The sequence below is a fragment of the Manis pentadactyla genome, chromosome 12 (genome assembly GCF_030020395.1).
Source record: "Manis pentadactyla isolate mManPen7 chromosome 12, mManPen7.hap1, whole genome shotgun sequence".
NCBI classification, from domain to species: domain Eukaryota; kingdom Metazoa; phylum Chordata; class Mammalia; order Pholidota; family Manidae; genus Manis; species Manis pentadactyla.
In genome coordinates, this window is record NC_080030.1 from 90,825,247 (window position 1) to 90,969,425 (window position 144,179).

At 40.7% G+C, this 144,179-nt stretch overlaps 1 protein-coding gene across 1 annotated transcript; it reads left to right on the plus strand.

Annotated features, from left to right (window-relative positions):
* The first annotated feature begins 38,625 nt into the window (after nt 1-38,625).
* Nucleotides 38,626-99,121, plus strand: HTR1E (5-hydroxytryptamine receptor 1E). Its single transcript, XM_036912158.2, has 2 exons — nt 38,626-39,172; nt 97,530-99,121. Exon 2 carries the CDS (start codon nt 97,716-97,718, stop codon nt 98,811-98,813), a length of 1,098 nt encoding a protein of 365 aa, XP_036768053.1. The 5' UTR covers nt 38,626-39,172; nt 97,530-97,715; the 3' UTR covers nt 98,814-99,121.
* The last annotated feature ends 45,058 nt before the right edge of the window (nt 99,122-144,179 follow it).

The following is a 144,179-nucleotide window of genomic DNA, read 5'->3' on the forward strand; positions in this document are numbered from 1 at the left end:
AAAGCAAGACCCAACCATTTGCTGCTTACAAGAGACTCACCTCAAACCCAAAGACATGCACAGACTTAAAGTCAAGGGATGGAAAAAGATATTTCATGCAAACAACAGAGAGAAAAAAGCAGGTGTTGCAATACTAGTATCAGACAAAATAGACTTCTAAATAAAGAAAGTAACAAAAGATAAAAAAGGACATTATATAATCATAAAGCGCTCAGTCCAACAAGAGGATATAACCATTATAAATATATATGCACCCAATCCAGGAGCACAAACATATGTGAAACAAATACTAACAGAATTAAAGGAGGAAATAGAATGCAATGCATTCATTCTGGGAGATTTCAACACACCACTCACTCCAAAGGACAGATACACCAGACAGAAAATAAGTAAGGACACAGAGGCACTGAACAACACACTAGAACAGATGGACCTAATAGACATCTGCAGAACTCTACATCCAAAAGCAACAGAATACACATTCTTTTCAAGTGCACATGGAACATTCTGCAGAATAGACCACATACCAGACCACAAAAAGAGCCTCAGTAAATTCCAAAAGATTGAAATCCTACCAACCAACTTTTCAGACCACAAAGGCATAAAACTAGAAATAAACTGTACAAAGAAAGCAAAAAGGCTCGCAAACACATGGAGGCTTAACAACATGCTCCTAAATAATCAATGGATCAATGACCAAATCAAAATGGAGATCCAGCAATATATGGAAACAAACGACAACAACACAAAGTCCCAACTACTGTGGAATACAGCAAAAGCAGTCTTAAGAGGAAAGTATATAGCAATCCAGCATATATTAAAGAAGGAAGAACAATCCCAAATGAATGGTCTAATGTCACAATTATCGAAATTGGAAAAAGAAGAACAAATGAGGCCTAAGGTCAGCAGAAGGAGGGACATAATAAAAATCAGAGAAGAAATAAATAAAATTGAGAAGCATAAAACAATAGCAAAAATCAATGAAACCAAGAGTTGGTTCTTCAAGAAAATAAACAAAATAGATAAGCCTCTAGCCAGAATTATTAAGAGGAAAAGAGAGTCAACACAAATCAACAGAATCAGAAACAAGAAAGGAAAAATCACGATGGACCCCACAGAAATACAAAGAATTATTAAAGACTACTATGAAAACCTATATGCTAACAAGCTGGGAAACCTAGGAGAAATGGACAACTTCCTAGAAAAATACAACCTTCCAAGACTGACCCGGAAAGAAACAGAGAATCTAAACAGACCAATTACCAGCAACAAAATTGAAGCGGTAATCAAAAAACTACCAAAGAACAAAACCCCCAGGCCAGATGGATTTACCTCGAAATTTTATCAGACATACAGAGAAGACATAATACCCATTCTCTTTAAAGTTTTCCAAAAAATAGAAGAGGAGGGAATACTCCCAAACTCATTCTATGAAGCTAACATCACCCTAATACCAAAACCAGGCAAAGACCCCACCAAAAAAGAAAACTACAGACCAATATCCCTGATGAACATAGATGCAAAAATACTCAACAAAATATTAGCAAACCGAATTCAAAAATACATCAAAAGGATCATAAAACATGACCAAGTGGGATTCATCCCAGGGATGCAAGGATGGCACAACATTCAAGAATCCATCAACATCATCCACCACATCAACAAAAAGAAAGACAAAAACCACATGATCATCTCCATAGATGCTGAAAAGAATTCGATAAAATTCAACATTCATTCATGATAAAAACTCTCAACAAAATGGGTATAGAGGGCAAGTACCTTAACATAATAAAGGCCATCTATGATAAACCCACAGCCAACATCACACTGAACAGCGAGAGGCTGAAAGCTTTTCCTCTGAGATCAGGAACAAGACATGGATGCCCACTATCCCCACTGTTATTTAACATAGTACTGGAGGTCCTAGCCACAGCAATTAGACCAAACAAAGAAATACAAGGAATCCAGATTGGTAAAGAAGAAGGTAAATGGTCACTATTTGCAGATGACATGATATTGTACATAAAAACCCTAAAGACTCCACTCTGAAACTACTAGAGCTAATATCGGAATTCAGCAAAGTTGCAGGATACAAAATTAACACGCAGAAATCTGTGGCTTTCCTATATACTAACAATGAACTAATACAAAGAAAAATCAGGAAGACAATTCCATTCACAATAGCATCAAAAAGAATTAAATACCTAGGAATAAACCTAACCAAGGAAGTGAAAGACCTATACCCTGAAAACTATAAGACACTCTTAAGAGAAATTAAAGAGGACGCTAACAAAAGGAAACTCATTCCATGCTCTTGGCTAGGAAGAATTAATATCATCAAAATGGCCATCCTGCCCAAAGTAATATACAGATTCGATGCAATCCCTATCAAATTACCAACAGTTTTCTTCAATGAATTGGAACAAATAGTTCAAAAATTCATATGGAAACACCAAAGACCCTGAATAGCTAAAGCAATCCTGAGAAGGAAGAATAAAGTGGGGGGATCTCACTCCCCAACTTCAAGCTCTACTACAAAGCCACAGTAATCAAGACAATTTGGTACTGGCACAAGAACAGAGACACAAACCAATGGAACAGAATAGAGACTCCAAACATTAACCCAAACATATATGGTCAACTTACATTCGATAAAGGGGCCATGGACAATGGGGAAATGACAGTCTCTTCAACAGATGCTGCTGGCAAAACTGGACAGCTACATGTAAGAGAATGAAACTGGATCACTCTCTAACCCCATACACAAAAGTAAATTCGAAATGGATCAAAGACTTGAATGTAAGTCATGAAACCATAAAACTCTTAGAAAAAAACATAGGCAAAAATCTCTTAGACATAAACATGAGTGACCTCTTCTTGAACATATCTCCCCGGGCAAGGAAAACAACAGCAAAAATGAACAAATGGGACTCTATCAAGCTGAAAAGCTTCTGTACGGCAAAGGACACCATCAATAGAACAAAAAGGTGTCCTACAGTACATGCGAGAATATATTCATAAATGACAGATCCGATAAAGGGTTGACATCCAAAATATATAAAGAGCTCACACACCTCAACAAACAAAAAGCAAATAATCCAATTAAAAAATGGGCAGAGGAGCTGAATAGACAGTTCTCTAAAGAAGAAATTCAGATGGCCAACAGACACATGAAAAGATGCTCCACATCGCTTGTCATCAGAGAAATGCAAATTAAAACCACAATGAGATATCATCTCACACCAATAAGGATGGCTACCATCCAAAAGACAGACAACAACAAATGTTGGCGAGGTTGTGGAGAAAGGGGAACCCTCCTACACTGCTGGTGGGAATGTAAATTAGTTCAACCATTGTGGAAAGCAGTATGGAGATTCCTCAAAATGCTCAAAATAGACTTACCATTTGACCCAGGAATTCCACTCCTAGGAATTTACCCTAAGAATGCAGCACTCCAGTTTGAAAAAGACAGATGCACCCCTATGTTTATCACAGCACTATTTACAATAGCCAAGATATGGAAGCAACCTACATGTCCATCAGTAGATGAATGGATAAAGAAGATGTGGTGCATATGCACAATGGAATATTACTCAGCCATAAGAAAAAACAAATCCTACCATTTGCAACAACATGGATGGAGCTAGAGGGTATTATGCTCAGTGAAATAAGCCAGGCAGAGAAAGACAAGTACCAAATGATTTCACTCATATGTGGAGTATAAGAACAAAAGAAAACTGAAGGAACAAAACAGCAGCAGAAGCACAGAACCCAACAATGGACTAATAGTTACCAAAGGGAAAAGGACTGGGGAGGATGGGTGGGAAGGGAGGGATAAGGGCGGGAAGAAAAGAAAGGGAGCATTACGATTAGCATGTATAGTAGGGGGGGCACGGGGAGGGCTGTGCAACACGGAGAAGACAAGTAGTGATTTTACAGCATCTTACTATGTTGATGGACAGTGACTGTGAACGGGGATGTGGGGGGGACTTGGTGAAGGGGGGAGCCTAGTAAACACAATGTCCTTCATGTAATTGTAGATTAATGATACCAAAATAAAAAACAAACAAACAGTGACATACTGGTAGTGAAGCAGGCAGGGATTGAACAGGAGGGACTCTATTTTGGAATAAGACTCCTTCTTGGGACATGTACCTAACTTGAAAACATATTCTTACAATAGTCCCTGCTCAAACACAAGTTTTAGGTTAACCTGACCTGTGGTGATTTATTATTAACATTCTTTTTTTCCGAAAGCCTCTGTTCTAGGGCATCAAAAGAAATCTTTTGATGAATAGACCGTGAGATGAATAGACTGCAACTGATGTCTTAAACGTCACAGTAGTCCTGCGACATGTTGGCGTGAAATCATCAGGAAAGATCAATCATTGTCATATCTCCAAACCCCTGGACCTTCAAAGACTGCCTTTGTAAACCCTGCACCATCTCCTTTCCAGGGGGCCTGACCTCTCTTTCTGTCAGCTCCCTTGTATACATGCTATTGCTAATAAATTCTACCTGCTTTCTTTCTTTTGAGTTCCATGTGCATTTCTGTAACTTTGAAACTCAAGAACCTGGTCTTTGGGGATCAGGTGCTGGTAGATCTGGGACGAGGGTGCAGAACTCTTGTGTCCTGAGAGTAGTGCTCTTTCTTCTACAAGGTACTGTGATGGCCAGTTACTGAACTAATGATATTCATGACAGGTTGGAATGCCTTCATTTGCCAAGGGGAAAATTACTGAAAGAAAGAAACACTGACCCATAGCTCCCTGGATGGCATTTTAAAAGATCTGTCCTATAAAAATAACTTCTAAAAGCCTGTATTAATATTAAGGAGGTAAGAAAAATTGCTGTTAGTTAAATGCTCAGTTAATGTTTATTATACATATCATTATTAAGCTAAATTTAACACACAGTACAGTCATATGCATGTGTGTTTCTTGTACTTTATAATATATTCAAACTTCCTTGTGTCATCAAAGTTTGTGTAGTGTGGATGCCAATTTTACAGGCCTTTTAAAAGAAGTATAATCAACAGTGTCCTGACAAATTAGGAGGAAGAGATGGGATCTGCCCTTAGCTTAGACTATGGGTATCAGCTAGTCACTGACTTTTCTGCATCCTAGTTTTCTCATCATTAAGTTGAAGGGGTCTTCACTGGACTCTGAAAGTGCTCAAACTTTGTTATTCAAAGTATGATTTTGTTGTTTTGAAATCATCATAGGATACTAAATTTGAAGCTTTCTTTAGGTTATATGTAAATATTGTCAACTTGACATCACAATTTTGAAAAACTGTGTACCTTCTCATGTATTTTTAAGTTGAATCTAAATTTTTATCTCAAGTGTAAAGCTACAAAGATGCAATTTCTAGTTTATTGTATATTACACATCATATTTAAGTGCATTTTAAAACATACTTGAAGTCGCAGGTTTAGCCCATTCAATTAATGAAACATAACCATACATAAAATATCACTGGCAAAAACAGTCTTCGTGGTCAAACCAATTAGTCAAATGAGACTTTCTTTTTGCCATAAAAAAGTCCAACGTCATCTTTCCATTTAAGTATGTCAACATGTGCTCCATTGCAACCCCTTTATTTTGAGTCCTAATTCTAACATACATAGGCAGAGACACGGTGGGCAGAGAGTCCTTCCATGAGTTTGTGATCTGAATGAAATCAGGCATTGTTCTCTTCTGTTTTGTTTTGGGTTTTTTTTGGTTTGTTTATTTGTTATACCAAATCCAGGAGTCTCATTCAAGAGCTCTACATTTTCAAACATCCCTCTGTTTAGTACCTCTGTCTATTATATCCTGGAAAAATCCCTCATAAGATTCAGATTGGAAAGAGGCCCACATTTCCTTTGCAAAGTAGGAGACAGTCAACTGTGGAAAGGAAGATAAGAAAGGAAAAAACTGACACAGGACTGGTTCTCAGATCAGCTTTAGGAAGGGACACAGTGGAAGGTGAACACCTACAAAATGATTTCCTTAAAGCTGTCCGAGCGATGTACCCCTGGAAAGTCTTCAAGTGCCGTCAGGGCTATCCATACCCTGTTTAAAGATATCCATACTGGGATTCCTTATGCAGCAAGTTATGATCTCTTCATTGAAAGAAATGAGACAAGAATCAAATTCAGTTAAGAATTCACTTCTCTGGGCTCATTTATCTTCAAGTCCTCAGTGCAAATACCCACACACACAAATGGTAAACCCACAGCTTGCCATACCCACACACACAAATGGCTGAGAGGTTTCATCTTAGGAACAGTGCTCCTGGCAGTGGCTTCCTGGAGTGCTATGGTGAGGTGGTGATGCTGAGTGAGCTGCTCAGAAACAAGTGCCGTGGTCGATTAGCAATACAGCAGGATGGGGAAGTGGCAGAATAGAAGCCGTATCAGTCCCTCCACCTTAAAGACAGAAAGACCTAACCAAACTACTTAATTTTATTATTATTAGGTAACCTAATCTTTGCTTCCTGGAACTCTGGATGTAGGTACATCTCAAAGAATACTCGTTCTTAAAGGTGATAGGCACAAGATTTTTCCTTTACCATATACATGATTCCATATGTAAATATAACAAGATTTTCCCACATAAGAAGAAAATGCAGTGCATTTACCAATCAATTAAGAAAAATAGAATTAGTTCATTTCTTATTGGCTAAATGGCTTAGAAGAGGGTATGCATGCTTCATTGAAAGAACTGAATTAACTTTATTATGACTGGAAAATAAAGTGCAAAAGAGGAAGCATTAAAGTGAAGCCTGGAACGGATAAGTGGACACTGTCATGAAGGAACTTGTAATCCTTAACACTGATTCCTAAAGCAACGGAACCATCAGTTTTAATCTTAGGTGATCAGATTGACCTTGTAGAAAGTTCCCTCTGGTGGCAGTGTAGGGAACAGATAGGTCAAAGATCATGTTGAGCCAAACTAGAGTATTTGCAGTGGGAATAAAGAGAAGTGGAAAGACTCAAGATTTTAATAGTTGGAATCTCCAAGATTTGTATTCTTCTACATCTAGGCTGCTGGGAAAGATTACAAACATAGACGGATGCCACTGTACGTTCATGCCAACAACCTCAACAAGGATGCCCAGGCTGCAGAGTGAGCCCCTCTGTTTCCGGAGTCAGTTCTCCCTCATCCTTCCCATGTCTGCTTCCCACATTCCTTACTTTTCTTATATTTCCCTACATCCCCCTCTTTTTCTCCTCCCATACTCTTGGTTGATGACCTTCCCTCCTGCTGTACACAGAGAATAACGGCAGTGAGTTTACAGACTTACTGCTCCGACCTTCCCTCCACCTTCCCTGCCCCCCTCCTGGGACTTCGTTCTTCTCTCTAAGCGTCTTTCCTCCACTTTGCTCAGCAAGGCCTTCACTTCTCACTTCCCACCTCAACTCCAGCATGTCATCTCTCTCCTAAATCTTAAAAAAATTTTTGGTTTGCAGGCCTTTCCTATCATTTTGAAACTGTCCATATCTTTCGTATATTAAAAAACACAGACACCCTCCTTGAGCCCACAAGCTCCGCCCAGCGGCTACCACTCTCTTCTCCCTTCCAGATACAAATTTCTCCTCTTCCTTCATGTCGCATTTCTTCTCAACCCGCTGCACCCTCAAGTTACCAAGGCAGGAAAAACCTCTCACCGACAAATACTCTGACACCATCCAGTCCACATGCCTTTGCCCTTTCTTACTTTCCCCTTGGCAACATTTTATACCTTTGATACCCTCCTTTTAAAGTGTTTTCTTCCCAAGGGTCTGTTTGTGTTTATACAGAGGATCAAAGCCTAATTTGGCTACCCCGAAAATGAACTAAGATACAATATGAAAAAGAACTTCCAACATCAGCACTCTCGGGAAGACTCATGCCAGAAGATGATCATCAAAAAACCCCAACAAAGATCCACACACTGCTACAGCTGTAGATGCACTCATCCCACCAGCTCCTGGACTTGCCATGAGAATGAAGAAGGAGATATCTAAGCTGGCCTGTGCATACAGTAAAACAACAAATTTGACTGGATCTACACTGTTGGAACTCAACCAAGAATTAGGAGAAGTGCAAATTGTAGCGCTCCAAAATCTTACAACTACAGACTATTCACTGTTAAAAGAACATATGGGATGTAAACAGTCCCCAGGAATGGGTTGTTTTAATTTGTCTGATTTCTCTCAGACTGTTCAAGTTCAGTTGGACAATATCCACCATATCATAGATAAGTTTCCACAAATGCCTAAGGTACCTAACTGGTTTTCTTGGCTTCACTGGAGATGGCTGGTAATTACAGGTATGCTTTGGTTACGTAACTATACTCCTATTAGGTTAATGTGTGTGCGCAATTTAATTAGTAGTTTAAAACCTATACATGCTGAAGTTACTCTACAAGAAGATATGTCAAAGAAATAATCAATCTTCCCATGTTTTCTTCTGCCTGCTACTTCTATAGCTTTTCTTCTTCCTTCCTAATTACAACCCTTAAATAGAATTCATGCCTCATATCGAATTTACCAAGTATCATAATTCTTCCAAGTGGTAAAGACACCTCAAGACAAATGCTGGGCATAGCAGCCACAGGGCATAAATCTGCAAAGAAGTAAAAAGCTAACCTTTTCAAACAATAAGGCTTCTCTCTCACTTACCAACTTAACATTTCCCTGTATGGCCCCAGAAGATGACTGGTTAGCCAGAGACGGGTAAGATTCCTCAAGGGAGGAACAACCTAAGACAGGCACAGTTGCAGGGGGGCCATCAGGTGAGAAATTGGGGATCAACAGAGGTGAGGCTTAGAACCTCACCCCCCCCTGTTCTGAGAGAAATCTTCTGCATACATGGATGTTTTATTGCCCTTGTCTAGCTTGTATTAACACATAGTCTACAGGCACACACCTGATCATCTACATTTGCTCTCTTACAACACTAAACTATGTTTTCTACCTTTATCTTGTATCTACCTACCACTTCAGCATTTTATTAAAAATAATAATAATAAAGAGAGAAATGTGGTATCTACATATAAATCAAGTATAAAAATCAAATGAGTATTCATATTTGAACTGACTGTTTATAGTTCATAATGCATGAGCAAAACCGAAAGCTTCTGTGATGACTGCCCTTGTAATGTTCACCATGTAACTTATTCACTATGTAATAATTTGTTCTCCATGTAAGAACTTGTTCGTTATGCTTCAGAAGATTGGAGACTGACGAGAATTAGGCTTGGGGTGGATTAATGATTGTGCATTGAGCATTGACCCCCCCATACAGAATTTTATTGTTGTTAACAACCATTTGATCAATAAATATGAGAGATGCCCTCACACACACACAAAAATACATACATATATATATATATATATATACACACTTCCAATGTAAAATAAAAAAGTAACCGGAATGTAATGTATAGCATAAGGAATATAGTCAAAATATTATAACAACTTGGTATGGTGATAGCTGGTACCTAGAATTATCATGTATATAAATGTTGAATCACTGTGTTGTACACCTGAAACTAATGTAATACTGTGTGTCAACTACCCTTCAATAAAAAATAATTATCTAAAAAAAAAATAAAATAAAATAAAGTGTTTGCTTCCCTTGCTTCCATGACCCTGCCCTGCTTGTCTTCTGTTACTGCTCTGGCCATCTCTCTGCCTCCTGTGCAAACCCTCTTTCTGAACCGATCCTGTAATGTTGATGTTCCTTTATTAGCACCTTTCCCCCCGCACTTCACCTCTCCCCTTTCACTACACTCACTCCCACAGCTTCAACTATTATCTCTGTGCCAAAGGTCTCCGCTTTTATTTCTGGTAATCTGAAGATTTACAGAGATAAAGAGTTAAACTGAAGTCATTATGGTGGACCCTAATCTAGTATCACTGGTTTCTTCATAAAAAGGAGACATTCGCACACAAACACATGCAAAGAGGGAAGATGACATGAAGAGACACAGGGAGAAGACATTCCCCTGCAAGTCCAGGACAGAAGCCAGGAACAGACCCTTTCCTTACAACCCTGTCCACACCCTGGTCCAGGCTTCAGGTGCTGCAGCTATGAGGCGATAAATTTTTGTTGTTTAAGCCACTCAGTTTATGATACTTTGTTACAACAGCCTTAGCAAACCAATACAGGAGGAAAAGCTCTTTCCTATAAGCAAATATGAAATAACAGAATTAGAAAATTGCCATTATACAGTCATCATCATAATAATTGATTCAGGCAAGAATCACCAATAGATGTTATAATGTGTGGGGTAAAAGTGTGATTAGGACAAAATACTTACACAGTTTCAAAGGATTCTCCTCACAGATTACTTAATAGTTGCAGAAATGGTAACTTAAAAAGGAGAAACCTGGCAGACATAACCTTAACCAGTTGATGAAGTTAATGTCACCAGTAAACGGGACAAACTGACATCATGTTTAGGAAAAAACTCATATGTGTAACTTAAATTTAATCATGAAGAAGTATCAGATACCCAAATTGACATTTTACAAAACAACTGACCTGAACTCTTTAAAAATATCATTGTAATGAAGGACAGAAAGACTGTTCCAAATTAAGTGAGATAAAGGAGAAAACTAAATATCATTCAACAACTGATCCCAGATTTCTGAATCTGAATCAGAAAAATAAAGAAATTGGCTCTCAAATGGTCCAACAAAAATAAAAAACTAATTGTGATGTGTACATGTATTTGTGGAAAACATAAGGAGTTTATTATACTATTCTTATAACTCTTCTGTAATTGAATAGTTTTCAAAGTAAAATTTTAATGAAAGAAAAAATGGGTTAAAAACAGAAGGATCCTTTTAAAGTAGTTTAAATTCATACCAAAAATTAAATGTATAGGCAATAATATTTATTCTTTTTCTTTTTATCACAAAACGGTACTTAGTTTTTCACACAAAATTTTATAATTAGTTGGGTATTCTGTTTACTTGATATTTACTTTCTCCAGTACACTGAACCATGTTCCTATAGTTGTACAAATCACAGACTTGTAAAATTATAGCCCTCATAGATCTGTAAGATGATAAGGATCACTTACTTCTACTATAAAAGGATACATTAAGGGAAAAAAATGAAAAAAAAAGAATTAATAAAACCTTTGGTTTTCCAGAACAAAATTTATAATTTATAAAGCATAATTTGTTTCCTAAATTACCTCTGCAATATTAGTTCTCAGTATTTATAATTCATAGGGCCATTATGCAAACACATAGATGATGAGCAGGTATTCCAGGTTAAATTCAATCCTCCGAATTCAATCCATTTTCGTACTCAGAACTACCACTCAGATTCAAACAATAGAAGAAAATCATGTAATCCTAAAGCCAAAAGAGCCTGTCCTTACCAATCTGTACTGCTTGAGACCACTCAGTACAGCAACATTTGCTGGGACCCAATGCGGATACAATTTTTTTAATAACCATGTATTTTATATATATTTGGACATCGTTTTTCCCCTTGTGGGCAAATGTGAGCAGCAATGGTGCAGCAAGTTAAGACTGTCATCAATTATGGAATAGGATGACCTACAACTCCTTTCCAGACACTCCACCGTTACACTGATTCCAAATTTCCTTACAGTAACTCTTCTTCCTTCTGATATGTGGCTATGAGAGTTCAGCCCTTAATGTGGCACATCTAGGTCATTGCTAGTCTCTTATTTTTGGCCCATGCTCTGACAAATGGAAATCTCACCAGGCTATAAAATTACCAAAAAATAACAGACCAATATTTCTCTGACTTACTCCCCTTCCATAGAATTCAGTTAACTGAGGCCCATCAAAATCCTCTCTCCCAACTCACAGCAAGAAGCAGAACCAATGGGGGAAGTTAAGCTTTTCTTGTCCGTGTTAGATCTCAAAGCAGCACAATGTATGTCCTCTTAGTTTTAAACGGAAGACCTTATGACAAACTCTCTAACTTACTCTCCCTCTCTAGTACAGTTCCCTCTTCACACTTGTCCAAAGGCAGCTGGGCCAGAAGCCTAAGAGTATCACATCTTGGTGCAACCACATACATACCCTACCCACTCCCACTTAGGCTACAATATGTGGGGACAAAATGCCATAAAGGAAGAAACTGTACAAAAAGAAAGCTCTAGATTCACAAGGGTCACGGAGGGGTGTCTACTCAGACCTTTGACTAAATTTTCATCTATCTATGAATGCAATGACACTCTATAAGGCTGATAAACTCCAGAAAAAGAAGGTCAAACAATTCCCAGGCTCACACAAGTCTGGAAATTGTTCACATTACCACCAGCCAAAGTAAAGACATCTTCTGATCCATATATCATGGGAAGAGTCCTCAGAAGGGTATTGCCTAAAAATGTAAATTAGCCCATAAAGGCTATTGCAGACCAGCCCTAACAAATTTTGAAATCAACCCTTGGAAGAATCAGACTAATCCCAAGTAACTAAACCATAGGCCAAAACAAAGCTCAACATTCCTTAAAAGAATGCAACACAATTCAATACCTAACAAAGTAAAATCATAATGTCTGGCATCCAATCAAGAATTGCTAAACATTCAAAGTAGGAACATATAACCCATAACCAAGAAAAAAGACATCAATCAATAGAAACAGATGCATAAATGACAAAGAGACAGAATTAACAAGCAAGGACACTAAAATAGTTATTATACTCTATATATTCAAGAGGGTAGAGAACAAACATGAGCATAATGAGGAAAAAAATGAACAATGTTAAGAAAAGACACAAACAGAAGTTCTAGAGATGAAATATACAATGACTTAAATAAAAATATTCTGGCTGTGATTAACAGCATGTTAGACAATGAAAAAGAAAGTGATCTTGAGGACACTTATTTAGAAATTATCTAAAATAAACACAAAAAGAAAAGGGACTAAAAAAATCACAGCATCAGTGTCTCGTGGGATAATATCAAATGATCAAAAGTATATCTAAATGTAGTCCCAGAGATGAACAAGTAATTTTTAAAGAAGAAATGGTAAAACATTATACAAATTCAATAAAAACTATAAACCCACAGGTACAAGAATAAGGATCAGTAAACTCCAAGTAGAGTGAACATAAGAAAACCACACCAGGGCACATCATAATCCCATTGCTAAAACCCAATAGTAAAAAGAAATATTTAAATGCAGACAGACAAAAATGAAAGCATGTAGAAAGAAAGAAAAATAAGAATGATAGCAGAATTCTCATCTGCAGCTATACAGGCCAAACACAATAAAACAACATCTTTAAAGTGCAGAAAATCTTCAATAAACAATCTAAACAGAATAGTGGACAAAAATGAGAAAATAAGTAAACTGGAAAACAGAGCTAAGAAAATACCCCAAAATGTAATTGATTTATTCATTCAGTGACTATTTGATTGCTAATATATGCCACACACTGTCCTTGGCATTGCTGAGATCTCACAGAACTAAGTAGAAAAGTCCTTTTCCTGATCTTGCAGAGTTTACAATCTATAAGAGAATATATAATAATCAAATAAACAAAAATACATGAAATTGTGTCAGGTAATAATAAGTCTTTGAAGAAAGATAAAAGAGCTGGAGAATGAAAGTAGATGCTATTTTAGATAGGACTCAGAGAAATCATTTCTGAGGAGATGACTTGAGCAAATAGCTAAAGAAAGTGCTGGAAGAAGATCATTCTAGAAAGGAAACAGCAAAGACTCTGAAACAGAGACATAATTGGTATGCCAAAGATAGGCAGGGAGATGGCTCAGAGAGAGATGAAAATTATAAAATAGAGGTTAAGAAACATGGAGGATAGACAGGCGATCTTAAAGAGTAGAGTATAAGGACAAGAGAAAGTCCGCATTCAACAAAACAATGTTCTAGAAATCATGAAATATATTAATCATTAGATTGAGGAAATATTATGAATCCCAAGTAAGAGAAAAAAATCTACACCCAGACAGGTCGTAGTGAAACCCTAGGATATCAAAGACAAAAAAATTTTTTGAAAACCACTCTTCATGCAAACCACTGTTTTTTTCCTCACTCCTCATGTTCCTGGATTCTCTTTCCCAACCCTGATGCCTCATTCTTAGAGGAGGAGAAGTGACTAATCTAACTGAAGTAAAAGCAGGCATGCTTGGCTGTTGCCTCTCTCTCTGAGTACCTTCCTGCATGCCTAAAGTGTATACTCTGCCTTGTGGCAAAAAGCACCTGCATCTACAGCGGGGGTGTGACGAGGCTCCCTCTGCCAGGGGCTGTGTGACTGACAACTGCAGCATATGCAAAAGGACATCAAGCTCTGACGGCAGCTATCAGAACAACACTGAATTGTCTGCTCTTCAGTACTCAATATACGGTAGTGATATTACTAGCACACTAGTGTTCTGAAGAAAATTATGTAATTTATTAGTCAAAAGTTGACTAATGCAATCTTATGACAAGTTAAAAAACAAATGGAAATGGTTGAGCTGCTGAAAAAGCATAGCAAATTTTAAATGTCACTTAGATTTCTTCCCAAACTATGTTTCCTATGTCCTTTAACTATGGTTCCCACTTAACACTTTTGAACTGCTTAGGAAAATGACCTTTTGGGGTTTTTTTTAAGTGAAATTCACATGAAGTAAAATTAACCATTTTAACAGTTCAATGCATCTAATGCATTCACAGCATTGTGCAGCCACCACCTCTAGCTATGTAGTTCTGAAGCATTTTTATTATCCCAAAAGAAAACCCTGTGGCCATTAATCAGTTGCTTGCCCTCCTACCCCCACCCACCAGACCCTGGCAATCACCAATCTTCATTCTGTCTCTCTTGATTTACTTATTTTGGGTATTTCACATACATGGAACCATACACTATGGGACCTTTACATCTGCCTTCTTTCACTCAACCTAATGTTTTTCAAGATTCACCCACATTTTAGCATGTATCAGTACTTCTTTCCTTTTTAAAACTGAATAATATTCCATTGTATGTATATACCACAGTTAGTTTATCATTTCATCCACTCATGGATATCTGGGCTATTTCCAACCTTTTCACTATTATGAATACTGCTAGGAATGCATATACATCTATTCGTTTGATACCTGTTTTCCATTCGTTGGGGTATAAGAATGAAATGCTGGGTCATATGATAATCTATGTATAATTTTTTGAGAAGCCAACTTTTAAATTTTACCATGCTACATTATATTTTGTCATAATTCTAATTCAGCCATCAGTTGGGCCATTCAACCTTGTCTCTGTAAAATAATATTTAACATTTTTCTCACTGATTTCAAGTATATGTCATTTCTTTTCCATTTATCACCTATAAGGATAAATGATACATTAAAGAATTTCTACATGTTTAAATACTCTTAAACAATTAAGATACATTTCTTCAAATTTCAAAGATATTCGTCTTGCTATTTCAGTGGCAATTTTAACATTTTTCAATAGCTATGGGCTATCTGATATATTAAAAACTTTCCCCAAGTATAGCATAATTTAGTTCAAATTCTGAAATTAGTATTTATTAAATGTATAAGCCTATAAGTGATATTTCTGGTGGCTCTTTTTCATTGGTTGGCATAAAAAAACCTATTATTTTTTCTCTATCCAGCTTAATCAAATGCTGGTTTACTCAAACTGCCATGACCTATAATAAATTAAATATATTCCTGGCAAACTTATTCAACAAAAATATCTGTATTATTTATATCAAATGACATCTATATTATAGTGTAATTTCATAGTTAAAAGAAGCATGACTTATTCTAAATAGATTTTAATGGCCAATTTTCTTTACTACCCACATATCTTATTTCCAGCATAATATCTGAAATCATTATAACTTCAATCTTTGATCATTAGTTACCTTACAAAATTAAAAATATGACTACATTCTGGAGCTACACTGACAGCTTATTGTGATCAGGGCCTTTGTCACCCAGTAAATGCCTTTAGCTGGAATAATTCCTCTCTTATGGACATACTGTGATTTAGATGTTTCCTAATCTGGCTATATGGACATATAATATAAAGACATACATCCACCATCAAAGATGGATAAACACAAACTAAGGCATAAAGTTTTAAGAAGACAAAAAAGTCTTGATTACCTGCATTCCACTTTCCTAGGGACCACTGAAGAGCCACTACACCAGGGGAAAGCAGCACCATATGCCAGGGAAACAGAGGCTGAAAGCAAATGATCTCAGTGTAGGTTACATGGCTGCCATAGCAGGTATGTGGCAGGTATGGACTTCATAAAGCAGGAGGAAAACTGGTGAGCCTGGGTGTCTCATGCTTTCCCCGAGAACTCACCCTGGCCAGAGTTTTACAGGCTGAATAGGGAATTGGGAAACAGATGAGGGATCGTGAGACATACAGGCTCAAAGGCTGGAAGCATCGTGATGGCTTTAGGAAACCACCAGTCGCCTAGTACTTCAGCTTCAGAAAGTGTTTGAAGGACATTAACTGGAAGAAGCAAAGAGGGTGCAGACCACACATGGCCTACCAGGTCCTTAGCCTTAATGCTAAGAAGCTTTAATTTAATTTTGTAAGTAACAGAGCCTATGGAAAGGTTTTAATAAATGAGGTTGGTTTTAATAAATGAGGTTGGTCAGGAACTCTTTACTTAGAGAAACGACAGTTTGATAGAACTACATTAGCAGCAACAAAGGAAAAGATGGAATTTTCGCATACGTAGTACATAAAACAGACAGATCTTGGTATCTGGTTAGAAACTTAAGCTGAAGTGTGGTGGGGGTAAGGGAAAGAAAAGCAGAGCATGATTCTCAAGTGGAACCTGTCTTGACGTGAGCCCCATTCAGCATCTGCCATGAATCAAGACTCTCCCTGGCCACACCTCTCAAAGGGTGGGTGAGACCAGGGGCAGCCCCATCTAGGACAAGCACGCTGCAATCTGACACCTGAACCTGGCCTTTCTGAGGGCAGAGAGAATAGCTTCAGCGTGGGCAGAAGGCTGGAGGTAAAAGATCATTCACAAAAAGACCCAAGCTTGCTATTGAAGGTATTTAATGTTGAGAGACACAAATTCTCAAACATCTTTAAATTGACAATTTTAAGGCCTTATCATTCATCTATGTCATGTATAAAAGGAAACAATTATGTAAGTTCTTAAAGAAAGACATCAATTCCTATAGAACTCAGTAGCTGCTATACAGTGCCTGCTTCACTCTTAATGAAAGTCAAATGTGACTGCTTGATTATGATATTCTATAATTATGATTATGATATTCAAAACATTGTTCTCATTGCAAATGAATTTCATTTATACCAACGTCAGAAATACCATGCAGTAATCAATAGCATAAGGGCTTGCCACACAGAGTGAAACTTAATTTTTTCTCTTCCCCCGCAAGACAAACAAGCAAACAAACCCCTAGGGATTTTATAAATGTTACAGGAAATGTATAAGTTAAGTAGATTTGTTTCAAAATTAAGGATTTTCAAAATTCTTACTGATATTAACTTACTTGATAAAAATAGCAACATTCCCTTCCTTTATGTATTCTGTTTTCCTTCTCCAAAGTCAGAGTTGAAGTATATGATCCCTAAAATTATCCTATAATAAGTCTGGTTCTTCCTATATGCCCTTTTAGGTCACTGGGGTCTCAAAATCTGTGAATTTTGGACACTAGGTGTTAAGCAGGTAGTCAAAATGCCCAGGACCTCTGTGGCTGCAGCAGACAACTTGAGAATCCTACAGAGAGTGAGCCGTGGGGTGGAGAAGACCTGGGGTTCACAGTGTGAATTAATACACCTAAGCCTAAGGGCCTATGTCTAAGGTCACAAGTAAAACATTTTATTTAGTCTGCACAATGTTTTAGGAATCAGAAACTTTCTCATAAAAACCTAGATTTCTGGCTTATCTGAAAAGATCAGAAATCATGGAAACACTAAATAAAGGCAGCCCCCTTTTATTTACTGGAGTGTGTACCCTCCAGTCACCTGTCCCCATCTTTCTCTGTGTGCTCACATACAGTGTGACAGACATCCTTACCTATCTACTTCCAAATAAACCAGTTTTCCTTGAGGCAGTGATGAAACCAGCTCCCAGCAATGTACTCACCTTTTGCAGCTAGAATGGCCCTGTGACAATGTTCCGACCAATGAAACATAGGGGAAAGACATTCAGAGATTACAGGAAGACTTTTGTTTTTCCTCATGAAGTCATGCCCCCCATACCCGCTTCTTCTGGAATTGAACAAGGATGTGATGAATGGTGCTGAAACAGACATCTTGTAAAATGAGTAAAACCAGCTAATGGAATGTAGTCCTGCGGTTGGACAAGTTCAAGTGAGGCAATTATATGTCAATGCTCTGAATTTAGGCCCCCAACAATAAGGACCCAGACCCTGGAGAATCAGCGGCAGCCTGATAGTTGAACTGAGGAATGTACCCTCTGCCGATTAATGTTCTGCTTTCATACAGCGCTATCACTGCGGCTGCGTGAACACCACTCCCTGGGCATTTCAGAGATCCTGTCTTCTTTCTTGGGTAGGATAATGAGTCCTTGGAAGGAAAGAGGATTAACTCCTCGTGCCATCACATTTTAACCCTGGGAAGTTACAGATTCTTCTTCAACTGGCATCATTAAGTGCTCAAATTTTTATTCAGAATCAATTTTCATTTTTCTTAATGTATTCATGGTGTTCTCTATCCGACTAAGTGAAGCTTTTGTAGATATTATAGTCAATTTATCAGTAGAAAATGGATTTGTGCACAAGTTACCAAGATGCAAAATAATGGCATGGAAAGAAATAAATTTCTATCTTAAATGAAAGTGTGGAATTAGGAATGAAGAACTAGTGTGGGGCTATGTTCCCCAAACCACCGTGGGTCCTGCTCACCACTCTGCCATTCTCAGATGAAGTCATACTCTGTGAGATTCGAGATGACAGCCTGTCATGCTTCAGTCAGCAGGATGGAAGAAGGGGGGAAGAAGTGTGGGGTCAAGGTCACATAATAGTTGTCTTTTGAAGAAGGTTCCAGAAAGCTACCACAAGAATTTTCTGTGATTGGCCAGACCAGTCACATGGCCACACCTTGCTTCAAGGGAAGCTGGTAAATAGAGTCATTATTTTTATAGTCATAGTGACCAGCTAAATAAGTCAGTAACAATGGGAGAAGGGGGAAAAGGCTGAGTGATAGCTAGCAATAGCCGATACAGAAAGTTCCAGAAAACTGCTCATTAAATTCTTGCCTAACTACAGGGGAATTAATCTTTAGCTTTTTCAAACTACTGGTCCCTCAAATTAAGATACATTTTTCATATAGGATTGTCATTAATGTCTTTCACTGCCTATTCACTTGGACTTTCTAATGTTGCATCATGTCAAAGAATTATCTGTTAAGAATTAAAGTGAATCAAAATAGCATTTGATTGTTCTGCTTAGCAACAGCTGAGGTATTTATCAACCTTCCTGATCTTTGTCAACTTAGAAAAATATCTCAGTGTAACTTTTATTTGTTTCTATTTTAAAATTAGCCCACTAAATGTCATGTATAACTCATGTTAATCCATTTAGAGCTTGTTTTCTAAGATTCTAAAAGATAAGGCAAAGCCATAGACTTGATTTCCACTTGAACAGGAGTTCATTCACTCTGCTTAGTTAGATACCTCATAAATTTACATCCCTGTTTACTAGCATGTTGAATCTGATGTTTATTTGTATATCCTTAAAGACATTTCTTTATTTGGCATGGCTCATACAATATTAGGAAGACAGCAGTATCTAGCTTTAACAGATTTCTCTACATAGTCCTTAGCATATAAAACCAGCAAAAATGAAACTTTCTGTAATTCAGAAAGTTTTACATTCATTCAGTCTTTTCAGTTACATGCAAACATACTATTCTCTTTTAACCTAATGTAGAAGAGAGTGTATATATGTAATATAAATAGCATGGTATAGAAATATATTTAAGTATTATTACAATGATTGTGTAATTATACAAAATATCTCACTACATCAGAATATTTGGGTTAGCCTGCTTTATCATAAATTTAAATCATATATTTTAAAGAAATTTCAAATTAATTATTGAGAACCATTTGGATTAATGACAAAGACAATATTATAAATTCTTTGCTAAAAAAAGATTAAACCCAATTTCAGAAACACATTATTGACACAAATAGCTGATAATATACATTTATAAGTGCTTAAAACTGCCTTATATACTATCCTAAATAAAAGATCCACAGAATTTCGTACTCAGATTTATTAGGTATGGTATGGGAAAATCCCTTGGTATGAGTGTGTCAGAGAACTAGAAGCTGATTTCTCTCTCCCGTAGAAGTACCACAAAGCCATCCTGATTCCTTCTATCCTGCTGCTCCACCATTCCTCAGGGGATCCCTTTGCCAGCGTAATCAAAACTGGCTCATCAGCATCTTGTCTACATTCTAACTTCAAGAAGTAGTAGAAGAAAAAAGAAAAAAGAAATGGAAAGCAAGCATGAGCCAGAAGTTGCACACATCCCTGCTGCTCTCAACATTGCTCTGCAAGAGTCTGTGAAATAGAGTTGCTCTCTTTAGCTGGGCAACCATGTGCCCATCTAAAACTCAAGGGTTCTGTCATTAAAAAGAAGAAGTGGAGAACAGATACAGAGGACGCTTAGCTGTCTCTGCCTCATCTAGTGCATACATTAGAGAGATGTCAAGTTCATAAGGGTAATTAACAATTGTAGAAAATCAGATCATAAGCATATATGACCACTCTTATATGAATTAATAAAAAGTATTAATTAAAAGTTTTGTCCTTAAGCTACTATTATTTCAAGAAAATTGGAGATTGAGTTCTATAACACTATTTACCATGACTGGGAAATATCCAAATTTGGTTGCTAAGTTACTGTTTTTATTTAACACATACTTAAAATTTGACTGAATTAAATAATTTTTAATACTAGACAAGAAACTGATTAAGTAAACTGAAAGTATCCTATGTCAATTCAAATAATGACTGTAAGTGGTTCTAAACAAACAAGTCAATTAAGAAGACAGCACTTAACAAATAAAAATTAATGAAAAATAAGTAGAAATCAGCATTTTACTTGAATATAATATTCTTTTCCTATTTCTGCTCACTCTCATAGACTTAGTAATCTTTTCTGACGAACTCCACAAGAAAATATACAAGTAAGAAATATGGATTCATTGGCATTCTCATGTCAAATTATAATTAAGGAAGATGTGGAAAATATGATGGAATGAGAAGATCAGATATCTAGACTCCCAATCACCAGGAAATATTCTTCCCAGGCTTTCCAGCTTTATGTTCTCCAATTATTAGTAAGCATTTGCTGAGCATCTACCCTGTGTTAGATGCTATGTTAGGTGTTGGCACCATGTGTAAAGGGATATAGTTTATGCCTCATAGGAAAGAAAAGTAAGTACACAGGCTCCTTCCTCTCCATGAAATGTGAACTAAGTCAGCATATCTTGAGACCTTTACCACAGTTTCCTCATTGTGTTTACTTATCCCCCACCCCTACCCCACCCCTTGTATAAGAAAGCATTTAGGAGATTCTTTGCTGGGCATCTTATCAGCACAAGAGAAAAGCCTAAAGAGACCATCCAGGATTCCCTGACCAAATGGCCCAATCCGGTCTTTCTACAGTCAAGTGCACTACTAAGACCTGCCCACATGCACACAGCATCCAATCAGCTGATAGATCCCCTCATTTAAATATGAGGAAACAGACAAAGATCACCGGACCTCTGAGAAGTCTCGGTGTGGTGGGATGGGGCATCCAGAGAGGCAGGGAGATGCATGCGTTGCAAATAAGGGGACAGAAAGAGAGGACTTCTACTATTTTACAGAATTGTTGACTTATTTCTTGTTTGAAGGTCCAATGAATATATGCTTGTGTTCTTTTTCCTACAAAATAGAACACAGCAATAATAGTACAATTTCTTTCAGATTCCCGGACCTGATTTCAATGCATGTGTGACAGTGGTTCATGGTGGGGGGTGGGGGGTTCTTCCTGTGCACCACACCAGCAATTCTCCAACACCAGCAGGATGTCTGAGAGCTCAACTCAATTCTGATGCTATCTGCCCAGAGACAGCACCAGATTCCCCAAGATAAGGGTTGCATCCTTCAAGATTGCCCCCTTTCCCCCACCAGTTGCAAGCCCCAGGCTTACCTGTGCATCTGACCAAACTGTTACAGATTGCAGGTGCCCATGACCCCCTCAGGTTTGATTAATTTGCTAGAATGACTCATGGGACTCAGGAAAGCACTTATGTTTATCAGTTTAATAAAGCATGCAAGTTAACAGCCAGGTAAAGAGATACATAGGGCAAGGTCCCAAATAAAGGAGCATTGATCCTTGTGGAGCTTGAGGCCTGGCGCAGAGGCAGGTGGGTGCATTCTGGTTCCCCTAGCATGGAAGCTCTCTCCAATAGAGAAGCAGAACACAAGAGAGTGATATGCTCTTCTCAGGGGATTTTGTGAGGGCTTCCTTACACAGTCATGATTGACTAAATCATTGTCCATTGGCTGATTCAACCAAATCAGCCACTGCCCTTGGGTGGATCCAAAAGTCTCTCATTAACATGACAAAACACCATTTCACCTTTAAGACTCTGGAGTGTTTTCAGATATGTGGATGAACACAAAATATACCTGGGAAATATGTGAATGGCCAAATATGTATTTCTTATAACTCATTATATCACAGTGTTCTCAGCAGGGGTCAGCAAACGACAGCCTACCTACCCACAGTTTATGTAAATAGATTTTCAGGGAAACAGTGCCATGCCCATTATTTAACATATTACCTATGGCTGCATTCACACTATAATGGTAAAGTTGAATAGTTGAGATGAACACCATATGTCCCACAAAGCCTAAGGTATCTACCATTTGGCCCTTTATCCGTGAAGTTTGTAGATCTCTCATCTACAGAATAGATCATTTGAATGGTCTCTTCAATCAATCAATTTTTTTCTTTCTTTTAGTGCCAGCTATATGAAGGGAGAAACAAAGGTGTTTAAAGGCATGCATTTTATGCTCAAACAACTTATGATTTAGTAAGAAGAGGTATCATCTATATATATATAACCAAATTAGGGAGTAGATAGTGAAAAGTGCTATGTGAGGTATAGATAATATGCTGTCATTGTTGGAAGATGGGCAAATATTTATGTCAGACAGGAGCTCATAAGACTCCTAAAGCCGAAGATATTTGAGGTAGAACTTAAGGGCTGCATATGTCCTTGAAATCTTTGCCTTTTTTATGCCCTTTGAAGTGTTTTAGATAGTAATTGAAACTACAGGTTTTTAATTCAGATGTTTAAAAAATAATAATTCTGCCTTTTTAAATATCATCTTTTACATTTGTGTTGTAATTTATATAAGTTCATTCCTATTTGATTCTTATTGTCAAAGTCCTTGAAAATTTTGTCCAAGGAAACTAATAGTTAATTCACAGAATGTTCTTTGCAATACTCTGACTTGGGTAGGAACCACTTATTATGAAACACTCCATGGCAGCGAAGAAGGAAAGGTGAGGTCAAAGTAATGACAGCCATGCCGTCCTCTGATCACAAGGTATTTTTGGCTGTTTGACATGAACCTAATTTCACAAATCATGTTATTCATTATTGCTGGTATGAAAGAATAGATTTTAAAGAACACTGCAGTTCTATAGCAACAGAAACTAACAATTTATTTTCTTGGTTCAGGTTTTTAAATTATATTAGATGTATAGATGAACATCTCTTCTGAGCTCCATACACATGAGTGAGCTGAGACTGTTTATCCATGTCAGTCTGGATGGATGGCTTCTACTCTCCCTGAAAGCAGAACAGTCAACTATGGCGAGCTTCGCAAAACAGGCACAATCACCTGTTGGGAGGGGAACCCCAGCTCTTAGCTCAAGATTCCCATTTGATCAGTCCTGCTACCATCTTCCTGACTTCAAGCACTGATGATCATTAAAAACCAGCAGCACAGAAGGGAAATAAAACCCAGTAAATTCATCAAGCTTTTATTAAAAACTCTGGGATAACAAGGAGGTAACCAAAGAGTACCACCTAAAACTAAAATCACCAGGATTTGGAGGCACTGTGCCATGTACCTCAAGAGAGAAGATGGGGCCACATCCCCACACTTACTGTCTCCTGCTTTTTTCCACACTTGCTGTCTCTCCCCACACTTATGATACAATCATTTCACCATGAGAGAATTCTCTCACTACTGTGTCTAAGATGGATACAAATCAATGATGTTTAAGATAAAATACAATTTGAAGTTATTTTAATATATGATATGTCAACATTTGCCATTATTGCTGTGATGTGATCATGAAAAAGACATTATTAAGCAAGCTCAAAAAGTAAGTTGTAATCTCAGAAACAAGATAATAATAGGTGTTCAGAGCTTGTCAAAGAATTCCTAATAAATCATCACATACATGACCAGCTGTGGGTCCTTAAGAGAGAGTGCAGCTGTGGAGGGCCGTCTGCCTCATTTTCTTTCTACCTTTCAGGACTGAGCCTCTTAGCCAGACTTTTTCCCCCTGCCATTTACTGTTGGAATTCCAATACTTTGTCTTGAAACTGTAGGCCGTTTGAATTTCTAATAAAAAAAAATTTCAGGTGATTGTAAGAAAGCTTCTTCCACAATCAGAGAAAAGCAGATTTAGTTTTACGACATAAAACTGAACTTAAAAATGTAATTTCTGACAAATAAATCTTGTAAAACACCTGGACTCCAGAGATAATCGCTATGACCTATAAAAATAACCTCTAATATCTAAAAACTCTAATTATGATTATCTAAAAAAACTTGTTTTTCAGGTATTAATATTTAAACAAATTCTTCCCTGTTTGTCCAGACTTTCCCAGTTTTAACACCGAAAGTCTCACTTCCCAGGAAAACTTCCAGTCCCAGGTAAACTGTAATTGACATCTTATATTCTGGAAGGTATAAATGCAAGTGAATTTTCTTTGTAAAGTCAGAAGAGGACTATTGGCACTTAGCTCTTCTCCAAGCAGGAAGATTTTAAAACTTATGGCTGCAGTATTCCTTGCTTAAACAAAGAGATTAAGAATCTGTGTCCCACTTAAATTAACAATACAAGCAACTGTAAACCATAAAGTTCCATGATAATTATAAATAAAGTCTCTGGGATAATAATATGTTCTGATAACACACAGTCTCTGAGATATAAAGACAAAGACACTGAAATAACAATGAATACTCTGGAGTATGATCTCAGTGTCCAAATGGGCATACAGTTTTGTGCTCAACAAATACTCACAACAAAAGGAAAGATATTAAAGAAACCTATTGTAATAAAATATATTTATGATTACTTTTAATAGCCTAATTACATTATTTAAATAACTATTTGAATTGTTTATTATTATTAACCTAATGAAAAATAATTTTGGTATTTTTCTTAGAATTTAGAGGGGCTTTGAATAAAATGGCTTAGTAGACTCAGCACTATGAACAAACTTCCCCTATTAGAATGAATCCTATAGTACTGGGTTAGAATCAGAGCTGTAAGTATGAACTCACATTTAGCTTATAAATACAAATGAACAGATACAATTACTGACATGTATGTATACACTGGCTAACATATATGCACATATTATCTGGCTCTGTCTGCAGAGGAGAGCCTGGAAGCAATGACATCCAGCAGCAGTCAGCACGCCCACTTCCAGGGCCTGGACCCAGAAGCCAACATGAAAGAGCTTCCAGGGAACAGAGCTGGAATAACTTGAGCAACAAAATAAATAACAGCATGGGATTATAATTTAGACTATAATATACATACAAGATCCCACTAAAATTTTAGTAAAGGAAAAAAAGATATGGTTGAAAAAGAAAGTGGACAGAAAGCACAAAATATATTTCAAAAAAAATCTGGAAAAAGGAAAGCAGTTGGAAAGTTCTAGTAATCAATTAATCAAGATAAAAAGAACCATAGCCCAAATTGCTCATAGAAGGCAAAAAGACTAGAAGAGGGACAATTTTCCTCATCTAGTTGTGAGGATGTTCAATCTTGGGAGATCCCAGACTTTTTCCAGAGGGTTCCTTCTCTAGAAAAACTGAGATGGTCAAGAGAAAAGATGATCTCTGAGACTATAGATTAAGTCCTCAGAGATAGTCAAAAGATATGGCATCCATGAAACAAGAATTAATCGTTGGTTCTCCCAGCTAATAGGAGTTTCAGAGGTGAAAAAGAAGAATTAAATAGTATAAATTATCAGGAAAAATATCACTAGAGAAATTCCCGGAGGTAACAAACACAAATTGTCAGATAGAAAATTCCCACTGAATGCCCAACATACTGAATGGAAAACAAAGAGAAACAGAAAGGCCTCGGGCACAGTATGAGAGATTTGTGACACCAGATTTGAGTAACACCAATAAGAAAATATAGGTTAACTGTCAAAGAGTAAGCATGGTATATGGTTTCTCATCAGTAACCCTGTAGGCTAGAGGACAGTCAACCAAAACCTGAGGAAAAATTATTCTCAGCCATTAACTCTCTACTCTGGAAAAGGATCAGTCAAATGTGAAATAATGTAAAGGTGTTTTTATAAATGCACAAATTCAAAGGAATTTTCCTCAGGCCCATATTTTCTAAGGATTCTACTTGACAATATGCTCCAACCAAATAATAAGCTGACCAAACAAAAGGAAGTCAAGGAAACGTGATATGATGGATTCGACCTAAAAAGATGGTAAAGGACAGGCCCCCAAATGGCAGCTGAATAACAGGTCTGGGGAACCATCAGGTCAACAATTAAAAGCAAAAGACAGGACTCCAAGTGGACTCCAAGATCTTCAAGGAAAATAGGAGAGGGAGACAATTGGAATACAAAATACGGTAGGCAATTTCAAAAAATTTAAGGAACGTGGATGGAATTGAGGCAAAAGAAAAAGACTGCCTAGAAAAAGTTTGAACTATACAGTAAATGAATATATTCATGTAAGTATTGATTTCTGATCACTTAAATTAGTAATATATCCATATGGGGAAGACTGGGGAGTGTCCCAAGAGAGATAAATCTCACCAACCCTGACACTTTCTGTATTAGTTGTTATACTATCTGTTCCCCCCATCTTTTTCTTTCCTGCCTCCAGGCTTTGTATACAGCAAAGAGAAATAAAGTTCTGTGTTGCTTGAATTATTTCTTTATTTGGATTTTTCTTATAAACTTCCAAATAAATCTTAATGATATGGGGAACTGGCACCTGAAAGTGAAGTGTTGCTAAGAACTTCAGCCAAAATAGATCCGGCCTTAGTGGAGGCAAAGCAGCTGGAAAGGTGGTGATCCTTCTAATGACAAAGCAAAATACTGAGCCGAAGGCTTACCTCTGTACTTCGGGAATGTCCATGTGCTCATACAGGCTCCAGTGGTAAGGCAAATCGTTGGCATATTTATAATGATCCATGTGTTGGCTCTTTCTTGTCACTTCTAGAAAAACCTGTGAGGGAGAACAAAAATCAGACCAGTTATCAAGTCAGCCAGCTAGGATTAAAGGAAACCCTGCTTTAGCAAGGGAAATGTGGACTGCCTGAGGTCTGCAATCTAAATTGAATGAGAGACCCACAGCTTCAGGCCTTCAAGCTGCAAGAGCAACTACTGCTTCTGTACTTTCAGCCACAGCATAGTAAGAGGTGTCTGTAAAAGTGCAGCCTTAACAGGATTTAAGACAGAAGGTGCATCTGCTCGCAAAGACAGAATTGAGGATGCAGTGCCACTGGTGCCATTATCTAAAATGTCCTCAAGATGTTAGCCTGAGAGTGTTGGAGAGAACCCCAAAGCCAAAACTAAAAGACGAAGTTCTTCAGGCTTTAGAATTATGGACCTATGGGAAAGCCAGACTAGTACCACCATTTTGGGGATGGATGTAATGCCACCACCGCAGCCCAGGACTGTGACAATAAAACCTGTTCCTGCCTCCTTGTCATCTGTCTTCCAGAAGAAAACAAGCTGCTGCTAATGCTCAAGTGTCTACCCTAAAGCAGTTAGCTGTATCAGTAATCAGGGGAGGAAATATGCTCTTGGCTTTCCTCCTCCTAAGACCTGGAGGAGGTCAGGAGGTCTAGCTGCTATCAGCAGCACTAACAACGAGTTCATTCAATCAGAAAATTCTTCCAGCTGTGCCCTGCTGACCAACACAATGTTACCTCATAATCCCTGATTCCTTTTGAGCCGAGAAAGACTTGAATGCTGGTCTTTGACTCTTTTCAAGGGAAGGAAGAAAATTTTTCAAAAGAAGACAATGCCAAGATTAAAGTCTGCTTTGCCTTTTTCAAATAAATCCCCTAGGTGAGAGTATTATAAACCTAAACTGAAGAGGCATCTCTCACAGACTTCATGAAGAAGGTGAAACTTGAAGGATGGGTAGGACTTAAATTAACTGTTACTTATTTCAAGCAAATAAAGTGCACGCACAAGGCTTTGGTGCAGCGAAGGCCCAAGGCCTGTCCAAAGCACACTGAACTGCTCCGGCTGAAGCTTCAGGGACAGGTGAAGGGGTACACTGCGTGCCAAGCTAAGATGTTTGGACTCTGTCCTGTAGGTAACAAGAGTTCATAGAAAACAGTGGAAGGTGATTGCAAACAGTTTTCCTATGAGTTGTATAGCAATGCCCAAAGCTAAAACATAGAGTCAGCTAGGACCTGCAGAAAAGAGCAAAAGTTCAACTGAGGAGAGAGAATAAACAAAACCAAGTAACTCGGCAGTTAAACCAGCAAGCTCCTGTACTGCTCAACAGCATGGGCAGCGAAAATGGGGCTGGGAAGAAACAGGGTCAACTCTGCTTGTTTGGAAAAATGCTTCATTTGTATTTCTACAGAATCAGACTAACCATTTGAGGGACTTAGTAGGGTATGATGTATTACCTTGCCAACTGAGAGCTCTTTAAATCTTTCCTTTTTTCAGTCCATCATTATTGACTAGTAGGTCAGCACTGGAATGCATCTGGGAGCCATCGAGAATCAGATCTGTGACTCATCCATCTAGATGAAAGTCTGTGCAAACGTGTGGCTGAGTGACTATGAATGTGTTGGAAATGCCCAACTAAATACAAAGACAGAAGTTCTTCTAGGCTTTCTAGCAACCTTGAATTAGTTTTGTATCAATTTGTATAGTATTATCTATAAGCCTCACTCGGGATAAGATACAAACATTGTCTTTATTCAGTCTCATTTGTGTCCAATATATTGTGTCACCTTGCTCTGGCAATGCATGATGATTTCTCTGAATTTTAGACAATGTGATCCTGAAATATGGTGTCATATCAGGTGACTTAGTAAACAACCATTATACCCCTATCAGTGCAGTCTTCGCTGCCTCTGAACTGTCAGCTCCACATTATAAATTTGATGCACAAGCTCGTGAAGCTGGGTTACAGAATATCAAGCCTGGCTTTAAAAAGGGATTAGAAGCAAAGATGGATTCAAGTGTATGAAATCAAAAAATATATATATTAACAATGTCTCTCTAAGCAACAGAATTAATTATCCTAACATGAATACAACAGAGCATTACTATTTGTTATTGTTTATCTCTCTCTCTCTCTCTTATTCTCTCTATGTGTCTTTTACCCTTCTCCTGTTTGGTACAGAACATCCTTTTAAATTACATTTTGCCAAGGGCAAAGAGAGTTTTTGTTGTGCTTTCCTACCTCTGGAGGGGAAGCAAGACAGTGCCATTTGAAGGTAGATAGCATCTTATTTGTTCTGCTGGAACCCTTGCATACTGCAGAGACTTGATAAAAGCTTCACAAGTAAGGAAGAAACCTACTATCAGTGCTGCCATCAAGATCAATGTCCGTGGTTAAACTGAGAACAAAAATTTTAATGCCATAATTCTGAAAGTTATGTTCCCACAGAACCTTAAAACCCTCCTGAACTCAGTCAGGCACTTGACCAGCTTGATCGAAGCTCCTAAAGAAGGTAAGAGTTCTGATTATCTTTTTCCCTCCACAAAATAAAACTTTCCAGTCCTCAAAGGAATACATAGCCATCAAGCAGAAATTAACTAAACATTTTTAGTTTAAAGATTTTTTTTTAAATTAACAATGCTCTCTAAATTATAGAACAATCTCCTCAGTGGGTTAGCATCCTGAATTAGTGGAGACAATTGGAGACAAAGATGATGGCCTGATACAGAAATCTAGGAGCTTTCTCCTAGATCGTGTTATGGGTTAAATTGTGTCCCCAGGAAGTCATGTTGAAGTCCCAGTCTCTGGTACCTGTGAATGTGACATCATTCAGAAAGATGGTCCGTGCAGATGCCATCTACCTACGAGGAGGTCACTGGAGAGGGCCCAAATCCAATATGACAGGTGTCCTGGTAAGAGGAAAATGCCGAATCCTGTGACACTTAAGAACTCCCAAACCTGACATCAGGTTCGGGGGGTGGGGCTTGCACAAACAGTCCCTTTCCTTTCTAGTCTGAGTCTCAGCTGTCTGTGAGAGAGGTGAAAGCCCAAGTACTTAACTTTCTCTAGGCATATTTGGGCCTTTTTCTTTGGTACTTTGTATCCAGCTTCCCACAGTAGGTGGAGGGGCCTCCCTGGCCCCTAAGGCATTCCTCCCCAGCAGGTCCTGCAGGCAGAAGGCCAACCACATACCCAAGCAGAACACAGCTAAGCTGGTCGGCAGGGAATGCCTTCAAGTCTGAGGCCAGGGCTGGCCCAAATACACTGGGATAATTTTTGAAGCCCTGTGGTGATCTGGTCCAAGTCAACTGCCCGTGTCCTCTGAGCTCAGGATTTTCCCATTGGAAGGCAAATATCGGCTGACTTCTTTGGGGGCCGGGCAAATACAGAAGAAGGCATACTTTAGATCTAGGCAAGTGAAGAAAATTGCTTCTGGTGGGATTAGGCCCAGCAGAGTGTAGGGATTAGGGACCACAGGGTGAAGAGTGACAGTAGCTTGATTTACTGCACGTAGGTCCTGGTTGGGCTGATAATCTTCTGTCCCTGGCTTCTGGACTGGTAGAACTGGAGTATTCCAACATGACTGGCACAGTCGGAGGATTCCATACTTTGAGAGTCTGTCCAGGTGGCGCTGAATGCCTGCCTGCAGCCCTGGAGGGGTGTAACACTGTTTTTCCCATACTGGCTCAGCCCCAGGCTTAAGTCCTATAATCACTGGAGGAACGTTTCTGGCCAACCCTGGGGGAATTATCTTCCACCAAGACTCTGGGAACCTGGAAGAGCATTTCAAGGATATCCGAGGTGGGGTCTGGGCAACTGAAGAGATGCCACTCCTCTCTGGGGAACTGTGAGAGTCAAACTCTTTTCTTCAGCACCCCCTGGGGTTACAGCAGCACGCCCTCGGGAGTCAAAAGTTACTTGGGCCTGAAATTTCCCCAAGAGATCATGCCACATAAGAGCCACGGGGCAGTCTGGTAGGTACAGAAACTCATGAACAACCCCACGACCCCCAAGGCGCACCCCGAGGCATCAGGAAGGGCTGGCACATCCTGCTTCCAGTGGCGCCTATGATGGTGGCCAGTTGCTGAGAGAGAGGTGTCACCTGCTGAGTAACCACCGAGTGTTCAGCCCAGTGCCCACCATGAAGCCCATTATTTGACCCCCTACTGTCATTCAGACCATAGGCTCCTGGGGACCAGGGGGGATGGAGCCCAGTCGGTCCTATTCATTTTCATAGCCTCCATTTCAACAAGGCCTTGAGGTGCTCTTCCAGGCCCTTGAGGGCTGGCCTTGGGGCTGGTACTGTCCCCACACTGCTTGCCCGCTTCCTCGAGCTTCTGGATCGGGCCTGGGCTTCCCCCCCTTTTGGGGACATTTGTTTATCCAGTGTCCTTCCTGGCAGCAGTGGGCGCCCTGGATTCTCCTGGGCCACGGTCTCTCAGGTTGACCCTGACCAGCCCAGCCTCCGCCTGATGGAGCAGCCCTCCGAGGCCCTTCTGAACACTCCTCTAGAGCTGCTGCAAGGTCTGCCTGTTTCTTCATCTGCCATCAGCCTCCAGTTGGACTTCTTGGTCTCAGTCAACAAAACCTTTAGCTGCCCCTTCCATCAGCTCGCTTGCGCTCTTCCAGGCAAAGCCCTCAAGCTTCTGTAGCTTTCGCCTAATGTGTCCCTGGGCCTGACTGCCAAAGGCGGCACTAACCATCCGCTGGTTTTCTGGTGCTTCTGGGTCAGATGGGGTATAGAGCCTGACAGCCTCGCACAGCCTCTCGCAGTACAGAGCTGGACTCTCTTGGGCCCCTGGAAGACCTCAGAGGTTTTGGCCATATTCATGGCCCTCTTCCCTCCTTCCTTCATTCCACTTGTAAGAGCTTCCTGATACCGTTTTAATTTCTGGTAGCTCCAGTCATAATTTGGGTCCCGGTGGGGGTCTTCCTCTGGGAACTGAGTTTGGGCATCTGCCCAGGTGTTGAGCGTTCCATGTGGGGAATGGTTTTCTAACCACTTTATGGCCACCTGGGTTATTGGCACCTTTCCTCTGTATTGAATAACATTGGGAGGAGTTGATGGGCATCTATCCAGGTGGGTTTATGAGTTTGAACTACAGATTGTAACAAGTCAATCATGGCCTGAGGTGTTTCAGAATAAGATGGAGTATGATTCTTCCAATTTAAAAGGTCAATATTAGTGAATGGCTGGTAAACAGACTTGTCCCCCTTGAATATGCCCACTCTGGTCATAGAAGATAGGGCTACGTGTCTCACACAGGGGCATCTGCAGGGCTCCTGGCCTGCAATTTCCAGGGGAGTCTCCAACCAAGGTAGATTGGTCCCTCTGACAGGGAAGCTGTGGGGTCAGCACTGGAGGCCCTGGGGTTGGTGGCATGGGGGATGGGGCACACATGGCAGCATCTTCCACAGTCTTATCTAGGTCACCGTCCAACTGACACCCTTCAGTGGACTCAACCAATGGCAGGGCAGTTGGCAAAGGTGGGTGAATGGGTGGAGGATCATATGGTGGAGGTGTCTTCTCCAGCTCACTGGTGAGGATAGGCTTCCACTCAGGCCATCATGGTCTTACAATTCTCTTCTAAGCATGCTTTCAGCCAGGACGTCCTGGACAGGACTGCATCTTGCCAACAGGCAATGTAAGGGAACTGGTCTGGGTGTCCGGGGCACCCTGTGACTACCCAAAAGACTTTGCCAGTTAGCTGTCTCTCTAGAGATCCCTCATATGGCCATCTGACCTCAAAGGAGACCCAGTCTGCTCCACAATACGTCCAGAGTTTCTCGGGACTGGGTCTGACACCATGATCACCTCTGAAACCCCTCTGGAAGCTCCTAAGCATGCACTCCAAGGGGGTGTGCTTACCCTGCCTTTCACCCACACCTCCCTTTGCCTTCCCACACACGAAAAGGACTACTTGGATCGGGGATTGATGGGTTGGAAGGTTGGTTACATACTTCATCTGTCTCCAGCTGCTCTCCTTGTGGAGATATTTCAGGCACCTCTTGGCATTAGCGGGACTGCATAATTCCCAGTCAGGATTCCTCCGAGGAGGGCCGCCCTTAACCGTAAGAGGATTGCCACAGAGCAGTGAATCAGGACTCACTCCGTAGCCAGGCCACGTCTCACACAGTCGCCATTCACCAGAGTATCACCACACTTACTTCCACCTTCCATCCTTTGCCTTGGGTCGTGGTTTCACCCGCAGATGGGGCTGCTCGAGCGACACTGGGAGGTGATCAGGCTCCCCTCTGTCCCTTAAGACAGATGTACCTTGAACCCGGGTTCTTACCAGTCCGTGGGGCAATCCCCACTGGTTCCCTCGTCTCACCGGATTCCATTGGGCATTCGGGTTATATCCCCGATCCATGGGGAGAGGCGAGTCCTCTATGGAACAATAGTCTGCTGGCATCAGGCGCAATCTCCTCTCCCGGGGTCCTGAGGACAGTCCCCCAGTGGCAGAGGAGGTGAATACACCGTCTCCGAATCCTGGACAGGCCCCAGGAAATATTGCAGGAGTTGCCGGAACTATGAACAAGGAGTCGGGACACCAAGACATCTGGCGAGAAGAAGAGTTTATTGGTACTGACACTGGCTCAGCGGATTCACATCCAAAGGCTGAGCCCCAAGCACAGCAGGGCCCTGAGGGGTTACACTGTTACATTGTTCCTACCTCCTGTTATTCCTCTACATTCCTGAAGCCTTAAAAAAACATTTTCCCTTTTCTTGGCTTCCTACCTCAGAATGGGAGTTAGGATGGTTGGGAAAAAAACATGAATTTGTCTCAGAAAGCCTGGATTTGTATCTGGGTTCTGCCACAATTCTACTACATATATACTATGGTCATTATTATATGTCAACTTAAAATATGTTTATCTGAATTACAAAATGATTATTTTAACCTCTAAGCAAATTGTAAAAGCATGTAATTTTGTGCAAGTAGTTCAAGAATCAAGAGAGTTAGTTAGACTACCTACTATTGTAGACTCCTAGAAGCACTCTAATATGTCCTACTAAATGATCGTATCACTTTGACACTTTTTAAAGAACTTTATTCTTTGAGTCACTGATTTTGCTAAATTTTCACTTTGCAAATTGTAATGAAGAGAAACTAATAAACACTGTGGATACATGTGTCTCGTCTTTATTGCAGTTGACAATCTCACTTGAGATAGTAAGACTGGCTTTGTAGATCACAGCTATGGCCTGAACTGTGTCCCCCTAAAATTCTTATGTTGGAATACTGAGCCCTTACATGACCATATGGAAGACAGGGCATTTAAGGAGGTGATGGGGTTAAATGAAGCCATAAGGGTGGAGCCCTGACTCAATGGTACTGAAAAAACATCAGATCTCTCTCTCTCTCTCTCTCTCTCTCTCTCTCTCTCTCTCTGTCTCTCTCCCCACCATGTGAAGGGCACAGAGAAACAGGGCTGTCTGCAGGTGGGAAGAAAATCTCACAAGGAACTGAATCCTGCCAGAACCTTGATCTCGGGCTCTCCAGCATCATGAGAAAATAACTGTCTTTTGTTTAAACCGCCGATTGTATGTTATTTTGTTATGGCAGCCTGAGCAGTTCTAAGACAACCACTGAGTGGGCCAGAATAAAAGAAGGGCTGCATAATATGAACAGTCTGAGAAAACTTGTTCTAAGACAAAATTACTTTCTTGAGAATACATTGTATCTGAGTGTTCAGCAGTATTTTGGGGTTCTGTTCCCTCCCTCCCTCGTTCTCTCCCTCCTTCCTTCCTCCCTCCCTGCCTCCCTCCCTTCTTTCTTTCCTTCTTTCCTTTCTTCTTTTCAATGTATCTCCCTCTTGCCCTCTCCCTGGTTTTCTTTTTAACACATTAAGGAATCATTTGAGGAAGACTTCAAAAAACACAGATCCCTGGGCCACAGCCTCAGGGATTTTGACTCAGTAGTCTTGGGAAGGACCTGGTTTTGTTGGTGGTGGTTTTACATTCCCCAGATAACTCTGACCCATGGCCAGTTTAGAAACCACTGCACCAGGGAAACACCTCAGAAATAACAGAGCTAATGAATGGAGTTCCTTTCTCTCATGTTTTCTCCTTCTCCCCCCAAACCTGCCTATCCCTGTGCACCCCTTTTCTTATAATTGAAATGTGTTTAAACTACTCAGAGTGTGGATTTGGAATCAGTGTGTAGAAATTTTCAATGCACAAGAAACTTGCCGCTCTCTGGTCAAACAATTAGATGGTACACCCTAGGGCAGGACAAAAACCTCAGGAAGCCACTGAATCAATTATGTCTGCTCAATCCATCTCCCACAGATTTTAAATACTTGGATTCAAAATGCACTCCTGGATTAGTCTATTCTATCAGACTCAGCCATACGACCTCCTTTACCAAATGGAATGTAAGCAGAAGGGACTGTTTCTATAATTAAGTAAAAGCTTAAAAGCCATTGTGACATTCCACCATTATTCTTCCCTCTGCCTAACAAGGGTCCAGCCCCATCACCCCATCACCTTGGCTCCTAAAATGAACCTGTGGGGTGGGCCTGCAGCCAATCCACAGCTAACAGGGATACTGTGGACTAGGTGTAAACTTTTGCTATAGTAAGCCATTCCACTTTGGGAGTTATGCTTTGTTCCCACAGCGTGACTTGCTAAAAGCTGACCAGTGCAGAAATGTGCCTACAGACATTGCATACTCTCCCTCTGGCCTTTGGCTCACCACAGATACAGGATGCAATCTGGAGCTCATTCTTTGAAAGCAAAGTGAAAAAGAAGAAAAAGAACTAAATCCTAGGATTATGGGGATTATTTGATGTGATAACATACGGAGAGCCCCTAGGATTTTGTGAGCTCAATACATGTGTGAGCTCCACCCTACCACAATTCCTTCCCTTCCCATTTCATTCCCATTTCCACAGTGAAGGGAGGTCTACTAGGGTCCCAACTGTTCTCTATCCTGGTTAAGATGAACGAGTCATGCACAGTCCCCACCTTAAGCAGATTGCCGTCTACCTCCTAGCGGGAACGGCAGCAAGTGCAGGCTTGCTTCCTCATATACAACAGGCAGGTTTCTGGCATCCAAGTGGAAAGCTAACGAATGTGATTCTGGTGTGACTTGGGAATGGACATAAGCATTGCTTGTCATTTGTCCCACTCCCCCCAACTACTACCCCTCCTCCTGTACACACACAGCCATGGCCCCTGCCCCCAGCTGTTGCTCCTTGGTCCTCAGGGCTGGGTTAGATTGCCCTCCTTGGAGTTCTCACAGTTCCCTGTACTTCCCCCATCTTCCAACTACTACTTTGTACTGGGCTTACTAGTCCGAATCAGCCCTTGCACGAGATTCTAATGTCTATCAGAGAAGAAACTGTGTCTTCTCCATTGTATTCCTAGAAGTTGGTTCATGCCTGGTACAGGGTGTTTATCAACATTTTCTGAATGAATGGATTTGATCAACTAATTCTTTCATAATGACTTCTGAGTTCTCACTGCTTGTTGATGAATTTGATATGCCAGGTGCCTGGGGCTCCACTCAATCCTTATATATTTTTTGTAACTGACAAGGAATTCACCATTATGAAATCAGCATGTGATTTGCATATGCTTCTTAAAGCATTCATAGAGCCCTGTGGAAATTCAAATGGACAATCCACAAACTGAATTACCATATCCTAATTAAGCGATGCTCACTTTCATTAAAACTGATACAATATATCCTGGAAGAAACTAATCAATATATCTCAGAAGTTAAAATACATCCCAGAATAACCATGAACCCTGTGAAGCTGAAATCCACCAAGGCCAAGCTACTCTGAGATGTGTTCAGGATAGTTTTCAAATGTATATCTGATGCCATAGTTGCTTACACTTTAATAATGAAAGCATAGGTAAACTAATTCCCTAAAAAAACAATAGAATGAACTCAGATTTCTTTTGTCTTTTGGAAGGACTCCAGAGTTACCAGAGTAGGACCATGTCCTTATTTACTCCTGGGGTATCTAAAAAACTTTAATCCTGTGAGGTTCTTTTATAAAATAAGGAAGGACTCTTGTTCTGTTTACTTTTGCATAGCATCTCTATCATCAAACACATTTCAAAATGATGACTTGGAAGCAGCATCTTTCTTTGGTAGGAAAACATCCTTCCACTGCACCCTCCTGCTAAGCTTTAGTGCACATAAGCCTTTTCTCTTAGTGCAACAGGATTAGCAGAAGCAAAGCACAATTCAAGACCCTGGTTTACCAACTTTCCTTTCTCTTCCTCAGCGAAATTCCCCTGCTGATCCTGAGAGGCCCTCCAGAAGGCAAGGAGAAGGGCACGCATGCTTGCCTTCTGAAGTGAAGAAGAATTTCATCTGTGTTAAAATTGCCAAGCTACCAAAAAAAAAAAAAAAAAAAGCCTTCTCAACTCAGCCTTAAGGCCAGTGTGAGGCAATGTTTTGGGAAACTGACAGGAGTTGCCTACAGAGGTTCCAAGGTCCTTGCTGCTCAAAGATTGTGCCAGCCTGTCTAAACATCATATTATCTGCATAAGATTTTCTATTTTATTTTATGGCTTCCCCATCTTTCCTCCCCATCTGTCAGGCTTGTTCAAATGATCTGTTTTGTTTTGTTTTGTTCACCGACGTATCAAGAAATCAGTCTCCATAAAGCTTCAAGGTTTCACCACCGCCCAAGCTCCCAGCAGGGAGTAACCAACCAGTCCTCCGGAAGCGTCCTGCAACAGTGCCAGGGCTCTGTAACGTCTCAGGCCACCGTCTCTGGCCTTGCAGCAGGTGAAACGAGTAAGAAAGAGCACAAAGCCCTCTGCCAACCTGAAATTCGGCTTTAACTCCCCCAGCCTAAACACAGAAGGCGTTTCTCTCTTCTCTGCTTTCCCCATCTCTCCATCCCCTTCCCCTCTTCCCCACCCCGTTATCCTCCACTTCTTTCTCATTCCCTTTCTCCCATCCATCTCCTTAAAGCATCCTGTGACGTTCCCCTGGAGAAAGGTGAGTACTTCACCTCCAGAGCATTTGCCTGGAGGAGCCCCAGGGAGGCAAAGTACAAACCTGGCATCTATTTCTTTCCTATCTCCCCAGCCCAGCTGAGCCACAGAAGAAGGGAGTGGGGTCGGCCTCCTCGCACCAACTGCCCCTGGTCTGCCTGGGCTGCCGCCAGCAAAGGGCTCAGAGGGGCCCCTTGTCCACTCCTACAACCCCATAAACCAGTTTTGTAGCGTGGGGAGCGGCGCCCTCTAGTGTTTGCAACCGGGAGCCCTGAGGGCGCCATCAGCTCCAGAATTTCTCTTTCGCAGCCGAAGCAAGACCTGAAGCACCCCGGCGCTCCGACCCCCAAGTTCTCCTCCACCGCCCCCTCCGCACTGCACCCCTGCTCACCTTCTCAGCCCGCCCACCCCCTTCTCGGTGCAGTGGTGTCCGGTGGCCGCAGGCTGCCGGTTGGTCCCTAGACCTCCCTGCTCCTGCTCCTGCTCCTCCTCCCGGCTCTCGCTCGCCTCCTCTCCCAGTCGGGGCGCCCAGGCTTGGCGAAGCGCAGCACCTGCCACCCGCGCTTCGCTCCCGGCTCTGTCTCGCCGCAGCCCAGGGGGCACCGGCGCGGGCCAAGCACCCTCCAGGGGCAGCGCTCGGCGGACCCCAGAGCCGGGTGCTGCGAGAAGTGGTGCTTTGACAAAGCTCGGGAGAAAAAGCGGGTTCGGAGTGAGACTCCTGGAGCCAGTGGGACGCGCCAGTTCGCCCAGTGCGGAGCGGCCGCACGCACCGTCCACCAGGTGAGGGGCGCGCCCGTCCGGGGGCTGCCTCGGCTTCCACGCTCCCCCCGCCCCAGCCGGGGCTCGAGCTCCGCCGCGGGGAGGTTTGTGCCTGTGAGGAGCAAAGGCTGCGGGCCGCTGCTCGGGAGGGAGACCACTGGGGTCGCTGGGCACTGTGCCTGCGCCCTGGACCTTAGTAAGGAACGCGTTCTTGGTCAAACAGTCCCCCAGATGTGTGTACCAGCTGAGCGTCGACATTGTGTATAACTGTGGCTTAAGAATTTTATCCTGCTTCCTTGCAAAAGGATTTGGGGCGGATTTAGAGCTTAAATAAATGCGGAAAGGATGCTGGGGGAAAAACTTGAGTGGAAATCACGCGGAAATGGGTGTAGTCTGGGCACCGCTGGAGGACGAGGTGATTTCAAAGCCAACACTAATTGAAAAACCTTTGATTAGAGAGGACTGCACGGTTGCGGCAGCGCTCAGAAAATAATGTGCTTAGTCCTGTTAAAGAAAAAAGCCAGGTGAGGAGGTGATGGAGCTGACTCATTTTCTTAAATGCAAAATAAAGCTTGAAAGTGCGCTTTAAGACGGGAAGTTAGTCTTAAGATATTTCCACCAATACTGCAATTCCACCCAATACTGGCCCCCTACGTAGTGAAAACGAAAGGGAATTGATGCTAAATGGAAGTGGTTCCTGCTCCTGTCACAGGATCATACATGGTTTTCCATTGTTTAAATATGTATACGTTTGCATGTTTTTGCCTGCGTCGTTTTGGATAGCACTCTGTCTGTATTCAACCCTTGAGTTAAATAGCTTGTCCTTGAGTTAAAAGCGTAAGGCAGGGGGAGTCAGCATCCCAGGGTGCTTCTGCCTAACCTTCCTCATTGTCCTTCTCTGTCTCCTGCGCCAAATGTCTCTGAGTCCAGAGGGAAATACTAGACGTTCAAATGGGTTGTGGGAGGGGTGTTTTTCCCAAATAATTCAGGGTTCTCCCAGCATTCTTGTTTTACCCCCAGCTCCAAGCAGTGTATGCTCTTGGTCTGAAGTGGATATTGCTCCAGATTATATATTTGTCATTCAGCTATTACGTGCATGACCTTAAAACACCCAGGGCAGACTTGTGAATCTGGGGCTTCCCTAACTTACCCTGCTGGTGGGGCAGGAAGCAGAGGCTTGGGTCTGGCCCCAGGTGCAGCCTCTTTCACTGGGAGCATATTTGAAATGCAGAAAGAAGATTATGAACTGGCCTTCCTTCTCTTGCTGGTGCAGTTATATTCTTGCTGAATGAGATGACCCTGTCTTCAACAAATAGGAATGGAGGTGTTTGTGGCCCACTCAGCAAGTGCAGAAAATATGCCTGCCTGCCTTTTTTCTCCCTTCAGAACTTCAGTCCCAGACCACAGAACTGTGAAAGTGAAGCAAGCCTCCTAAGTGGGACTCAGCTCAATGTCTGTATCATGTTGAAGCAAAGGATGCTGCTACCTCTGGAACTGCATAGCATGTCCACAACTAACCATTTGCTGCCTAGAGGTGGGAGAAGTACTTCTGCCCAGATATTTCATCACTGAAGAGGTATATGCATTCAAATCCTGATGCATTATTGTTGATAGAACTTAACTATTTTGTATCATCACCCGATATGGGCTATTGAAACCAAGGATTACTACAGATCTCTGTATAAATGAGACATGTAATGATGGAGCCAGCAAGAAGCTCAAAAATACTGCAGCCAAGGGCCTCAGAGCCATGGTATGTCCATATTCCTTTAGACGGTGATTGTCCCTTTCATGAAGATCTCCAGGGGTGAAGCCTTCACAGATTGTCTTTATATTAAGAAGTATTCACATTGATCATTTATATTCACTAGTTGGCATTTTAATTCCACAGAAATCAACCTCACAAACGTAGTGAACTCAAGATTTTATTTTTCACTCCTCTCCTGCCCATAGTGATTTTACTCGGGGCCTATTCCTAGGCCAAGTGCTCCTGGACAAGCCACTCCCTTGAGCACATATTAAGACCTGAGCTGTTGTCTCTTTCACAGCTCACCCTGATGCCACCTTTGTTAGCCATTTTGGTATCTTTTCAAAACATTTGCTCCCTGGCTCTCCTTGATGATGCCTGGTCACCCTCAATCATGTAAATATACATTTCTATCCTTTTGAGGATAATAACCAAGTCAGGATTTCCCAGAGGTGGTATTTACGAAGAGACAAAATCTCCAGTCCAGGTGACACTGTGATATGTTCCCATTCCCTGCTGTTTGATGAGATTGTTATTGGAGAGCAAAGTGAGATATATCACTAGCAGCACCTTGTCCCCCACCTGGCTCAGATTGTTCTCTACCAACGTATTACCCCACCACCACCACCGAGATCCCAAGGCTTCAAACTGAAAGTAGATCCATTTGCGGAAAACCTCAGGCCCTGACCTGTCTTGTCATCCTCTCGTTACTCAAGCATCTGACTTCCTACACCTTAACTTTATACACAGCTCATTTTTTCATGTTCCTGTGGTTCTTAGAATCTTATTTCTGTGCTACCCTTTAAAAGATCTAACTCTAATATTGTAATATGAGGAGGTTGTCCCTTTATTTCCATAGGCTTATTTAAGTGAGAAAATGAGCTTGAGGCTCCTCAAGAGGTAAATTTCAACCAAATTGGGATTTATTGTTCATACCATCCATTGTCAAGGTCATCTCAGGGTAGAGGCAAATCTGGGCATCTCATGCTTTATTCTCTTTTTGTCCTCCGCCTCCTGCATTGTTATACTTGTGAAATCATATGGGCATTTCCTTCAGGGAAGTACTGAAGATGGGTGTGCTCTGGCAGAGAGAAAGGGGCAGGTGGGACAGAGGCTCTTTGGCACAGCTGCCTTCTTTCTTGTTTTCTCCTCCCTGAGTCATATTCTAGAACCAGTACTATGGCCCCTAAAGCTTGGGGCCCAGGCGAATCAACTTACCAAAGTCTGTCTTCTTGGGAAAGAAAGGACTTTTATCAGTATCACATCTACTTTTTCATAATTGTGTGGATTAAGAAACTGAGAACCAGAAATGACAGAGATCATTCAGTCAGTTGGGCCTCTTCCTGGATCACAACCAGCTGGCAAAAATCCTTGAGAATTCTATTCCTAATACAGTTTGATTCTAATTTTATTTTGCATTTTTAGTTGTTTTTTTTTTTTGTCTTACCCACTGTGGATTACCTGGTTCACAATTATCCTTGTCCTAGTAGATTTAATAGGCTTCAGCGCTTTATTTTATGGCTGTATTCCCCTAAGATATGCAAGTGAAAAATAAACATAGGTGGTGAAGCACTCGCAATAGGTTCATTGTTAGAGCCTCTCATGTTGATCGGTTCCCAACACACGCAGTTGTAGTATTAGGAAGACAAACCCCTTCAGAAGAAGCTGTAAGACCCAATCCTTCGACATCTGTATCATTTTAAACTACAAGTAGCAAGAGGAATGAGCATCTTGAGATCCTAGTTATCAGTACAGGCCAGATGGAAGGTCTTTACAAAATCTGGCATGAGAAGGAAAGCATTTTTAGAGCAAGAAGATATTATTTTGAAAAATAGCTGCCAATAGCAGCAACAGCTTACAGTTCTAAAACTCAGATCCTTCTAAGGACTCCACCTACCTATAAAGTAACCTGGACCCCATGAAATGTCTTTCCTTAGCCATAGCTCTTCTTTACCCCTTTATCAGATAATGATAATGTGGTGACATTTACAAGGGAGTTAGGAAGAATCGGATTCAAACATTCAATATGGGCTTTGTTGGGACAGCTTGCCCAAGAAAGTCAGTTTTGTGTCAAGATTTGTATTCCTGGAAATTGAAGACAAGCCAATTGTCTTGCCAATGGTGTCTTTTGGAAGTAAACTCCACCAAGTGGATAGTGACGTGGATAGGCAATACCTCCCCAGAGTGACTTCGACCACAATACCCTAATAATGTTCAGAGTTATGGTAAGTCCATCCATCTGCATGGGTGGGGGTGGGGGAGGAGGAAGGCATGAACAGATGATGGGTAGGTCCTATGCTTCAAGAACTGCACTAGGAACTGCGCGTGTATTCTCTTATCTAATCCTCACAAAAGCACTGCAGGGCAAGTAGTATCAGCCCCACAATTCATTCATTCATTCATTAAAAACCTGTATTCGTCACCCAGCCACCTGACCTTCTGTCCTTTTCAGGGAGCTGCAAAAAATCAGAGTTACGGAAGTGAACATAAGCAAGGGGAATAACTAGAGAGAAAGCCTGAGAAGAGTGGTAATCATAGAGGGGATCCTATGAATTTGGACTCTACCCTGAAGGCCTGGGGGAATCATCATAGTATCTTTAAATGCATTTATTAAGAATAATGTATACACCAAAAAAGTTTACAAATTGTAAGTGTTAAACTCATCAAGTTTTCTCAAAGTAAACAACCCACGTAACTAATTCCCAGCCAGGCAAGAAATGGAACATCACCATTTCACAAGTTCCCTTCCTACCCCCACCTAGTCAGTACTTCACCTTCCTCTCCTCCTTACATGTAACCACAAGCTCCATTCCAACATCATAGAGTATTTTGAGTTTTATATACACATAGATTGTAGAGAATGATCTCTTATGGGACTTGGTTCAGTGTTATAGTCATGAGATTCATGAATCATGTGGCTATACCACCTTCTTGTTCATCTGTTTTTGTTGTACAACATTGTATTGTATGAATATACCACAATTTAATTATCCATTCTACTGTTGATGGGCATTTGGGGTTTTTGCTATAATAAACAATGCTTTATTCCAGTATTTTAAGCTGTTGACTACAATAATTAGTTTGGTGTTGCAGAGAGCTCACTCTGGCTCCAGTATGGAGTGGAAGGGAAGGGCTCTTGGGGAGACAGTTACCGTAGGAGAGCCTGAACCATGGCAGCTGAAGTGGGCACAGAGAGAGGGACGTGGAAATGAGAAGGACTGAGGCTGTCAGGGAGGAGATGATGACCTGCAGAGATTAAGTGGATATAAGGAGTGAAGGAAAGTACGGACAGCAGGACGACTCCTGGGTTTCTAGACCCAGTGAATAGTTTCCCTTCGCCAAGACTGAGATCGCAGGAGAATGAACAAGACGGTCTTTGCTGGATCTCAGGAGGTTGTAATAATTGCCAAGGCGACTCCAAATCTGTGTTTCTGCTACAAAGCGCTTTGTTTCTGCCCTGGCTCCCACCATGCCCTGTACTCCTAAAAAAGCTCCCTTCATGCCCCAAATTGTAATGGGTAGTCACCTAAAAAGGAACGTGAACTATTCATGTTTCCTGAACTGTTGACCTATGAATCATTTGCTTTTCCTTTTAATTTTGTCTCCTTTCAGCAGCGCAATTACAAAAAAAGGAGATGATGGTGAGAGAGCTAAAACTTTGCTTTACCTTTTAGACTGCAAGTAGGCAGAATTCAGGAAAGAGAATGGAAATAAAGGAGCTAGACTGTAGAGGGCCTAGCATTGTTCTGCTTGGTTCAGGAAGACAGTCACAGTTAACAAACTGTGCCAAGAGGCAGATTCCAACACTTTGTGGAAGAACTGTCCACCCCATCTGAGATGCAGTCAGGCTGCCCGTGCGGTGTGTGCTCTGCATCACTGGGAAAGCACAGCATCCCCAGGGACAGGTCACAGGTGGGACTCTCCACACTCCCAGATGGGTTTACTGTGCAGCGTTTTACTGGGGAAGGAATCAGGACTGGGCAGAGGGAGAAGTCTGGCTGCTACATGGGCCCAGCAACAGTCTCAGCCACCCCCAGGAGGAGTCTGCACTGAAATGGCCCAGCGGAATCGTCCTAAGCTGGGCCAAAAGGGTAAGGCTTTCCGACCCCCCTTTGCAGCAGGCTTTCTGACCCCCATTTGCAGCGGGCACAGAGTGCAGGCTGCCCCAGGAAGGGCACAGTCCAGGCAGAGGCAGTGTCTGCAGTTGAGGACATCCTGGAAGGGGCTGACAGCTGAAAGCTGTCCTGACAGAATTCCAGTTTGGGGATCTGGGCAGCACATCTCTGTGTCCATCTTGGGAGATTTTTTGTATATAGTGTCCAGCTACAGAGAGCCAACCAAATAGCTGTCTTTCAACTCTGAGACCTGTGTTTACTCATTTCATTACAGCCAGGATTCTAGGCCACTGAAGAGTTCACAAATTCTTGTAGATAACTTGCCATTTCACCTTTAATCTCTCCTCCCTCCTGATTTAGCAGGTTACACTCAAACTGCCCAGAGTGGATGGGAGGCATCCCCATCACATTCACGGGCCCTTGATACAGAACTTCGCGTAAGATAGAGAGGGTGTACTGCCAACTGTCTTCAGTAGGAACTTTTTAGATGTTCCTAAAGGGACAGCATGGATGTGTGTGCTTTAATAATACCAGTCTTTAACGCTTAGATAAGATGTGGCTGTAACCACTCCTTTGTAACTGTACTTTGATGACAACTGAAATATAACAGACAAACTGCTCATGAAAAGCCTCTCCTTACTGTCACTGCCTATTCAACTCAGTGACACAGTACCCTGCGAAGGGATTTTAAGCTCTGCACTTTTGACAAGGGGCTGGCTGATACTTGTCAGCATGAAGAACCTCTCAGAGCAGTTTCTACCGGGGAAACACCTGCTCTCACACCAGACACAGATGCTCCTGAGCTTGAGATGCTGCCTCTGACCCATGATTCATTCTGTCTCTGCCTTCAGTGCGGGCCTGAGGCTCCCGGCTCTCCCACAGCTGTATTTAGTGAATTCTTACCAAAGCACTCCACAAAATGTTTATGGCCCAGAAAAGTTAGACCTACACTGTTTTCTGCTTCCTTTCCTGGGTGCTATTTCCTTTTTTTCCCCATAGTTTGGTCTCCTTTCAGAAGTAGTTTTAGTCTGCAGAAGCATCTGGATAAAAGAAACATGGCCTTTTAAGAAAATGTCACTGCTTTGGGGGCCTTTGTTGTGTTAATTTTCTGCAGCATTCTTACTCTAATTGTCCAGTTTGCATCAGCTGATTGTAACCTGGTGCTCCCCCCTCACCTTGTTCTTATCACCTGAAGTAAGTTCTTTGATTGCTCTGTGCCTCAGTTGTCCCACCTCTAAAATGTGAATGGCAGCCCCTACCTTATAGACCTACTGTGAAAGGTAAAAAGGAGTCAAGTGCAACACAGGCCATGAGGAAATAGTAGGCATCTTCATTATTATTCCTGGGTGGGTGTTGTAGAAATAATCTGGACCTAAATTTAGCTGAAGGATGTGGTGCTGGCCTTGTAGGAAACAGAGAAATGGGTCAAGGCTGAGTTCCACTGTCCTGAACCCTGTTGGCAAGAGTTTGTTTTTGTTTTGTTTTGTTTGTAGTTACCAAACGTTGTCTCGGATCAGGATTGTCCTCAAGCCTAGAGAATGCCCTTGGATGCTACTTTCTCTGGCCCCTGAACCCACTCACAAATCCCTCCGTTATACATGCAGGAGAAGAGACTATCCCAGGACGTGAATCTGGAGTTCCCTTTGCAGTTGCTCTGCACCCAGAAAGTCATAAGATTTCTGTCTGTTCTATAGTAGAACACTCTCAAACCTTAATGTGCAGAAGAGACGCTTGGAAAGCACATTAAACCTCAGATTCCTGGTCCCCAAGTGCAGAGCTACTATTCAGTAGGGTGGGGTAAAGCCAGGAATTTGAGTTTCTCACACTGCTGGGCGATGCTCATGCGGGTTATCTGCGAACTGTGCTTTGGGTAGCACAGATCTTTTAGCACACACTTATGGGGGTTAGCATGGCATACAAACTAGATGTTTTTGTTACAACTAAAGAAACAGAAAAATATATAAGGGAACTTACTCTTAAAGAACTACAGTCCTGATTAGAAACACATAATCTTTAAGCAGGAAAACATGTTGCTGTCATGTTACAAATACTGTATTTCCAGAGTCTTCTTTATGGCGAAAGCAAAATGCCCATACAAATGACCAAGAATATCACAGCAGTGAGCCAATGGTAATGTCAAAGGTTACTGAAAGTTCACAAAGTTCAATATATAGTCATAATTTTTTTTAATTAGCAAATTAGGAATAGAAGAATAAATTTCTTAGTAAACTGTAAAGAAAGTTTTTCACAATAAACATCTTTCTCAAACAATAACCAATAGCATGCTTATTAGTAAAACACTATAAAAGATAAGGTAAGGATGGCTAATACTACCATTATTTAACACTTACTTGAATGTTCTAATCAATGCAATAGAAACTAAGAGAAGAACAGAAAAGAGGTGTTGTAAGTGTATAAATACTGGTCATGCAGTAGCTGTATTATTGTTTATAGATGATGTGATTATCTACTAGGAAAATGCAAATGAATCAATGAATATGCCATTTAAAAGAGTGAAGAGATTGAATAAGCCAAGAAATATACAAAAGCCAATAGCTTGCCCACTTAGCAACAGTATCATTGTATGGATTTGTAGTAAGCTTGCAAATTGTTGGGGAGAAAACAGGGCTGAGAAATGTAAAAAGATTCTTCTATCAGAGTCCAAGAAGAATGGGAAAATGAAAGATGGAGGAAGAGAACTCTGCAAGGAAGCACCCTACATTCCAAAACTCATCCTTATGCATTCTGTAATGTTTATCCCTCTGTTATTTCTGAACACAGTGTGGCATTGTAATTAATTCTCTCCTGCGTTACTTACTATAAAGGAGCAAGAACAGCATACTTACTTAAGTAGCTCACATCTTAAAACTTTATGACATAGTGTAAATTTTAATACTGATTGCTGCCCTCCTCAAAGAAATTTTTGTCACCTGGCATAAGAATTTGACATTTAGTAATCCATAAATACTCTCCTACCATATAGTCCAGCATAATTTAAATAAACATTCAGGTTGAGAAGCAGGGTCTCCTCTTTCATTATGTTTTCATTTGAATTGTTTTACCTTTCTGCCCACTCTGTCCTTCTGAACCTAATTCCTTAGACAGATGCTCAAAAAAAAATTTTTTTAAGCATTAAATACGACATTTATTAGTAATCAGCAATCTGTAAATAAATTAACAAGATACATTCATATTGGCAAGCATATTTTACTTAGTAGATTCTAAACTGATACAGCAATGCAATCTCCTCATCCTTCCTGTGACATAATAAGTCTGCTTCTAAGGCCACCTGAAGCCTTACTTAATGCCCAAGGCATTGGAAGACCAAAAGGCACTGACCCCAGGGTTTGGGGACTTACATATAAATGAGGCATCTTACCGAGAAGCGATGAGAAATGACTTTAGAGGAAACAGGAGTCTCAGTGCTGAAAAGTGGATGCAAATAGAATCTTTGGAAAAAAACCCATAATTTAAATGCACAGAGAGGGTTCCCACAGTGGAATTTTGCAATGCACACGTGCTATTGTGATATAAGTATAACTTTTGTAATAGAAATCGTTATCTTTAGCTGATTAGCATGAGTTTCCTGGCATTATATCAAGCACTCTAGAATTGGGCCCACCTGTGTAAATATTCTTCTAAGCAGGTAATCAAGCCTTAGAGTTGTTAAAGAAAGAGCAATGAAATAGCCTTTTGAAATATGCAAATATGATCAAATCTTGGTTATCTTAAAGAGTGTGTTATGTTTGACTCTTGTGCTCTCTACATTTCTTCTCTCACTGCACACTGACACAAATTTAGAGGTACAAAATGAGTCAAGTCTAACCTCCATTCAACTCACTCTAAGGGTTTTTTTTTTCTGCCTGCTTATAAGTGTTTTACATATTCATTGTAGAAAATATAGAAGTATAGACAATTATACAGAAGAGAATTTAAATTACTCATATTCCCAGCACTAAGAGATAGCCACTATTGATTTTCATTTTTCTGGCCCCAGATAGATATCCTCCAGATAGATAGAAAGTAGGTGTTTCTTTTCTAGTATAAAAATAAGAAGCATACTATGTAATTTTTGTATCCTACTTTTCTCCAGTTAACATTGTACCTGTAATAATTTCACATGTAGTTAAATATTATTTAAAAACATCATTTCTAGTAAGTATATAATAATTTATGATAGGGATATATCCTAACATTTAACCAGTCATTACTATTGGACTTTAAGGTTTTCACCATTTTTTTGAAATACTATATAGTGTGAAAAGAAATTTTTACATAAACCTCTGTCCAGTATTATCCTGATAATTTTAGTAGAAGTTCTATAGCAAAGGAGTCCTTGAGGTCATTAAAGGAAAATGAGATTTGTTAATATAAGTGTGGATAGTATTTATATGACACCCCATAGCCTTCTTGTACCCCTTACCTGCTCACCATCCCCACCCCTCACTGGTAGACACGTATAGGCTTTAGTGTGAGAAATTGCCGAAGCAGCATTCTAACGGAGGTGGCCATCTATCACTTTTTGCCTACCCAGCATGCATCCCCCCAGTAATAGTGCCCTGATTTTCTTAAGGAACCGTAGCTCTTCACTCTCAATCCATATACAACTTTTGCTCCAAGAGTTACATATGACTCAGCCTAATCACAACATCTTGTTTTTCTGGCCACTGTGATTGGTTTGGGGATGGTCCATGATCCAGAAATGACCAATTAGAATCAATGAAACTCAGTTGAGGGTTTACAGGTGCCATCAAGGCGTTATAAATATACTGGCTTTGGAGATTTGAGGTTTTATGCCTAGAACTGCAGGGGCCTGATATAAGGCGAGAGCCTCCTACATTTAAACCTTAATGGAAAAAAGAAGAAATAGAGATAGATTTTTGATTCTCCTGTTTGGGTTTCTGGATCCACCTGTGCCTCATCCACCCTGGACATACAAGTTTGATGAGCAAATACACTCCCTTTTTGGCATAAACCTATTTCAGAGGATTTCTTAAGCATTTTGTGTTTGAAAGGATCTTCATTAATCCAGAGAGTTTACACCCTCAATTGATGAAGTTGTGTTGTGCTTAAGATAGTGTAAGTCCCTACTTATAATGTTATGAGTTGGGGTTAAGACAGCTTCTGGAGCTGTAACCAAAGTCCATTGCTCACTGTGTAACTGAGGAAAAGTTTCAACATTTGCCTGCCTCAGCTTCCCTACTGCTACAATGAGGGAAATGCAAACGTTACCCCATAGGGCTTTTGAAGGATTAAATAAGTTAATATGTGAAATGTGTTTAAGACAGAGCCTGGCACCGTGTAAGTGCACCCCTGCTGTGGCCGTTGTTATTTTGAAGGTGGAAAGTGAGACACAGGAGGATGTATTTTCACTCATGCTGAGATTTATTGGCCAAGCTGTAATTTAAACTTACGGCTTCTCTCTTTTCTGCTCAGTGCACTTTCTCAAATGTTGCCCATGTCATTATCTTTATGACAGAGATTTAAGCATTCAGTTTTGAGGGGGGTTTCTGTCCACATAGTTGAAGGTTTCTATCAAAAGCATTATTGACAGAGGTCTGGAGCCTACAAAATAAGTTTATGTTACTAGTAGTGGCCAGACCCTCTTGTTAGGTCTGTAGGTTATTACGGCTTCTAACTGAATACCTTTTATTATAATAAATTCAATTACATTTATTGTTACATTGCTTGATTTAATTTTTATTAAAATCAAGATACATTTTGTTGTAATTTCTACTATAGCAAGTGCCTGAAAAAGAAGTCCTTGGTACCTTTCTCAGCTTTTCAAGTAAAATACACCTTCCCACTAAACCTGTTGCTCCTGGGGAAAGCTTGAGTCATTCTGCTCTCAGCGGCTCCCGTTACGTACTGAGCGCTAGGTAGACGTGTTCACTGGGGGAGGGAGCTGGTCTCTCCCATATGGCAATCAGATTCCATCACGTCTGGCTCAGAAAGAATGTGGCATATGGCAAATGAATACACAGCTGCCTGGTGAAATTTTCCACCGAGAATTCGTCTAAAATTTAAATGCACAGTGAATAAAACGTTTTCTAAATAAGAATATTATGTTCAAATTCCTTGTCACTGTTAAGTATAAAAAGTCAGGTCATTCCTTTGAATTATAACAAAACACCACTATCCTACTTGGAAAAGTACATGTTACCTAGTATTTAAAGTCATACTATTCAAGTCCAGACTGCCTTTTAAATTCTATTGTTAAAAAAACTTTTTCAGATAGCTCCATTGCCTGTCACTAAAGTAGAAACTCTTCTTGGAGTAGGGCGCTTTTCCGTAAGGCCTTATAAAGTCCTGCCAGAGACTGAGACCATGAAGGAATGATGACGTGGTGGGAGGCACCCTGGCCTGGAGCTTTGGAGAAGTCAGATCAGAGTTCAAAGAGCCATGTCCTTTCTTGGCTGCCTGGCACTGAGCAAGCTACTTAGCTACCCTCAGCCTTCCTTTTCTCATCAGTAATCATCAGTAAAATGAGCATAATAACGTTACGCAATGATGGTAATACAAACCTCATGAAATTGTCAGACTCAAAGTGGGAAAGCATATGCAATGCTATGAACATATTGCCTACAGCATAATTAGCACTCAAAAATAATGAGAGAGCTGCTTTCTCATTGGTTCTGAAGTGTTACTGAATTATTTTGTAACCATGGGAAAATTATCAAGACTTTCTGGTCCTCAGTAAGTTGGATCAGAGTCTGTATACAATGCCTCTTAGGTATAAAACTCTCTGACAGGGTGTTAGAGTAAACCAAAAATCTGTAACAGTGTAGAAGTTGGGAGAATTGTTTCAAACTTATTCTTCCACACTGAAATTGAACTGCACCCATTCTCCTCAGGGGTGACCATTCCCTCAGGTAGCACAGCAAGGTTCATCTTTGATGACTTTGCACCCATTTTACTAGGTTTTTCAGCACTCATTTGGGCAGGACAGTTCAGTGGCTCATTGCCCAGCTCTCATCATGACAACTTTAATAGTACTATTGACATTCTTTCAGATTTCATAATGAATCCTCATCGTAGTCAGGTCTTCATGATGCTGAGAGCACAGACAAAATTAGCCAATTCAAGGGTTAACTTGGTTAATGAGGATCACTAATACAACTTATTTCCTCCCAGTGGTGGTGTTGGGTACACTGTCTAGTTGTCTACACTGATCAAGCTAACTTGAAATCTCCTTATCAGCCCCTGTGTATTTCACCAACCCAGCCTTTGAAATATGTGTTTTTCTTTTCATGAAGAGCTTTTAAATTCTTTTTGCCTAGATTCCAAAGTAAGAAATAAATTTAAGTAGCCTTATTTTCAAACTAGACTTTTGAAAGCCTCCACATATCATCAACTCTAAACCGATAAGGCTTTTTTCCTTAAAAGATGCAACTTATTAAATTAGTGCCATTTCCTATGTGAATACCTGTACCTATTATTGATTTATGAACTCCAGGAAGATTTACCACTAGGGAAAAAGAGGAGCATTAGTTGTTAAGCAGATAATAACATTTTAAACTAATGATAATGTGCCTCATACAAAACATGTTTATGTATTAACTGATACTTATTTAATTCCCAAGAATGAATTATAGGTCGATGAAGAATATATTCAAAATTCAATGCACTGGAAGAAAAAACAAGTATGTCTATGTAAATATACCCTGCATAATGAAAAAGAAATGTTTTTCTTCTAATAGTATGAATGCAGTAACACAATAAAAATGTCACCTGGGTTTTAAGTGGCACACAGTATTTTGGGGGCCCCAGACTGACTACTGGCACAAGAACCAGAAAATAAAATAGAAACTAGATACAGCCAGGCATTGGCAAATATCCCTTCATATAATTGTTGAGAAACTCGTAATTTCTTTTTCATTGATGTGGATTTTTCTTAGTTGACGCTCTCTTGATTACAAGAGATTCCCACTGCAAGTTAGCATAATTATAAAGGGAATTTAGTAGAAAACACAAGGATATTTGGCGGGACCCAAGAGCTAGAACTAGCGACTAGGAAGTTACTGGGAACCGGAACCCAGCGTCCCTGGGCGTCTCTCTTCTCTCCTCCTGCCGCTCCCCCTCTGCTTCCCATCTCTCCTCCCTGGACTGGCTTCAGGGCCTCTGCATGTGGTCAAATGCAGGTGTTGAACAGCAACTTAGTTTGGATGTCCAGGTTCAAACTCAGAGAGAGAACCAGAAGTATCTCTCACTCTCAGGTCCAGATTTTTAGAAAAGACAATGACAGGTGCATCCATTGTTAGGTATCTAACACTGGACCAATCAACAATGACCAGGGGTTGAGGTTATGGAACGCAAACATAGTTGCTGGGAATTTGGTCCTAGCAGGATGGAAACAATATGCAGAAAGAAAGAGAATATGGGCTGTAGAGGTACTCCTCCAAAAGCTGCCTATTCTTCTTTTTTTGCATGGTGCACACACAAACGCACCTACCTTTCTTCCTCTTTGTTAAGAAGTCTCCCTGCCATACATGATTTAACCATCTTATGTTGGACTACACTCTCACCCTCCATTTCTAAAAATCCTACCTAGCAACTGAAAGTAAAAATGTCATCCATGGGTCCCTCTCCTCAAAGTGAAAGATTTCCAGATTAGTCATTTTCTCTTTAGATCAGATTCCTATTTTTGTTCAGACAACATTCCTTCCCATCCTGCAATGCAATGGATAAATGGCAAAACTAGAAAGCTATCAGAACCGTGAGCATTCCCACTTAGCAAAAGAAACAAGAAGCAAAAATCTTCATTGCAACCCCATCCATTGATTACTGGACCACACAATATATTGCATCCCACAGGACAGGATTATGATGTAAACATATTTATGGGCATCCACTATTGCCGGGGTGGGTTCTTTGCTTAATCAACTGCTTCACTACACCATAACACAAATGAGGGAATTCTTTCTGCATGCCACCCTGAGTGACTCAGCCAATCAGTTCCACATTCTTTCTGTTGCTCTGTTAGTTGTAGCCTTCTCTATTGATACAATTTCTCTCTTAGTCAAGATTCTTTTGGTCCCAAGTAAAAACATACATAGATATAAAACCACACACTCCAAGTTAGCTTAGGGAAAAAAAATACAGTAAGAGTTTATTGGAAGGGTACAGGGATGTATCAGTTAGCTTTTACTGAATAACAAATGACCTCAAAACATAATGACTTAAAACAGCACCTTTTCTTTAGCTCTGTTTTGAAAGATAGTTTTTCTGGTCTGCCCCAACTTGGCTGGTCTCTGCTGAGATTGTTCATGCATCTTCATATAACTGCAGGTCTGTTACAAGCCTGATCTAGTATGTTCTCAATTTCTGGGGGTTGGCAGGCTGTCAGCCAGTGCAAAGGAAGCAGGTGGACCATATGGTTCTGGACATCCTTGATACTAGATGAGATGTCTTCATTTGGTGACTACAAAGTTTCTAAAAGAGCAATGAAGGAAGCTGCAGGTTCTTGAGTTCCTGACTCAAAACTCACATAATTTCATTTCTGCCATGTTCTATTAGTCAAAGTAATTCATAAGGTCAGCCAAGATTCAAGGAATGGGGAAACAGATCCACCTCTTGATAGGATGAGCTGCCGAATATTATAGACATTTGTGCATCTCTAACAAGCAGTATTTCAAGGAGATCAAAGATAAGATGTATAGACAGATGTCACAGTGGCTGGAACTCAGAACTGTAAAGCCAGCAGAGCCTGGGAAATTTCATATTTATTCAGGCTCTCAGCCTCTCATCATATGGTCTCTTGCTCTGCTTCTCTCAAGACGACAACTAACTTTATTCTGTGCTTTTCTTCTCCTCTTTGGTGTGTGTGTATGCATGTATATAAGACAAGAGGCAAATGCCCCATAATTCACCGGTGTGCATGTCTTACGTTTAAGAGCCCTACACAGACAGCTGAATGGTGTCTTTCAATACCAGTGGGCAGCTGCTCACCCAGTCCATCCACTACATCTGGTGGAGAACTGCAGAATAAACACATGGTTGTGGGGAAAGACATGCAGAAGAGAATGCTGTGGGATCCTTCTCAGAGGATGAGAGGCCCAGGAGGCCCTTCCCTTTCCAGCATGTCATGACATCTTGCATGCCATGGAAAAGACAACTCTCCGAGTGAAATAAACACTCTGTCACCAAGTCAGGAGCGGGCAAGTGCAATTGAAAACAAGCTTGTCATTTTCTTTTATTTCTTCTGAACCTGAAGCTTCTGTAAAAACTCTCTGTTCTTTTAGAAGGTTTATAAACAACATTTAATGGAAGTCAAATTTGGTTTGCAGCATATTTTTTTATTTGATTTTTTTTTCCCTTTATCTTATCTTGGGAGCATCCCCTAATGAAAGAAATATTCCAGAGCCTCATCGCAGGATGCACCTGGCAAATGAGCCCAGCAAAAAACAGAGCAAACAGCCTATTTGCTTCTGGATAGTAAGCCTGGTTTTCAGGCGCTCCTCTAAGCCCGTGTATTATGACTTCACCACATTTTCCTACCCTTCCCAGAGGTCCAGCAAAGAATCAGTTTCCCTGGCAGTCTTGTTGGAGCAACAATACCTCTTGCTGGCAGCACTGTTTATTTTTTTCAGCACAATGGAGAGGGAACATGGGCCCCATGTAGATTATCTTTCATCGGCACCTATTGATCATGTGACCTCAAGCAGAGCCTCCTCTCTGCTCAACTTGTCCCCTGCAAAATCTAGATTTAAAATATCTGCTCTTGCTAATACTCCACGGTGTTTATCAAGAGCAAAGGAGCCCATGTCTACATGTGGCAGCACCTTGAGAAGAGTAGAATTTTCTGTACATGGAAAGAAATGGAGCTTCTCTCACGATACCTGTGGTGAGACCACTTGTCACAGGCATGCCCAGTGTTAGAGCACAGGAGTAAAATCCTACCTTGGAAATGGAAGTGACATATGTAGGATTTTGCTTTGCCACCTCAGCCTGCTGCTGCCTCTTGAGGTACCTTGGAACTTTCCCTCCCAGCCTTCCTGGCTAGGTGGGCACACGTGAATGCTTCCACCGGAAGAGCGAAGGTATGAGGACACGAAGTTTGCTTCTTCCAGGAAACCCCTCCAGAAAGCTCACCAGGGTGTTCAGACGTGATCGGTCACGCTGGTCTGGTTGGCTCACCCACCTTTTGACGTCCCTTCCATAGCTTTCTCCTCAATGTATCATTATTGGCCTCTTTGATATCCTTTGAGTTTTTCTTTAACAGATTATGCTGTTCTATCCTTAAGATTATTCCCAAGTATCAAGATGACTCTTGTAAAATGCTACAACAGCCACCTTCAAACTATGTTCTGGATGGTATGGTGAATTCCTAGAAATGGGGTTGCTAAGTTCAAATGTAAATATATATATGTAAGTTTGTTAGATATTATCTGTTCATCCCATCAGCAATGTGAGAGAGTGATATTTTCTCTCAATCTTGCACAACATATTGTCAAATTTTTTAAAGTTTGCAAAATTGCTAAGTGATATTTCAGAATAATTTTTAAAATAAATTCCTCTTATGAGTGAATTTGAACATGTTTTCATATGTTTAAAGTTCAACTATATATCTGTTCTATGAACTGTCAGATAATGTCTGGTCCATTTATTATGCTGTGTTTTAGTCTTTCTCACTCAATTTTAAGAGCTCTTTTTATATTAGGGAGATTAGTCCTTTATCTTCAATATATGCTACAAATATTTTCTCCCTGTGTATTATGTGTGCCTGTGTTTTACCATGTGACTTTTTAAAAATGTAGTCAAAGTAATATTTTCTTTTATTACATCTGGGTTTTGAATCAGTGTTATAAGGGCTTTCGCCAGTCTATAAAGGATCGGCCTGTATTTTCTTCTGTTCTTGTATAGTTACATTTTTGCATTCAGAACTCTGATTAATTTGGAATACTGGTATGGATTTAATTTTATCTTTTTTCAAATTGCTTTCCAGGTGTCCCAACACCATTTATTTACAAGTCCATCATTTTCCTAGCAACTTTAAATGCCACTTTTTTTCATAATCACAATTTCCATTTGTACTGGAATCTATCTGGGGAGTTTCTATTCAGCTCAGTGGGGCTATCCACCTACTCATGCACTAATGTAAATGTGGTACCTTTTCAACTGAGTTTCACACAACAGCCATTTCTTCTGCAGTTGGTTCTTGTAAGGGATGAAGGTGTGGGGGTCCCATCAGGCCCAATATGTCACAACTTAAAGACTTGGGAAAATGTCTGTGGAGGACAGACCAGAAGGTGACCCCCAATGATTCTGCTTTCTGGTGTTCACACGTTTGTATACTCTCCTCCCCTTGAATGTGAGTGAGACCTGTCATTTGCTTCTAACCAATACAATACAGCGAAGTTGATGGGATGCCACTCCTTACATTACATCAGACTGAGTCTTGCTATGAGACATACTCTCACTCTCCCACTGGCCTTGAAGAAACGAACAGCTTCGTTGTGAGCTATGGAGCAGGCCACAAGGCGGAGAACTGTGCGTGGCCTCTAGGAACTGAGAGCGCCCCCTGGTCAACAGCCAGCAGAAAAACAAAAATACAACAAGAGAACAAACACTGACCCCTAGAGTCTCTCTCTCTCTTTCTCTTCATTGTGTGCTTTAAAGAATCAAGCTTCCGTGAATCCTACAGCTATAAGGAAATTAATTTTGCCAATAACCTGAGGAAGCATGAAAGTGGATCTTTCTGCATTTGAGTCTGTGATGAGAACCTAACCTTGGCTGATGCCTTGATTGCAGCCTGCTAAGGCCCTAAACAAAGGACCCATCTAAGTTATATTCAGACACAGTTCAGAAACTGTGAGATAATAAACATATGTCGTTTTAAGCTGCTAAATTTGTAGCCTATTATACAACAATGAAAAAATACAGTGTTCGATCTTAAATCTAAAACAACATTTTAAATAACAGAACCCTAAATGTATATGAGTGTTGTCACTTTCTCCCCTACCTGGTAACTCTTAAAGGACTATCCATCGGTACCCAGACCCACCATCTCAGTCATGTAGCACTAGAGAAAAAGCACAGTGGGGCCTATTTCTCCAGTCAATGATCTGAATGTTTAGTACTTTCCATTTGTTTTACAATTTCTTACAGAATAAATTATTTTCCCAGTTCTTGTAACTATACAAGAACAGAAAAAAGATTTATATGCACTTGCATGGAAATATTTTGATGATATATTGTTTAAATGGAATAAAAGCAGGTGGTAGAATGAGGATTCCTAAGCATAGCCCTTGTGTGTGGAAGTGCATGAGCAAAGGTCTACAGGGTGGGTGATGGGAAATGCTGGTGAAGGGGAAGGGAGCCTGTCACCTTAAGTTAGTATACATTTATATTATTTAAATTTTTTATATATAGACTATTGTATAGTTATTATTTTAGACTACATTATTCTAGAAGAAGAATAGAAGATATTTGATATAACATGAAGGTAACAAAATGAAGTAATCTTCAGTATTCATTAAAAAAAAAAGGTAGCATGAATTTAAGCTTGTATCCATCTTTCAGAGCTTAGATGTGATAAAAGAACAGCAGCACATGACAGACAGGCCCTAACTACTGGGAGGGGAACCCGAGCAGCTCTGCGGAATCAAGCTGCTTCCGAAATTGTCGCTGTGATGTTGAAGGTACCACTTTGTCTTTGGGCACATTCTGCATTGGAGATTGACCCTCCCTCTTGTCCTACTCAGCAGCTCCACTGACTCCAGAAGTGTTACTCCATCTCCTTCAGGGGGCCTGGGGTGAGGATTGATTCTTTTAAGGAATTGGCTCATGAAATTGTGGGGGCTGACAAGTCCAAAATCTGTAGAGCAGGCCAGCAGTCTGGAGGCCCGGGGAAGAGTTAGTGTTTCAGGTTGGGCCCGAAGGCAGTCTGCAGGTAGGATCCCCTCTTCCTGCGGGGACATCAGTCTTTTATCTTCTAAGGCCTTTGACTGATTGGGATGAGAACCACCCTCATACAGAAGGTGATCTGCTTTATTCAGAGTGTACTGATTTAAATATTGTATTTAAATTTATTTGATTATTTTATTTAAATATTATTAAATACTTCAAAAAGAACCTTCACAGGCACATCTACACTAGCATTTGACAAAACATCAGGGCCCCGTGGCCTAGCCAGCTTGACGCATAAATTAACCATCACAGGAAGGATGACGGAGCTTCAGCAGCTGCAGGTGGGGTTGAGGGTCTGGTGGTGAAACAAGGGCAAGTGTGAGGAAGAAGGGATAAGTTTCATGGAACTTTCTGACAGATTTTGAGCCCCCTTAACCCTCCTTTATGCAATGATTGGAAGACAGAGCCAAGTGCAGCAGTGGACACCTTAGCTTTCCAGTCCCATCACAGCCAGGAGCCAAGATAAAGCTGGAGACCAGGGAGCTCTGAATCCCCAGCTGTGTCTGCAGTGACACACTTCCCTGGAGTCACTGTGTTCTTGAATACTAGTAAGGAGGCCAACCTATTCTTCCCAGTTTACAAGTAAGTTAATTGAAAGGCAGACTGTCTAAACAGGCAAACTTAAGTGGCACACTGAAAAACTTGTCCAGATACATCAGGATAAGACTTGGCAAGCAAGTTTGAAAAGTTTATACTGGAAGTTCACGTAATTCGAGTTGATGATCTTCAGCAGTTAGATTCTCCTTACGATTCAGCTCAGGCAGGTGTTCTGTTCTCACCGGCATTCTGTCAAGTTCTCTGGCGGTGCAGGCGGGGAGAGGGGTCAATCAAGAACAACCACTCCAGGAAACCAGCAGTAATGAAAGGCTGGATGGGGTGTCCGAGGAACAGAATTCTAAGGGGTTTTAACACCTCCCGGGTAATTTGGGACAAGCCACTTAATCTTCAAGCCTCAGTTTCCTCTTTGGTTCTCTCCCAGCCCTATAATTTCATGATTTCTAACTCCAGACACTCTGCGGGCCCTAATGGCCTTGGGCCCCCTCCGAATGCCTATTGCTAACCCTACATGCCTTCAAATATCCACTACTACCTCTGTTCCATTTTATTTCTACCATTTGAGTAATGGAAAGCCCATATTTAAAAAAATGTATTTTCCCCACAATGGGGAGTCAGAACACAGATTCTGAAATTCTTTATACTTACGTTGTGTGTTCATCTTATTATAAATAGAAAAAAAATACTGTACTAGTGATAAAAATGAAGCTAGGAACCATCAAGAGAATGTGGTCACATTTCCAAATATCATTACATTCTTTAATATTTTTGGTTTCAAATAAGCTTCCAATATTTAGGGAGTCTGTTTTTCTTTTTTAATATTCCTACTGCTCATTTGACTCAGAAAATGTCTTGTTGCTAGGAAGTCAAATGGGTTTTTTCATGTTTGAAAATTCTTTCTTCATGCCTTTACAATTAAAAGTCAGACCTAATTATAATGCTAATATCTGACTGTGAGATCACATATGAAATAAAAGAGAATGCTTTTTCTGACTCAGTTTATTATTCTACCAAACTTTTAACTCTTTCTTCCCTGTTCTTTCACACCCCACTTGAATGAGATTAAAGGGTGAATAAAATCAATTATATGAGTTTAATTTTCCCGAGCTCAAGGGAAAATTGTATTATTTTTTCCTGAGCATCTTGCTATTGTAATTAATTTCCTTCTTACCAGTGGATTTAATGATTCACTTCCATGCCCTTCTTTTGCCAAGTGCGTCAGAGCAGTATTGTTAGCCAGACGTGTCTCCACGGCCATGCAGAAGCTCTGACCCTGGATGAAGAGGCAGAAGCAGTGTGCTGAATAGGAGAAGAGGGATGAGGTCATGCCATTGAGCAGTGACTGTCACCTTCATTTTGCCCTTGGGTTTTGTAATATACGCATGTGCACATGCAAATACATGTGTGCAAATACAAATATGTAGGTATGTATCCTTATGCCATAGGTGAAGGGGATTAAGAGGTCCAAACTTCCAGCTATAAAATAAGTCATGGGGATATTTTAAAAAGGAAATAAGAGACAGGCAGTGGTGGCAGGTTAAGCTGAGGGCGTATTCCACATTTTTTTAACCTAGTCTAACTTGAACTCCTTTGCAGAGCTTCGTCTGAACCCTTTTAAATCTGAGCCATCTAATTACCCCAGAGTCCCTTTACACTTGGCTACTGCTGTGCCTCTGCTGTCATAGCAAAGCCACAGGCTGACATCCACACAGGGAAGATAAGTAACAAGCACATGAGCTCATGGCACAAGATCAGAGGCCGGCCATATATGCTCCTGCCTGGCATTGAGGGAAATGTCAGCTGTGCTGAGAAAAAGTCCTGTGAGTGCCTCACATCAAGAATGGAGACAAGTTAATTCTGGAATGATGTATATAGCATCTATCCACGGACGGTGTGAAAATGTCCCAGGTCGACTGCAGCCCCTAGAAGGTTTACTGACTCCTTCCCTAAGGGTCATTCTGGGTACATGGCTCAGCCCCATATACTGAGTTTCTGCCAATCCTGAAAAATGTGTGGGAGCACAGATGCATGAAGCTGAATGCATGTGGAAGGGTACTATCACCACCAAAAACTAAACTGAGGCTAATGGCAATTATGCAGAAAGATTAAAACGATAGCCTGTGCCCTGTGTTTCTAATTAAATTCCCAATGCTAATCTTCTAAGAACTGCCTTCCTAAGAGCATTTTTCCATGTACCTTTCCCATGCTCACAGAGAATGTGCAAAGAAGAAGGACACATAAAGCAGGTGAGGCTTTGTGCATTAAAGGGAATCTCTTGGTGATGAACAATGGAATGGTTTATAATATGGGGTTGTGTGTCTGGAGCATATAAAGAAAAAATCAAAAATAATTTTCCTAAAGTTGCTTGGATCAGAAATGGCAGGGATTGAAAGGAAATTATCTTAACTAGCTGTGAAACTAGTCAGACACGGATTAATATAATCGTTTATCTGGTAAATATTTGCCAAGCACCTACGCTATGGTAAACACTATGCCTGGCACTGGAAACACAATGAACAGACTTTGTTTTCAAGGCCTTTATAGTCTTAGGGGTAGGACAAACAGACAAGCAAAAATTACTATACACTTCATCACATAATTCTAGAAAAACTTAGAAATGTGCACTGGTGCTATGCAATACAGAGGAAAGGCATCTTACCTGGGGCTATGCATGCTCAGGAAGGCTTCATGACAATATCCAGCTCTCCAGTTCTAAAAACTAAGCTGTCATATGATCATGAAGAAAGCACATATAGTCATCCATAGGAGTAAAAGAACATGCACTGGAATGGTGCCTTGGCTTGGGTGAGGGGCAGGTTGCACTATTAGCACACAAGTAAGAAATCAAGTATATTTACAATTATTTGCAAAATTCCTGCACATTTCCCACAAAGTACCGTGTATATGACTATATAGTTATATAGTTATAACTATATTCAGTAATAAATATGCATAAGTATGTGGTCTAAACAATAACACAAGAATCAAACTCAACATAACAAGATGCTCTCAATGTAAGAGACACAAGGAAAATGTGATGGAAGGTCATTCACTCATCCAGTGCTATAGAAGAATCATTTACAGTATTTAAATGATTTCTTCCTTCCTCTACCTTCGTATTTTTTCAAGCATGGGTAGTAAGATTTGCCTGTTAAATGAGCATGTGGTGTGATTGCACTGTATTATTTTGACTTCTCTTTACAACAGTAATAAATGACAGTTTGAACAAAGTCTTCAAAGTATCTTAAATCCTCTTAAAATAGTGATTCACGGTACTGTAGAGCTAAATGAAACAGCAGTAAAATAAACCTTCACGTATAACAAATGTTAATGTCCTTATGTATTTTATTGCTAGCGGGTATGAAGAATTATTTCATTTGTAGGAATAACTTTCACAAAAAATTACAATTGATAATTTAAAATTAATAAATGAAACAATATAGTGCCATTAAAAGAAATGAAAAGGCACATCATTAGAAACATATTCTCTAAATTTACTGTGCTTCATCCACTCCTGGATTGTCTTGTTCAAGCTGCTGCTTCAGAACCAAAGTTGCTCAATTAATATATTGGCATTGCCTTATAGGTCAAGTTCCCCTTCACTGCATTGTTCTGGACCAGTCCCGACTTGAGGACTGGGCGTCTTGGGCTTCCTGCCCCTTTCTGTGGAGCTGTCTGAGGGGTCCTCCAGCAGCCCCAGGGCATGCTCACTGCTCTCTAACCCACAGCGTGACCAGAGCTAACCATTGACACAAGGCAGTTCAGAGTCTCAGCACCATCTATGTCACCCAATCTGATATTGAGGCTCCCGTGCCTGGCATGGAATCTATACCATCCCCCTACCTTCTGTGAGTCCCAGGGCAGGGGTTCTGAAGGATTCCCAACTGAAAACAGTAGACTTCTTTAGTGCAGACATTCTCAGATTTGATTGCATATTTTATTAATCAGTAAAGTTCTTAATTTTTGTTTAATGTCAGTGTCTGATACTTAAAATCTCCACACATTCTGAAGCTTGTCTACTCTGAATTCTCATTGATTCTGATTTAATGGCTCTAATGTGGATTACAGTCATCAGCATTTTACAGAAGTCTCCCAGGTGGTTCTAATGTGCATGCAACCAGATTGAGGACCACTGCCCTAGTAGGCGTCACAACCCCAGTCTCACCTTTCCAGGCAATGCCAACAGCCAGGCCAGTCCAGGGATGTCTCTCACACACACACACACACACACACACACACACACACACACACACACGTGCTTCTAGTGAAAAAAGATGAATAAAGAAAATTCCTTGGCCATGTGTAATTTGAGGTAGAAAAATATACCAAGAAGATAGAATGAAAGAAACAAAAGTCAGGCAAAGTAATGCAGTTTAAGGGCAAAAAAAAAAAAGGAGGGAACAACTGAGATTTTAAGGAAACTTAATCTTACTTAAATGAACAGGTTTGCAAATAAAGGAAATTTCCATGCAATGATTAGCATCACCAAGGGACTGTGACCCCAGGGTGTAATGAAAAGTACACAAGTCTTGAGCTAAAATGTACAGGTTCAATCTCATCTCTACATCTTTCTAGCTCTGCAACCTTGGGCAGTTGTGGCAGATTCTCCAAGATGCACACAAGATCTCTTTATCACACATGTTCTTCTCACAAGGTGTCACTAAGTCTCCTAATGAGAAATGTGGTCTGGGTCACCTGTACCTTGAATCTGTGTGGTCCTAAGACCACAGTGGATGTGACACTCCATGTCTTCTAAAACTATGTCCTGAGAAGCAGTACAGCTTTTCTCAGTTCTGCTGGGACACCCGTATTGGCTCCCAGTCGCTGTGATGTGGGGAGATGAGACCACCCATAGAGGCCATGTCTAGGTCTGCAGCAGCCCCAGCTGAGGCCCCAGCTGACTACCAGCATCAAGCTCCAGGGTCAGCCTTTAAGTGACTCTAGCCCCCAGTCTTTCAGACATTCTTAGCTTCAAGTCTGCCCAGCTAAGGCCCTAGACACAGAGTAGCAGAGACAAAGTACACCCACTGTGCCATTTCTCAATACCTGACCCACAGAATCCAGGAGCATAATAAAATAGTTGTTGTTTTATACCAATATGCTTGGAAGGTTTTGTTGCATAGCAATTTTTAGAACAGCAAGTTACATAACTTTTCTGAGGTTTGATTTGATGGTTTTTGGAGATCATGTTGAAGATTAGAAATAGTGTGTGTAATTTATATAGCACAAATTAAGTGCTCAGTGAATTATATCAGTGAGTTTGTAATGATGATTATCATTCATTCCCATTGTCTCTGAGACCTGGCCTCTGCCACTGCCCCATAGTTGCCTTTCAGACTTGAAGATGCATAGGAATGTGAACAAAAAGTTCTGTATGGCAGGTGCTTTTCCAAAGCTAACTGTGCATAATGATCAGACCTTGGTTTAAAGTGATACCAATCATTTTTCCAACACCTCATTCATAGATTACTTTTTCAATTTATGTTTTTCTGAGAAATTTAATAAATATTTATTAAACAATGACCCAGAAGATAGAATCCCTGCCAAAAGGAGTTAATAATCTTAATAATAATTAAGAAAACAAAACCAGTAAATAGACCTAAGAGAGTTTCTAAAATACCCCTTCATTTTATACTTGAGGATACTGAAATCCAGAAAAATTCATCAAGTTTCTCAAGACAACACATTATCGGCAGCAGAGCTGGAACTAGAACCAAAGACCCCTTACTTCCAATAATTTATTCACTCATTCCTTCAGGAAACTTTTGTTGAGCATTTCCTATGTTCCAGCCAGTGGGGATTCAAAGATGAATAGGAAACACTCTTGCTGATGAGGAGCTCAGAGCCTGCTGGGAAATACAGTTTCAAAAGTAGGTAAGCATAGAGCTGGAGAGAAGCTGCCACGCTATAGGCTGGCATGGGAGCAGAGAAGGGACCTGCCCAGTCTTCTTTGCTGCAGAAAGATTCAGAAAGGAGATGACATTCAGGCTCAGTTTTGAGCGCTGACTAAGAGTTCTCCAGGCAGAGAAAGGGCACTCTCTCCCAGGTAAGATGAACCAATTTGTGTAAAGCCCCGGAAATGTGAATACGCATTTTCATTACACTGGGATTTCTGAAACTCAGCTCTGTGGACATGCTCTTAAAGGACCTAGAGAATGTGTATTCTCTAAAGGCTTAATATTTTATTTGAGTTTATTTAATAGACATAATTCTTCAAAACCAAAACCAATACAAGACACATTAAATGGACATCTTTTGGAGAAGAGAAGCACAGAGCATCAGAATTGGAGGGGCCCCCAGAGATCATTCATCTCAGCTCCATGTACACATGTGCCACCACTGAGGAGTGCTATAGCATAATGAGCAGGAAGACTGTGAAACCAGAGGCATAGTTAAAGAGCAAGAATAATTAAAGGTTAAAATTAGGTTATTATTCTCTTTGATGCCCTTCCCCCCTGGCATATCACAAAATGTAAAAGCAAAGGAAGGGGGAAAAAAAGCAAATGGGAAGACTTTACCCTCTAGCCAGCCTATCTCAATTATGCTATGGTATTTGAAAGAAGAAAAGACATTTCAAAAGGGCACCGTTATTAATGCCATCAAGAAGGAATTGGAAAGTTGCAGCTTAAATCATTGGTTTTGTGCCAGTTCCCTTTTTTATATAAATATCAATTCTCACTGTGAGTTATTGCACCTTAATTTAGTTAGAAATACATTTTAAAAATGGCTTGCTAAAAGGTGTGATTCAATGGAGGGAAAGTATTGTCAAGTGGTGCAGTGATCCATAAATAGCTATTATTATTATTTAACATTCCTTAAACACCCACAGTGAGCTAAGCTACAAAACTTTGGAAAGATGTGGTTCTTTTCTCTGACAAGGAAAGATTAAATACATAGAGGAAAGGAAAGCTTAAATCTACTTAGGATCAGGGAAATTAATTTTTCTATTCAACTTTTCCTTGCTTCTCTTGTCAGATTAACATAATTCATTATATTAGACTAGTACTAATGGTAGTCATTTCTTACTTGTGTTCAGTGTTTTATATTTTATAAAAGGTTGTATGTACATATCAGATAACTTGGTCCCTGTGAGTGTTAAAGAGAAGTAGTTTCATCTCAAGAGAAGAAAAAAAGAAAAAAGCTGGAGGGGTCACCTGGTGTGTCAGACAGAGCGTGAAAAGGGAGTTGTACTTGGGAGAGATTTTCCAGATAAGCAATAGATGCACAAAACAATCCTCCTTCCCATCCCTGTCTTCCAGTCACCCGTTTGCTTTCCCGGAAGCACTGTTACTGGTTTCTTGTGTGTCCATCCAGATATCAAATGCACTCCCTAGCATACCATTCATACATTTGGTATCATTCTGTATGAACTATTCTGCTCCCTACTTTTTTCTCTTATGGTACATGTTTGAGATTATTTTATACTGAGTTATTATTTTTAACGGTTGCATCATATTTCAGGTACACATGTACCATAATTTATTTAACTAGCCTGCTCTGAAAGGATATTTAGTGGGTTTTGTTTTGTTTTGTCTTTTGTTTGTTTCTGCAAACTTCTGCTATTAAAATGACTCAGTAGAGAGCTTTGTAGAAACAACTCTGCAAGTATATACCTAAGACAATTTTCTATAAGGAAATTGCTTGGCCAAGGTGTATGTGAATTGGTTATTTTGATAGCTGTTGCCAATCCCCCTCTGGAAAATCGATATTGATTGAAATTATCAGCAGCAACGTGTAGAAGTGCCCATTTCCCCACTGTTACTAATGCAGTATGTTATCAAAATTTGTGATCTTTGATAATCTGATAAGTGAAAAATAAGGTCTTATGGTGGTTTCATTTGCCTGCTTTCTAATTATGAGACTGCTCGAACATTTCTCATAGTTTAAAAAGTATCATTGTTTCCTTCTCTGTGAGCTCTGTTTATATCCTCTATCGTTTTTCCTTTGGGGTGGTTATTCTTTGACTGACTTGGGGGAACTGTTCTAATAATAGATGACATTAGTCCTTAGTTCATAATCTGAATTACTTTTATTTTTCCTAATACATCATTTGTCTTTTTTATCTAATACTATGACTTTCATATATAAATTATTAATCATTTCGTATTTATTTAGAGTGAGAGAGGGATCTTTGTTTTTGTGTTTTTGTTTTTTTCTTGATGGCTACCAAGTGGTCCCAGCTCCATTCATGGACAACACCTTTCCCCCACTGCAATTTGAAATGCCACTGTCATATGATATGCTGTCATATGATAAATTCTTTTATAGAGACCTGTGGTTTGTTAAAGCTATTACTCCGTTTAGGAATCTAGAAAGTCCCCTGGATCAGTTCACCAGAACTGAGGCTAGATATGACCTACTGAACACAGAAAAAGTAAGATGCAGGAAACAGGAAGGGTGATGAGGTAGAATTAAGACAGTAAACAGGAACCCAGTTAAGATAAAAATATGAGAGAAGAAAAGTAGGAAAGATTCCAAAACAAATGCTTGAATGAGGCAGAAGGTGATGGGAAGACACCTAGTCTAGAAGCACGCTTGATCAAGTCCAAACCTCCATCACGTGAATTTGGTGCCCCTTCTCATTTGGCCTCTGCCTACCTCTCTATCTCAGTGTAGGTTCCCCCTACTTGTCCTTCAGTTTTCAGCTTACACATTATTTCCCCTTCTACTTCCCTGGCCTGGCCAAGACTGAGTCAGGAACTCTTGGGTGTGTCTGCAGGATTCGGCACTTTATAGAGTCTGGGACTTTAGTCTCTTAAAGCTTTCGCCTCTGCCATGGACACTTCCCTTCCCTCCACGGCTTCTATTGCTCTTTGTCCTAGTAACTAAACTTCTCTCTGGGGGATGCCCCTTCTCTGACAGTAAGCTCCCGTGCTTCTGGTCCCACGCAAGACCTAGAGCATCAGCCACTTAGCCGCCGGTCACTCTCCAAGCCCCAGTGATTGGCTCAGCAATATGCCTGTGCCTGGAGAGAGCGAACAGGACGCAGTGAAACCGAAACAAAGGGGAGCCCGAACAAAGATACCTGAAGTCATCCAGTAGCAGGAGATTGCAGAATGGACCAAAAATGAAGGGCTGGAGCCGAGAAATACAGAGACAGAGAACATCACTTGAAGGCCTGGGTCAAATCTGAAACCGTTTTTGTCCCTGGACTATTTAATATTACGTGAGCTTATAAATTCCCTATTTGTCCTCAAGTCATTTTAGGATGGGTGTTCTGTCACTCCCAACCGCAACCTCTTAACTAAAGGGGAGAAACTGCTTCTTAAGGGCAGAAACTGTCCTAATGCTGTTGTATTCCCAGCACCACAGCTGGAGCACACAGCATTCAGTAAATATAAAGAGGAAAAAGGAATAAATAACCTAAAATAACAATTGCTTCCAGGTATTGATATTCTACTTGCAAAAAATCACAGACAGCCTAGTTTCTGGATTCAAATTCATAACTCCCTGGCTCAAAATCCGTGGTTTTCTAAGTGTAAGACAGTGAAAATAATACCTACTTTACGGTTTGACATAAAACTTTTGATAGTAGAACCGGTGAGTGCGTCCCCCAGCCCCTGGCCTGGCTGCGGATTTGCGCGAGCGGCTGCAGGGCCCGCCCCGCCCCGCCGGCCAAGTCTAAGGTCAGGTGCGTTGGGGACCTGCCTGCTTTGGGTCCTGCAGAGTTCTCGGTGCGCACCGGGCATTACCCGCAGTCCCGTCAGGCCATGCGCGCCCTCGGACTGGAGTTCGTTCGGTGAGGCCCAGGCGCTGGGCCTGGCAGGGAGCAGGCCCGGGAGGATGCCCCTGAGCGCGGGGAGCTGGCGGCCTGGAACCAGGTCGAGCGGCCGCAGGAGGCCCTGAAGCAGGAGCAGCGGCAGGCGGGAGAGGTGCAGGAGTGGGTGCAGCAGCCGCAGGAGGACAGACAAACTTCCCCGCCACAGGGAACGTGGAAGGGCCAACAGAAGAAGCGTTGGACCCCCGAGGAGCTACAACTGGGCTGTCACCAGAGAGGAGCTGGGGGTCACGCCCCAGCACACGGGCTCCTGGGGGCCCAGCAAGGGCAGTGGCGGCCAGGGCCCCGGCGTCATGTTGTGGGGTGGCCAGAGTTTGGAGCGTTGGGCCGATCTGGAATCAGGCCGCTGGTGCTTCTTAGAAGGAAGGCCCAACCTATTCCAGGCCTCGCATCCTGGCCTCGGCACTCACCGCTCGTCAGCAGCTCCAAACACAGTGCCCCCATCCCCCGTTTGCACAGCTCTCAGCTCCGCGCCAGACCGAGGGCGGTTCCGTCTCAGGGGAACAGACGGGGTCATAGTGCCCGTGCGCAGCTGCCTCATCTGAGTATCATCAGGGGCAGTGGTTGCAAACTATAGCCCAGAAACCAAAGCTACCCTGTTGCCTGTTTTTGTAAATAAAACTTTATTGGGACGCACACATGATAATAACTACATACATCAAAGACTTTTTCTTAGAACTGATTATTTCATTCTTTTCCTCCTGTAGGTTCATTGGGGTTCAGACTCTTTACGAATTATAAAGCCATGTAGAACTCTCTGAATTCTGAAAGGAAGGCATCATGGCTATGAGAGATCACTCTGATCTCTGCAAATAAAATTTATTCAGCTTCCAATTGTCTCTGCTAATGAATGCAAAGTAGTGGATAATGAAAAGTCATTTATATGTGGTTGGGGACCTTGTTCTGTGATAGATTCAGCAGTCAATTTTCCTTCCTAATTGAGTTTTGCCTCCAGTGGTACCAAAATGAGTGTGGGTTGTCTGAGCATATGTAAACTGGGTGATAAAGAAAATAATCATTGTGCTGGACAGGAACAGAAACCATTTTAAAATGTTTTAAAATTTTGCTTCATATAGTCCTCAAAGCACATGATCCACAAAGCACAGAGGTGAATGTCAACTGAGTTTAAGATTTTTGTTCTACTTCAGCATTATGACTTTTAACATAGCATTATAATTTTTTATTTTGCAATAATTAAAACAATGTTATCTGCTTTGCTTTAGTTAGTAGAACCTTCATTAACTGTAAAATTTTATACCACTTGAATAATCTTGGTTTCAATTACCATCTTCTTAAAATAGCACAAGTGATGGCTCCTTATTCATTCTCTTCAAAAATTAATGCTGCTTAAATTCTGTTAGTGAAATGCGTTAAAACATTCTTTAGGCACTTTTGCACTCTCCCTTTTCTTAGGTATGCAGAGGTTAAACCAAGCAGCATATTTGAAGATATACTCTGGACATTCTTAGGAAAACAAGTTATACCTAACCTGGGTGATGCAACCCACTTTTACAAGGCTCTATACCCTTCTCATTATGGCAGGTGGTTATGTACACTGAAAAATTATCTCTGGAGGGCAGTATTCCCATTTGCATAAAAATCCTTGAAATATTTAGCATTTGAATCAATTAGACTCCGAGGAGTTAATAATTAAAGGCAAAAAAGATATGTCATTGCAACAACATTATGGGGGAGAAATCTCAATTTCTAACAATAATGGCATATTTATAAATCTTAAAATCCTATTTTTAAAGAATATTTCATAGCAGATGAAATGATTGCAATATGATCACCATTAGATAAGCATGCATGTGCATGCACACAGACAATCATTCTTTCCAGATACCTATATGTGTGTGCATAGGATGGGGCAGCAATGGGGGAGGGGGAGGTATGGAAGAATCTTTGCCAGTGGTTATAAGGGTTGTGCGCGCGATAATGGATAATTTTTACTTCTCATTTTTAACTTGTACCATCACAAATTTCTGTGACGAACATGTACAGCTTTTATAAGAATGAGTTTTATTTCAATAACTAAATGCTGGTTCCCAGAGCAGGGAGATTAAGTAAACAGCCCTCTTTAGAGAACGCTTTCTAAAAAAAGCCTTCAAAACTGCAGCTTGTTTTACAGCTGCTATTGCTAATGAGCCTGTTCCTTATCATAGCTGCACTTCACAGCTTGGTCTATGATACAGAAATTCTCTAGCAAGGTTGGATACCCCTTTGCTGTTCAGTAGGAGGATTTACTTTCCTAGGGGAAAATACTATCTTCCTCTCTCAAATCTCTTCCATTCTACCATCCACCTTCTCATCTTAAATTGTTGGCTTAAAATACACAGTAGCTTCTATGCTCCTTGTCCAGAGACAGGAAGGCCCATTAGGAGGCTGTTGCAATAGTCTGAGAAGACAGCACAGTAGCAGTACACACATGCTTATTTGTGTGTGTATGTGTGTGTGTGTGTGTGTGTGTGTGGCTGAGTGGGACATTCCGTTAGCCCACACAGACCACATGCATCTGCTAGAATGCATCCTGGAGTTAGGCTGTATGCTAGAATGGTCTTCTCTGCATCTTTGCCCAACCAGATCCTCCAGTCCTTCAGTCTTCCAATAAGGAGTCTCCTTCTCTTCATATAGTCCTCAAAGCACATAACCCACAAAGCAGAGAGGTGAACATAACTGAATTTAAGAAAATGTTTTGTTCTACTGCATCATTATGACTTTTAACATAGCATTATAATTTTTATATAAGATTTTTATACAATTTTTATAAGATTTTAATAAAATTGTCCTTGTACACATAGTTTCACAGTTCATAGAAAAAGTTTCCCCTCCTTTGATTCTCACTTTTTTTATCTTTACTGTGTATATATATTCTTTTTATTTTGAAACCAGCAAACTTACAGAAAAGTTGCAGGTACAGTAAAAAGAACTTATTTCTTAAACTATTTGAGAGTCAGTTGCCAAGCGAATACCCATCCCCCCTAAAGACCTGCATGTGTATTTCCTACAAAAAAAGACATTCTCCACATAACCACAGTATAACCATCAAAATCAGAAAATTATTATTGAAATATTATTGCCATCTCTTCTTCACTCCAGGAAGGTTCTTTACAGCAGAAAGATCCTATTCAAAATTACAGGCCAGGAGAAGATTCATCAATTTGGGTTTATCTGGTGTTTCCTCATGACTAGTTCCAGGTTACACATCATTCATAAAAATGTCACAGAAGCTAGGCTGTGTTCCTATTACATGGTAAATGATTGAAATTTGTTCTATTATTGGTCTTATTCACTTTGACCACTTGTTCATTTTATTCTATGAATATAATCCATTACTATCATTATTTATTCTGAAGCTCAAATGGACACAGATTTGGCCAATGAGAGCCCCTTCAAAGTGGCTCTGTGTCCGTTGACACGTGTTCATCATTCTCTGAGCATTTTCTTGTTTTGTGGTAGAAAATGTTCTGAGCTCATCCGTACTTTCCTTGCCCCAGACCTGGAGTCATCCACTTCTGTAAGGACTCCTGGTTCCCTTAAGAATGGTATCCAGAAGCCAAGGTCTGAGCCCAGGAGTTACTGTTGTTTTTAAAGTTTAATGCTCCCAGGACCACTCAGTGGACAGAGGTTAGGAACCTTAGGGGTGCATGTATGTGCACATGCGTATAGATCTAGACATGTTTACGTCTATAGTTATTAAGACATCTGTCTATATATACTGAAAACCACGAGCTTTCGCACTTTTATCTTCCAACTGCACTGAGTTTATCCCAGCTTTCTCCCCTTCCATATTTGCAATTCGCTTTTTCAACAGTGAAACCCTGGATCGCGTTAATCTTAATATAGTTACTTATTTAAGCACTTCCTGACCCAGTTTCCCATTTGAAACTACCACCCCGACTTAATGTCCTCCTAACTCATCTCAGGCCACGGCCGCACATGGATGTCCTCCCCTCACTGCTCAGTCACTGAAACACCGTCCGAGTCACCCTCCTTCCTCCCCTCCTGGGATGTACACGCCCCTTGGCCTGCTTGTTCTCTGACACCCCCATGCCACGCTACTGGTCCCCACAGGGGTGCCTCTTCTGCCTGCCGGGGCTCTGACGACCCACTGTAGGCCATCCGACATGCGCACCCTGCTCACTCCACCAGGCTGCTGTCTTCATGGACATCCTCTACTCTGCTTACAAATAGTAAAAATCTTAAGTTAAAGGAGAAAGAGATACTGGTAGAAGTGCTTATCTAGGGACAGTCTAACACCTTAAGGTCCTTGACCAAATCCTGACTTTATTTGACCACGTGAAGCATATTCAAGGAAGAGGGATTCCTTCTTTTCTACCCACCAACCAGTCATCAATATAGTCACTGTTTAAAAGAGAAAATGTACAGCTTTTCATTATTAAATATCACACACGTGCACACACACTCCTTCACCATGAGCATTTCCTTCACTGTCATTCATTCCTCTGTGGATCAAAAATTGGCAAAAGAGAATCAAATTATTAATATTTTTAATGAAAAACACTGCCTATTACATGCTGTCGCTGGAAAGATTCTTCCGATACAAGAATGCTGGCAGCAGCCAAAGGGCTGCAAGGAGGATATTTTGGAAGACAGGAGGAGGAAGAGAGAAGAGAATAAGATAATGAAGTGGTGGAGGGGGAGCAGGAAGGCAGCAGGAGGGGGGGATGGAAAGAGAAGCCTAGGAGAGGAAGCCTAAATGGGAGAGATGTGGAAAGGGAACGGTGCAATGGCGTTCAGGAAAGTCCAACCTGGCCACAAAAATCCCTGGGCAAAAGGCTCCAATCCTGTAATCAGCCCCAAAATGAAAAAATCTACTCCAAGATTGCTGACCCTTATGTACTGGAGAAACTGTTCATTCATTCACCTCCTTTAATACAACTGAATGAAACTGACATCCAGAAGCTTCGGACAACTTGTCTACATAGGTGCTTACTGACACCTTTAAATAATTCCTACTTGAGAGTCACTTTTGGCAACTACACAGGCATCACCATCTGCAAAATGGTGAGAAGATTCTTGGTTGATCAAAACTTTAATGAAGAAAAATATGGATGTTACACACATAAATGGAGCAGCTGAAACTCTCCATCACATCTGATTTTTGCTGCTTTGACAAAGAAAGAAGCTTCTGATGTCACTGTGTCACGCTTATGCCCTGCCAACCATTCAGAAAGATGTCTAGTACCTTGGTGGCCTTCTCAGAGCCAGGGTATTAAACCATTGCCTTTTTAACAGTTTTAGTTCAAAACAGTGTAACAGAATATGAAGTTCTTTTCTACTCCACACAAGACGGCTGGACTTCCAAAAACGTGTTCTTGAAACACACAGAACTCAAGGCAAAAGTTTTAGAGAAAAGGAATACCCATTCTCAGAATAACTCAATAGAGAGTTAATTCATGATTTTGTTTAATTAGAAGATATATTTAGCTGAGATAAATCTTTCTGCATACTTCCAAGTGCTATAATAGATTCTACTGAAAATATCAGTAGAGAATGTTGCCTTCCCAACATCCATTTCTCTTTCTTCCTTCTTAACAGAATCCTGATTTTGTTTAAATAGCTCGCACCCACCCCACCCTCACAAATGACTGAGGGAAAACAGACCTCATATCAAGTTATCCCTGCTTCACTGAAAGCAGTCAGCACATGGCATTGCTCTGGCTCCTGTGGTAGGTAGAGAAGTCATGCAGCCTACATTGGTTCAATTATAGTTGGGGGAAAGGGCTCTCTCTCCCTTTTAGGATGCGAACAAGAATATGAATGCTGTATTCAGATAGTGTTGGTAAGTATCTTGCAACCATAAAAGGAACAAGTCTGAATTCAATGCTGTCATGCTGATGACAACAGAGCAGAAATACAGGAACAATTGAGATCCTTGATGATACTATCCAATTACTGACTAGCCAACTCAACCAAAACTAACTCTAGCTCTGGACTCTGTGTTATGTAAGATAGTAAACTTCTTCACTGTATGATTCTTCCTTGAGTCAGGCTTTTGTATTTGCAGCCAGGAGATTCCTAGTTAATCAAACCATGTCCACACTCCAGTCTGAAAGCTGAGATTGCAGGCAGACATCCATGCCAACCTGACACTGCAGCAGAAAGTGCTTTTATATGTTAGAGTCAAGAGTTACAAGGCCTTCTCAGTTTCTCTGCAGAAAGAAATCTGAAAATAACTGGAACAGTGGAGATTTTTTCGTGCCGATTCTTTCTGTTTCAACAACTTTAAAACTTAAATGTGGACCATAACGCTTTCTTTTTGGGCATAGCGGGAATCAATAATGCCAGCTTTGCCAAGGTAAACTCATTTGATTTGAGAACAAAGGAAATGATGCTACAGAAATTCAACCCAAAAGAATCTTGGAAAATGCTGACATTCTTTGACAACAACCTACCTTTGAGTCACAGTTTTTAGCACCAGCAGTCATCAAGATAAAAATGTCAAAATCAATTTAATGCCCAAGATAACTTTCATGTTGCTATGTCAACCTTTTTTTTCAAGTTTAACATTTGGGCAGAGTTAATATTTATTCGGAGGGAGGGTTTTTTTTTATTATTTGCACAGATTAATTTCAGTTATTTCCAAAATGTCACCATTAGATTTTACATGATTTTTTTCTTCCATGAATAAAATATTCTCTGGTCAAAATCAATTTTCAGTTTAATATAAACCACATGCAAATATGTTTTATATATATATATATATATAACTGTGTTACTGTTCTGGGGAGAAAAATTGTATTTTCATCTGATTCACAAAAGAGTCATGACTCAAAAAAAGTCAAAACCATTGCTGGAGACTGAGTAATAATTGTAGGTGATCAGAAAAATTATCATTAGACAGGAAAGAAGATGGAAGGAATAAAATAAGATGTACTTAAAGAGTTTGACATGGACAGATATAAGGAAACTGCCTCCTGGATTTGGCAAAGTGGTTGTATATGTTTTTTAATCTGTTACCCACAACAAGCACATTAGAAGTCACTGGAGGCTTTAAGATATTTAATGACAATACATGTGGTGACTGTACAAATTAGATGCGTGTCTGTGTCAGGAAACTAAAGGCATTATCAAAAAGGATAACTGAAGAAATTTTAATGAAAAGAACATTTTTAAAAGAGTGGACAGGATTCAGGGAAACCACAGGGATGTTGAAGAAGCCTAGTATTAACAACAGTAACAGCTGTTACCACTCCTAAACCCAAAGAGGCAAGAGGAGTGAGTTTTCTCAGAAGCTGGTCTAGTGAGTCACAGCTATATAGAGCAAGTGCCCCCGACAGGAGATATGACCACAGGCAGCGAGTTGCAGAAACTGCCAAATGGCAGCTGACAAGAAAAGAGGCAGGAAAATAAATGCACCCTCCTTCTTCTTTCCCCCATCCTCTCATTGATCAAATCCACACAAAAACTGAGGGGAGGGGGGCTGGATTATCCTGTCTGAAGAGGTCAGTCCCTGAGGCCTCCAAAAGGGTCAAGGGCAGAGAAGGAACCTGACAGAGCAAATAGACAGCACCCAGCAGAGACACAGACAGTGCCCAGTAACAGCGCAGGACAGACTCTGATTAAGAAACAGAGATATCTGTTTCCACAACAGCTTGGGGACACATTTTGGGCTAAAATGTATATTTTAGAATCCTTTCCATTTTGTCAATGTTAGTTTTTAGTTACCATACTACATGTTGACAACTTTTTGAATATAAACAAATACATATTTCATAATCATTAACTTTCTAAATTCAGTCCTTTATCCCTCAGGCAAAAACACTCTTCTGGTTCCATAAACCTGGCAGTCCTTTATTACTGTCCAAGGACAAAGTGTTTATGGAAACTTGAAACAATTTGCTTTAATTCCAACACCAAACCATACTAACTAATAGTAGACCCACATGTCTCTTTTGAGTTGTCATGAACATAAATTGCGTCTGGAAGTGGGGTAGGTGTGTGTGTGTATAATTTACTGATCTGATCAGTGGAGAGGGCCTGTATGCAGGAGATCTGAAACGCCACCACCACCTCACCACGTCTGTTATCTTCTCAGGAACTGATTGAATAGGTTGTTGGTGGAATGGAAAGCATTCCGGAGTAGACACAGGTTATGATCTGTCTTTTCCTCAGCAAGCTGTAGGAGTCTTTGAAGCCCCCCGACCCTCCCAGTTTCTCTTTTATTTCCATGAAAGGGGTTGAGGCAACAGAGGCTTGCCAGCACTTCCAGCCTTGACATTCAGCGGCTGTCACGCATGCCCCTAATTATCATGCTTAATAGGAACCATCAGTTTTGCTACTTTGTGGCTGCTTTAGTTTGAAAGGACTTAGAGATTGCTAAAGACTCTATTTTAAACTAAAACTTGGATAAATGAGCAGACATTAAAATATAGCAAATCCTCAGTGTCTTTTTGAGATTGTCACAGTTATAGTCTTCCATGAACCTTGGCATTTCCCCAAATTGCAGAAATTGTGTTTACCATTTCACAGGCCAATATTTACATGCCTAAGTAATGACCCCACAAAGCTATAAAAAATTAAGAGGATGATTTATGCCCTGGAGTAAATCTGTACTTTGTAACTTAGTCCAATTAAAGAAACTCTCCTTAACATTCTTAACATCTTCTTCAATGTCCTAGAGCACAGGAAAGAGCTATTCAGCCACTCCTGAGGCTGACATAGTCCAAGCAAGCTGTCACGTGGGTATTTGTACATTACTGCACAATATAAATAGATAATTACCTATATATTTAATACCTACTACACACTGTATTAAGTGTATTACATATATTATTTAATGCTCACAACTGTCCTTTGATTTTATCTGGGATTTATGGACCCAGAGAATTCAAGTAACTTAACCAAAGACAACAGCTAGTAAGGGGCAGAGCCAGGATTTGAACCTAAGATTCTGAAGGCAGTGCCTTCCTCTTATTACCCCAGTGTCTTCCAGCACACTGGCCAGACACATCCACTTTATCTTAGATACTTCATTTGTTTTTCATAGATAATGAAACTTTTCACCTAACTTTGCTTTTCTCCCGAGTGATGCCTGCGCACCTGACCGCCTCCACACGGCCCTCTAGCCACGCCCACCACCCCTTTAGGAATGAGAACCTCGTGGGCTTCGCCACCGGTGTCAGTGTGCTCCAGCTCCTTAACAGACGCAGTTGACACATCAATATGCATGTCTTCAGGCGTTAAAAGCCCTATCTCTTTTCTCTCTTCTTAATTAAAGACCACATTTTTCCCTAAGTATCTGTCTCCTCTCTCCATCCACCATAATTACCTGATTGTCCAAATAACCTACTCTCTACTTCAGTTCTCTCTAGAAAACATCTGACCTCTTAAATGTGCTTTAGAAGATGTTACACCTTTACTGGTGTCTGAGAAATAAAGAAAGATTGGAGGCACTACCCCAGATTACCTTAGGCTGGGTCGCCTGGAAACAGGTTCTGAGATGGAGAATTGTGTACAGAAGGTGAGAGGTGCTCTCGGGAGATAGACCTGCAAGGAAGTGAAGAAAGGACCGAGGGGTGGGGACCAGGGATGGGCAGCCCTGGAGAGGGGCCTGGAGTGAGCAGTCCCATGTGCACTACACTCTGTCCGACTGGGGACTAATGCGTATCTTCAGTTTAATTACTTGTTCCTCTTCCAGATAAAGGGTTTTTAAGGTTCTAAAGACTAATTTGGAATCTGACTATGCAGAATTTAAAAGATCCTGAGCTCTCTCTCCTGGGAAACTAAATGGAGCAAAGAAAGATTATGAAATATGAAAGTTCTAAAAATAATAGAATGAAACTGGGTAATTTGAATGAATGCCAATCAAATCTATGTGGAATATAGCATATTACCGATTTAGGATCAGACCACATAATTTAATTATCTTCTACTTACCATGCAATTTTCATACCCTAAACTTCCCAGTTTGAAGTCTGTGTTGTCTGATTAGGGAAAGCCGAAAGAGAAAGAGAGGCCATTCAAAGGAGAAGCTTAGTTAAGGATGGCAGACTGCATTGAAAATTCAAAAACATCTCTAATATGTAAAAGAAATTATGCAAATTCTTCTTTTGTTTCCTATAAATAAGCAGGGTTTGATTACCTTAAACTATTAGGAAGAATATTCTTCCCTTCCATCTTTTCTGAAACTTGAGCTATTTTACAATTTATAACACAAAGAACCATTTTTCAGATCTAACTTAACATGCACCTCTTTGTTGTTTCAGTGGCATTTAGCAAAACCCAGAAAGAAAAATTCTTTCCTAAGACATAATTTCTGCAAAGTGTTGATTAAAGAGCTGCTAAGTGAGGAATGTTCATATCACTATTGCTCAGTTGTTTTGGTCAAGCTCTAAACATATTGTTTCAAAATATATGTATACCTCAAGTTCTAGGATAAGAAGGTTTTAGTGACTGAAAAATGTTAAGGAAAATGTAAAGCTCTTACTTAAAAGTATCAAATCAAACACTTTCATGGTATTATCTATGCTGAAAATAATTATTTACTTTTGTACTAATAGGAGACTAATAACAAATATGCAAATAATACTGTTAGGTTAATCTGATCAAATAAATTAATAATTCAATAAACACCTGAAAGTTTTGAGGAGTGTTCCCATATAAAAAATAAAGAGATAATGTATATATAAAACATTCCTCAGAATTTATAGTGTCTTAGGAATTATATAAAATGTTAAGTCTGTCTCTGAACGCACCACAACTAGTATTTCATGGAACAGGATATAAACTTGTGAAAGGCAAACTTTTTTACCTGTTTTGTTTACACCATATCCCTAGCCAGTGGAACAGTAACTGGTACAAAGCAAATGCTCAGTAAATATCTAGAATTAATAAATTAGGACAAAGTTACTGAGGACTATAAGACAATGCTAAGAACAAGATATAGCACTGGCCATTCAATGAATGTACTTGGTCTTAGAGAACTAGCAGGCATTTAAAGCAAAGGAGTTCAGTCTAGGTGTGGGTTAACACTAAAACACTCATTGACACCTGTCCCAATTCTATTCACAATCTTGGATTCTTACATAAATGTTCTGGAATCTTTAAAAATAACACAACAGGCAAAAGTTCAGAACCATAGCAGCTTTATTTCAATGGAGAGTTACAAGGTGGCCTGTTTATGAAATATCTTTACCATGAATTCTTCATGCTGTGAAATCAACAAAATATGTACAATTCAGCTATAACACTTTACTGTGTTATTTGACCAAGAGATTGAAATGGTCCTGAAAACACAGAGGAGATGAGAACTTGGCAAGGAATAACACCTATGGAGTCACATGAAGACAGAAAAGTGTCAAAGATTGTATCTTGAATTGCAACAGTAGTATAGTTATTTAAATAAATATATGTTTACTTCTAGACTTGACTTCCTCTTAACTAATACTTTTCCAAATCTATTCCCTGATTATATTCACATTTATATTGGCCTACACTCACATTTACTTTTGGAGGTATTATAAGTAATTTTCCAGTTTGGGTTTAACATAGTTCATCCTTACTGCTTAAGAAATTCCAATATGATCTGTTTCCTGGAAGTAATTGGATCTTAACTACTGTAGCCTTTGCTTCAGTGGCTTGATTTTTAAGTTAAAGCCTCACTTCCCTAATACATTATTCAAAAAGCCTAAGACATTTTTTTCCCAGACTTAAGAAACACAAGCAGGAGTGGTTTCAAAATACACTGTATGTAAAATACAAAATTGTCTTCCAGGGTGAAAGATCATTATATTTCTGCTCTCACTTGGAAGTTCGGGGCTCGAGACATTTTTCATAAAGTGGACAAATTAATTTGAACTGAAAAATCCACATTCTCTCAATCCGCCTGCCTTAAAACCAAAACACCCATCCCTCAGCTTGGGTTTTTAGAACAACTCTACTGGCCCAGCCAAGGAAGCACCCATGACTTGGATTTTAATGCTGCACCCTAACCAGAGGCAAGAGTGAGCCACCACCGAAAAAAACAAGGTCACTATCTCTCAGCACTTAGTTACAAGGTTTTGTGGGTTAGAATAACCCTAAGCACTGTGACAAATAATGCCAGACGTGCCAATGGCTGGCACAGCAGAAGTTTCTTTCAGATCGTGATCCCTTTCATGGACTCCTTTACCTTGTGCTCCTGCCGTTCAGGGCCTCATAATCTCCTCAGCCATTGGAAGAAGAAAACCTGAAGAAGCACACTGCTTCCTAAAAGCAGGGACCAGAAGTGATACACATCACCTGTGTTCACACTTCACTGATGAGAAATAATTCCTATGGAATGAGAAGCATGAGTTTGGTGTACAGTAACCATCACTACTACAAATATCAAAAAATGATTTATGAATAGCTATTTTGTTCTGGATATTTTATTAATAAGGACAACATATGTGAGCTGACAATAATTAACTATGATTTAGTCACTCATTCAGCAAATGCTTATTGAATACCTACTATATGCCATGTGCTGGGCTGTGAACTAAGGAAATAAGGGTAGCACTCTCAATCCACTGTAGGAGACAGGCCAGAACAGAGCTAGAGTACCCCAAAATCAGTCAAGTACATTTTTAAGGTTCCAATGTAGAAACAACCAGACACAGAGACAGAGAAAAAAAGAAAACTTTTAAGACAGTTTAATCCTTGATATGTCCTTAAAAGTCATTAAAATGATCATCAAAGGAAAAGTAAGAACTTTGTTGGACTACCTTTTACTTGAAATTGTTTAGCATTTTTTAAATACATGTAGAAGGAACAAAATATTTTTAATGCCTGAACAGTCTAAAGCTTCAACTTGGTCCTAGATTTTTAAACAAATAATCATAAAAAGTGTGAAAAAAGACCTCACACATGGAATTGGATTTGGGTACCCTGGAGAAAAAGTAGAGTTCAAATGAAAGAAGAAATGAGAGAAGGTGTTCCAGGTCAAAAGAACTTGAATAGTGCTAGTCGGTACGCTGTGTCGGGGCCATCACTGTGGCTAGGAATGACCAGATAACCCTGGGGGAAAGTGAGGGTCCTCAGCCTAGCTTCACTCAGCCTATGATTTCTCTCAGAACAGAAATCAGGATGGTCTTCACTGGTGAACTCTGACCACCTCAAGGGCAAAGACCATAGTTACCCTTCAGCTCCAACAGTATCTGTCCAATTGTCCAGGTTTAGAGAATGGAACAAAATTGAATATGTGCATCTACTTGCTACTTATAAACTCGACAGTATACCTTATAATGAGGGGTAGTCTTTTAAGGATATCTTGACTTTGAAAACCACATGTTGTCGGACTGAGATGGGAGGCAGGTGGATCCTTGTATCTGCCTAGGATTGGAATACTTCCTTACAAATCAAATTTCCTGGAATATTTTCTTCCCTTATTTCTCTCTTGCTGCCATCCTCTCTTACTTATTGTGGTAAATATGAGATATTTTTCTACATTTAATCTTCACTCAGGAAAACTACCATTATCTATTCTATTAACCCTAAATATTTGAAAAATTGGACAAACTATCAGTTAAAAATATATGGTGGCATTCTTCACATTTGTGGAACAAATTCTGGTAATGTTGACTATTTCCAATATCTAAAGGGCTGTTATTTACTATTTGTGCTGTTGTAGAAGGAGGAAGAGTTGTATGACTCCCTTGCTACGTTTCTTATAAGCAATAACAAGGTGGTATAAAGGGTCACAATTCTATCAGTTTTCTGATAAGGGCTCCAATTCATAAGCATGGTGATGGGACTTGTTTTTCTCTAGGCAGAACTAGGATTGAAATTAGACTGATTCAGGATCATGGCCCTCAAAGCCTTGGCTGCCATTTGGGAGGACAGTGTTTTTATTTTTCTAGGTAAATTAAAAAATCTTACCTTTTCAGATACCAATCTAAGCTAGTTACTAGTGATTGATAATTAATCAGTTATAACTCTCTTCTGCTAAATCTGCACACCACCTCTGAATACTCAGCCCAGCTCTCCAGCAGCCAGGACTGCACTGGGGTTATATGAGGTAAAACTATTTGCCTTTCCTATTATATCTGAAGTACCTCACCTGCAGCAGTTAAAAAGAAAAAAATATAGTCTGGTAATATTTACAGAGACATCAGTGCCCTTTCAAATCCTGATTAGTGCTATTAATCCTTATAGACTCTCATCAATTTGCTGGAAAGTGGTGAAGTCTAATCAGCCATTTTCTAAAAGAGACTGTGACTGATAATAGTTTAGCAACTAAGAGGGTTCACTGGGGTAAAAAGAAATAAAACTAAGTCCTTTTTACCCCCTTAATAACCATAATATTGAGGAAAAAGAAAAGGAGGCAAAAGCTGCCAAACTAATATGTTCAATAAAACTAATATGTGTTCAAAGTTAAAAACAGAAAATAACTGTGAAAGTGAATTTGAAAAACAGTAGTGCTATATAAATGTCAGGAATCCTTTGAATTTTTATGGGGCATCAACAGTACATTTATAAGTACAATTTCCCCAAAACTAGAAACTATTTTTGTCTTGGAACTGAATCAAAACCCCATACACACATACCCTTCTTTCAGTCTTCATAAAATCGTAGCATAAAAATCATAGAATGTTAGGCCAAAAGATATTCAGAAATAATGAAGTCCTAATGTCTTGCCTGAGGGTTTTAGCCCCAGGCAAGTTCACTGTGGATTCTGTAAGACCTAGAAATGACAGTGAAAAGTTCTTGGGGTAAAAGGATTTACATCTGGCTTTATTCTCCTGGTGGCAGGTCGAGCACTAGAATCATGTCTGCATCCAATAGTTTGCAGGTCCGTAATCCACCTCATCTCTCTCTCCATCTCTCTCTCAGCTCAGCACAGAGCAGAGCTCTTTATACAGTGACTCAGTCAATAATAGCTAATTGCCTATGGGTATGGAAGCAGTAGCCTAGCAGTGGCCCAATTACATCATCAAGTACTTTAGGGTCAGGTGAGCATCCTGGCCATAGAAACTTACATTTACCCCACAAATAATTATACAGATAAGAAAAACGAGACCCAAAGGCATGGAGTGTCTTTTTTGGGGCCACACAACCAACCAGCAATAGATCTGAGATGTGTTCACAAGTCTCTGCTTGTGACCTCTTGTCTTGCCACTGGGTTTCAGCCACAGGCAAGTTCACTATGGATTCAATGTGACCAAAGAAATGACAGCAGAACGTTCTTGGGGTGAAAGGGTTATACCCAACTTTATTCCCATGGTGGCAGGTCAATCACTAAAATCCCGTTCACTCAGAGCGAGTCTTTGTGCAGCAGGCTGGTCTCTGCCTCCAGGCCTCTCTGCCCTGGCAGCCATCTAGTCTCTGTCCTTGGTGCTGCCACCACACTCCAGTCTTGTCTCTGCTGTTCTGCAGCCTTGCAGCCATGCCACAGTGTCACCCAGAGCACTGGGAGAACTCTCTAGACTCAGTAATGACATATTGCCCACTCATGTGTAGTGAGCTGGCCAACCAGGGCCAGGTGAGAATCCTGGCCACAGGAACCTTCATTTTATCCATACCTCTCCATTTCATTACTATACACTATCTCTTGCTTTTCAACCTGAAATAGGTTGAACCAAAAAAGTACACAAAATAGATACCAGCCAACCTCCCTCTTATTGAACATGCACTTGGAGGCAGTTGGAGCAGAACCAAGTGGTCTGAGAGAGCACTGCATACCCCTGGGGTGGAAGCCCAGGAGGGAACCACTGTAGCCCTGCAGACAGCTAACACGCTCGTTCCCTTGGGTCTGCCCCAAAAGTACATTGCACTGCAAAAGATTTCAAAGAAAAATGTATGCACAGCACAGGAAGGAGCCCAGATCTTTTCTGGGGAATTGAATACTTCAGTGGTGTCTGTGGAGGAAGGGAAGGTTCCTAGGGCCAGGATTCTCAGCTGGCCCTGGTCGGCTTGCGTACTACCTGCATGTGGGCAATACATTGTTCCTGACTCTACTTAAAGAGCTCCGCCCCGTGCCCTGGGCTGCACAGCTGCAGGAGAGCAGAGACTGGAATGGTGGCAGCTCCCAGGACAGAGACTGAGATGGCTGCAGGGGCAGAGAGGCCCAGAGGCAGAGACTGGCTTGCTGCCAGCAGACTGGCTCCGGGGTGGACAGGATTCTAGTGACCTGCTGTCAGGGTCCGGGGTTTGCCTTTGAGGTTTTGGGGCAACGTGAAGAGCAAAGAAGGCAGCAGGAGTCATCATAGAGGGTGCTCAGAAGAAGCCACCTTATTCTGCATAAAGCTGTACTTCTTATACTGCTACAGTGCTAATTCATGGTTGCATAAATATTGAAGATGCACATGCATGTGGCCTTCATGGCCAGGTATCTGGCCTTCAAGGCCCTTATGTAGCTCCTTTCTCATGGGTACAACATGCTGTGTTTTCAGGTTTCCGAAGGCCAGACATATTTGGGGTGAAGCAGCGAACAGCCATCATAAAGCAGTAGGGATAGTGGGGGTGCAGCTTCCTTATACCTGCCACCATGGGACTAAAGTTGGGTATAAACCCTTTCACCCCAAGAACATTCCACTGTCACTGTATGAGTCTCACTGAATCCATAGTGATCTTATCCTGGGCTGAAACCCATTGGCAAGAGAATGTCATTAAGCTGGGTTAAAAAAAGTCATTTCACTTTTTTTAATATGCTAATACAACCTTGAGCACAGCCAGCTTAAATGACAGGCACTTCATGAAGTTCATTTTTATTATTCTCAGCTGAGAAGTAAATAACACTTCTACAGGTTAGTGAATTTACTGAGAAGTAAATAACACTCCTTCATATTAAAAGACTTTATTTGCCTGCAATAGAGACTCTCTATTGACTAAAAGCTTATCTATACTTCCCAAGGCAGATTGTTTTTCCCCATCAGCTTTCAGAGAGATGCTGCCAGTCCATACAGGGCAAAGGAAAACAGTCTGATAAAAGAGATGCTGCAAAGAGAGCTCCCAGTAGCCAAAGCTGGAGCAATTTGAGCAACAAAACAAATAACATAGTATGGGTTTATGAGCCAAAGAATAACATAAATATCTGTGAGTCCATACTGATATAAACAAAGAATGTAAATAGACATCAACAGCACTTTCATAAAAATAATTTTCCCCAAATTAGAAACTACTGTTCCCTTGTGTCTTGCCAATGGGTTTCAGCCCCAGGCAAGTTCACTATGGATTCAATGAGACCAAAGAAATGACAGTATAACGTTCTTGGGGTGAAAGGGTTTATACCCAACTTTATTCCCATGGTGGTAGATCAATCACTAGAATCCTGTCCTCTTGAGCGAGTCTGCATGCAGCAAGCTGGTCTCTGCCTCTGGGCCCCTCTGTCCACACAGCCGTCTCAGTCTTCATCCTCGGCACTGTCACCACTCCAGTCTCGTCTCTGGTCTCCTGCAGCCTTGCAGCCATGCCACCATGTTGCACAGAGCACTGGGCAGAGCTCTTTATATAGAGTCACTGACAACATATTGCCCACACATGTGTAGTGAGCCAGCCAACCAACCAGGGCCAGGTGAGAATCCTGACCACAGGAAACTTCACTTTATCCACACCTTGGAATCCTTGAATCATAAATGTATACACATACAAATATAAAAATAAATATACATTTCTGAGTAAGTAAATAAGTGATGGAAAAGAGACCAATTTTCCTTAAAAAGGAATTCCAAAAAATATATGTACACACTCCCCCCTCAGGGAGGTAGAGCTTAATTCACCACCCTTGAGGGTGGGCTAGACTCAGGAACTCACTTACAAAAAACAGAGTGGGGAAGGGGAAAACAGTACCTTTGCAGTGGAGGATCCTGGCAGGAGTTGCATAACCATGTGGTGAAGGGTAACATCCCCAGGATGTCATGTAGATTGGATGTGATGTAATGAGAAGGGTACTTCACCGCCACAGTACTCTTTCCAAAAAGCCATAACCCCAGTCTAGTCATGAGAAAAACATCAGACAAACCACCATCAGGGGACACTCTACAGGATACCTGGCCAGTACTTCTCAAAACCATCAAGTTCATGAAAAATAAACAGAGGGTGAGAAATCATCACAGATTACAGGACACTGGGGAGATGTGACAGCTAAATACAGTGTGATCCATAATTTTGTAACATCTTTCTATGTTGACAGATAGCAACTACACTAGCTGGAGTGAGCATTTAATAATATAGATAATTATCCAATAACACTGCTGTATAATTGAAGCTAACATAATATTGTATATCAACCATACTTCAATAAAAAGAATAAATCAAAATAAATAAATAAATACGATGTGGTATCCTGGATTGAAACACAGAGAGACCATTAATGGAAAAACTTAGTAAACCCACATAAAGTCTGCAGTTTAGTTAATAGTAATGAACAGTGTCAGTTTCCTAGTTATAATAAATGCACTATGTACTGTAAGATGTTAACAATGTGTAGAATTGGCTAATGGGTATATAGGAACTCTCTGTATAAACTTTACAATTTTTCCATAAATATAAAATTATACCAAAATTAAAAGTTTGTTTAAAAAAACAGATAGTACAAATTTATCTCATTGCATTCTCCTGTCTGGAGCAGGGCAGCATTTTGTAGCCAAATCCAAGAAACACAATTAAAAGAGGCTTGGGAAAGCTAAGTGAGTTCAGAAGCCATGGTTGGAGTGGAACATTACACTGTACAACGAAAGGAGAAGCAGTGTTTGTCCTTCACTGAACAAACTAAGTATTATTTGTGTGATAGTCTGAGAAGCGGAATATGTTCTGAATCTAACGAAAATTGAGGCTCTCCTTTGTAGGTCACCAAAACTGATAAGGTAAAAGCCCAAATGAATAAGCTAACCAGATTTCAAAGAAACAAAAGTGTGCTGACTATCCAATAATGACTATGTTTAATTGTAGAAAAGATTCAAATTGAAAACATAAGTTTTAGACAAACTCTTTAAATTTGGGAAATTTCTCTACATTCTCTTTATAAGTACCAAGGACATTATAATAATATCTGACTTTTATATTATCATCTCCAAAGAAGTAACACCATTTTGCCAGTCAGTTGTATCACCTTCCTGCCACCAATCCTCTAAATTACTTCCTTTTCCCACCAAGGCCATCCCCTGCTTTCAACCCTGTAGTCAACTTCCCCGTCTCCACCCATCCCTGCCAAGTCTCCTGGCCTAATTGAAAGAATCTCAACCAACTTCTTTCTGAAACCTTTTCTGGATTTGTTTTCTGAACAATAATCCCTTCAAAAGAGCTTTGTGAATGAATGGAACTGACTTAATGGGTAAGGAGGCATTTATCTGCTTTCGTGTAGATGAGGACAACTACCTGTGTAACTTGCTCTTTTTCTCCTCACTTGCACAGAAACACACAACTGTGTTTCCAAAAGATGCAAGGAAGGCCTGGGCATAGCTTATAATACACGTGGCATGAATTTTCTTAAAAATAATTCTTAAAGTCAAATTCACCGGCCAACTATGAATGTTTACCAAAGAACTATGTTAAGGGGACTGACAAACGCACAATATTTTGATCAATATATATTATGCTTACGTTATGTTTCATCACTTTTACTGTTGAAGAATACATTTTAAAGGGGTAGGTTAAACATTCAAGGACACAGGCACATGTAAATACCCTTTAGTTCAATATGGAGACAAGAAATCCATTAGTATATCTACATATGAGCATGCTCAGCAAACAATAGATTGAACAAATGTTTACTGAGTACCTTTTAGGTGTCAGGAACTGTGCAAGCACTTTGGCAAATGCTGTATCATTTAATTCCCCCTATAAATGAGTAAGGTAGTTATAATTTTCCTCATTTGTCAAATTGTGAAACCAAGCTTCCAAAAATCAAATCACCTAAGGAGAGTTGATGTGTTATTTAAGGTAAATAATACTAGCACCTTTAACTGATAAACCACAAAATATCAGTAGTTTAACACTACAAAATGTTATTTCTCGCTCATATCAAACATCTAATACAAGTCAGAAGGGGAAGGGGTTGTCTTCTGCGCCACCTGATTGGAGACTCGGGATACGTCCACCTCATCCATGTGGCGGATGGAGATTGAGAGCAATGATAGCACATTAGACATCTTAGCATGAGGGCTGAGGAGTGGCACCTACCACTTAGGCTCACATTCTGTCCCCAAAAATGATCTTTATTCTGTTAATAGGGAAAGACTGAATACTTTCTCCCTGAGATAGGGAATAAGATAAAATGTTTGCTTTCATTACTGACAATAAACATAGTATAGGGAAGTCTAGCTACTTCAGTAAGGCAAAAAAAATTAAATAAAAAAGCATACAGAAAAGAGGAAATAAAAGTGTTCCTATTTACAATGACATGATTGTATTTGTAGAAAACTCTGAGAAGCTACCCAAAAAGTCATGACTAATAGGCGAGGTAGGCAAGGTTGCATAACACAAGGTCAGCACACAGAATTAATCCCATTTCTACATCCTAAGAATAAACATGTGGAAACTGAAATGAAAAACACAATACCATTTAGAATCACCCCCAAGAAAATAAATACTTAGGTATAAATCTAACATAACATGTGCAGGACTTGTATGCTAAAAACTACAAAATGCGAAGGAAATGAATAAAAGGGCATTTGAATAAATAGAAAATAGATACTCAAAAGTTGACATAGCTGAAGGGAAGATTGGCACATTCACAATTATAGTTGGAGATTTTAATAGTCTTTTGTCAATAATTGATAGAACAAGATGACAAAACATCAGTGAATGTATAGAAAACTTGAATATCACTGTCAAGTAAATCATATGGAAAAATCACAGAATGCACATTCTTTTTAAACACACATATAACATCATCAAGATAGACTATAAGCTGAGCCATAAAATAAGTCACAAAAAATTTTCAAATGATTGAAAACATACAGATCACGTTTTGTGAGCCTGAGTACAATGGAATTAAAAGCTAATTTTAAAACAACCTGTAAAATCCTTAAATATATTGAAGTTAAGAAATTCAGTCCTAAATATTGCATAAATCAAATAAGAAACCATGAAAGAAATTAGAAAATATTTCTGACTGAATGATAATGAAAATATAAATACTAAAATTTGTAGGATGCAGCTAAACAGCGCTCAGGACAAAATTTGTAATTCTAAATGCTTCTATTTTGGGTGAAGAAAGTTTTAAGCAAATTATCTTAGCTTTTACATTAAGAAACCAGAAAAAGAAGGGTGAATTAAACCAAAATAAGTACAGGAAGGAAGTAACAAATATAAAGACTGAAAGTAATTAAATAAAGAATAGATAATACAGGAAATCAAGTCATTCAAAGGCTGAGTCTTTGCAAAGATCAATAAAATTGAAAAATCCTTATCTAGAACTGATCAAGAGAGAAAAAGTATAATTATGAATATCAAGAATGAGAGAGGGATTATTATAGATATTTAAGGCATTAAAAGGATATGAAAGGAATGTTGTGATTAACATTATGCTTATGAATCTGATAACTTAGATGAAACAAATTCCTTTAAGAACATAAATCATCAAAAGTGACCTAAGAATAAACAGAAGTCCTAAGAAGCCCTTTAAATGTAAATTGAATTTATAATTAAAATCTTCCCACAAGGAAAACTCAGGGTTCAAAGAGATCCACAGGTATATTCCATCAAATATTCTCAAAAGAAATGACATTAGTATTTCTCTAAGTCTTTCAAAAAGTTTTTAAAACTCCTTTTTTTTAAGGCCAGTATAGCCTCAATACCAAAACTGGTCAAGATGAGTACAGGAAAAGAAATGTTCAGAGCAACATCTCTCCTGAACATAAATGCAAAAGTTCTTAACAAAATATTAGTGAATCAAATTCAACAATACATAAAAAGGAAAATATACGATAACTAACTGGGGTTTTTCCAAGACTGCAAGATTGGTTTTACTTCCAAAAATCAACTACTGTAATTCACTATATTAACAAAGTAAACAAAGATATCATAAAATCATCCGAGGAGTTGGAAAAGATATATTTGATAAAATTAAATATCCAATTATTATGAAAACCATCAGCAATTTAGGAATAGAAGAAAATTTCCTCAAAATAGTAAAAGGGATCTAAGAAAAACTTACAGATAATACCTTATTAATTGTAAGTGACGAGCATCTCCCCCTCTGATATTGAGAACAGTAAGAATGTCTACCCTCATCACTTTTATTCAGCATCTTACTGGGTTTCTAGTCAGTATGATAGGCAAGACAAAGAAATAAAAGCAATAAAACTGGAAAAGAAATAAAACTCTCTATTTGCAAAGACATGATTGTTTTCATAGAAAAATCTTAAGAATTTATAAAATATCCACTAGAATTTATGAGTATTAGCATGATCACAGACTCAAAATTAATATCCAAAAATCCATTGTATTTCTCTACACAAGCAATAAATATGAAAATTGAAATACAAGTACCATTTACAAAAATATTAAAATACATAGGAGCATATTTAAAGAAATATGTACAAAATTTATACACTGAAAATTATAAATATTACTGAAAGATTAAGAAATACCAAGTCAATGGAGAATGCTACTTTGTTGTTGGAGAACACACAATATTGATAAATTTTAATTCTCCTTATATTAGTCTATAATTTCTACACAACCCCATCTAAAATTCCAGGAGGGTTTTGTAGAAATTGACAGTTCAATTCTAAAATTTATATGGAAATCCATAGAACCTTAGAGTAGCCAAAACAATCTTGAAAAAGAACAACATTGGATTCACCTAATTGCAAAACTTAGTTTAAGAGCTCCAATAATAAAGACGATGTTATACTGGCATAAAGGTAGATCAAGGGAACAGAAGATAGGATATAGAAATAGACTGACATATGCAGTCAATTGATTTTTTATACAAGGCACTAAAACATTTCAATGGTGAAAGAAATGCTCCCAAGAGGTGCTAAAATAACTAGACATCCATATCAGGGGGAAAAAGTAAACACCTACTTCATATCCAAATGCAAAAATGTATTTAAGAATTTTTGTGCTCTTTTATCCCCCTCACACTCCCCATGTACCCATCCCAACCCCTCCCCCACAGTAACCACCAGTTGACAGATAGCAACTGCACAGTGGGGGTAAGGATTTAATAATATGGGTAACTGTTGAACCACCGTGTTGTATACTTGAAACCAATATAAGATTGTATATCAACTATACTTCAATAAAAAAAAAAGAACTCATTTTTCAAGCAATTAAAATAAATTTATTCAAGATGGATCATGAATTGTTGGTTCACAAATTCAGGAATTCCCTGGGTGAAACCTGAAATTGGCAAGGAGAGACTAAAGAGATAGACTACTCCAGATGGCTAGGTCACACATTTAATAAGCAGGGTAACTTACACACAAGGCTTGCATTCAAGATGAATAGATCTCCACACCTGCCTCCCAGAATCTTAAAAGTTTATCTTGAAGCCTTACCTGGATTCAGTCACCCATACCATCCAGATGGTCTCAACAATACTTTGCTCTCTCAAGGCTGTGCCCTTGAAAATGGCTCCCACTATGGAAGAGGTAGGCTGAGTATACATTCTGAGGACAGGGCAGGAGATGAGAAGCCTCCAGTTGCCTGGAACAAGCCCATGTCCTTTTGCTGACCTCCTCCAACATGAACATAGAAGCAAAAACTATTAGGCCTCTAGAGGAAAACATAGAAAAATTTCTTTGTAACTTTGAGGCCACATCTTGGAACACAGGAAGTGCTAATGCCAAAGAAAAAGTAGATAACTTAGAAAATTAAAATCTTCTGCTCATCAAAAGTCATCACCAAATAATACAAAGGTAAACCACTGAGTAGAAAATGTTCACAAAACACTGTTCTGACAAAAGACTTGTGTCCAGAATGTATAAACATCTCCTAGACCTCTATGTACTACATTTGCTTGAAGTTTTACAATGATATGTTTTCCCTGTTATTATGAATATAATAACCTCATAATAACCACATGTCACAATCACAATTTAAATAAATAGAAAGGAGAAAGAAAACAAACAACCCCGTGCTTCAGTATCTCCCCCACACCTTCCTTTGATCTTATCAAGTTGAGATGTACACTACTATCCATCCTTCCTTCCCCTGGACAGGCAAAGAAAAGTCTTTATGAAGGTTGCAGAAGTGAATTCAAGAAACAATTAGATAAAATTAGTAATTGCGAAAGCAAGCTGCCACTCCTGAAATAACAATAAAGAAGAACTTGGCTCATATTGGAGACTTTTTATTTTTATTGAAGTATAGTTGACACACAATATTATATTAGGCTCAGGTATACAACTCAGTGATTTGACACATATACATTACAAAATGCTCACCATGATAAGTCTAGGTACTGTCTGTCACCATACATAGTTATTGCAATGTTATTGACTATGTTCTCTATGTTGTACTTTACATTCTTGTGATTTATTTATTTTATGACTGGGAGTTTATACTTCTGAATCCCCTTCACCTACATGACCCATCTTCTGGCAACCACCAGTGTGTTCTCTGTATTTATGAGTCTGTTTCTGTTTTGTCTTGTCTTTTTTTGTTTATGTACTGGTTTTGTTTTTAGATTCTATGTTGGAGATTTTTTACTGATTTGGAAAAACTGGGGCAAAATGAAAACAATCAAGAGATGAAAGAATATTTATGTTGAATTATTGATAGTTATTGAAAACCAGTAGAAGACTAGATAAGAGGGTGAAATAAAAAATTAGTTGAGTGTCCTCGTGGCCTCATCTCCCTAATGCTGTGACCATCAGTGGGGTAGTGTAAGTCAGAGGCTCCAAAGCATGCCAGTAAATGGGAGCAGCACGCACTGACCCATTTTGGTTTACTGTGATTCTCTCCTGTTCATAATTTTCATGAAAACCTATTTAAATATGGCTTTGGACCACACTGGTATTTTCCATGTTATAATTAGAACAAAAACTGAAAGTAATAAACCCCCCAAGAAGTTCCTGCTTTAAGTCCTGATAGGATATGTCCATTTTTAGCTATGGTAATTGCAGTTAACTTTCCATTCTGATGGACTAATAAAAGTTTGGTGTGTTGATATTAGTGTTTGGATAGGTTTTGCAGCATGTGTTCCGAGTTAAGTGTTATTAATTCCTCCACCCCTATCTACTATGTGAAAGCTAAAGAGACTTAAGAGATTTTCAGGTGCCATTTAAACAGCAGTGTTCTATTTAGAAATCATACTACCCCCTAAGGAGTTGGTGGTGATTATAAAACCATGGGTTATTTTCTTAGGAAGGTAAAAGTCAATTGAGGATGGATCATTTCCTGAAATAGACTGTATCTTCGCCCCTCACTGCCCCCACCATGATCCTTTAAATTATTTAAGAAATTCTACTTACCCAGGGCCTCCAGGCCTCACCTACTGACTCCCAGACTCTTCGATACTGCTTTCCTGCTTCCTCTTTTACATTTCACTCACTCCAAAAAATGATCTGTGTCCCAATATAAAGAAAATCGAGTGTAGCAGCAGAGAAAATTGTAACCAGACCAGCAAAAAAAGACAATCTCTCATTTTAAAAAGAAAACAGCCTTGACCCCACATCTCCCTCCCCAGATACCTTATTTCTCTGCTCTCCTTTTCTGCAAAACTTTTGAATTGCTCTTATCCAATGTTCCTATTTCCTCTCTTCCCTTTCTTTCTTGAAACCCTCACATTCAGCCTTTCAACTCCACTACTGCATCACACTGCTCTTGTCAAGGTTTATCAATGTCATCCACTTTGCCCAGCCAGTGGTCAAGTCTGCATCTCCCACAGCCTCTCAGCTGTATTTACATAGTTGGTCACTTCTGTCTTACTTGATAAGCTTTCTTCACATAGTCTTGGGACGCAATTATCTCTCATTGTTCTCCTCCACTTCAATAGCTGTTCTTCTCTGCTTTGCTGGTTCCTGACCTTTAAAGAGTGAAGAGTTCCAGGGCCCGGTTCTCAGACTTGTTCCATCTATAATCTCTCCTGAAGTGCTCTCACCTAGCTGCTCAAAAGGCTGTGTTATATCTGTTGTTATGGAACAAAGTACAAGATACATTGTTAGTGGAAAAAAGATGAAAGATGGCAAGCTGGATGTGTGCAGAAGTTTGGGGTGACTGGCAACACAAAGATACAAAACTCCTATTCTGAAAGGCTTGGACACAAAATAAACACATTTAAAACACATATAAGAGCTGGCAATGTAGCCACAACCTGTAATGTTTTTGCAAATTTAATGAGAGGCATTTAAAAGAATCAGTCAGACATCCCACCCTCCAGAAATGTGTTGCCTGCTGGGGGGAGTGAAACATAAATGATTACAAAGTAAGAAAGAAAATGGTGTCACCAGAGAAATAACAATTAGGACTTATAGGAGCTTGGATAATTACAGCAGCCTTTAAGAGCTCTGTGAAGCTGAATTATTTCTGATTTTTTTACTGTGTACTTTCAAAATAACCACGTTTCCTAATTTTCTCTATTATCACATTGAGATTTGTAAAGTTTTTGTCCCTTATCCATGTCGCTATCTGTATTCTCAATCTGCCTGTCAGAGTGGAAAAGCCTTTTTGTGGAGAACTACTCTATCCAACAAACCTGAAGAACTCAAGAAAGACATAATTAAGAAGAGTTGTATAAAGAAAATAATTTCATTTCATTTTATTGTAGAGAAAGGGGTCAAAATGGAGAAATAAATGCATGGGATATAGGGGGAAATGTGGAGAGGTTGCCCCAAGCTGATAAGGTAGCTCAGCTGGAATCTGAGCCCAGGACTGAGTCCAAAGCCTACCCTTTAAATTGTACAGCCTGCCTGAAACAAAAATGCAAATTTTAACTGATTATAAACAGAGGGAAAGATTCCAATGGAGAAGAAAACATTTCATTTACAAGAAAGAGGATATTGGTGGTGAAGCAAGTCCTGTGGGAGAACTAGAGAAACACAAGACTTCAAAAAGTAGCCGAATCCACAGAAACAGTGTAAAAGCATAGTAGAAACAGAGCGGCATGACAATTCTCAGGTACCTGCAGAAAGATAGACTGTCTTAAAGAAAAATGCCCCATTTTTGGTCTTTAGTGAAATCATTATTATCTTCTATATCTAAAAGTTAATTGTACCCATCTCCTTCTCTTCTTGGTTCTGCCCAGTGGGCAGGAGAAATCAGCTCTAGAGCTAGCTTGATCTCACCCTGGTGCCCCCTAACTTCCAGTCCCCCCTCCACCCACTTCCACTCTCCAGTTCACACGTGCCTCACCTGCTCCCGTCCTCAGTCTTTGCTAAGATAATTGTGTCTGTTAGGCCTAATCCACATCAATCTGTCCCATCTTAAAACCGCTGAAACACCAGTTTTGCTTTGAAATTTTCCTGGGCCTAATCCTTCAGTCAAATCAAACAGAATTTGATCAGCATTCTGACCAACAGCCATTAGCCGTGAGTATTCCTATACAGATTTTGATTGTCTTGTTCTTATAAACATACGTTTATATTTGACCTTACTTTTTGTAAAAAGCCCTTACAGTTAGGCACTCAATAAATGTCCCTATCTCATTGACTGTCCCGCTTAATAACAGCCATCCAGGAGACAAGATGATAGGTAGGCAGATGGATAGATAGAGAATTTGAAAGGACACAAATGTTAAACAAAACTAAACGCATTTATTTTTATGTAGAGATCTTTGAGTTTGGTGGTGATGCCATTTCATAGTCAATTTACTCATTACTCTGAGAACAATTTGCCATAAACATCAAAGTATATTCTTTTTTTCTCTCTTTTCTCCTAAGAAATACACAGAGGGTATGTAAAATATCAGAAATAATCAGAAAAATTACACAATTCCATTGTGCCACTAAAATATCTTTGGAGTTGAATATTTGCTATGAAACTTTAAAATCTGGTTGGAAGTCTGCTCATTATAAACAACACAAGTTTTTTCTTCAATGTAATGGTCCCTGAATTTTTTAAGGTCTGATAGAATGTGACCATATGTCTCCAGATGTGAAATAGGCTTTTTATAGATATAAATAGATCTCTATATGAATTAAAAAGAAAAAAGAAAAGAGTTCAGGTGGCAAGATAGACAATATTTAGTTATATCTCCATCAGAAAGAGTTTAGGAACTTAACTTTTATAAAAGCATCTTTTAAGGAATAATGTAAAGGTGAACTTTATATTCAGAGATAAAAATGGAAATTATATCAAATATGTGTAAAGAATTTATGAATCTCAAGATATTATCAGATTTTCCAGGGGAAAAAAAAACACGCTTTTTCATTAATTAACTGGTAACATATTATCTTCCAGGAACCCTCCATCCAGAAGAAATGCTGTGGCACTTCCCTTTACCCACACAAAAAGGAACACAAGAGACTACATAGCTGAAGAAACCATAGCATCCTTACAAATGAAACACATTCAAGTCTAAGTAGTTTCCAGCTGAAGGAAATTAACCAAGAGCTTCTCCACAGTGCAGACGGGAATAGGGAAAACATGAACACCACTAACTGCACCACAGAAGCCAGTGCGGCCGTGAGACCCAAGACCGTCACTGAGAAGATGCTCATTTCCGTGGCTCTGGTGGTCATCACCACCCTGACCGTGTTGCTGAACTTGGCTGTGATCATGGCCATCTGCACCACCAAGAAGCTCCACCAGCCTGCCAATTACCTGATCTGCTCTCTGGCTGTGACGGACCTCCTGGTGGCAGTGCTGGTCATGCCCCTGAGCATCATGTACATTGTCATGGACAGCTGGAAGCTAGGGTACTTCATCTGCGAGGTGTGGCTGAGTGTGGACATGACCTGCTGCACCTGCTCCATCCTGCATCTCTGCGTGATTGCCTTGGACAGGTACTGGGCCATCACCAATGCCATTGAGTACGCCAGGAAGAGGACTGCCAAGAGAGCTGGACTGATGATCCTCACCGTCTGGGCCATCTCCATCTTCATCTCCATGCCCCCTCTGTTCTGGCGGAGTCACCGCCAGCTCAGCCCGCCCCCCAGTCAGTGCACCATTCAGCATGACCATGTCATCTACACCATTTACTCCACACTTGGGGCATTTTATATCCCCTTGACTTTGATACTGATTCTCTATTACCGGATTTACCATGCAGCCAAGAGCCTTTACCAGAAGAGAGGATCAAGCCGGCACCTAAGCAGCAGAAGCACAGATAGCCAAAATTCTTTTGCGAGTTGTAAACTTACACAGACTTTCTGCGTGTCTGACTTCTCAACCTCAGACCCTACCACAGAGTTTGAAAAGATCCACACCTCCATCAGGATCCCTTCCTTCGACAATGATCTAGATCACCCAGGAGAACGCCAGCAGATCTCTAGTACCAGGGAGCGCAAGGCGGCACGCATCCTGGGACTGATTTTGGGTGCATTCATTTTGTCATGGCTGCCATTTTTCATCAAAGAGTTGATTGTCGGTCTCAGTGTCTATACAGTGTCCTCTGAAGTGGCTGATTTTTTGACATGGCTCGGTTATGTTAATTCTCTTATCAACCCTCTGCTCTACACAAGTTTTAATGAGGACTTTAAGCTGGCTTTTAAAAAGCTCATTAGATGTCGAGAACATAATTAGATTGTAAAAAGCCAAGAGGCATGATTTTTACCAGCTCTGTGAGTGGATGGGGGAAAGGGTGCGCCTCATTAATTCTTGAACACAGTTGGTTCAAGAGAGTTTGTAAGTATGTGTGGTCCTGTTTTTTGTTTTGCTGTTTTGTTTGAGGTGTGTTATTTGGTGTGCTGTTTTCTACCTCTGGTCTTATTTGTGGCACATAATTTCAAATAAATATTATCATACAAAAACAGAAATTTCATAGAAGTAATAATAAGGTAAAATAGAAACTACTTTTTTTAGCCATTTTAGTTAATCCTGCAATTAAAGATTGCCAAAACAAATCTTCATTTGCAGAATTTCTTTTTACTTATAAATTAAACACTTGACAACATTCCCTTCTGTGACATTAAATCTGAGGTTATGGCTCCATGTGCATACAAATTCCAGTGGGAATTGCATGACTACATAAAGCATAAAAAATGTGTGTGCTGTCATCTACTGCTTGCAGACCTGAGCTAGAGTCATTCGCTGTGATACATAGCTCATTCCTTCCAGACACAGATAATAGAGCTGGCATGTCCTTTTTAGTTCATGACTAAATAAGCTTCCTTATTCTCTGAAAGGAACCTGGAATGAATACACTGGCACTTTCATAGGCCTTTGATTATGAATATGAAACATAAGCCAATAAGAATCTAAATCTACTTTGGTCCATGTGCTACTATATTACCTGGCAGACACATTGGGCCCCTTCCCCTTCCAAGTCCCAGCGAAGCTCTCACTCTGGCAGGATGAAAGTGGGAGTACCTGATAAATTTGGAGAACTTTTAAAGCAGCTTAATGGAGTGCAATGATCAAATGAGGGAATATATGACCTAAAGACCTTCACTGGGGAAATGTTACCCATGAAATTACCAGTTGTGTAGTTGAAAAAATTAAAAGTTGAATATCTATGCTTACAAGCAAAGGCAACTCATCAGGAAATGAGCATGGAATTCTGTCCCCTGAAATCGCTGTGTCTTCCATCCCTGACTGCACCCTGAGGCCATGCACTGCAAGGCCCGAGCCTGCCTCTCACGGCCTGGATGACTGCCCTAGTCATGCGCAGGAACTCACCACTGAGTCAAGAGCCGTGACGGAAAGGACTGGAAGTCTGTACATTCCTGGATGCTCCTCAGTAAAGAACTGCCCTGGGCTCTGCTCCTCATCTCCCTCTGCAGCTTCTCCCCGTCTCTGCACTCTTCACACACCGTCTCTCTTCTTTGTGTGCTGAGAAGACATTGGTTTGCCCTCTCTCCACCCCCACGGTTCAGCCCTTAAATCTATCCTTCTCGACTTCTCTGTGATCTTCCTCTCATCCTCCCTGCCCCACTTTCTCTCCTCTCGCCGCCCCTTCCTCTCCCCACTCTTGAACCTCGCTGATTTATCAGTTTGCTCAGGTCTCTTGGACACTGGTGCACACACACCTCCTCTGGCCCTACTTCCTGTGCGGCTCCTGCTTCGTCTCTCTCCCAACGGCCACCTGAGAGTCATCAAACATCACTGCTCATTCTGCTCACTTCTCTCCTCTCACTGACTCTCCTGGCCCTTGTCATCTGAGGGCGCCTCTGCCAGCTCTCCTGTAACCGACCTCCCAAAGGGCATCGGCGACTCGCTGATAGGCAACTGCTATGTTTCCTTCTGTCCTCATCCACCTCGGTCCTCTCATCTACTCAAACAGCAAACCATCCCTTTCTTCTTAAAGCCCATGCTTTCCGGGATATCTTACTCTCCCGGTTCTCTACCTACCTCCTCATTTTGTATCCCCTTTGCTTTACTCTGGGGCTTTGTCCTCGGTTCTTACCTCCTATAGCTCCATGCTCCATACTCTGTGCCCCCCATTATCATTTCAGCAATTACTTCTGTGTCTGTGGCTCTTATGTTTGTGTCTTTAGTTCTGATCTCTCTCTTTCTCAAACTCCAAAACCAAGAAACATGTCCGTGCATTTCTCCCTGTGAATACTCGGTCAGAGGCTCAAACACAGCCTTTCTAAACTGAACTCGTGGGTCATTTTCCCACACTCAAACCTTCTCCTCTGGCACCTTCTCAGTTTCAGATAAAAGGATTGCCATGCTTTGCATCATTCACACGAGATTGATGTGATTTCCTCTCTTCCTGGCTTGTCTCTCTTATCCAGATGGTCTTTGCCTCTACAGAAACATTTGTATATGTGCCCTTCCCCAGTAACTCAGTCCTTTCCCATGGACCAAACCTCACCTGACCCACCAATCTCTGGACTCCTTCACCTGCCAATCTGCTCCCTCCCATCTGCCAGAAACAGCTTCCTAGAGGAGCTGCTTTCACAGTGATGTCTCCAGAGCAGCGTTAGCATAACCTGGGAACTTGTTAAAATGCAAAGTCTAGGGCCCCACTGAAGACTTAGGGAATCAGAAATTCTGAGAGTGGGAAACCCCTTCAATGTCTTTTTTAGTAAGACCCAGGAAATTCTGGTGCATGCTAAAGTTTGATAATCACTCTCCTAGAGTGTAGAGGTGAATTCTAATTTCAGTCCTCAAAATCCTCTACTATTTCCCCATTAGTATAAAATAAATTAAGATTCCTTGGTATAACATGCAACGTTCCTTCACCATGTCCTCGGACCGCCTCCCAGAGTCATGCCCCACTGTCTCTTCTCGCCTCCTCATACTCCAGAGAAGTCTGCATATTCCCTATGTTTTCTAAGCTCCCCTAACATTTGTTCCCTCTGCTTCAGAAAGCTGACCCCACGGCTTCCCATCCTTCCTTCACTCATACTTCATCACATATCTCAAATGTTGTCTCTTCTGAAAACTCTTCCCGAGACCCTCCTTCCTTCTCTGTCGCTATGCAAGTCCTCTCTCCCAGTTACCTGGGCCCAGATACCCTCCTTCATATCTGTCACTATAGGCACCCCATCATGTTTGGGTATCATCCCATATCTGTCTGGGTATTTCTGCTGTCTGCCCTAGTACATTGTGGGCTCCTTGAGGACAGTAGCTGTGTCTGTTTCATCTCTGTTTCATAAGGACTCCTACAGTGTTGTACACACAGTAGGCAGTCAATAAATGGCTGTGAATGTCAATGGAATTATGTCCCTGGAAGAGAAATGTAAATGTGCCATCTTCTCCCAGTGAGAAAACCAAACTTTAAAATCCCATGGTGAATAAGGACTTCCTTTTCCCCCAAAAACTTCCCCTAGCATTTCCAGCCTTTCCAAAAATGCTAGGAAATGCTTCTGCATGGAAAGAAAGTGCACTTCTCATTGAATATAAATGAATGTCCTTCATTAGTTAGGATCCTGGCTAAGTTGCTGGCAAAGAAGAGACCCCCCAAATATAACAGTTAAAACAGGATAGTTTCTGTCAGAGTAGGAGTCTGCCCCACAATAGCCAAGGACTCAGCTTCCTTCCATCCGTGTCTCTGCTTCCCCCCCGGGGACCTGTCCTCATATGCATGGTCAAAGCTGGCTCACAGTCACATCCACATCCCAGTCCGCAGGAAGGGAGACGTGAGAGCAGTTTCCCTTTAAGGAAGTCATGTGGGTAATACAACTTCTGCTCCCATTGCATTGGCAACAATCAGTTATATGGCCACACAGAGTTGTAAAAATAGGAGAGTAAATCTCTAGCTGGGTAGCCATGTGCCTTGCTAAAAAATGGGGACCTTATAATAAAAGGAAGAAAGAGAGAATGAATACAAGGAGACATTGAACAGTCTCTGCCACATAAGGATGTTGGTTTCTGTATACACAGCTCAAATATTACCAGGCAAGTCAAATGGCTACCCAGCTAGTGGTGATCCATGTAGAAGGATGTTGGGATTTTAATTACAGGTAGTTTGACTGAGATTGTGTACCTGCTGAGAATCCAATACTTATCATGAATATGCTATCTATAATATCTAAAAATAATATGAGCCACTCACATGCTTTTCCATCATCTTCCACATATTATCTTTGAAAGTGTCTTAGAAATTATAAGTTTAAAAATTTTAAGAGTCTAAATACAAACCAAAAAGCAAACACATAACTAATGTTCAGTTACTATTTTCACTAACTCATTTCCAATTTACTAGATAAGTCCTAATTAAATGTATTTTTCTCACACCTACCTCTGCCCTTAGCAAAAAAGAATCTGTATGTATTTCCTAGTAAAAATCAAACCTGTTGAAAAAACTTGTTTGGTTTACTCATTTAACCAGTAGTGCTAGCTGCCATTGACCACTATTGCCTCTTTAAATTAAAAGTTGAGTGAAGTAACAGGACCTTCGGATATGGCCAGTTTTTCTAGTATGAACATTAGCAGATTAAAAGTAAGCCGCAGAGGTAACATTTCAATCACCTCCACTAACTAATAAATTAGGACTTTCTGGTTTGTGTACTTGGTGAAAGAATTTTTGGATATAAGTCTCCCTTGAAGACCAGGAATATCCTTTAGTTATAATCAGTGGCCATAAGAACCCCTGTTAGCATCAGTTACCAGTACCTGCTTTAGGTAACTCTACAGGCCTCCTATGCTCATGAGTTTCAGATTGCAAACTCTGATAATTATGTACAAGGTAAGTTCTAGAGTGAAGTTCCGCATCTGTGCTTGTTACCAGCACAGGAAATTGTAGTTTCACCCATCCCACTGGTCTTACTCTGCTACTATATGTTTGCAGTGTTTGCTTTGTTTTTAAGGTCTTATTTGCACAAATTTTAAGTCCATTATGTATGGTATTTGCAAAAGCAGTGAAAGCATCAGAAAAGATAGAGTGCTGAGAAAATGTCAAGCACTGTAGGTGAGAATGGAACCAAACCTTGTCCGGTTTTCAAGGACCACATATGCAACACGTGAAAAAGCAATGTGCCTGAATTACCAACTATAATCAGCAGGAAATGAGGAAAAGTGATTAATGAGATTGGAAAATGTCTGAGCGTCACCCAGCGGTTCTGAAAGGTGTTTGGTAATGTGTGTGGGCACGTTTAGTTATCTCAGTAGAGAACACCAATGGCATTTTATAGTAGGAGGCAGAGGTGGGGGGGCTAAATCCTGCAATTAAAAAAAAAGCAGTCCCACTCCATAAAGAATTACCCAACCCAAAATACCAACATCACCACCTACTGAGAAACTCAGAGTATCAGCTTCAACATGGACAGCCCAGAAGCCTAATGTCAACTCATCACTGGCCAGAGATCATCTGAGAATTTAAAGACTAGGCATGGTGAAAGTGCTGTTTATGAAATGTTATTGCAAGGAATGGACGGTTTCAAAGACTCAAGGCCAATTTGAATCTGCCCAGGATCAAAGTGAGGGTCAGGCCAACAAATACAAACATCACACTGGTTAAATAGTTTGCCATGACATTGGCAAAGATCATTAAGAAAAGGGAACCAATAAAATGCCTATTAGCAAACAGGAGGTAGTAGTGCTTCAGAAGATCCTTATTTGACAGATAGGCTTTCAAAGACCAAAAATAATCTCACCTATGTCACTTTGGACTTAGAATTCAAAGGGAATCTCAGACACCTGTCAATAAAAGGAAGCGATATTTCAAATGTTAGGAAGGAAGGCATTGGGTGTTCCTGGGACCCTTAAATTATACAGGGGCCCTCCTCTCTTCCCACAAACCCTACCTGGAGAAAACACAGCAGGTTTCAGCCTCGCCGTGAAAGTAGTTTGAAATGATTTCCTTGAGAACGGAAGAGAGAGAGCTCTCTGAGGAAAGAATTGATTCAGGGAAGTGATCTGTGGGCCCTCTGGGTGCTCCCAGCACGGAGCAGCACACAGGGGAATGCATAGTGGCTTTCAATTTATATCGTTTACGTGTCTGTGGGATTTAATTGAAGTGAACACATTAATTAGAGACCTCAAGAAATTTAGATGGGGAACTATGTTGTGGGTAAAAAGGGCACCTTTTCATATGAAAATGGAGTTGTGAAATATTTAAATTAAAAAAAATACATATAAGGCATCAGGACAGTGATGACACAAAAGAAATAACAGGAGTTGGGAGATAATACTAGCCAGTTTTAAATAAAAAAATGATGATTGACCATCTGCTATGAGTTTGTGTAGAGTATGAACACTTTTAATAAAAAAAGAAAAAGAGGTATGAGAGCAATGATATGAAGAAAGCAAGAACATAGCAATGGAAAGAGCGGAGGTGGGGAGATAATATTGGCAGTGGTTCTGGGTCCACAAACACCAAGTGAGCGTCTGCCAGGACTCTGACATCATACCAGGCAGTGGGATCTCTGTAAGGGTAAGAAGAGAAAAGAGGGCAGATAATCAAGGTGGAAAACCATGAGACCCAGATCTTAAGAGCAGATCCATAGACAATTGATTATATTTATTTTATTTTGGGCTGAAACTGCACTTTAGAGGGGATTATAAACACTGTCTTTGCTTCAGGGAGTGAGGGAGAAAGGGGAAAGGGGAGCACATTTTGCACATCTGAATCGTACGGAAAATGATGTGACACCAGAATCTGAAGAGGAGAGGAGGATGGCTGGCTCTTCAGAGAAAATGTATAAACAACATGGATACAAGAAATAAGTTCGTGGACATGTTTTTCTAGTTTATATGTTATCAAACAGTCATACATCAAGGAATGATTTAAGAGAAATTAATTCACGAAGACATCCAAAGGAGTGAGGATGGAAATAGATCTCTGAGGAATCTTTAGACTGATAACTAGTCTAACAAGCAGACCAGTGACCCCAAGTGTTTCTGGCTTGTGGCTAAGCACTCACGAAGGGATTGGCAAATGGAAAAATCAGTTACTCAATTGAATAATCAGGACTGAATTAGAATCTGGATGGCAAAGGAGAGCAACTTGGCAATATAACAAGAGTACATATGTCAGTCAGTAAGAAAGATGCTAATAAAATACACAGAGATATGAAGCAGTTATGTATAAATGCTGAGGCTGTAAGCTACACCATCAGCCATCCTGTCTTCCTGTCCTTTGTGGGGAGGGATAGAGAAGTGGCATTTTATGGAGAACAGTAAGAACAACCATAATGTAAATACGTATTGACATAGGCTATAAAACTGTTGAGGTAGCATGCAGCTTACCTGGCAACCTTACCTGTTCACTTCTTATTTATCGGTTCTCCCTAGCAAAAAACTAAAACTTCCCTTTCTAGTCACACATGCACACACATAGAAACAAAATTAATACCCTCAGCCCCAGGAAGAAAAGCAAAGGCAACTTTGATACAGGCAAGTGTCATTGGTTGAATGGTTATGAGTAGAACTATTTCCACAAGTTTAGAAATGTAACGGCAGGGTACTTTGTATATACATGTTATGTCATGTATGATTGTTGGAAACCACACAAATTGGAATAGGAGGGGATGAAGATATCAGCCTCATTGGTAACACAGGAGAAATCAGGATCAGAGTTTCTGTACCAAAGAGATCTCATGTAAGAATGCCTGCCTTGCCCACGAACAACTAAATGCATTACAAGACATGGCCTCTGCTGAGAAAAGCAGCTCCAGGTGTTCTTTAAGCATAATCCACCATGTGGCTTCATGTGACACACCACCCCCACTCCCCTAGGAGCAGCTACCTGGTTGGGGCAGGTGGGCACCTGGCCCAAGAACAGATCTATAGGCTGGTTCTGTGCCATGAGGTGCTCCCCACAAACAGTAGGTGATTAGTTCCAATGATGACATTCTTACCTCTCAAGAATTTGAATGAGCAAATCATGAAAAGACATTCCTTTATCAGTGGAAGCAGAAGTAGAAAGTTAAGTAAAGCTGAAACAAAACAGCCAACTGGCATCCAGGGCAAAGCACAAGAAGGAGGCTCAATTCCTGCTGCTGAGGAAAGAACAATGTTGCCTGCCCTTTAGAGTTGCTTTTTACATTCCCAGTGCCTCCCAGTTCCCAGCCTATGCTCCAGTTCCTTGAGGTTTAGCTGTGAGAATATTCCTGAGACTCTTTCTGTCTTACTGCAACAGTTACCATTACAGTCGACCACCAGAACCTGCACTGTGATCTTCCTTCAACCCACGGAGCCATAACACACTGAGCTCCTGGGTCTCTGAGCCTTAAGCTTCTGTGCAGCACATCGGCTCCAATAGGAGAGTAAGTGCAGCCGGACCAGATTCAAATCTTTTCATTTCCACTGAACTTTCTTGTGTGGAAATGTACACAGTTTCCATAACTGCCTGATACCATTCTGTTTTCTTCATGAAATTGAATTTCTCCATTTAGTTTTTACTCCATGGATTTCAATTCTATTCATCATATTGTGTTTTTATTTTTTAAGTTGTTGTTACTTGTTTTTTGCTTTTGTTCCTAGGAAAAAGTGACCTTTGCCTAAGGAGCAACTGATTTTGATTTCCTTCATTCTTGGCCTTGGGAGTGGGAAGGAGTAGGAAGGGCAGCGAGCAGAAATCAAAGCACTCTTAGTCCACTCAGGCTGCTATAACAAAAGCCCATAGGCCAGTTGGCCTATAAGCAACAGACACTTATTTTTCACAGTTCTGGAGGCTGGAAGCTGAGATCAGGGGGCCAGCACAGGGAGGTTCTGGTGAGGAGCCTCTCCTGGGCTGCACACTGCTGGCTTCTCCTGTGTCCTCCTCACACAGCAGAGCCCAGAGACAGGAAGCAGGCTCTCCCAGGACTCTTACAAGGACGTTAATCCCATTCATGAGGGCTCCACCCTCACGACTTCGCCAATCCTAGTTACCTTCCCAAAGGTCCCACTGCATTGAGGGGAGGAGGTTTTGATATATGAATTTGTGGGAGACACAATATTCAGTCCATGACAAGCACAAGTGGGTAACTTTAAAGGGTTGGTGGACCAGGCTTTGCCAGTTCCTCTTGCATTCTAAGGGGGTGTTCTGAATGCTCTGGGAGTGAGCCCTAACGTTAACAACTACTATATTCATAGCTGAGTTACAAGCATCCTAGGGGGTAGGGTCACTTCCTTGAATCTTATAAAAATGTTGTAGATCTGAATATACTCTAGCAAATGGGGATATGTCCAGTGACATAAGTCCTTTGTTAATAAAAATAACCAGAAGAAATTACCAAAATCCAGGAGGATTGTGGGGGGCGAGGGTGGCAGGGGTGGATTTAGTCTTGTCTCTCAGGCTTTTGTTTTGTTTTGTTTTAGTTTCGGCCCACAGCACAGTGTAGAGGGATTAGTGTTTAATACCTGGCCCCAAATTAGTTATACCAATACTTTTAAAATCATTTTCTGTGTGCATTTATAATTACTCTATAAATAAGCACACTTTATCCCATAGGTTCATATATCCTTCATATTAAATAATAATTTGAAGGTAAAGTAAAGTTCATTTAATCAAAAAGGATTTGTTAACATCTGTGTGTCAAACTTTGCAACACATTGTGCTATAAATGACACACAGCCCCAGCCCTTAAGGATAATATGGTCTATTGGAAGAGAAAGTCAAGTAAACAAGTAAATGGTTGCAATAGAGTGTGATAAAGTGCATAATAGAGATATGTGCAATGTGCTGCCTGGGCACAGAAGAAGAAATAAACAGTTCTGTGGGAGGTAGGGGAGAGGAGCCTTCACATTTCCACTGGAACATGACATAAGAGTTCACTAGGCTGTCAACTTATTCAGATAAACAACATGAGGAAAAGCATGGAGATGCAGAGATCCAAATGGAATTCAGCAAATGAGAAGTGGCCTGCAGTGGGGTAGGAGAGTAACGGCAGGAGAGGAGGTGTGTCCATAAAGGGCCTCAAATGCCTCACTAACCACGTTGGATCTTATCCTGCAAGCGGCAAAAAATTACCCCTGGTTTTTAACCAAAGGAGAACATGAGAGACCTGAATTTTTGAAAGCATCCTTGAGTGAAAGAGGATGGAAGAATGAAACGCAGGTGGACCGGTGTTGGACTAGAGCAGACGGTGACAAGGGGAGTCTTGGAAAGCAAAGGAGAGGGTGGGAGGAGGTCAGAGACATTTCACAGATAACACTGGAGGACAGACGAACCAGTAGATTTAACTGGAAGATGACCTTTTTAAATTGAAAAAGAGCAAAGTTCCAGACTGCCAAAGAGAACATGTAGTAATTGCCCCAGCAATTACTCATAATCTCACAATTTGAAGATATGGTAAAATGGAGCAAGAGTCACCTTCTTCACCACATAGACCAGTCCTTTTCCCTCGTTTGGAGATTGCCTACCCTTGGCTGATCACAGTCAACTGGGCAGAAAATCTCTTCTAGGAAATAACAGTAGGATCAGAGGTGCTCAGTACACACCTCATTTGTCTCCACTGTTAGCACTACTCTTTCATTGAGCCCTTTTAAACACACTGGTTACTTAACAACCAGGTTAAGCAAACAACCCTTACTCCAGCAAATATCCACTCATGTATCATTCAACAAACACTTACTGAGCACCTATATGCCAGAAATTATGCTAGGTCCTAGATATTCAATGGTGAACTAGGCCATATAGATTCCTTTCCTAACAGAAATTTCAAACCAGTGGAAGAGAGAGAGAATTTAAGTAGCATTTTCAATACACTGTGTTAAAGCACAACGAAAGTTTAGAGACCAAGGGCCAGGACAGAGCACTTACCTCATCACTCAGACTTTTGTTTTGTCTTATTTTGTTTTATTTTTTGCCCATAGCACAGCATAGCAGGATTCATATTTAATTCCTGGCCCCAAATTAAGCCATATGAGTACTTTTAAAATAATTTTCTGTACCCATTTGTGCTTAAGTTAGCTATTCTATAAATTAACACACTTTATCCTACAGGTTCATATATTGTCAACTAATCCTTTTGTTGAACTAGTAAAATCTCTAGATCTTAAAGATCCTCTTTGGGCAACATTAAAGAATGTGCCTGAGTTAGGAGAATTCAAGTTATGCAGGTCTTGAGACCATGTAAAGGCTGGGGCACTTGGTTTTTCTGAAGGAAATTGAAGGCCAAGAGAAATGGAAAGAAAATGAGAACAGGAGGGAAGTTGCTCCTGTTGATTCAGTCTGTTTCAGGCCTGGCTGTATTGGACATGGCGGAGCCAGAGTCCCAGCAGATGCAACATCAGGGCCCAGTGACATAAAGCAGCCCACCAGGAGACGTCAATGGTAGACTCTGCCCTAAGGAAATGCTCTTTACTTGGCATTTTAATGCAGTATAAAAAAAAAATCTAAAATGTGTGCTTAAGTTCCAAGATATATATTTATACCATTAACAGAAGATATTTAAATGTGTAACCAAGTCAGCATCCTGAAAAGCAGCTTACCTAGCTTCCAAAAATCTACAAGACATTAATGCCATGAGCCTGTTACCCTCCAAGATGCTGTAGTTCTCAGCTCTATGTGTCCTGGTAAAAGTCTCAATCCAGAGGGGAAGCGCAGGTGAGGAGGTCCATCATACCTGTCCAGAAACTCCAAGAATCATAGTTTTGCACTTCCTGGCTGATGTTATATTGGTAACCAAAAAGTATCTTACAGGATACTTCTGAAGATCGACGCTTAACACCATTTAGACTCTTTAGGCCTTTCCATGCTAGTGCTTGGTGTATTTACGGCCTGGTCCCCGGTAAGGGCCATTAGATCTGAGAAGTGTGTTTTCTGGGTTCTTTCCTCCTTTGACAACCATGGGATGCCAAGGTCCTCCCAATACTGCCCACGGATCTTTCCTGAGGGTCCCACCCTGGACAGCCCTGCTCAGAAACCATTCCACTTCTCTTTCCTTTGGAAACAGCTCCTTCAGCTTGGAGAACCCCTTCCCACCCCAGCCCCGGCCCTTGCCCTCTAACCATACCTCATTTCTTAGCTCCAGGGTGGCAAATTAAAGTCCTTTCCTGGGGTTAATGCATGGTCCCTGGGCATTGTAAAAATGGGAACTCAGTGGCCATATCCTCCACTCTCTGAAGGAGCCTGAGCTGATGAGACCAGCGCGAGAGGCATGATGGGAGTTGGCGGTAGGGGGAAGCCACAAGCATTTCTGCTGACAGAGGAATTAGAATACCTAATGCCTTCCACCTCTAAAATCTTACCATCCTTGAAAATGTTTCACCGCATTATTGCAGTTTAATAAATTCCTTCTACCAAGCAACATATTTGGAATTAAGTTGGGACTGACTCTGCTAAATTGAAAAGAATACTAAACATGGGGTAAGACAACCTGGCTTTATGTTTCCATCCCAAAATTATTGAGTGACATCAGGAAAAGTTGTTTAACCTCTGGAGCCCAAGTTTCTCCATCCATAAAACTATGGGGAAACATATTCATTCTCCAGGGTTTTGTGACCAGTTAAATGACATAATACTCAAAAAGGTGCTTTGGTGAACTACAAAGCCAGCAAGGGAGGGAGGAACTGAAGGGATGGGAAGTGAAATCAGAAAATCTCTAAAACAGCCTCTGATAATGCATGCAGTAAGGATTCTGTTTTGATAAATAATGCTGAGAAATCAGACACACCATGTCCAGAAACCGCATGGTACTTTTAATGCAAGTTCTGATTTGATCGAGGGAGCCCTCCAGTGGCTGATAGAATGCATCTGAATCCTCCTGTGGGCCAGGGTGTTCCCAGAAGATGAGTAAAGACTCCATCACATTATGCTAGAACTCCAAAAGGCCTTGGAGCATATTTCCTCAGTTTACCACACTGAAAAGATGAGTAAGTGAAGCACAAAAACAAAGTGTGTAGAGATTTCAAAGTGAGAACTCATACTCTTTATTTTGAAATTTAACATTTTATAGCTATAACACTGTCAAAATTCAACAATTCTCATTTCAACATAAATAAGAGCTACTCTTATTTCAAATGCATAAGAAAAGCATGTCTATAGTGACCAAAACCCAAAACTGTCACTCAGTAATGTAAGAATTATGCTTTACATTTTACATCATGGAATCATTTTAGCGCAGATGCTTTGGCTGAAATTGTTCTGTGATTAAAATGCTAATATTTTTGTCTTATCAAAACCTGCACTTGTGACAATTCCTTGATGCCCTCTACTGGCCATAATGTTATTATCCAATGTACAATATGAATTTTTTCTGCGTGGCCTCCTCATGTACTTCATACTATGCCTGACCACAAGAAAAGTTGACTCTGAGGATAAAATGAGTCAATAAAGTAATAGAGGAATATACAAAATACAAAAATGCATTAAAAATATTTAGGCAATAAAATAAACCCAAAACAAATCATTTCTGGGGTTTATGTTTGGGATGCTAAGCAATTATGGCCTCAACGAGTTTCTCCTAATATTTGATCTACAAAATATGATAACTAGACTGTGAATTTCATTCTTGACTTACAATTTTCCAACTCCCCCCAGTTTCTATAAGGACAGTCTATTAAACGATGTTACTGATTTGACACAGGAAAACAGAACTGTTAAAATGATCAAATATTGAAAGATGCCATCTTTAGAAGTGCAGGTAACAGAAAAATATGAGTAAATGCACTAACCACTCAACCTGAAGACTAAAATAAACTAAAATATAATCCTGGTTCATATATAGTTTTACACAAACACACATGCATTCATATGCACATAAGCACATACTGCACAGCATAAAATCATACTGTTGACCCAAATTAAAATCACAACCCCTAAAATAAACCAAATGGTGGTCAGCCTCCTGCCATAACCAATCAGATCACTGATGTCCCACATGATTGCTCACACCACCGCCGCCATCTCTGGAGTCTCTACCTTCCCCTCCCCCTTGTAAGTGTACCCACACATTTCCCACATGAGGGCCCAGCTGACCCTACCTCCCAAACAACCATTGTGAGGCCCACCATCCAGTACTGCTCATACCCTAAGGGTCCCATGTCGCCCCCCAGGTCATCTTTGCAGGGGGTCAGACCGGAAGCCTGTGCTCCCTGTATTATCTTTCTTCTTGCCCTGTGGACCCCAGAAACTAGTCCTGGCCTCCTCTTTTGGCTCCTGCCTGCCTCCCTTATTCCACCGTCCCCCACATCCCAGCACAACATCTGTATTAGTTTCTATGGCTGCCATAACACTAACTGGGTGGTTTAAACCACAGAAATATTTCCTCACAGTTCTGGAGGCTGGAAGTCTGAGGTCAAGGTGCCGGCAGGCTTGGCTTCTCCCAAAGCCTCTCATAGCTCGAGAAGAGCTGACTTCTTGCTGTGCCCCTACATGGTCTTTGGCCTGGTGTCTCTGGGTGCCCAGATTTTCTCTTCCTCTTCTTAAAAAGATACCAGTCAAATTGGATTAGGACCCACCAAAACTGGTTCATTTTAACATAATCATCTCTTTAAAGGCCCTCTGTTATCAAATAGAGTCTCATTCTGAGGTGCTGTGAGTAAGGGCTTCAACCTATGAAACATGGCAGGGGACAAACCAGCCCATAACACCAATAGATGCCTAATGGGCCTCAGAGAGCAAGACCTCATGCCCGGGTGTGATTCGGGATCCCCTGCTCCAGTGCTGTACCCACAGGTTGAGCTCCCCCAAATCTGCCCAAGGAAGCTGAAGTTCTGATAGTTGCTTGACTCTACCTGAACTTGTTCCGTCCTTGAACATGAATTCTCATCAACCTTGGGAACAACTCTGCAGTTCATGTTGACTACTATGTTGGTTCCTCTGGTCTGTGGGTGGGTTTCAGGTGGGATCACAGGTTCATCTACCTCCTCATTACATCACGTTGCTCAAGTATTACTGCTACTACTTATCATAGTAATAGTAACATTTATTGAGTCCTAACCATGTTCCAGGCACTGTGACAAGTGCTTCTCATGCATAATTCTCACTACAATGCCATAATTCAGTGCAAAATAGATGCTCAATAATTGCATGAATAAATTAATGAGTGAAGGCTATAATTGTAATTTTATAGATAAGAAAATGTCAACTCATAAAATGAAATAGCTTGCTCACAGTCACGTAGCTAGTAAGCAGCAGTGCTGGGGTTTACGGAAGCCCATGCTCTTCTGCACCGTGCCTCATGCATTTCCACAGCTTGCGCACACCCCCTGAGTTACAATGGCCAGGCTGTATCTCTAAGACTCATCCTGATCATCAGCCCATGCTTCAAAGAGATGAGACAAGTAAAAATTGTTCTATGACATTCAAATGAGAGACACACTTAACATAGACTAGGGTAAGAAACATATTTAAACTTGAAAAGGCTTATCACTTGTGGCAATTTTAAGAATTAGTCCCCAAACTATGATACTACTCCCATCTTGAGGAAGGGTATATGTCCTTTTTCTTTGAATCCGGATGCGTCTGTGACTGCCTAGACCAACAGAGTAAGACAAAATTTACTCTGACTTCCTCAGCCACATCAGAAAAAAAAAAAATAGCAGTTTTCTACTGATCCTCTTCCTGGAGGAAGCCAGCCACCAGGAGTGAAAAATGCACCTCTCCCAAGCCCACCACGCTGGAGAGTTCAAGGGCCAGGGCTCCGCAGGACAGACCCGGGAAGCGCCCCGACTGACAGCCAGCGTCAGCCGCCGGGAGAGTGAGCCGCTGCTCATCACGGACTTGAGTGTTCAGAGGACCGCAGCCCCAGGGACATCTGACCACACATGCGTCAGGCTGCCTACACAGGTCCTTCTTGAAGCATTTGTCCACACAACTGTGAGTGAATAAAATGGCTGTTCTGAACCACTACATTTTGTGATAATTTCTTATGCAGCAATAGTAACCAGAACATTATTCCACTCGATTTTAATTTCTCTTGCTACCCCAAACTCCTGACGTTGTCCTACTCTGCCAGACGTAGGAGAGCTCTGGCAATGACATTCATCCGTGCTTCAGATGCTGGCTAGGTACATTTCCCAAAAAAAGGCACATAAAAAACAAGAACTTGAAACAAAGGTATATATAAACACACTTCCTAGACTTTAGGCTGACTGGTTTTTACTTTTTAAGAAGAAATAAATATTGCTGTTAGAAATGAACACACAGAAGATCATAGGTGAAACCAAGGCTCTGCTCTCCAGGAACACACGAGGGCGAGCCCCATTTTCAGGCCATTCTCCTTTCCCAGGCTAGGCGGACCACTGATGCTGTCTTGCTCACTGTCACTCTGTGTCCCTGGTGCCTGACTCTGCTGTGGGACTTCTGAGACACCCAAGACCCCCACGCTTTAAAGGGACCATCCAGGTCCTGCCTGCTCTCGGGTGCTACACACAAGTGGGACCCAGGACTCCAGCACTCATGGAAACAGCCACCTCATGCCTCCCAGTCTCAGGAAATTAAGCTCTTGAAGGCTGGAACATGTCCAAGTTCTCCTCAAAACAAATCTCCACCCCTATTCCAGGAAGTCTATTCTAAATGCCTTAAAGGTCTTTAACCTATAAAACAAAAAACATCTCTCGGGTGTGGTCTCCAGGTGCCAGTGTTGCTGGAAACTTCTGATCCACACAGACAGACCCACATGCACAACAACCACAACTGTTTACTTCTTTCCTGAAACCACAGAAATTCCCAAGCTTAAAAATACAACTTGTCCCCAGTAGCAATGTTCACACTGGATACCCAGATCGTGGTTTGCAATTGCCGTTCTCCACTAAAAGGGACTGGGGCTGCTGAGCGAAATGGCTGATTCTAGGGCTGGGGAAAGAAACATAAAATGAGCCTAAAGCATCTTGGAATTCCAGAAAGCAAGGATTTGCTCAAAAAACCCAAAGATGGGACTCTGTCAAAGGCACACAGGAGCCCACTGACAGAGCTCCCGATGGTCAAAGCTGGAACAGTTTTAGCAAGAAAATAAATCATGTAGTGTTGGGTTATAGCCCAAAGTATAAGATAAATATCCATGACTCCATAATGATATAAATAAATTATTGAACAAATAAATGAGGTAGAATAGAAAAGTTAGCATATAGAATTCTAAACAATCTGTGTAGATAATGCCCCTTCACAGACATAAAGCATAACTCCCCATCACTTAAGTGTAGGCTGTGCACAGTAAACTCCCTTCAAAGACTCAGAGTATGGAAAGTGGGACAAAAGGGTAGTTGTACCAGTGGAGAAACTTGACAAAGGCTGCCTCAGCCAGGTGATCGAGGTTAATATCAACAATGACAAGTCTTGATGATGGCATTTGTCCTTAGTAGGGTGTGATGAGACTGACAGTTTATTCCTGTGGTCGTCCTTCCAAAAACCCATATCCCTAGTCTAATTAGCAGTCCAAATTCAGTAACACCCTACAAAACAGCTGAGCAACATTCTTCCAACCTGCCAGGGTCATCAAAACAAAGTCTGAAAGCCAGTCACAGTACAGGAGCTAGGGAGACGTAACTACTAAATGTAATGTGGCATCCTGGATGGGAACCTGGGTCAGAAAAAAGGACATTAGGTTAAAAACCACAGACATCTGAATGAAGCATTGACTGTAGTTAAGAAAAATGTATCATTAGTAATATATACAACATATACATTAGTTATGACAAATGTATCAAACTAATATAAAATGTTAGCGAGAGAAGAAACTGGCTACAGAGTGTGCAGGAACTATATTATCTTTGCAACTCTTGTGAATCGAAAACTATTCTAAAATAAAAACTTATTTTAAAAGAATAAAAAGATACCTGCTACTATTGTACCAAAGTTTCACAGCTTTTAACAGAATTGTGGTGCATTCATTCATTTATATATATATTTAATTGTAAACCCAACTAACAGTCACATTACTCTTAGATGTGACACTTAGCAAACCCAGCATCAAATGCTGCACTCTTGATACAGATGCTTTGCTCAGTTCTACTCTCTAATGTGATCCCTTGTAGTTTGGTGCTTCATGTATGTGACCAATAAAAAGCTCTCATAATAAAATGGATGCCTAAAATAGCATATTGTATATTAATATCCACGCTTAACTGTTCACACTCTAAAGAGAAATGCCAAATAAGCATACAGGACTAACTAAGAAGCATCCAAAATATGAAATCCACAATCTTAACATAAATCACCAGTCCCCAGGATATAGGAAAGAAACCTAAGACATTATTTAAGGTTACTGATGAGTTCTTTGAACAGAACTGTCAGTGTTCTCCGTCCCTATCCCAACCCCCTCTAGAGGAGCGCCCCCACCTGGCCCCCACCACTAGCCTTACAGGGCTTCAGAGGACCACTCAGACAGAATGGTGGTGTTTGCTGGGAGGATAAAGGATAGACAGTGTGGAGAGGTGCCCCAGGGAGAGGTTTACTGAGCAGCGGATAAGGGTGGCCATGGGAGAGAGCTGAGCCTGTGTCCTCGGGGGTTGGAGAGGGTAGATACTGAGGCCCGCTCTTATCTGGACAGTCTTAAGGTGAGAAGCTGACTGGAGCTGCTTTTGACTCCAGGGGCAAGAAGAGAAGGCTGGGATGTGAGAAAGCTGCAGTGGACGCACAGCGGGCCAAGCAGAAGACAGTGAGGCCTGCGTGGCCTCTAAGCGCCCCTGCCCCAGAGGACTGTGCGGACAGGAGCAGGCACTGGGTGGGGTTAGCCAGTGGACAGAAAGCAGCGTCAGGGAGGGGCTGGAGGTTCTCAGCCAGGGACAGGGAGGGGTGTCTGCCGAAACATGAAAAGCTCCATCAGAGAAAGAACCAGCATCTGGGTACAAGCACCACAGAGGGCACCAGTTCCAGATGATGGTTGTACCAGGAGAGGCCAAATTGCTTCTATTCCAAATGACCAGAACTGATTTGAAACTACAGTAACTACCCTATTGAAATTAAAAAATATTAAACCTAAAAGCAAGGCATCTTAATAGGCTCTGCTTGAATTAATAGACTTATTATCCTATGGTAAAGAGATCAAAAACAGGTAGCATTTTAAAAGAAAGAGAGGGAAGTGGCGAGAGCAGAGAGGGAGGCAATATTATTATTAGGTATCCTGTGGCACAAAATAGTTTCTGGCCAACCAGCTTTAACCTTAGAAGCCCACAAACTGATTTTTAAGGGAATGGAAAATCTGAAAGAGTCTTATTGATTCTGCTGGAAATTGTTATACAAACACAAATTGCAATGCAGTTTGATCAGGAGAAAGCTTGCTGGCATATCATCAAATAATGCCCAGCAACCAAAAAACAATCTACTCGCTACACAAATAGATGTGTCAGTCCCTGTTATTGTCAAGACATCAGTCACTCACCAACTTCAGTCAGAGCCTGTGAATCAATACTCTGTTTTAAAAAACATAACTGCTCTCACCTGCACCAAAGTGTGAATTTCCTCAGGGAAATTTTCTCATGAATTGCTCACCCATTACCAAATGTACAATAGTCCTAGCCAAGGTATTGTCAAGAAATCACCTTCTGACACTTAAGAGCCTTATGTAGACAATGATGACAAAGTCAAGACCTGGGGCCTCACACTCTTGAAAGCAATTCCAATAGAAACCTGCGACCCTACCAACTTCCAGCACCTGGAACTCAATTACGGGCAAGGCAGATTGAGCAGCTGTAAGCCACAGCCCACATGCCCTTGTGTCCTTCATTTTGAGGGTGACTACTGATATTAGCCTGCATTCCCACCCCGAGCCCCATTACAGGAGTGCCACCCCTGGCCCACACCTCCACTAGCCTCGCCACTGCCAGGGCCACCATGACAAAGCAGCACAAACTGGTGGCGTAAACAACAGAAAATAATTTTCTCACAGTGCTGGAGGCTACAAGTCCAAGATCACGGCATCAGAAAATTCAGAGTCTGGTGAGGCCTCTGTCCTGGCTTGTAGACGGCCACCCTCCCACTGAGTCCCCAGTGGCCCTTCCGCTGTGCTCACAGGGAGAGAGCTCTCACGCGTCTCTTCCTCTTCTTATGAAGACACCAATCCTACGGGATTAGGACCCCACCCTTACAACCCCCTTTAACCATAATTACCTCCCTAAAGGCCCTGCCTCCAAAACACAGTCTCCCTGGGGATTAGGGCTTCAACGTATGAATTTGAAGGCAGGTAGAGGGGACACAATTCAATCTATAACACTACATATTTTCTGTAATAACAACAGAAATCAGGGTGACTAACATTAAGACTGCCTAAGGTGGAAATGCAGAATTTAATTCTCTTCTCTAGCTCTTCAGAGTTCTAACAGTAACTATTCAAAATAAATACTGTTTGATTGATTCATATACTACTAATTTGAAATTGGTATCGCTTGAACTGGAGAATCTGAAGCTTCCATTTGTACCATACATGCAAAAGGAATTACTGAAGCAGTTGCAAGAATTAACAAGATTGCAGACAAACCGAGGAATGAATAGAGAATAGATTTCAACCCATCAGTGGGAGGTAAGTAATGAGCTAGCTTCTGATTAACCTTATCTAGTTATAAAAGCCGCTTGGCAGGCTCTTCCTTCAGGCACTCACTGCCCATCTTCAGTCAAATAACCATGCATGTTCAGTGCTCTAATCTTGAAAAACATTTCTTTTCAAACATTTCTGAGTTCCTGATGTATACAAACCACATCCAAGATCTTCATTTAGATAGTCAAGCCTCTCCTTAATCCATGTCTATTTATGTGCCCACTGCTGGCTCCCATTACTCCCCATTATGACCCCTACTTCCATCAGACCACTCTTCTTTTGGCCCCTGGGCATCCCTGACATTCGATCTCTGGCTTGTCCTTGCTGTCATTGGTGCCTCATTCCGATAATTCTCACTTTCTGTAAATTTCACCTCACGTCCCACCCTCTCAAAGAAAGACATCTTTCCAAGCCATTTTTCTGGGATTGTTCTTCTCTGAACTTTAAGGTCCATTCCACCACTCTAGCTATGCCATACAGCTTTTTCCTGTTATTTTTCTTAAGCACGTCTTGAAATAAATTATACATTCCTTCAAGTCAGGTACTAGTGCCTTTTACTGTCTTTTAAATACCCAAAGAGCTCAGTGCAGTGTAGAAGCATAATTCAATGAATATTTTCCTCTTCAAAGTAGTTTCAGTTCAAATCTTTCACTATTTCAAATCAATCTTCCCAAGTAATGCTAACTACTGAGGCTGCGCTGCATCTGGCATTTTATTCATGCTTGACATCTCAAGCCAATTCTGGAGCAAAAAGTATGTGATACCGACAAAGAAACATGAAAGCAGTTTGAAATTGACAAATTCTCTTAAGAGGTGGAAATATTCACTGAGCAGTAGTCAAGGAAGAGTCACTTAAGAAAGTTTTAACACAGGTAAATTCTAAATTGAAATATTGTAACTCCAAGGAGGAAATCTTTCTCCCAGCCTGGGGCAAATAATCTTTGAAACCGAAATCAGCCAAAGGAGGAAATAAAGTGGGAGAAACCCGTTTATTGCCTACAAGCAGTCGTCCACTTCTGCTTGCCTGTGTCTCTCACCACCAGGCTGTAAAAAGGGACCCCACCAAACTTCTCCAGTCCAGTTGTACTCTCCTTCTCCCCATCCTTGTAAACACCTATTAATATGGAGATGGATTACTTTTCTCCACCCTTGGAAACACCTATTGATATATAGATGCACAAGGCCAGGTGAGAGATTCTGGAAATACTGCAATTTTACCCACAAATATTAAGTAGAAAAATAATTTAACTTTAGTTTATGTATGTTGGTGCTATTTAGATGATAAGAACAAAATTAATTTGTTTTTCTTAAAACCAAATAAATTCAAACCTATTGAATTTTCTGAGGTAGTAAAAGCAATGTTTTGGACAGAGAGAACTGGGGTGGCCTGGGGGGAGGTTTGGGAGGAGGTAAGGAATGATTGGTTTTGTTTTTGTTTTTTCCCCAGATGAATCCTACCACCTAAAAGTAGTTTCATCCCCTTTCCAAAAATGAGCAACCGGGGTCATGCTCTGGGCTTATGCTAATATTAGTGATGAAAAGTTGCCTCTTTCAGCTCAAGGAATCAACAACTCTCAAACCTTTAGAGTTACAGTATCTTATTCCAACTTACCTTTATAACTACCACTACACTAAAGTCATCCATAATATAATTATATATACACTTGAAGCATATAAGCTAAAAATACATACTTTTATTAAAACCCTAGACACAGAAGGATGGGATGGATTGCACTGAATTGCCTAAGGTGACCAGTCTAGAACCTAAGCCAAGATTCTCAGCCCTTTTTAATGCAGAGTACAATACAATAACCCCAAGAAAGAAAGCTCATAACTCCCTGACTCCTGCTGACTAAATTCCATGAAGTCTGCGAGTCCAAACAGGGTTTCCCAAAGTTTTTGGACAAAGTATTAATTTTAGCTGAACACACCTATTATTTGCCATTAAGTCTGTCTTTGACCCATCTCCAAATTATTGTCTTTAATGCCAGCTTTTGGGTTATGCCAGAATCATACAACCTCTCAACTCCATAGTTGATCTTACTTAATAAACCATTTGAGGGAGGTTGGAAAAATGGCCATATCTTTCCTCTCCCTGTATCCATATCATCTAAGTTTCAGTGCCCTCAAACTTGACTCTGAGCATGGCCAGGGGACGTGTTTTGACCAATGAGATGTTAGCAAAAATGGTGCAAAGGCTTGAGAAGCACTTACGCACTGGAGCTTCCCCTCTTGTCACCACACCACCATCCTGTGAAGAAGCCAAAAAAAGTGTATCAGATTATGAAAGGCATGAGGTCCAGTCAGCCCTACCACTCCAGCCAAGAGCTACCCCAGCCTAGGAAGCAGAGCTAACCAGAAGCTGACTGCAGGTAAACGAGACCAGCCTAGACCAGAGGAATCACCCAGCACATTCCAAACTGCCAAAGCAAAGAAACATGAGCTAAATAAATGGCTGTGGCTTTAAACCACTACATTTTGGGGTTGTTTGTTATGCAATAAATGCTAGCTGACACACCATGAGATTTCAAATGATAGCCTACCATTCTCTTCACCCCTTGACTTCAACTTCTATGATCCCTAATTTAAATTGGCCCTTGCTAGATATTTTACTTTTCCTCAACACTGGGGCATTGTGGGATTGAGTCCAAAAACCAACTCAGAGCTTTAAGAGATTGTCTCCTAAGTGGGAGTATGGGAGTGTAATCATTTTCACCAGCTGGGTTTTACTAATATTCAGCTGTCCTATCTCTGCAATATATTCCAAATGGTGCGATACACTGATGGCTGAAATACAAGCACCAAAGTCCAACATTTTTTACTTGCAAAGTTATTTGGAATCCAGAGAAACAATGAAAACTTTCAAGCAGAATAAGATTTTTTCCTTTGTTTTTTTTTTAAATACACCGATCATGTGGCATACAATAGCCACCAAAAGGACATTCAAATTTCAATCCATCTCAACAGAGATTGGACAGTTATTTGGGTTAATCATGGATCAAAGCTCTCAAATATCTACAGTTTCTGTGCTTAGAGATTCCAAAATTGAAGCAAGGAGGAACCATAAAATCATACTGTAGCACATCCAAAGTAAACTATTCATTTATGTTGCTGATAAAAATCATTGTTTTAATGCTCTTATAGTTACAATCATTACAACATCTATTATTTGTTTCTGATTCCTGACACATACTATGGTATTTTTAAGGTTTCCATACTTAATGACTACTCTTGCTCAACTTTAGGACTGAAGATAAATTTCCCCATAAATTTTTCCAGTCTGAAATCCATGAAAACTTACACTGAATTATTTTTCTCATCAGCCAAAGAGGAGGCAAAAAAAAATGACAGCTTAAGTGGAGACTCATCACAAACAAATATGCTGGGGAGGATCCCTGTGACATTTCAGAGTTGAATCTTCAGACAGTGTGACTGTTTATTGAGTTTTCTTTTCTGTCATTTTTATGCTTGCTGCATCTGGAGGAATTAAACAGTGGAAGAGCTTTCATATTCTCAGTGGAATCTTGAGTGAGATATTGGAGCTCTCCTTCTCTGAAGAGTATATGTCCACCAGGAAGTGTCTCCTCCATATTGCCAAAATATTCTGTCCATGTAATGCCAAAATGAACTGAAGTTGGCCACACTCCCTTTAAAATGCATCCAGGTTGACAAATCAATTAGATATGGGAAGTTTCTGACTATAAGCCAGACATTTGTTTTTTTCTAAAACTAGAAGCTTGGTGTAATGAAAACAGAGTCAACATTCACGAGTTGAACAGATCCAAATCTTTATATTAAATAATAATAATTTTACTTGTGTGCTGGATGAGGAAAGGTCACTGAGGAAAGAATAGAGGAAACATTTATGGGCATATGCTTAACAAAAATGAAAAATGGATTTCTCTCATTGTCAGATGAGATACTATTTAATAGCTTATTATATCCCAGGAGGGAACAGACTAAGATTAATTTCATGCTTATTAGAAATTGATACTGACATTTGCAAGAGGAAGCTGTTAAAAATTATATTCTAGCTTTTCTAAGGTTGAAACACTAAATTCCTGCCACTTAAATAGTGAACTGGGCTCTAGGTGACCAGAGGCTTGAGTTCACATTATAAAAATAAACAATCCGATGAACCTTTCAGAGCTAGAGGAAAAAGAGAAGGCCTGGTTGGTTCCGCCTGGGATTTCTGTGGTTTCATATTACATATGTATGTGAATTCAATCCCGCAGGACACTTCACAAGTAATGAATAATTGTAACTCCGTTATTCAGAATCCAGTAATTAGGTTAACAGGAAAGCAATTCATGGGACTTTGTTTTTGGTGGGTGTAATTTTATTACAGCAAGTGTAACCTCTTCCAAGCATTCAGTAACTACTGACACTGTATTATGTGCTCTACACACCTCATCTCACTTAAGCTTTACACACAACCCTGGGAGAGGGGTGAGAAAACTGAGGCAGAGAAGCTAGGATAACCTGCCCGTGACCATACAGCTTAGCAATAATTGAGACAGGATTTGGACCAAAAAGGGAGTTTTCTGATAACTACCTTCTTAAGCAGTACCTTCCTCTTAACAAAAGCAGCAGCAATGAGAAGAGAAGACCCTCAGTTTTGTGGCTACAACTCACATTTAACTAGTTCGTCTGGTCCATAAAGCGAGACCAAAAGCAGCTGATTCACACTACAAACAAACTCATGCAATACATGACACCTGAGCCCTAGTTATGTTTTCTTTATGTGCCCTCAGTTCACTAAGCTTCGACACTGTTTAATCAGTGGAGCCATATGTCAGCTGGGTTTATTGCATACGGAAAGCACCCAGGAACAAACAGAAGAAATAATAGTTGTTTCCAGGAGCGAGTGAAAGGGCATGGATCATGATGCATGAGAGTTCACTCCGATGCCTTGCTGTGGTTGAGTCGGGGAGAGGAAAGAAAAACAGACTGCTGAAGTAGAGCTCCTGTAAGAGGTAGATATCCCCCGTGCTTTTGACAAACTTGATTTGAGTATACATTTTTGCCACACAGCTTGCAACCCAGTAACCACACAAAGCCATCTGCACTTACCTAATGACTGCTTAGAATAATTTAAGTCTCTTGTTTTCACAGCAACTAGGAAGCACAAAAGGAAAACAGGGAATTGAAAGAAATTGCAGGGGGGTAGAATCTAAATCCAATCTAAGTTCTGGCAAAGCTTACTCTATTTAGACAAGATCCTATCTGCAGGATATTTTCCAGGATAATTTTGAATATACTGTTATTTTTAATAATCAGCTTCATTAAGTAAGAAACTTATTTAATAATAAGTTCATTAAGTGAAGAAACTTAAATCTGTCCTGCTTGTGGAATTCCATACAAAGTGTCTTGCCAATGGGTTTCAGCCCCAGGAAAGTTTGCTATAGATTCAGTGTGACCAAAGAAATGACAGCAGAACATTTCTTTGGGGTGAAAGGGCTTATTACCCGGTTTGTTCTCCTGGTGGTAGGTCCAGCACTAGCATCTCTGCCTCCACCTCTGGGCCTCTCTGCCTGCACAGTCGTCCCAGTCTCTGTCCTCGGCGCTGCCACCACTCCAGCCTCTGCTCTACTCTATTGCAGCCCTGCCACCGTGTACCCAGAGCACTGGGCAGAGCTCTTTATATAGAGTCAATAGCAACGTATTGCCCACAGGTGTGTAGTGAGCAAGCCAGCCAGGGCCAGGTGAGAATCCTGGCCACAGAAACTTTCATCTTATCCACACAAAGTCTTCATGGCAATATCCTGGCCCACTACCCACTCTCAATGTCTTTCACTGTCTCCTTGACCTCTGCCCAAGTCTTCCAACTGAGACTTCCGGAAGAATCCGTTCTTTACACACCTGTCTTTTCCTTTCTCCTTATTCTCTTGGAATCAACCACCATGTCTATGGAGTTGATCCTGGGTCTGTATCACCAGCTCAGATTTCCCTGTTCAACTCCAAGCAGCTTTTTTCATCAGTGTGTTTGACATCCTCATTTATCGACGGTTTACTTGGTTGTTTTTGAAGTCTTTAAAATGGCTTAGAGTAGTCACATTGTTACTTCATTACTTGATGTCAGTGAGAGCTTCCTAGCCACACCCTAAAACTGCAACACAAACTCCCCCAGACCCCTGTATTCTCTGTTCCCCTTCCCTGCCTCACTCTTCTCCATAGCATTTACCATTTTTGAAACATGTTTTACAGATTTATTTTGTGTATTTCCTGTCTCTCCATGCAAGCTCCTGAGGACAGAAATTATGTGGTCCCTTCTGTTCAACTCTACATTCCTGGTGCCTAAGACAGTGACTGCTGCAAAGTAGGCACCCAGTTATCACCTAATGAATGGAATGAACGGATGATTGCCCCATGGCCCCTCACATAAAACTCCTTATCTGCACAAATTGGCTCCTCCCCCTTCCCATACTCATCAGCAGCATCTGCCTCCTTCTGCTCATTCAGACCAAAATTTTCAATCACTTTCAACAATCTCTCTCTTTATCCCTCTGTTCAATAATGTGTCAAATTATAGTATGTCATTTTAAAATCCCACTTTCCCACTATTCCTATCTAGCCCATTTCTACTCCCCCGCCCTGGTCCAGTGTCTCATCACCCCCCGTGCCTGTCATAAAGGCTGCTGTACGGCTTCCATCAAGCCTGACTTGCCTCTGCCTACAGCCTCCATTCTTCAATTCATCCTGAACACCGGCCTAGACTAAGGTTCCTGAAGGGTGCATATCAGATTATATTAAGCCCCTTTTCTAAATCCTCAGCATGGAACTCAGGGCTATCCATGACCTGAGCTCAGATCATCCTGAAAGCCACAGCTGCCCACGTGATCTGTACCCAGACACAGTGGACAGCTCCCCACATCCCAGAGCCACAGAGTACTTATGATTCCCTCAGCCACCCAGACCAGTTCAGCTGTCACTTCTGCTGAAAGTGCTCTCTGATCTCTCTCTCGCCTCCACATCCCGTCCACTTTGGTAATACCTCTGTTTTAGCACTTACCCATTTAATGTGAAATGTTTGTCTCTCACCACAAACCAAAATCTCCATGAGAACTGGCAGTGGGCATCAGTTATCTTTTTACAAACCATAGTGTCTAGCCCAGTGTTTGACACACAGTAGGTGCTAAGGAAATGTAACGTCACATGCTGAATGAAATGTGAGTTCCTATTGACAATTCCATGTAATATGACTGGATAGAATTCTCAAATAGGATTCAGAAAAGAGGCGCAGGTTTAATTAAGACAAAAATGAAGTTACTCATCACCCAGACCAGATGATTGGACCACTAAGGGAGGTCTATCCCAGTCTAAACCAGTGCAGCCAATGCTGGATTCACAGTGTCATTCTCAGTTACATGGGACAGATGAGCTACTCCATTCCCACTCCCAGATCATACCTACCCACTCCCATTTCTGGCTGCACAACTACCATGCCAGGAAATAGAATCGTTGCTTATATAAGCAAATCAAAATGAAGAGGCAGAGAATTGAGAGGGATAATTCCATACAGTCCATCTTATTTTGTTTCATCAAACTTGATTTAGTTTAATTCACCTTTACAAATAAATATATAGACATGTGCATAAAGGCACAAATGTGACTGTATCAACATACTTTTATTTTATATTAGGCTTTTTCTTCTCTTTCCTCTTTGCTTAGCTCTCTCTCCCTCATTTGCCCCTCTTTTTAGGCAACCTGTGTTAGCAATCTAACCCACCATAATTTTCTTCTTTCTCATATAAGCATATGAGAAATCTATTAATCATGTATACACACAGGAGATTATATCGTTTGTTTCCAATTTTTCTACAGTGAAGCTGAATTATTTGTATAATTTTTAATGATTAAGTTTGTTGCAATGTTCACGAGTGGAAGAGTAATGGCTTCTAGCCAAACTTACAGTGTTTGAGCTGAAAAATTAATTAGAGAGTTATTTTAGCCAATGTCCCCATGTTACAGATGAAAATGGAGGTTACACCAGTCTTGCTAATAGTGATCTGAATGCACAGACCATGTAACTCAGTGGTTCTCTACCCTGACTGATTTAAAGGATAATAAAAGTAAGCCTGACTGATTTGGTTATGACAGCTCCAGAATTCAAATCTGAAAAATCAGACAAGAGCAAATCTTCTATGTGGAACCAGAGGGAGAGATGAGAGACTCCCTAGATACTCACTGGGGAGTTAGACATGAATCCATGCCGGGAAACGTGGCCTGTAACAGAAGGCTGCTCTACGGAAAGATGAGCTTGTTCAGAAACAGGCTTCATCTCAAAATTCTCCTAAAGTGTGCAGTTTCAGAGGAAAATGAGATGCTCTGTGAGCAAGGAGAGGAGAGAGTTGGAGGAGGTTCTGAGGAAAGCAAAGAAAACAGGAGGACAAAGAGGAAACAGAAGATCTTCCTCTATGGTTTGGTTTATTAGTTGCAAGTTTCTACTGCTGACTGATTATGCTGGAGAAGAATTTTTAAATCAAAGGATTTAGGGTTGATCAAAAAATCATGGGAGGGATGAAGAAATGGGGTCAGGACTCAGGATTACCAAGGATGGTCTTTCATCCTGGACTACAGCACAGGGGGGCTCGGTTTAGGGGCTGAGCTACTGGATGGGAGATGTCACTGTCTATCAGAGAGAGAGATAAAAGGGGTGGGGAACAGGAAGGAATGGCCAGGAGGGCAGGGGGCACCTAGGTGACATCATGCCACAGTGCTGCATGAGGTCTATGTTGTCTTAAATTAGATTCAAAACTCACAAGAAACTTTGCTACTTAAGACAGAGAGGAAGGAAAGGAACCAGGACAAGAAGAGAAAGGGTGAGTAGGCTGCCTTGTCCAGGGGGCTGCTTCCAAAAGGGCCCCACCGGAATGTACAGGGCATGCCGGGGTGCCTCTGCCTGTCATACAGCACGGGGAGGGCAGGTTCAGTCTGCAGTGCCAAGCTTCCAGGGTGAGCTAAGAATGGAGAGTAGAGCTGAAAACAGCGATTAAAACACAGCAACATACCACCTACTCCAAGCATAGCTAAGAAGTAGGAAATAAGCAAAGAGTGACTGAGCCACCCAATACAGATAATGTTATAGTTCATCTGCAAAACTTTCATGCACTTTTGCAGAGAAAAGACTCAAGGTCTTTCTGTATCCACTTATGTTTTTCTTTTATGCAAAACTCCAATAGGTGTAAGATCTGCATTCCAAGTCTTCAACAGGTGGTAGGCAGAAGAGCTAACACTCTAACTTCTACAAGAAATAGCAGGCAACCATTTGATATCATGGGAAGAAACATAAAAATCAGGAGCTTATGCTGAAACCATTTTATCTAAAGAAAAAAAAAATCTCAGTGACCCCATGATATTAAATCTGAAGAAATTTATAATGAAAAACTTCTCAATTTAGTAATTCATTTATACATTCAAGAATATTTATCGAGCATCTAGTATGTGTCAGAAAGTGGGCTAGTTGCTTGAGATACAACCATGAATGGGACGAAGTTCTTGTTCATAAGGAATGTGTAATCTAAATGAGAAGAGGGTATGTGTCATTTTAATACAGTACAATTGATAGTTGATGACAATTAAATAATACAGGAAGGCAAAGGATGATGTAACACCACAGAGAATGGGTGCAAAACCTAGAAGAGGATTTCCAGAGAAAATGGGGTCCACAGCAGGCCTGAGGGATAAGTGGGACTTAAAAGGGTAAGTGGAGGCAGAAGGGAAAAATATTCCAAACAGCAAGAACAGGATGCAAAGACCCAGAAGCAGATCACATCACAGGGCCAAACTTACGGGCATGTAACCTGTCCATGGGTCCCCATGCTCAGAAACCTGCCTCCCCACACTTGATTTAGTATTCTGCTCTCACTGTCTTGCAATTCTTAACGATTTTATCTCTGAACTTGTGTTTTATAAGTCCAGTGGACACTGGAGCATTTTCGCCTGAGCAGAGGAGATAGTCACAACACACAGTGGGTGTCCCTTGCTACTCTATTTGCCTACAGCATTCATCTGCTGTGCACAGAATTCCAGTGGCTCCACGACAGGTGGTAGTTGAGCAAGACTCAAAGTAAATACAAAATAAACATCTTTGAGTGAGTGGAGGGCTCTGACAGCCCCAAGAGGCTACATTTTCTGCTCCAACCAGAAATTGAATTCAGAAAGAAGCCAGTGGCACTCTAAGAAACATCAACGACCAAAGACTCCTCTTTTCTTACTGTTATTCTCTGTAATAGCCAACCACTTAAGGTGAAAATGATGACTTAGAAAGAGAAATAAAAAATAACTCATAGGTCTTTTAAATTTCAGTCTTTCCTTAGTCATCAGTAGATGAAGATAGGAAGTGCTGTATCAAAAAGTGAAAGAAAATCAGTTGGGTTATAGTTTTATGAAGTGTTTCCATGGTATTGAAGCAAACCAAATACAATTACTGTATTAAATACAAAATACAAATTGCATAATTTCAGTGATTAAGCACATAAGATACATGCTGTACTATTTAAAAACTGATATTATACAACATAAAAATGAGTGATAAAAATTCAATTAAAAATTTTGATTTTTCTTTACTAAGAATGACATTAAGTAGCAAGTAAAGATGCTGAAGCAACTAGAGATAGAGCCTGTGATAGGAAGGGAAGTACTTTATATTTTTTCTGGCTTTTTGAGAAAGAGGCCCCACATTTTCATTTTGCACTAGGCTGTGCAAATTATGTAGTTTGCCCTGGGATGGCATAGGAAGTTTGTGACGTAAGAAAGTTCAGAGTTAGAGGAAACAATTTTCTAACTGTGGAAGGTGGAAAGCGGGGAGGAGAACCTTGAGTCAGGGAAGACCGCCTGGTAATCTGTCTGGTTGAATGTAGCACTTTACATATCAATGAGAAAATACTGGTTTTCAGAATTAAATAATGAGAAAGATTGGTACAGATTCTAGAGGAGCTACATTGGCCATCCTGATGCTGCCACTTCAGGCTAAAAAAAATGTAGACCTACCTGCAGACAAAGGAGAGTGGCTGAAGAGAAACAGCCCAAAAGACTGAACGCTCTGGGAAGATCAGTTTGGAGAAAATACTGAAGCATGATCCAGTGGGATGCTGGTGAAATGGCTATCCAAGGAAAACAAAAACACAAACTTCTAAAGTTCAGCATTTGCTGATTCCTGATGTAAATATTACCGCCATGGCTGATTTCAAACTACTTATAATTTAACAACCAGCTTGTAAATATCCTGGAGATTTCACAGTGGCTTTCCTAAGCCTACGGGATCTAGGTCCAGATCTCCAGTGCAAGTAGTAGTGGTTACGGGGTTGTCCGTATCCTTGTAGACAAGCCAGAGAGGTACACTTTACAATGTATAAATGTTCCCATCAAAATAAAAGTATTTCTTAGAGGAGCTAATTCTCTCAAATGTGAACACTTTGATTGTCTCTGCTGACGTAGTCCCCCAACTTTTCAAGAGGAGAGACAGAATGGGACACAAGTAATATTTGAAGAGATAATAGCTGAGAAGGCTTCAGACCTGATGGGATACAGCAATCCATAGATTTAAGACACCAGCAAATCCCAGGAATTAAAATTTTAAAAAAATCTACATTCAAACATACCAAACTGGAAGTACAGATTTTAAAAGCAGCCTCAGGAGCTACAAGATTAAAAGTTGACTTCTCAGTAGCAACAATGGAAGCCAAGAGCCAGTGAAATAATGTCTCCAAATGTGTGGAACAGAACTGACTGCCCACCTAGAATTATATACCCAACCCAAGAATGAAAGAAAGGAAGTTGGGATGAGGAAGGGAGAGGAAGAAAAAAAAGTCTAGGAATTAGGGCAAAATAAAACATTTCAGATAAACAAAAACTGAGAAACTGCCTGCAGCAGACCCCCGGTAAAGAAAATGCCAAAGATTGTACTTTATTCAGAAGGAACACTATCTCAGATGAAAGATCTAACACACAAAAAGGAAAGGAGTGCCCTGGCCAGTGGGAAGGTTTTTTCAAGGCTGTCCCTAATGCAGCCGCTGTCTATTTTTAGCTTGCACACACATTAAAGCCATGCCAGCAAATTAAATGGAGATAGGGATCACACTCCCTGCAGTCCTTTCTTTACTGAGCACACCCGCCCCTGGGATGCAGTACAATTTCTGACTTACTGTCATGACTAGTGGCTGGGGCAGGTCAGGGGAGCAGTTTCAGGTGCCTCCTCCTACCCTTCCCTATAAGATAGCTCCCAGCCCGTGCGCCCAGGACCTAAACCCAGGCTGGGGAGGGAAGGTGGGGAAGACTCGACAGGAGGAGCCTCAGACAGCAATGCAATCCTGGGACATCGCAGCCAAGCTCATGGTGAGGTCCTATAACTGCAGGGGGGGAATTCCCAGGGCAAAATACCTTTGAAACTGAAATCAGTCAAAGACAGAAATAAAGTGGGAGAAACCCGTTTATTTCTTACAAGCAGTCCATTTCTGCTCTCCTGTGTCTCTCGCGACCAGGCTGCAGAAGAAGAGGACCCCACCCAACCTCTCCAGTCCAGGTAAGCCCTCGTTAGTCCCTGTAATTTACCTATTGATACAGAGATGGACTACTTCTCTCCACCCCTTGGAAGCACCCATTGAGCAGAGATGCACTAAAGCCAGGCAAGAGATTCTGGAAATACTGCAATTTTACCCACAGTCCTGAATTAACATTGATGCTCAGAGCAATCCAATGTCAGGGGTTCTGGTATCCTAAGCTGTGCTGTCACTGGCTGGAAGGGAGAGAGGGGGTGGGGAGCGTGGCCTAATGTGAACCAATGTTTGAGCCAAAGGTGTGGGAGCAGAGCCTGTCAGTCAGACGCACCCCTCACAGCTGGGTCTCTGGCCGGACATCTGAGCAGAACCTCCACAGCCACCCCAGACAAGAAAGGGCGTAAGAGTTCTAGGAGATACATACAGGAATATTTGGAGCATAATGTTTACAATAACCCCAAACCAGAAACAACTCATATGTCCATCAACAGGAAGATGAATGAATGAGTACACAGTGAGGGGGGCCTGCAGTAGAACGCCACTCAGCAATGGATGAACTGCAGCTCCCGTGCATTGCCATGGGCGATCTCAAAAATAAGGTTGGACCACAAAATGAAAACACAGGAGGAGAGTGGAATACAGTATTTCCATTTATCAAGTTCAAGGATAGGCAAAATTAAGTTATATATTCTTAATAGATGGTGAAACCATAAAAAAAGGTAATCCTTTACCAGAAGTGTAAGGATAATAATTACCTAAATGCATGGGAATCTCAGTGCACTTTTAAAGAGACTGTAACACTCTATTTTTTTACCTGAAAAGGGGTTCGTGCAAGAGTGTTAATATTAATATTGTTCTTTGGACTGTTCATATGTTTTATAGCCCTTCCCTAGTTATTGATGTATTTTGCAATAACAGTGTTTAATATGACTGTTTCATTAGACACAAAAGAAATGTTTGCTTTTTAAAAAATTCTTTCAGTAAGGGAGATATAAGAAGGATCTTCATCTTAATGAAAGCAATTAAATGGAAACCTGCATTAAGTGTCACGAGTAAGCAGAACATTAAAAGCATCCCCGCTGGGATCAGAAGAGGTGCCAGGAGGTACTGTCACTGCCAGTCTTCTTCCTGCATGAGAGGCAGACATTTTTTGTATGAACTGAAAAGCATGTAACTCACTAATGAGTAGTCGGCACTTACTCCATTTATCATGTTGACAAAAGCTAGACTGACATTCTCATCACAGTGTGAGTTGGTCACAGTCGCAGGAACAATTATGAATATGCAGTCCCAACTTATTTATAATGAATTAATTATGCCAACAGTACCAGTTGTTTTGAAATGAACTTTTGTGGACTAGCAATTCTATTTCTTTGCTTCCTCTGATCATGGATCACCTTTTAGAGATGCATGCCTTCAGAAGATGTCACAAGCAGGCAATCTGGTAGAGAGAAAAGTGTGTTTACCCTGAAGTCAGCTATGTATATGCTCAAATCCAGCTTAATCGCTTCTAAATTCAGTGTGATCATGGACATATCACTTAATCTCTCCATTCTTCTGTTTGCTATCTTAAAAAACAAGGATACCGCCTACTAGGCAGCAATGGCATCAACCTTTGAAATGACGTATGTCAAGGGCCCATATCTTTTAGATATAAAAGATGATCTAAAATGCTGTAATTGTGATTAATTTCATAACAGCCAGCTAAATGCCTGAAACCAAACCTCAAAATGCTGATTAAGGGTCCTGGACAGAATCGTGGTGTCCTGTCACTACGCTTATTGGCCCTGTTCTGTTCAACATGTTTATCAGTAGCTTGAGACATGGATGAAACGATTTTTAAATCTCCAGATGCCTTGAAACTAGACTAGGTGACTAAAACACTTCAGTGGTCCCCGGCAACACTGGCACCGAAGCCAACAAGGTGAAGGACAAGCAGGAAGGCTCCTCCCAAGACCCCGCGGCTCCGAGTTTAATGCGCGCTAACAGCGTGAGCGCCCTGCCGCAGAGGCAAATGGATACTGGTCCCCCCGGGCCCACAGGGCGTGTGCTCCAAGATCTCCAGTGGATGCCTGAAACTGTGTAGAGTACCAACCCCGATGTATTTTTCCTATACACACACACCTACGACAAAGTTTAATTTATAAATTATGCACAGTAAGAAATTAACAATAATAATAATAAAAGCACAATTACAATACATTATAATAAAAGTTATACGAATATGGTCTCTCTCTCAGAATATCTTATTGCACCATATTCACCCTCTTTCTGATGATGTGAGTTGATAAAATGCCTACGTGATGGGATGAAGAGAGGTGAGTGATGTAGGCACACGTCATAGCGTTAGTGTATTACTTACCTGACAAGTCTTCAGAAGGGGTGTCGTGGGCTTCAGGACCACCGCTGCTGGCGACTAACTGACTGAAACCCGGAAAGTGAAGCTTCAGAAAGAGGGGACTGCTGTGCTAGACAAGACCGGCAATGGGGAGGGATGGCGTGGCTGCCCAGCTGCAAGGGGCAGACAAGGCAGTTCTCTTCTCGTTAGGGTCCCGTTACCCTTCCAGAGACCCTCACGAAGTGGTAGTGGGAAAGCATAGACTGGGATTATTCCCTTGATAGTCACCCAATTTTTAAATAACTAAAATGTCTACTTCAGTAACAGCCTCAAGGAATGGGTACTACAAACCATCACACAAACTTTTTTTTTTTCAATTTTAACACATGGCAGCAACAATATAATGAAATGGCACTAAATAACCAAAAGGAACAAAAGCAAGAAGAAACAAAAGATCAGGACTACAGTCATGGTGATTGCAACAACTTGGCCATATTCCTGCATTGGAAGCGCCAACTTCTCTAGTTCAATTAAAGGAAAACTAATCTTCCCGTTCATATATCTTTTCATCATCTCCCATTCTTTTTTTTTTTTCTTTTTTTTCTTTTTTAAGTCTTTGGCTGCACAGTGCCACTGGGTGGTGCTCAGAGTCCACAGAACTATCCTGGAACTGCCGAAAGCAAGTAAATAAAAAGCAGGCAGCCGCTGATGCTCTTCAAACACACACACACAAAACATTAAAATATTTTCTCTCGCGTATTGACCAATAAAGAAGCATGAACACCGAAGAAAAGGAAGTGGCCATCTTTAAAGAGAAAGAAAGCATCTCTCCAACTGAAAAACATTAAAACAAAACCAGCCAGCCAGGAAAGAGGTTGCTAAAGCAGTTTTCAGAAATCAATAATATGCAATCTCCTGTAGCTGAGGGTGTGACTGGCAGCTTATAATGACAGAATTAAGGTCCTTGCACAGAGATTTGTTCAGTTTTTTTTCCATCCAGCTTTTCTCGTTTGCACAGAGGCTGTGGTTCGCATGTGTACCCTGGGTGGGTGTGTGCATCTTTTGAGCATATGTTAAACACGTTCCTGCAAAGAAGACCAGCGGCTGCCCTTGGGGCCCAGACAGTCTGTCTGGCTCCAGCATCTACTGCCTTGGGAAAATCAAATACAAAATGCTGCTCAGACAACCAATTACTGCACTGTTTTAGATAAGGCAACTTGCACTTTCACCTTTTGTCAAACCCTGAAAGGAAGGGCTTCAAACCAGAGATGAAAAGAGTAATGAGCTTTTCATTATCTATAGAGCATGTGCTGAAAGGTCTTTTGACAAAGAAAAGATAGAATCGGGTGTGTCTTGACTGGCTCCAGCATTTTCTTTTGTAGCTATACTAACATTTTTCCAATGTTCAGTTCCTTTTATTGTACTGATTTACCTAATACATGTTTAACAAACTATAGTTGAATAATAACAAAATAGCTAGTGGTGATGGGTGATAGAAAAATAGCTGGCACTTAATGAGCTTTTATTTAATGCTGAGCAATTTACCTCCTCACTCATGACAACTCTATGCTGAAGGAATTATCATCATCTTCACTTTGCAAGTATGGAAACGAAGCCTCGGCAAGGTTAAGCAACTTGTGCAAGCATACATAGCTGGGAAATGGCAGTACCTGGTTCAGAGGCCTCTCTGCGCCAAAATACATGCTCTTCCTTTTCCATAAGCACATTTCACTGGGATTTCAGGATGTCCCACATAAAGAGCTGAGCCTCAGGGAAGGTGTCCTGATTATAAGGAAACTTACAGGCCCTACCCCATTAGCCCCTAGTTCCCACAGAGCAGCACCGTGGTGTGATCTGAGGGTAAAGAAAGACCTGGCTTTCCAAGGAGACATTTTACCCAATTATGACCCCTACTTCCATCAGACCACTGAAATCTATTCTCTATTCGTTCCTCGGTTTGTCCGCTCTGCTCTCAGTGGGGAGGGTCCGCACACTGCAATGGCTGTCAGTGGAGAGTCCCTCAAATCATACTAGTTGTTACTTAACCTTACCTGGGTGTTTTAATCTTTGAAACACAAATAATAACAACCTTCCTCATAGGTTGTTGTGAGAATTAAGTGAGTTAATGTCTAAAAGCTTCTAACAGGTCTGGCACATTGTATGAGCTAGTAAATGTTGAACATTATTCTCACGGATGCAACATCTCCAGACTTGCACCTCCTTTTTTTCTCCAGAATTGCTGCCTCTTAACCTGCCTTCTCTCTCCACACCTGACTACTGGCCCACCAATAAGGCACCCACACGTCCAGGTCCCTCCCTGCCAAGGAGCCTTGCAGCTGGCTGGCAGACTAGTGTCACTAAAATGCTACCAGGGTTATTACACTTCCATATTAGAAAAAAAATCATGATTCTCCATTACGTAGAAGCCAAAGTTCTCCATCCTCAGTCTAATCTATCCAATGCTTTCCACAGTCTGTTCCCAACCTATCTTCCCAAGCTTTCCTCCCCAGGTTTTGCTTTATTCCTATCATGCTTCATGACCACACCAGGCCTTCATGCACACCATCCCAACATGCCTGTATGCCCATCCCCATCTGCCAAAAGTGGATTTATCACTAAGACATAGGTTAAAGTCTACTTTCCCCCAGCCAAAAGTAACCTTTTTCTAGTAGGAATTCCCACCACTTTCTTATTTCTCATTTATTTGTCTGCACTTTTTTAACCTGTTTTATTATCAGTCTAGGCTGGCATTTATGGCTTTTCCCTTAGGTAGGTTATGAGCAGAACAGGGGCAGGGATTGTTGAAGGTATATGTGTTAATTTCTGTGGCTATAGGCCCTGCACTGGTGCATGGGAAACTCAGAAAGAATTTTTCACCAGAACACAGCTGTAGGGAATTCCTCCCTGAGCCTATCAAGAGTCTATAACTGTGGTCCGGAGGGCCCGAAAGCTTAACTGGAAGCTCCTAAGAAGGTGGGTGTGAGGAGCTCAGTCCTGGCTTCCCTGAGGTAGTAACATACCTTTGGAATTGCCAGTGGGGGAACATGGCAGCCTCACTGACACCAAACACTGAGCAGATCAATTTTTCCCACAGGCTCTGGCCAACAAAATATTCCAGCAACTTCTAAGGATGTAATGGACACTGCTACTACCAAAAAATATTAGGAAAGGACATAGAGTATTTTTGTATGGTTTTAACATTCTTGAATAAGGAACATTCTCTAAGTCTCAGAGTCCTCTGGCTAAAAAGTTTGAAATAAAATACGTCCTTGCTTTCATTTGCACCTCTCCCAACAGGTTTGACTTTGATCTTCCAAACACTGATCACTCTGAATAAAACATAAAAAAAGGAGCCCGTGTTTTGGGGGTGTCATGTGATAACTCATAGGAAAATAGTACCTGCATTGGTCAAGTCTGGGTAGGCAATCCTGCAGTGACCAATTCCAAAATCTCAGTGGCTCAAAAGAGCTGAAGTTACTTTTTTACTCATGCTGCATGCTCACTGCAGCTGGAGGGCCCTGGTGCACATAGTCACTTGGGTTCATAGACCCAGGTCCATAGCTTCCATCACCTGGAATATCACCCTGGAACAGTCCAATGGGAGGCAAAGAGAACTCACAGGAACCCAGAGTGATGGGTCAGTTTCACTCACAGCTCATTTGTCAGAAGTGGTCACATGGCTCAACTTACCTGCAAAGGGGGAATGTACACATGCCTCCTGGTGAGCAAGCCTGTATTTACCCAAAATGTCTTAGACACGCTGACCTACATTTATTCTGTAATGGATATCAAAGTTCGTTGCTTCTGTAAAAGGTACCGGTAACTCAATAATGTCCGTAAACTAGTCAGCACAGGGGAGCATAGAGAGGCCAGGCAGACAACTTCCGTGTGTTTAGTTCTTGGATCAGGAAATTAAATTCCTTCTGAGCCTCACCAACAGCTGTTGCTTTGAGTTAAAATAATCATTTAGACCTTCTTTGATACTTCGCTTAATGTACAGGTTCCAGAATATGCCAAAGGAACATTTTCTCTTTGCCTTCTGAGTGGAGAATAGACAGACAATAAACACTTGAATTTATTTGATCAAAAGCAAGGTTAAAGATTTACCATTTTCATATTTGCTCCTATTCCATATGTGGTGGTGGTGGCTTTTCATTGCCTGTGTCCTACAAGAACATGCACCCCCAACCACTTTCTTCACATAAAATTGTTAAGTGACAGAACAAATGAATCTATCAGGAAATTCCTCTAATTTGAGTGGAGCCAAAACTTCAGAGGCAATAATCACTGCAGTTTTCTCTTGCTAATGGCTTAGCTCAAGATGTTTATCTAGAGAGTTAAGGGAGAAGAAATGCGTAATAATAGCTTTTCAAACAGTGCTTCAAAATTAAGACCTAACTTCCTTAGGGAAAGCAATTTCAAAAGTAAAAATAGAGGACACCAATCTCCATTCTTATCCAATTCTTATACCAAACTGAATAGGATTTTTATAGTCATCTGAAGCAGCATTTCTCAAAGATGAACATTAGAAATAACTTTGGATCTCATATATTGAGCTCAAAACCAGTGATTCTGAGTCCTTGATCTTGGTTTGGATGTGAGCATCTGCAATTTTTAAAGTCCTAGGTGAGATTATAATTTTTTTAATTAAGAAGCACAGATCGAAAGTAGGACTTCTATTACCCAAAAGAACATGAAATTCTGCCCTTTATTCTCCAGTGGAATTTATAATCACTAATGCATCCTCCATTTGTTCCAATAGGGAAACTGAGTCAGGCCAGCAAGGGCTCCCCACCGCAGAAAAAAAGACATTATCAGAGCTGAAATTACATCTAGGGTTTTCTTAACTAATAATCATTCCCCATTATTCACAGCCACATAAGTAATATTTAAATCCTGATTATCAAAATGACTCTCTAAACTGTGTATGGTCTTTGCAGATTGCTGGGGTGTGACAGCAGAACAATTAGCATGCATCGTCTCTCTGTACTTGGGACAAAAGCAAATCCTTTGTGATGTAGCCCCTGCTGACCTTTGCTCACACCAGCCATATCAGCCAGCTTCCTCTGTCTCAACATGTCAGGGGTCCTCTGCATGAAACAGGCCTGCTGGGCAGGAACGTGGGCTAGATGCCCCCCAGGTGAGCAGGCACTGGGGCAGGGAGCCAGGTGGGGGGCTGGGAGCAGTCCAGTGGGACTGGAAGAACGTGTGCTCTACGGAGGGGCCAGTCAGTATCAGGGAGCCGCACCACAGGGTAAGGGGGCCTGGGGAAACACATCTCTGAGGATTCAGAGGTAACTGAAATCTGGTCATCCGCTAGCAGCTAGATTCCCAGAGTCTGGAAAGGCACTGAATGGGCACCCATGCCTGCCTCCAAGTCTCCTCACTACTCAGGCAAAGGGACAACAAGCTGAATTTCATAAGACTAACTTTCTGCTCTAATAAACATAGAAAATAATCTTAGATAAATGTTTAATGAAATTAAAAGTCAGGAAGAATCTGTCACAGTTTTTGATCAAAGAATATTAAGCAGGTTAATTACATTTCTTTACTGATTTTTTTAAAAAATGGAAACATGGATAATACTTTTACTGACCCCCTTACATAGACTGAGAGCAAAACTTTCCTTAATGGGGCAGAGCCGCACCTTTGTCACGTGGGCCTCCCTCCAGGCTTAGCCATGGCTCTGCATTTCCGGGCCCAAGCCCCTAACCACTGCCTGAGCACTGGGCCAGTTCCTCACTTGCACCAGCTCCTGTCATGCCGCAGAGCACATGCACAAGCTGGTGACTCTGTCTAGAATGTCTTTGGTCCCCCTTTCTGCCCTGTGAAGCCATGTTTAGGGATCAAAGTCTGGCTTAGACATTACCACCACTGCCAAGTGGTCCTTGCCCCAACCTCCTATCCCGGGCAGAGCTGATTACCCCACCTCTCCACCCTGTGCTACGACAGCTCAGGGTGTTCTCACGGGCAGCCAAGGTTGAGAACCATTGTCTTCGAACTAGTATCTAGTACACATTTATTTGAAAGTCAACAATTTGATCTTTTTCACTTAGGTTGAATTCAAGTGAAACTAAATGTAATAGTTTTATTAAAACGTAGTATGTGGTGTGATCATGTGAGTCTGCATATGGATCCTTTCCTGTGTACATATATTAAAATATCTGATCATGATCATAGTTTCTAAGTGATAGGATTATGGGTAATTTTTGCACTGGTTTTTGTACTTTTCCATATTGACAGAACTTTTTTTAAAGAGGATTTTTTGATAGAATTAATAGACATTTTGAATGAGGCCATTAAAGAGTCATTTAAATGACTGTCTTATCTAAAAATGTCCACCCACCCCACCCCATTATTCTTTATCACTGCATGCTATTGGTTTCCCATATAGCTATTACTGTAGTTATGTACTTATTTATTCACTTGTTTCTTTCTTTTCTGTCTTGGTCTCTTGACTATAAACTCCTCAAGGGAAGAACTGTGTTATTTTGTCCACCCAAAACCCAGTCAGTGCCTGGCACAGAGTAGCTGCTCAGAAATCTTTGTTGCTTAATGGATGGATGGATAAACAAATACTTGATATAATAGAAATAGAATGAGTCCAACATGCCTTGGGGAAAAAAGGAGAGAATGAGTACTATTGAGAGGAGATCCTATAAGGCCTCACAGAGAAAGAGACATAAGATTTGAGTCTGAAACAATTCATAGGATTTTTCCTGACCAGGGAAGAAGGCAGCAAGAATGTCCAGAGCAAGGGTACAGATGCAAAAGCATATGCATGTTTGTGAACAAAGGTTGGATGTGGCCAGCAAATGGTGAGAGTTATACAGGTAAAGAGGCTGGAGGGATGAGCTGGGGCCTTGTTACCACACTAAGTAGTGGGGATTTGAATGTACAGAGCAACTTAGAGCATATGGACAGAAGGGAAGGAGGGCAAAGTGCAGAACTCTGGGAAATACCTTCTTGAGAGAAGCCAAAGGAAAAGGGGTTCGAGTGGTGCAGGTGGAGAGAAGGAAAACCAAGAGAGGAAAGTGTGATAAAAGGCAAGGAAATGCAGAGTTTTAATGAGGAAGAGGCCAAGTGTCAGATGCTGCAAAGAGGCAAAAACAACAGAATTTGGCAAAGACATGGATGGATGATGACTATAAAGAGATGCAATACAGTACAGCAGAGGATGCAGAAATCAGTTTAAAAGGAGGATTTCTATTAATTTCTTATTCTGAAATAATTTTAGACTTTCAGAAATACAGCAAAAATAGAACGAGTTGCCATGCACCATTGACTCAGCCCCACCTGATGTTAAGGTCTTGTATAACCTCAGCACAGTTGTCAAAGCCAAGAAATTAACAGTGATACAATACTATTAACGAAAGCGCCGGTTTTACTTAGATTATACCAGTTTTCCATGAATGTTCTTTTTCTGTTCTGGCACCCAGCCTAAGAATTGTATTTGCATTTAGTTGTCGTGTCCCCATAGGCTCCTCCCATCTGTGACACTCCTCATCTTTTCTTGCCTTTCATGACTTTGACATATTTAAAAAGAACTATCAGTTATTTTCTGGATTGTTCCTCAATTTCTGTTTGATTCTTTCCTGTGATCAGATTGCAATTATATATTTTTGCCCCTTCTCAGCACATCATTTTTGGGGGGGCTTCTCGTACTGATAACATCTTATCACTGGTGATGTTAACTTTGATCACTTGGTTAAGGTCTGCCAACTTATTCCACTGTAAGTAATTTACAATTTTTCCCCTTGTAATAAATAAGTGTCTTTAAGTAAACACTTTTTGAAAATGCAAGTATTCTGTTTCTCTTCAAACTTCTGCCCACTAATTTTAACATCCCACAGGGATCTCCCTACAACAGGTATTACTGCTGGGGTGATTTCCTATTTTCCGTATTCCCTCCACATTTATTAATTGGAATTCTGCTGTAAGGAAGGGCTTTATCCTCTCATTTACATATAAAGGTATGCATTTATATCAGCAAGGATTCATGAATTTTTATCTTATAGGTTATAATCCATTATTATTGCAGTTTATTGTTCAAATTGTTCCAACTTTGGCCACTGGGAGTTCTTTTAGGTTGGGTCCTGTGCTTTTCCACATGTTTCTATCAGGAAAAAATCAGTCATGCGGGAAGATTTGTGCTACAACGCTCCGCTCTGAATGACTCTCCAACCGTTTCCTCCTCAAACATCAAAGGCAGCTATGAAGTAGACAGTATGATTTGAGGTTACCTGCTGCTGTCAACAGGGGGCGTGAGGGCAGGCATCTGCTCCTGAAGAGAGCACATATCAGAATCTCCTATGGAGCCCAATCGCACCATCGCCTTCAAAGCTGCAGTCAACCCGTTACTAATGTGTAGGCACAGAACCCTGCCAGTCAGCTGTGATGGAAAACAGAATGGTAGAGAAGCACTAACACAGGAAGTTCTGGAAATGAGGTCACAGCTGTTTATGAAACCCGTTCCTACGCTGCTTTGGACATAGGTGTACTGTCCTTTTGTAACATGACTTTATTCTGCAGCTCTCCTGAATTCCCAGCCTCGTCAGCCTTCCCAAAGAGCAATTCCGAAAGGCAAAGGGCTTTCTGGGGCTAACGTGTGTCTGTCTGTGGAACTAGGAGAGTTTCAGAGATTTTATATTCCTGGTCTGGGGTAAGCATCAGCCCTCAGGAAGATCTCCCCCACCCACGGCTTTCACAAAAAATTGCTGTTTCCCATTTTTATGTTAAAATTGGTCATGCTAGGAGGTGAAAGTATGTTATTTCTACTCTAAAATCATAAACCAAGATTTACTGAGGCTCTGTTATCTGGAATAAAAGAGCCTAAAAACTTAAAAGGTAGCTGCAACCTGAGTGGTGCCCTTAGGAAATTTGTGGAATTGGTAACAGAATTTATTTACCAACATGGAGCAGAATGCTTTAACAGGGAAGTTTGTGAAGTGCCCAGTAAAGAAAGCCCATAAGCCAGCCCAACTTCCTTCTCTATCACTCCTTTGTCCTTTTATTTCTCTTCCCTTCAGGCTCCTCAGGAAGTAGGGAGCGTCGGTTAGGACAGCAAAGAGGTCCAGCTGCAAACCCGCTCGCATAAATCGCCAGCACACGGTGGCTAGGTGGAGGGAAACGATTTCCTCCAAAAGGGTTCAGTCAGTTCTGGGGATGTAATGTACGGGATGGTGACTATAGTTAAATAATACTGTATTATATGTACTGTATATTTAAGTTTTGTTAAAAGAGTAGATCTTAAAAAAAACTATAATTATGTGAGGTGGTGGATGTTAACTAAACTTAGGGTGATCATTTCACAATACAGATATACATTAAATCATTATGTTGTGCACCTTAAACTAATACAATGTTATATGTCAATTATATTTTAGTAAAAGTGGGAACAAAAAGGAATAAATTAAGAGCATATTGGTTTTCAATGATATCTCTTGAATAAACTAATTTAAAGCTTAATTTCATGTTTTAGAAAAAAGGTCAGAATCAGTGGTCTTGTCCTAATTTATCTTGACAGCAAACTGGGTCAAGAACTCTCTGAAACCTTAAAAGCAAGTGATTCTCACCATCCTATCCAAATTCAGCTTTCAAATTCAAGTAAAGAGATATGAGTGAATAAGCCATAGACAGGAAAAGCATATTTAGTGGCCCTTCCCTCAGCCACAGGAGAGAAAAGGGACCTGGCATAATGAAACTGTGAAAGCACTTACAAATATTTTTATGTTCATAGGTGTAAACTAATAAAGACAGCAAACCAAATGAACATGAAGTTAATGGCATCTCACACATTTTAATTAGTAATAACAGGTGACTATATAATTCATTCTATTTTCCATCCTCAGCTCGCTAAACGTTGTCAGGATGTCCCTGTGCTGAATGTTCAGTAGATGCTTCGGTGTGTGCTTTGTTTTGCTGTAGAAGCACCCACAGCCGTTTTTTTTTCAATCTAGTTCTCACCGCTCCCCAACCTTTCATGTCATGGCACATAGAAAAAATATGCGGTGAACTGGAAGGTATTTGGGGTTGTCCATATGGGGCTTGCTAAACAAAAAGAATAATTACAGCTATGAGAAAAATACAAAGTGTCAATTTATGTAAAATTTTCAGAAAATATATTCAGACTTTTAGTGGAAAATCTGAGCACTTTTTAAATAACTTTTCATCAGGTTTTATGATTGAAATGGCTCCAGGAAGCTCATCACTGAAGACTTTTTAAAAAATTTTTTATTAAACTATGATTGATATACACTCTTATGAAGGTTTCACATGAAAAAAACAATGTGGTTACTACAGTTACCCATCTTATCAAGTC

Coding starts and splice junctions, on each gene's coding strand:
- HTR1E (XM_036912158.2), top strand. CDS start 97,716: ATGAACACCACTAACTGCACCACAGAAGCCAGTGCGGCCGTGAGACCC.